The sequence below is a fragment of the Pseudopipra pipra genome, chromosome W, assembly GCF_036250125.1.
Source record: "Pseudopipra pipra isolate bDixPip1 chromosome W, bDixPip1.hap1, whole genome shotgun sequence".
Lineage (NCBI taxonomy): Eukaryota > Metazoa > Chordata > Aves > Passeriformes > Pipridae > Pseudopipra > Pseudopipra pipra.
The window spans coordinates 9537185-9675826 of record NC_087580.1 but is presented as its reverse complement, the minus strand read 5'-3'; the positions used below and the strand labels follow the sequence as shown (position 1 = coordinate 9675826).

Genomic DNA, 138642 nt, shown 5'->3' with positions numbered 1-138642 from the left:
TTTTTTTGGTTACGGGCAACAGTTTTCTGGCGACCCAGATGGGACTCCGGGGGTAGCTGGGGCGGCTCACGAGCTGATCCACTCCATGCCGGCAACCAGGTGATTTCTGGGGAGACATCGACCCGTGCCCGACCCCGCGCCCGCCGGACAACCATCCAGGTAAGCCCGGAGGTGCTTTATTCTTTCAGGTTTGTTGGTTGGAAGCCTGCCTATAAGACGGGACCGTGAGTTTACCCGCTGGGTTGGGCAAAGGTACCTCGGTTGGGAAGCCTAGGCGCTGGTCGTAAGACGTAGCGAAAGCCGCGCTGTACCAGCACTCGCCACTCAGAGGGAGAATTGGCGAGTTGGTTTTGGTTTTGGAATAAGTAATTGGTTTATATTGTTGTGTTATTGTGAATTTGATTTTGAATCCGGATTGTGATGTGTGTGTGTGTGAGTCAGTATGATGCCGTTTAAAACCTTTAAGGCACTATCTTGTGCAGAAAATTTTATCCCTAGCGATTCTCCGCTTGGTTGCTTGTTAAAACATTGGAAGGAAGGAAATTTCGGACAAGAGTTAAGCAAGAAAAAATTGATTGATTATTGTAATAATGTATGGCCTCAATATGAGACAGAAGGAATGCAGTGGCCTAGGAATGGTTCATTGACTCCGGAAATTATAACCCCCTTGATGCAATATTTACGGGAAAACGAGATGTGGAATGAAATACCGTATCTAGATTTGTTTTATTATTTAAAACGTAAGACTGAATGGCAAAAGGAATGTGGTATGTTGATTTTGAAAGAACTGAATGATAAATGCATAGGATGTCAAGAGCGGAAAATACGGTTTTCAGAACCAGAGGAGGATGTGTTTTTGTTGGTCTCCCCCAGCATAACTCCAAGTGCGCCCCCGGGAGATAGCCTCCCTTCACGTGTGAGGGCACAATCACCCACCATGCCCCGGTTAGAATCGTCCTCGGATGAGGAAGAAACAAGAGAGCGAGGATGTGATTTTGATAGAACTCTGCTAGCAGAACGGACTCGGAAGGGGCGAAAAGAAAGGGGAAGGAGTAGAGAAAAGAGACGGGGAGGGGGAAGGGAGACAGACGTTTCGCTCTCACCCCCTAGACTGATGACCCCTTTGCGGGAAGCAGTTGAAGCGGATGGAGGAAAAGTCATGATGAAAGTTTCTTTTTTACCTAATAATATATTAATTTGGAAACAGTCAACTGGAACATATAGAGAAAATCCGGAGCGGGTGACTTGTATTATAAAAATGGTTATAAAAACTCAAAATCCAGACTGGAATGATTTACAGGTATTGTTAGATACAATTTTGGATTCAACAGAAAAAGAAATGGTATTAAGAGTGATGGTGGAAAGAGCGAAAGAAAGAATTCGAACTCTGCCCCGGGCGGCGGGGGGAACAGTGGATGATTTTGTGCCGCGGGAGGATCCCGGGTGGGATCCGAATGTGTCTGGAGATAGTAGAAGGCTGAGAATTTACCGGAAAGGTGACTTTGAGGCTAGGACGCTGAAGATTCCCCCTGAGAGTCCCTTGGGGAACCTCTTAGAGAACTGGAGTTGTTATTCCAGCACTTATAGAAGATTAAAAGAGAAAATGATTAAATAGTGTATTGAAGTGTGGGGAGGTAGAAGAATAGGAAATAATACCTACTAGCCCATATATGGTACTTTTAAGAATTGGGTCTGTGAACTTTTAAATTGGTATGTTAGAGATAAAAAAAACCGCTTTTGCCCAGAGGAGAGTTTTTATGCCGCTATATGGTTAGAAGCCAGTGAAGATATTTACTTGTTTTCTTTAAGAGAAGAAAAGAGCCAAATGAACTCTGTTAAAGATTCAGAGTCATATAAAGAAAAGAACCAGAGGTACAAGGTATTTAATAAGATGCAAAAGAAAGATGAGAGTCCTACTGAATGGCTGGAAAGATTAAGGAAAGCTCTCGAGCTGTATTTAGATGTCAACCTTGACGACCCAGTAGGACAAGAATTCCTTAAGACACAATTTGTGGCAGAATCATGGGAAGACATTAGAAAGAAAAATCAGAAATTAACAAATTGGCAAGATAAAGGACTGGATGAGTTGTTGAGAGAAGCTCAGAAAGTGTATAAAAGGAGAGAAGAAGAGAATCAGAAGCAAGAAGAGATAACTAGGCGAGAATAAAGAAGTTGTTTCTATTGGGGAAAAAGTATGTGAAGAGGAATTATAGACAGAAAATTCTGAGTATAAAATGAGAATGCCACACCGCCCCCGGCATTCCAAAAGCTTGGGAAAAATCGAAAGAGTGAATGGAGATTTTACTGCTGCTATATTTAATGCTGCTATATTTAATATTGCTATATAGTATACTGACAAAGATGAGTCTCATACCAAAATGTTAGTATGTTGCTCGTTAAATAAATACACTGTGAGTGCATACTTTTATCAGGGCTGTGAAAATGTAGAAACACCAATTCGAGCTGCAAAACGTGGATGGACACATGTCAGTTGCACTGAAAAGACTAGTGAATCCCTCACGCTGGCAAGTAGTCGACACTCTTGGAAGACACCAAGACTCTCACAACCCTCAGCGGAACATTGCAGTGGAATCGGCCTCTGCCCCTGGAGAATCCAGTTCATGACATTTCTCCAGGAGAACAAGTCTATGTGAAAAACTAGTCGGTGGAACCATTAAAGGAAACATGGGACGGTCCTTGCCAGGTGATAATGACCACTTACACGGCGGTGAAAGTCGAAGGAATCGACAATTGGATCCATTACACCCGAATCAAGAAGGTTCCAGTCTCGTGGTCGGTAGAACCTCTCTCACCTACAAGGGTGGTATTTCGAGCCAACAATTGAGGATCGTAGTATTCCTGGGGTTGATGAGTTTAGCAGAGACCACCGTGAGAATTGAGACCCCGGATCCTTATTTATTTGTACCAGAGCGCACTGATGTAAATTTAACCTGTCTGTTTTCTGATGACCAGGGAGCTGAATTAAGAGATGTTAACGTCAAGTGGAGATGGAGACATCAAGATCAAATCATGACAGAAGGAGTCACAACAGTTTGGGATGCTACACAACAAAAAGGTTACACCGTTCTGCAGGTACCCAAAGTGTCTAAAGCCATGGGAGGAACATATATGTGTGTAGTTTAGATTTGGGAAAGTTTTGATTATGGACATATAGAAATACAAACAAAAAACACGACTCAGAAAACGGTGACCAAAGTGGGAGTTTTACCCACTAGGAAACAATCAGACGTGTGGGATGGTCCTCCCTTAAAAATCAATTGTACCTTCCAATTTGATGATTGTCAAAAATCAGTTAAAGTAAAGTGGTGGAAATTGAATATGGCAAATCAATCTTGGGAATCACAAAGTCAAGGAGTTAGCTGGTGGTCAAATAGTAAGAGAGGTAAAAGGTGGCTGAATATTTCGAATCCCAGAGTAGGAAAGACAGAAGGTACATTTCTTTGTGTAGTCTCATGTGGAGAAGAAAAAGATTAAGGGATAAGGACAGCAGTAGCCGTACCACATCAAGGAGTAAGAGTCAGACCAGAACACAGTGTTTACCCGGCCCAGGAAAGAAGAGATCTGATTCTAAGTTGTAAAATTCCAGAAGGACAGTATTCTGAATATGGGTGGTGGTTTAAGGGACAGAACTTGAAAGTCGGGAAGAAACATCAGATTAAAAAGAGGAGAGATACAATAGTTTTGAAAATCAAAGAAATACGAAAAGGAGAAGATGAGGGCCAATATACTTGCTGGATAAGTAGAGATGACTGGTGGGATACTGGAATTACTGCCGTCTACATAAGGGCTGAAAGAAGAACCCGGCAAGTAAGTAACCTGCAGATTCCAGATAGAGAAGTAGAACAAGAAAACCTAGTCGTAGGCCTAATTCGTGATTTTGGGAGAGTACAGAATGTCACAAAAATCACTGCATGTCTCCCTATGCCTCATGCTGCAGGAGACCCAATCCCATGGGGAATAATCCCAGTGCCAGAAATTCCTAAAATGTTTAAGAATACTACATGGAATTGCAGATTTGTAACCAAAACATGGAATGAAGTCATAGATGCATGTTTATTCAAGAACAAAATGACTAAGAAACAATGCGAACAGATGCCTGGATTTTTCCGATGAGTAGTAGTTGGAACATGAGTAACAAGTGAAAAGATTGACAAATTAAAAGGATCTTGTTTAGTTACAAATTCAGTACTATACCCATGCTCTAAAGTTCCGGCTCAAATAAAACGAGAAAAAAAAGAACAAGTATGCCAAAATATTACTAGCTCTACAACCATGGAAGAGTGGCAAACAATTTGGGGACCCAGCCTACTAGAGACTTATAGTTACACTGGAAAAGTACAGTGGTTATTCACTGGAAGGGGAAAAAAAATCAAACTTATTCTACAGGAAATGGAGGAAATCGTCATTGGAGGACAAAAACACGTACAAAAGAGGATTGGAATTGTACTCGAATATACACATGTGATACCCCAGACGATGAAATAAGTTTAATGCCCGTCAAAACACTCTTGCAGTTAGGATGTGACTGTCGGGGATATAATCATAGGATTAAGGGATCTGTGAAAAACATTGATTGTCGTACCACCACAGTTAGGTGTCCAGGAAATTTGGTGTGGGTAATGGGGCATGGCCAGTGGACCACTCACATGCCCATAGATGGTCCGGTTGTACCTGTCACACTAGGGATACCTACTCTCTGTCCATTCTGGAAGCAGGATAAGTTAACATCAGTAGAAATACAACCACGAGGAAAAAGAGAAATTAGTAAAAATATTGATGACTTAGAGTTGAGAGATTGGCATGAACCTTCAGCAGGAGTTAAATTTGGATGGGCATTAGAGTCTCTGTTTGCACCAATCTCAACATACCGGAACAGAGAAATGTTGTTTAAATTAATGGGACAAACTGAAAAATTAGCAGCAGTCACTAAGAAAGGATTTAAAGATTTAAATTTGCAATTACAAGCCACCTCTAGAATGACCATACAAAACCACATGGCATTAGACCTGATATTTCTAAAGGAACACGGAGTTTGCAGACACCTGCATGCAAAGGACGAGCATTGTTGTGTGCACATCCGAAATGTCACTCAGGAAGTAGAGAAAGATATTAGTCAATTAGAACAAATTGACAAGAATGTTCATGAAATACAAAAGGAAACAGAACACAATTGGATAAGGGAATTATTCATCTCCCTAGGTCTTCATGTGTCAGGATGGATATCTTCTGTTATCCAGTATGGAATATTGATTGTAGTGATTATTGAGATAGCTATAATTGTTTACAAGTGTCTTTTAGGAATGATTGTAAAAGAAGGTCAACATACGAGACGCATCATGAAAGCTATAACAAGAAAGGAATAATCTCACCGCAAGATAGACTACCTCCTGCTTATCAAGAAATTGCAACCTGAAGATTGATATATTTGAGCATCCCTGCAGGCAAAGCCTGAAGAATGCTCAAAAGGGGGAACATGTTGCAGAGCAATTTAAATTAGTAGTAGAATGGCTAAGGCTTAGTAAAAGAGTAGGCCTAGAAAGCAACACTCTCAAGGTGTGCGGTTGTGGAAGTGTCCATTAGAGTTACTCGAGAGATGAGTGCGGGAAAGAGAGGTGGATTTTTGGAGTCACTGTAGAATGGGAAGCTGCGCGACTAAGCAAAGCAAGAGAGAAAGGAAAGCAGGAAAGGGGAAGGCCTCCTCTTCGCCTCCTCTCTCTCCTCTGTCTTCGTCTCCGTCCACTGCCCTCCTCATCCAACTAAGCCCGGGTACTGTACCGGGGCGCCGACGCCTCTGGGGCTCTCGTCGGGTGCGGGTTGGATCCGGAGGGCCGGCGAGAGCGGCGGCAGCGGGGCGGCGGTCGGAGTTCTGCGCCGCGGAGGCGGCGGGGCCGGGCTAAGTGCGAGGGGTTAGGACGTGTCTCGAGGAGTTCAAGATTGACAGGCCATGAGCTTTTTTCCTGGCCATCATCTCTTCCTTCTCATCTCTCTTTTGCTGGCCCCGGGGAGACTCCTGAATTGTCCTCCACGGCAGGCGCTTTTGAGAATGCTCGAGGGGCACGAGAGGCAGAACATCCCTCTTTGCTCAGCTCCCCGGATCACTTCTGCTGGTGACAAAGACCACCTGGTCTTTTGTCAGGGGATGTGGCACGAGTGCTACGGAGAGGCATTGCATGGGAGAAGCACCTTCCCCAGAGAAAGCTCGGATGTGGCATGGCATCTCCCACCTTCTTTGGACTTTCTGGCGATGCAGCCTCTGTGAGGCGATCTCTTCTGTGTCCCTCCTCCTGCTCCTCTTACTCAGAGGACCAGGGAACAGCCTGTCACATCTGAACTGCATGTGCTGGAACCAGCATATCTACAGCAGGTTGACGGGCATTCTGCGGCGCAGTCAAAAGGTTCATTCCCTTTCCCATTGCTCTCAGCTCAGTAAAAGGGCATGAAGGTCCACCAGGGAAGGGCGTGGTCCATTCCCATGTGCACTGGCTTCTCATCCAGCCCAAAGAAGTTCTTTAGCCTTCCCTGGAGAGACACGGATTGATTAGGGCGGGTGACTCTCTTTGCATTGAAGAGACAAGTCTTGAGCACACACCTGGTGGTGGTGTGGGGAGATGACCCTGAGCAAGTACAATTGCCATCAGCCTCATGGGGGAGCCCTGAAGTTCTGTGGGACAAAGAGTGTATGGTGTCACTTTGAATTTACAGTACTAAACCCTGGCAAAGCCCCTGGATGCAGCTCTGGGATGTGCTTCTGTGGACAGAGCTCCCTGTGCCCATCCCTCAGGCCGTGGGGCTTCTCAGATAGTGGCAGAGCAAGTGGCACCTCACAAGGGTTGAGATGTATCCAGGCTCCGGGCGTGGCAGCAGGAGCCCCAGGAGATACTGCCCCTGCTACCATGAACTGTCTGTCTGGGTGTGTGCAAGGGAAGGACTCGTGTGTCTGAAAACCTTTGTGTGAGCGAGCAGTGAGCCCCCACCTGGGCACCACTGACTCTTGGCCAGCTGGCCATCCACCACGATCCCAGAGGCCATTTTCCAGCACTGCTATGCAGCATGTCATTCCCAGTCTGTCCGTACGACCGAGGTTGCCCCATCCCAGGGACAGAATCTGGCACTTCCCCTTGTTGAACTTCCTCTGGTGGATGATTGCGCAAACCTCTAATTTGAGGTCTCTCTGCACTGCCTCCCTCTTCCATGAGGCCCTAGAGTGTCACAATGGCCCTTTGATTCCAGGGGAATCTGCAGTGTTCAGTTTTCCAGGTGTTACGTGAAGCCCCATATTGTCACAATGGCACTAAAATGAGAGAGGATATCTTTTCTAAACAATTTAGTACATCAGAAGCTTTATCTTTGATAAAAATGATATCCTAATTCTTATAAGACTTCAGTTATTTTTAGGAGAGAGAATGTAGATAACACATGGAAACGAATAGAGAGTATATCGTATGCCCATCTTCAAGAAATTAGCTTACGTGCCTCTGAAATGTTCTTCAATAAGAGATTGTTCTGTTAAGAAGAAAGTCAATTAAATATTGTTTAAGCAAATGGGAAGTTCTAAGACATATGTCTTAGTTGGTCCTAGAACATTTAATTTAGGAGTTCGAGGTCGGATAGATCAAGCAGAGACGTTAAGAGGCCTGATTAGAGAGAAGACCACTCTCCGAACATGACTGCCCCCCCCGAAGAAATGGACGCTAGATGGCAATCTTGCTCCACGAATAAAACCCAAGATGCTATATGACCTCAAAATCATACCCTAATTCTCCACTGCTGGTGAAGGGGGAAGGGGTCTCTCAAGCGTCACTGTATTTATATTCCAAAATTTATACCAGATGTTTGATCCATGCATGGCAGAGTACCCCATATATTCCCAGCTGACATATTAGAGAAATGTTCTATACAATGGTTTCTGGTCATTGGACTGAATTCTTTTTTTCCCCCCTTTGATTCCATGAAATTCCAAAGATATCTTTTAGGGTTTGTTTAATACCTCTGAGCACCCCTCAACCTGCTGCAGATGTGCTGCTTCCACCACATGCAGTTCAGATGTGACAGGCTGTTCCCTGGTCCTCTGCGCAAGAGGAGCAGGAGGAGGGGGGACACAGAAAAGATCTCCTCTTTTCTTTGTCGAGCCGTTCCCCTTTCCTTGCTTTAGTCTCTGTCCTTCAGAGACTTCCTGCAGTCCGTCCTTCCCCTTTTCTACTTTCCTTTCTCGCTTAGCTCAGTCGCGCAGCTTCCCATTCTTCAGTGAGTCCAAAAATCCACCTCTCTTTCCCGCACTCAACTCTCCAGCAAATTCTAATGGGCACTTCCACAACTGCACACCTTGACAGTCTCGACAAATTCTTCTCCGTACGGTCCTGACTCTTTCTGTGCCCTGTCTTCTGGGAAAAAACATCCAGTGCAAAAAGGCATTCTGACGGCCTTTTGTCTTTATCTCCCCGCCAGTGTCTGCAGGCAGAGCCCAAGGGTACTAGGACACATTGGTGGAGACAACGGAAGGCAGTGAGATCATCAGAAAGTGTTCACACGCCAACCTCTGGAGCGGCGATTTTATCCCTTTCTACCGGCAGCTCCCGGGTCACAGCACGGAACTCCTCGCGCGCGCTGCTAAAGGGTGCAGAGAGCTGCGTGCGCCAGCGGGGCGGCTGTCGTTGTCGGGAGATGGACGTTGGACCTTCCTCTAACTCTCCGGACCCCGCCTTGGGGACACGGCGCTGTATTCCTTCGCCCTGGCAGACGGGGATTCATTGACACGGTCGTCTTTGGAACTTTCAGGGGATTTTCTTAGAAATGCACAACTCGTTTAACAGTTTCTACAGGGCAGCAATATAGCGCCCCTATGAAAATAGGGCGTTTCACTACTACACAAAGCACGGACAGCAGGAGTACTCTAAAGGACAGAGAGAAAAGCAAGGGAAAAGAATGGCTTCACAAAAATAAGAGTGGTGAGTGTTTCGTGGGAATGCTTTATGGAGCAGAGGGGGGAACGGACGGGAGGCTAGTTGGGAGACTGAGCTCTGTGAAGAACCTGCCAGGCAGGACGGCAGCCTCGAGGGACCTGCACGGCCACCTCATTCGCGGCCACCACGGTCGCCGGGTGCCAGCCTTGCGCACCGAGCAGAACCGCGGCCAGCGCCGCCAGCCCCGCTCCCCAAAGAGCCGCATCCAGCGATCCGCCGCCCGGCCTCCCGCTGCCCCCAACAGCCCCGTCTCTCTGCTCCGGCCGGTCCGCCTCCTCTCCGCCTCCTCTCCCTCCTCTGCTTTCTTCTCCCTCCCCTGACCTCCTCAACCAGTGCCGCCTCGGCACTCTGCCCCTCAAACTGCTGCCGATGTGCTGCTTCCACCACATGCAGTTCAGATGTGACAGGCTGTTCCCTGGTCCTCTGCGCAAGAGGAGCAGGAGGGACACAGAAGAGATCGCCTCACAGAGGCTGCATCGCCAGAAAGTCCAAAGAAGGTGGGAGATGCCATGCCACATCCGAACTTTCTCTGGGGAAGGTGCTTCTCCCATGCAATGCCTCTCCGTAGCACTCGTGCCACATCCCCTGACAAAAGACCAGGTGGTCTTTGTCACCAGCAGAAGTGCTCCTGTTACCAGTAGGGATGATCCCCGTGACAGGCCAGGAGAGGCTGACCCGGGGAGCTGAGCAAAGAGGGATGTTCTGCCTCTCGTGCCCCTCGAGCATTCTCAAAAGCGCCTGCCGTGGAGGACAATTCAGGAGTCTCCCCGGGGCCAGCAAAAGAGAGATGAGAGGGAAGAGATGACGGCCAGGAAAAAAGCTCATGACCTGTCAATCTTGAACTCCTCGAGACACGTCCTAACCCCTCGCACTTAGCCCGGCCCCGCCGCCTCCGCGGCGCAGAGCTCCGACCGCCGCCCCGCTGCCGCCGCTCTCGCCGGCCCTCCGGATCCAACCCGCACACGACGAGAGCCCCAGAGGCGTCGGCGCACCGGTACAGTACCCGGGCTTAGTTGGATGAGGAGGGCAGTGGACGGAGACGAAGACAGAGGAGAGAGAGGAGGCGGAGAGGAGGCCTTCCCCTTTCCTGCTTTCCTTTCTCTCTTGCTTTGCTTAGTCGCGCAGCTTCCCATTCTACAGTGACTCCAAAAATCCACCTCTCTTTCCCGCACTCATCTCTCGAGTAACTCTAATGGACACTTCCACAACCGCACACCTTGAGAGTGTTGCTTTCTAGGCCTACTCTTTTACTAAGCCTTAGCCATTCTACTACTAATTTAAATTGCTCTGCAACATGTCCCCCCTTTTGAGCATTCTTCAGGCTTTGCCTGCAGGGATGCTCAAATATATCAATCTTCAGGTTGCAATTTCTTGATAAGCAGGAGGTAGTCTATCTTGCGGTGAGATTATTCCTTTCTTGTTATAGCTTTCATGATGCGTCTCGTATGTTGACCTTCTTTTACAATCATTCCTAAAAGACACTTGTAAACAATTATAGCTATCTCAATAATCACTACAATCAATATTCCATACTGGATAACAGAAGATATCCATCCTGACACATGAAGACTTAGGGAGATGAATAATTCCCTTATCCAATTGTGTTCTGTTTCCTTTTGTAGTTCATGAACATTCTTGTCAATTTGTTCTAATTGACTAATATCTTTCTTTACTTCCTGAGTGACATTTCGGATGTGCACACAACAATGCTCGTCCTTTGCATGCAGGTGTCTGCAAACTCCGTGTTCCTTTAGTAATATCAGGTCTAATGCCATGTGGTTTTGTATGGTCATTCTAGAGGTGGCTTGTAATTGCAAATTTAAATCTTTAAATCCTTTCTTAGTGACTGCTGCTAATTTTTCAGTTTGTCCCATTAATTTAAACAACATTTCTCTGTTCCGGTATGTTGAGATTGGTGCAAACAGAGACTCTAATGCCCATCCAAATTTAACTCCTGCTGAAGGTTCATGCCAATCTCTCAACTCTAAGTCATCAATATTTTTACTAATTTCTCTTTTTCCTCGTGGTTGTATTTCTACTGATGTTAACTTATCCTGCTTCCAGAATGGACAGAGAGTAGGTATCCCTAGTGTGACAGGTACAACCGGACCATCTATGGGCATGTAAGTGGTCCACTGGCCATGCCCCATTACCCACACCAAATTTCCTGGACACCTAACTGTGGTGGTACGACAATCAATGTTTTTCACAGATCCCTTAATCGTATGATTATATCCCCGACATTCACATCCTAACTGCAAGAGTGTTTTGACGGGCATTAAACTTATTTCATCGTCTGGGGTATCACATGTGTATATTCGAGTACAATTCCAATCCTCTTTTGTACGTGTTTTTGTCCTCCAATGACGATTTCCTCCATTTCCTGTAGAATAAGTTTGATTTTTTTTCCCCTTCCAGTGAATAACCACTGTACTTTTCCAGTGTAACTATAAGTCTCTAGTAGGCTGGGTCCCCAAATTGTTTGCCACTCTTCCATGGTTGTAGAGCTAGTAATATTTTGGCATACTTGTTCTTTTTTTTCTCGTTTTATTTGAGCCGGAACTTTAGAGCATGGGTATAGTACTGAATTTGTAACTAAACAAGATCCTTTTAATTTGTCAATCTTTTCACTTGTTACTCATGTTCCAACTACTACTCATCGGAAAAATCCAGGCATCTGTTCGCATTGTTTCTTAGTCATTTTGTTCTTGAATAAACATGCATCTATGACTTCACTCCATGTTTTGGTTACAAATCTGCAATTCCATGTAGTATTCTTAAACATTTTAGGAATTTCTGGCACTGGGATTATTCCCCATGGGATTGGGTCTCCTGCAACATGAGGCATAGGGAGACATGCAGTGATTTTTGTGACATTCTGTACTCTCCCAAAATCACGAATTAGGCCTACGACTAGGTTTTCTTGTTCTACTTCTCTATCTGGAATCTGCAGGTTACTTACTTGCCGGGTTCTTCTTTCAGCCCTTATGTAGACGGCAGTAATTCCAGTATCCCACCAGTCATCTCTACTTATCCAGCAAGTATATTGGCCCTCATCTTCTCCTTTTCGTATTTCTTTGATTTTGTGATTCCCAAGATTGATTTGCCATATTCAATTTCCACCACTTTACTTTAACTGATTTTTGACAATCATCAAATTGGAAGGTACAATTGATTTTTAAGGGAGGACCATCCCACACGTCTGATTGTTTCCTAGTGGGTATAACTCGCACTTTGGTCACCGTTTTCTGAGTCGTGTTTATTGTTTGTATTTCTATATGTCCATAATCAAAACTTTCCCAAATCTAAACTACACACATATATGTTCCTCCCATGGCTTTAGACACTTTGGGTACCTGCAGAACGGTGTAACCTTTTTGTTGTGTAGCATCCCAAAATGTTGTGACTCCTTCTGTCATGATTTGATCTTGATATCTCCATCTCCACTTGACGTTAACATCTCTTAATTCAGCTCCCTGGTCATCAGAAAACAGACAGGTTAAATTTACATCAGTGCGCTCTGGTACAAATAAATAAGGATCCGGGGTCTCAGTTCTCACGGTGGTCTCTGCTAAACTCATCAACCCCAGGAATACTACGATCCTCAATTGTTGGCTCGAAATACCACCCTTGTAGGTGAGAGAGGTTCTACCGACCACGAGACTGGAACCTTCTTGATTCGGGTGTAATGGATCCAATTGTCGATTCCTTCGACTTTCACCGCCGTGTAAGTGGTCATTATCACCTGGCAAGGACCGTCCCATGTTTCCTTTAATGGTTCCACCGACTAGTTTTTCACATAGACTTGTTCTCCTGGAGAAATGTCATGAACTGGATTCTCCAGGGGCAGAGGCCGATTCCACTGCAATGTTCCGCTGAGGGTTGTGAGAGTCTTGGTGTCTTCCAAGAGTGTCGACTACTTGCCAGCGTGAGGGATTCACTAGTCTTTTCAGTGCAACTGACATGTGTCCATCCACGTTTTGCAGCTCGAATTGGTGTTTCTACATTTTCACAGCCCTGATAAAAGTATGCACTCACAGTGTATTTATTTAACGAGCAACATACTAACATTTTGGTATGAGACTCATCTTTGTCAGTATACTATATAGCAATATTAAATATAGCAGCATTAAATATAGCAGCAGTAAAATCTCCATTCACTCTTTCGATTTTTCCCAAGCTTTTGGAATGCCGGGGGCGGTGTGGCATTCTCATTTTATACTCAGAATTTTCTGTCTATAATTCCTCTTCACATACTTTTTCCCCAATAGAAACAACTTCTTTATTCTCGCCTAGTTATCTCTTCTTGCTTCTGATTCTCTTCTTCTCTCCTTTTATACACTTTCTGAGCTTCTCTCAACAACTCATCCAGTCCTCTATCTTGCCAATTTGTTAATTTCTGATTTTTCTTTCTAATGTCTTCCCATGATTCTGCCACAAATTGTGTCTTAAGGAATTCTTGTCCTACTGGGTCGTCAAGGTTGACATCTAAATACAGCTCGAGAGCTTTCCTTAATCTTTCCAGCCATTCAGTAGGACTCTCATCTTTCTTTTGCATCTTATTAAATACCTTGTACCTCTGGTTCTTTTCTTTATATGACTCTGAATCTTTAACAGAGTTCATTTGGCTCTTTCCTTCTCTTAAAGAAAACAAGTAAATATCTTCACTGGCTTCTAACCATATAGCGGCATAAAAACTCTCCTCTGGGCAAAAGCGTTTTTTTTTATCGCTAACATACCAATTTAAAAGTTCACAGACCCAATTCTTAAAAGTACCATATATGGGCTAGTAGGTATTATTTCCTATTCTTCTACCTCCCCACACTTCAATACACTATTTAATCATTTTCTCTTTTAATCTTCTATAAGTGCTGGAATAACAACTCCAGTTCTCTAAGAGGTTCCCCAAGGGACTCTCAGGGGGAATCTTCAGCGTCCTAGCCTCAAAGTCACCTTTCCGGTAAATTCTCAGCCTTCTACTATCTCCAGACACATTCGGATCCCACCCGGGATCCTCCCGCGGCACAAAATCATCCACTGTTCCCCCCGCCGCCCGGGGCAGAGTTCGAATTCTTTCTTTCGCTCTTTCCACCATCACTCTTAATACCATTTCTTTTTCTGTTGAATCCAAAATTGTATCTAACAATACCTGTAAATCATTCCAGTCTGGATTTTGAGTTTTTATAACCATTTTTATAATACAAGTCACCCGCTCCGGATTTTCTCTATATGTTCCAGTTGACTGTTTCCAAATTAATATATTATTAGGTAAAAAAGAAACTTTCATCATGACTTTTCCTCCATCCGCTTCAACTGCTTCCCGCAAAGGGGTCATCAGTCTAGGGGGTGAGAGCGAAACGTCTGTCTCCCTTCCCCCTCCCCGTCTCTTTTCTCTACTCCTTCCCCTTTCTTTTCGCCCCTTCCGAGTCCGTTCTGCTAGCAGAGTTCTATCAAAATCACATCCTCGCTCTCTTGTTTCTTCCTCATCCGAGGACGATTCTAACCGGGGCATGGTGGGTGATTGTGCCCTCACACGTGAAGGGAGGCTATCTCCCGGGGGCGCACTTGGAGTTATGCTGGGGGAGACCAACAAAAACACATCCTCCTCTGGTTCTGAAAACCGTATTTTCCGCTCTTGACATCCTATGCATTTATCATTCAGTTCTTTCAAAATCAACATACCACATTCCTTTTGCCATTCAGTCTTACGTTTTAAATAATAAAACAAATCTAGATACGGTATTTCATTCCACATCTCGTTTTCCCGTAAATATTGCATCAAGGGGGTTATAATTTCCGGAGTCAATGAACCATTCCTAGGCCACTGCATTCCTTCTGTCTCATATTGAGGCCATACATTATTACAATAATCAATCAATTTTTTCTTGCTTAACTCTTGTCCGAAATTTCCTTCCTTCCAATGTTTTAACAAGCAACCAAGCGGAGAATCGCTAGGGATAAAATTTTCTGCACAAGATAGTGCCTTAAAGGTTTTAAACGGCATCATACTGACTCACACACACACACATCACAATCCGGATTCAAAATCAAATTCACAATAACACAACAATATAAACCAATTACTTATTCCAAAACCAAAACCAACTCGCCAATTCTCCCTCTGAGTGGCGAGTGCTGGTACAGCGCGGCTTTCGCTACGTCTTACGACCAGCGCCTAGGCTTCCCAACCGAGGTACCTTTGCCCAACCCAGCGGGTAAACTCACTGTCTTATAGGCAGGCTTCCAACCAACAAACCTGAAAGAATAAAGCACCTCCGGGCTTACCTGGATGGTTGTCCGGCGGGCGCGGGGTCGGGCACGGGTCGATGTCTCCCCAGAAATCACCTGGTTGCCGGCATGGAGTGGATCAGCTCGTGAGCCGCCCCAGCTACCCCCGGAGTCCCATCTGGGTCGCCAGAAAACTGTTGCCCGTAACCAAAAAAAAACCACAAACCAACAGAGTGCCGGTTTACGCGGTGCTTTATTCAGGGCCCGGGAACCTGCGGACTAATGTCCCAAGTCAGGATTCCGAAGACCCTCATTCTCAGTTCAGCTTTTATACACAAACAAGTTTACGTGCAGTTTCCACAGTAAAACAGTTACAGTTTCCACAGCAAACCAGGTGCAGTTACAAACAAGCTTATACTTCATACTGATAACAATTAATAACCATCTACTCTAATCATAAATCTGCTTAAGTTGTCTTACTCCTAGAAACTGTTTAACAGACCCTTGCCACATCCAAGGTAACAAATCTTTATATACATGCTTGACTAAATCCTTTGATTATTGTTTCCACTTCTTCAGCGCAACACTCCATGCTCACAAACAGGGTTGCTAACTTACTACTTTGGAGTGTTGCTTTCTAGGCCTACTCTTTTACTAAGCCTTAGCCATTCTACTACTAAATTTAAATTGCTCTGCAACAAAACAACATCCAGTACAAAGAGTAGATCTAACGGCTTTTCTTCTTTATCTCCCAGCTAGTGTCTGCAAGCAGAGCCCAGGTGTAGCAAGACCCATTGGTAGACCAGGGAGGGCTTTATGAGGGCACTGTGATGATGAGGCCTGCACCATTACGACATTTCTGGGCCTTATGAGGTCGGTGTTATGATGAGGCCTGCACCATTATGACGTGTCTGGGTTTTATGAGGTCAGTGTGATTATGAGGCCTGCACCATTATGACATGTCTGGGTTTTATGAGGTCAGTGTGATGATGAGGCCTGCACCATTATGACATGCCTGGGCTTTATGAGGTCAGTGTGATGATGAGGCCTGCACCATTATGACATGTCTGGGCTTTATGAGGTCGGTGTTATGAGGCCTGCATCATAATGAGGTGTCTGGGCTTTATGAGGTCAGTGTGATGATCAGGCCTGCACCATTATGACATGTCTGGGCTTTATGAGGTCGGTGTGATGATGAGGCCTGCACCATTATGACGTTTCTGGGCTTTATGAGGTCAGTGTGATGATGTGACCTGGGCCATTATGACATGTCTGGGCTTTATGAGGTCACTGTGATTATGAGGCCTGCACCATTATGGCCTGTCTGGGCTTTATGAGGTCAGTGCCATGAGGAGACCTGCACCATTATGATATGTTTGGGCTTTATGAGGTCAGTGCCATGATGAGACCTGCACGATTATGCCATGTCTGGACTTTATGCTGTCAGTACCATAATGAGGCCTGCCCCATTATGACATATCTGGGCTTTACGAGGTCAGTGTAATGATTGGACCTGCACCATTATGACATGTCTGGGCTTTATGAGGTCAGTGCCATGATGAGACGTGCACGATTATGACATATCTGGGCTTTATATGGGCAGTGCCATGAGGAAACCAGCACCATTTTGTCATGTCTGGGACTTATGAGGTCACTTTGGTGATGAGGCCTGCACCATTATGACTTCTGGGCTTTATGAGGTCAGTGTGATGATGAGGCCTGCACCACTACGACATGTCTGGGCTTTATCGGGTCAGTGCGATGATGAGGCCTGCACCACCATGATATGTCTGGGCCTTATGGGGTCAGTGTGATGATGAAACCTGCACCATTATGACACGTCTGGGCTTTATGAGGTCAGTGCCATGACGAGGCCTGCACCATTATGACATTTCTGGGCTTTATGAGGTCGGTGTTATGAGGCCTGCATCATTATGACATGTCTGGGCTTTAGGAGGTCAGTGTGATGATGAGGCCTGCACCATTATGATGTTTCTGGGTTTTATGAGGTCAGTGTGATGATGAGGCCTGCACCATTATGACATGTCTGGGCTTTAGGAGGTCACTGTGATGGTGAGGCCTGGACCATTATGACATGTCTGGGCTTTATGAGGTCAGTGTGATGATGAGGCCTGCACCATTATGACATGTCTGGGTTTTATGTGGTCCGTGCCATGATGAGACCTGCACAATTATTACATCCCTGGGCTTTATGAGGTCACTGTGATGATGAGACCTGCGCCGTTATGACCTGTCTGGGCTTTATACAGTCTGTGTGATGCTGAGACCTGCACTATTACGACATGTATGGGCTTTATGAGGACACTGTGATAATGAGTCCTGCAGCATTATGACATATCTGGGCTTTATGAGGTCAGTGCCATGATGAGGCCTGAACCATTATAAGGTGTCTGTAGTTATGTGGCCTGCAACATTATGACGTGGAGCATCCATGATTAGCGAGTCCTTTCAGTGCTGTCATCTTTGTTGTGGGAGGAGTCTTTGTTTATATGCAATTTTGGGAGTAGGGCTGGCCGTTGGGAGACACGACTTACAACAGGAAACAATAACCCTAATCCCCAGGAAAGAAATCCTGGAAACTTGGGATTGTGGTGTAGTGTGTTTGCCAAGATGGGGAGTCCATGAATAGCGAGTGTTTTCTCTGCTGTCATCTTTGTTGTGGGAGGAATCTTTGTTTATATGCAATTTTGGGAATCGGGCTGGCCGTTGGGAGGCAGGGCTGAAAACAGGAAATGACAACCCTTATCGCCAGGAAAGAAAGCCTAAAAGCTTTGTCTTTGTGGTGCAGTTGGTTTGTCAGCCTAGAGACTCCATAGGGAGCAAGAGTTTTCTGTGCTGGCCTCTTTGGTGTGGGAGGAGTCTTTGTTTATATGCAGTTTTTGGAGTCGGGCTGTCAGTTTGGAGGCAGGTCTGAAAAAAGGAAACGACAACCCTTATCGCCAGGAAAGAAAGGCAGCACGTTTTGGCTTTGGGGTGCAGTTGGTTTGTCAGCCTGGAGACTCCATGGGGAACAAGAGCTTTCTGTACTGGCACCTTAGCTGTGTGAGGAATCTTTGTTTGTATGCAATTTGGGGGGTCGAAGTTAAGAGGTAGGGCTGAAAACAGGAAATGACAGCCCTTACTGCCAGGAAAGAAAGCCTAAAAGCTTTGGCTTTGTGGTGCAGTTGGTTTTTCATCCTGGAGACTCCCTGGGTAGCAAGAGCTTTCTGTGCTGGCATCTTTGGTGTGGGAGGAATTTTTGTTTATATGCAATTTTGGGAGTCGGGCTGAGAATTTTGACGCAGCGCTGAAAACAGGAAATGACAGCCCTTATCGCCAGGAAAGAAAGACTAAAAGCTTTGGCTTTGTGGTGCAGTTGGTTTGTCAGCCTGAAGACTCCCTGGGGAGCAAGAGTTTTCTGTGCTGTCATCATTGCTACGGGAGGAATCTTTGTTTACATGCAATTTTGGTAGTCTTTCTGGCAGTTTGGAGACCAATCTGAAAAGAGGAAATGACAGCCCTTATGGACAGGAAAGAAAGCCAGCAAGCTTTAACTTTGTGGTGCAGCTGGTTTGTCAGCCTTAAGACTCCATGGGTAGGAAGAGTTTCCCGGATGGCATCTTTAGTGTTGGAGAAATCCTTGTCCGTATGCAATTTTGGGGGTCGGGCTGGCAATTTGGACGCAGCGCTGGAAACAGGAAATGCCAGACCTTATCGGCAGGAAAGAAAGCCTTGAAGCTTTGGCTTTGTGGTGCAGTTAGTTTGTCAGCGTGGAAACTCCATGGGGAGCAAGAACTTTGTGTCCTGTGTCCTCTGCTCCGGGAGGAATCTTCGTCCTTACGCCATTTGGGCAGTGGCACTGGCAGCTGGAGCTGCCAAAAGCCAAGAGCCCTTCTCCCCAGCCAAGCAAGCCTGCAACCTTTGGCTCTTGGGTGGATTTGGTGGGCCAGCCTTGGCACTGCCCGACCAACAAGAGCTTTGTGTCGTGGCCCCTTTGCTCAGGGAGGAATCTTCATCCCTACGCCATTTGGGCAGTGACAGGTGCAGCTGGAGCTGTATAAAGCCAAGAGCCCTTCTCCCCAGCCAAGAAAGCCTGCAATATTTGGCTCTTGGGTGGATTTGGTGGGCCAGCCTGGACACTCCCCGATCAGCAAGACATTTGTGTCCTGACCCCTTTACTCTAACCCTAACCCTAACCCTAACCCTAAACCTAAACCCTAACCCTAAACCCTAACCCTAACCCTAAACCCTAACCCTAACCCTAAACCCTAACCCTAACCCGAACCCTAACCCTAACCCTAACCCTAACCCGAACCCTAACCCTAACCCGAACCCTAACCCTAACCCTAACCCGAACCCTAACCCTAACCCGAACCCTAACCCTAACTCGAACCTGAACCCTAACCCGAACCCGAACCCTAACCCGAACTCTAACACTAAACCCTAACCCGAACCCTAACCCTAACCCTAACCCTAAACCCGAACCCTAACCCTAACCCTAACCCTAACTCAGATACACTAGACGAGGGCCAGACACACTCAGACACATTCACACACATTCAGAAACACTTGAACATACTCAGACACACTCAAACACACTCCCACACAATCAGACACATAAATACATGCTCAGGTGTGCTCAGGCACACCCTTGAACACACTCAGACATACTCAAACCCATTCAGACCCAATCACAGACACCCAGAAACACTCAGACACACTCGCACATATGGACACACACTCAGACACAGTCACAGATTCTCTGATACACTCACACATCCTCAGAAAAACTCATACACACCTGCAAACACTGGGAAACTATCAGACCCATAAATACATGCTCAGAAACACTCAGGCACACTGAGGCACAGTCGCACACACCCAGACACATTCAGATACACTCAGACACACTAGCACATGCTCACACACAGTCAGACACTCTTAGACACACTCAAACACAAGCCCACACAGAGACACATTCTCACACATTCAGACACACTCAAACACGCACACACTCATGAACACTTAAACACAATCAGACACACTGAAACACACTCAAACACACTTAGACACATAAATACATGCTCAGGAACACTCAGGCACACACAGAAACACTCACACACACCCAGACACACTCAGGTACACTCAGACACGCTCAGACATATTCAGATACACTCATGCACACCCAGACAGATGCAATCGCACAGGCTCAGAAATGCTCTGACACACCCATACACATTGAGACACACTAGCACACATGTACACAATCTCAGACACACTCGCAAAACTCATACACACTTGATCACACTCAGACACACTCAAAAACGCTCACCCGAACTCAGGCACACTCAGACACGCTGAGGCACTCTCAAAAGCACTCACACACACTCAGACAAAATAAGAGGCTCAGATATGCTCAGACATTCTCGTAAACTACTGCAAACACACAGACACACTCACCCCATGACTACACGCTCAGGCAAACTCAGACACCCTCAGACACACTCATATACACTCAGACACACTCAGACACACAGAAACACTTGAATACTCAGACACAGACACACTCAGACACACTCGCACACCCCCTGACACAACAGCAAACACAACTCCGATGCGCTCAGAGACACTCAGACCCACTCGCACACAGCCAGACATACTCAGACACATTCGCACACACTCAGAAAGACTTGAACACACTCAAAAAAACTCATACACACTTTCACACTCTCAGACAAGAGCAGACACAGAGAAAGACTCGCACAAACTCAGATAAACACAGACACACACTCACAGAGTCACACAGAATCAGACACAGTCGCACTCCCTGAGACACATAAACACGCAGACACTCTGGTACGTAGACACACTCAGAGACACTCATGCTCACTCATATTCTAATGGACTCAGACACAGACATTCTCGCACACACAGAAAAACAGACACACACTGACGGACACACCGTCAGACGCTCTCTCACACTGAGACACTCACTCAAGCACGCACAAGTTTAGACACATTGAAACCACTACCACAGTCTCACACAATCAGAGATACTCTGAGAATATCAGACAAAATCAAACAGGCTCAGACATACTTGCATAACCTCAAACACTTTGCAATCACTCAGAGAGACGAACACACTCATAAGCACTCGAAAACAGTCGAAGGCAGACAGACTAACACATGCTAAGGCACAGACACACCAAGAAACACTCAGTCACAGAATCAGACATCCTTAAACACCTGGGAAAATTTTAGGCTATATCTATCACAATCAGACACACTCGAGTACAGTGAGGCACTTTTGCAGAAAGTCTCGCACTCTCGCACTCATTGAGACACAGTAAGAAAGACTTGGAGAGGCTCACAACTACTCAGACAAAGATACAGGTTATCACACCATCTTAATCTCCTGAGGAGAGACACAGTAGCAGAAACTCATTATCCTTTACACAGAGTGAGAGATACTCGCATACACTTGTCTTCAATAAAAAAAATCCGAAATACTGTCTCCCGTAGAAGTTCAAACAAACTCAGGAAAAAAAATCAGACAAATTAGGAAACACTCCGAGACCCATTTAGTCTGATTGTGCGTGTGTTCGAGTGTCGGTGAGTTCGTGCGAATGTGTTCTTTTTTGTCTGTGTTGTAATATTTGCTAATGTACCTGAGTTGTTGAGAATGGGCGTGAGGGTGCTTAATTTCAACAAAATGTGTGAGAGTGTCTCTGAGCATCTGTGACTGTGGTCGAGTGTTCCTGAGCCTGCCTGACTTTTTGTGAATATGTGCAAGTGTATATCGGTGTGTTTCAAATATCGAGTTCTTCTGAGTTTTCTACGTTTTTCTTGTTTTTTATCATTTCTGCCAGTTTTACTGTGTATGAGTGCGTCAGGTTTTAGCAAGGCTTTCAAATAATGTGCGAGAGAATGTGTGAGAGTTTGTGAGCGTGTCTGCCTGTAAGATTGTCTGGGTTTGTTCGTGGGTGTCATTGCGTGTCTGGGTGTGTCAGAGTGTGCTCACGGGTGCACCAACTTTTGTTAGCTTTTGCGAATGTGTCTGAGGTTTTTCTATTTTTTCTCTTTTTTTGCCCCTAATTGCTACTTTGTATTAGTGGGTACAAGTGTAGCCAGCTGTGTACAATTTTTTCCTCAGTGTGTCTATGTGTGTTTGGGAGTGCTTTTACTGAAATTTTTCTTTTCGTGTGTAGTTGTCTGTGAAGGCGTCTCAGTGTTTCTGACTCTGTCTTGTTTTTGTGTATTTGCATGTGTTAGCATGTGTCTGGTTATTTGTCAGAGTGTGTGCCTGAGTCCTAATATGTCCGGGAGTGTACGAGTTTGGATGTTTGCAAGGACCTCTGGGAGATTGCGAGTGTGTTTTGGTGTGTTATGCTTTTGCAGCTGTGTTTTTGTGTTCTCCCATGTGCACGGGTCTGTTGGCCTTTACAAAGTTGTGGATGTGTGTGCTCGTGTGTTCTTTTACGTGTACAGGTAAGCCGGAGTGTGCTCGGATTTGCACGGGTGCGATTTGTTGCGTTTGACTGAGCCTGGGTGTGTTCCGTTCTGTACGGTTTTACTTTGGTGTTCACGGCTGTACAGGGTGTTTTTCGGTGCACTCACCTGTGCACCCCTGTGCACACAGAAGAACACACGGCCGGTGAATATCTGACCTTACAGCTAGGAAAGAAAACCCTGAGCCCTCCATCTGTTTTCTGCTGCTGCGCCAATCTCTGCACTATATCTAGAGCATGCTCTTTCTGTCCGGATACTTTTGCTCTGGGAGGAATATATTTCCGTATTTAATTTTGACACTCGGACTGCAACTTTCAGGACAGCTGGCTTCCAATTGAACGAGTGCCTTTCGAGCAAGGAAAGAAAGCCCTGACCCTCAGTCTCTCCTATGCAGTTGCTGCGCAGATTTCCTCAATACGTGCACAGCAAGATGTTTCTGCGGAGGAACATTTCTTTTGGTAGAAATCTTCTTCCATATTGAATTTTAGCCCCCGCACAGCTCCTCGCTTCGCAGTGCGGCTACCTGAAAACAACTGCCATTCTAGCCCAGAAAGAAAGCCCTGTCGCTCCGTCTCTGCTGTGCAGTTTTTTCTCCACCCTCGGCACAACAGGCACAGCTAGTGCTATCTTCCCGGGCCCTTTTGTTCTTAAAGGAATCTACCCCGGTCGAAAACTCTTGGTGTACACCTAGTGCCGTTATTGGTGCACCAACGGCAGTTGAGAGACAGAGGGTCAGACCTCTCTTTCCTGCTTGGAAGGGCAGTACTTCATCTACCTATTTCCACGGGTGCTCTCGGGTGGTCTCCCTAATTAACTCACCAAACACAACTCAGAACACACAAATACACTTGTTCACCCTCGAACACACTTGTGCACACCGGAGTACACACAGGACGACCAAAGAAGAGCCGTGCACACCTGAGCACTCCCATGAACACAGCACACCCAGGCATACCCATGCATATTATTTTTCACCCGCACACAACCAGAAAAACCAAATGTCTCTCGCAAACGCTCACACACACAGACATTCGCACACATTAAGAGAGAATAAACAAAATGTCTTATTTTGGTGTAGGTGTGTGTATCTGTGTGTGCGAAAGTGTTTGTGATTGCTTACAGGTGTGTTTCACTATGAGTTCTTGCGGGTGTATTTGGATTTTCTCCGGTGTGCTCGGGTGTGCAGGGGTGTGCACATGTATGCTTGGTTTTGCTCTGATGCGCTCGAGTCTCTTTCGATGTGCATGGATGCACTTGGATGTTCTTGAGTGTTTTCAGGGCTGCACAGGTATTCTTTGTTGTGTTCCGGTGTGCACAGGTGAACATACCGAAACACACCTCTGCAAGCCTGCCGGCGAACGACCTACTCTCCTACCAGGAAAGAAATCCATGATCTTTTGTCTCTCCTGAGAGGTTGTTGCGCCATTCTCGGAACTACATTTATATGATGCTCTTTCTCTCAGGGCACCTTTGCTCTGGGGTGAATATACTTCCTTATACAATTTTGACCCTCGGACGCTCACCTTTCTCATCTCCTATCCGGTGCAGGTAGCCCACGCCACACAAGGTTGGCCATCTTCACGCTCAAAACCTGAAAACCAAACTCAGCGACCCAAAAATCATTTCGCCCATGCCACAGCTAGTGGCGACACACCCTCTCGCTCTTCTGCTCTGCTTTCCTCCGATTCTGCTGGACAACCTTTCTGCTGGCCTCTGAACAATTAAAAAAGGACTCTTCAACTCACCTAAGAAGCTCAATGAAAGCTCAATGAACCTTTTCATAGTTCTCGAGGTCAATCAGGAAAACCAGGTCAGCTACATTCTGCATTCATCCTCATGGCCGGTCTTCTCCAACAATGATTTGAGAAAGACTTTTACCCATTTTGCTACAAGCGCGGTGGTGATACAGGGCTTTGGAAAGGCGGGTAAGGCCTTCGAGCTTGCGCAATGGATTTTTTTTGGTGAGACCCTATGAGCTGAACTGAGCCTACCCTTTAACCTAAGGTTCATCTGCTGCAGCCGAGTGAGCATGGACGGTGGCAGCCAGGTCCTCAGGATGTAGGTTTGGTTTGAAGTGATCTTCCCTTAGATGGATGGCCTTACAGGTCTGAACGAGCTCCGTCTGCCCGGGTTTAGAGTTGTCCTTCTATTCTGCATTAAGACATGTAAATCAACAAGAAAAAATCATGGCCTTGTCAGGCAGTTCCCATCATCACTCAGAAGGACCATGGCTGCCCAATCCCCAAGAACTAGAGAGCCATCACCTCAGGCAGCTAAGTGCACCCACGAGGTCCTTTATGTCTACTCCACCTACCTCCCCCTCATCTACATATCAGGGCAGAGCAGCTCCAGGACAAACACACGCACACCTGACGCAGGACACAACAAACGTGCGGCGCAAAGAGGAGAGAAAGCTCTGAGCAAGAAGCAGAACTCTAAGGACAGAGACGCTCTTGAGCGAGAAGACCTATGCAACTGCGAAGGCAAGCTGTGAATGCCCTAAGGAAGCCAGCGGAAAGACCCCGAGATAACCGCTGTGCTGTCAAAACAGCACAGAGGGACGTGCCACAACGCTATGTGGCATGGAAGATTGGAAGGATGCGAAGAACAATACTCCCGCCTTAGAGTTGATGGTTGGAGAGCGTGGTCGATGACACAGCCGGAAACGTGGATGCAGAATACACTCGACTATAAAATTCCAAGATGCGATTACGATGCAAGATTGCAAGTCAAGGAACAGATGATATGGGCACCGTGTCGAGGAGACGCCCAAGACCCCGAGGATGATGCCCGAAGCTTCCCAGAATTTCCTTCGGGGCAGAACACAAAGACATCTATACTGAGAAACCACGAGACACACAAGACGGACTAGACAAACTAACCAACAGAGGTCGGAACTGCTCTGCCCTGCACAGCCCAGTCTTGTGCTCAAAAGTAAGCCACTCCCCCGAGGTGCACTACGGGGCCTGTTATTGGACATCTGTCCCCCTACGGTCATTTCAAAAACCATCCCTGCCATTCCGAGCCTGCTACCCTCTCCGTGACACAGCCATCCACTTATCTTTCCAAGAGCCAGGGATGCGAGAGTCTTCTTCAACCCAAGAGAAGGTCGTCTCGGCTACATCAGAGGTTCACGCAGCCACCGGCTTTTCCTCCTTGTCAGTTACTAGAAAGAGGACTTGAAGGAGTTTAGCAGCAGTTCAGCCAAAACCCCACAACTCCCATTCTCACGCTCTCCCAGGCGCACCGAGGACCTCGGAGTCACCGGCTCCAGCCAGAGTCCCAGGCTGCAGCTGTCATCACACGGGATACCTGGGTGATCCACACACAACTACACCGTGGCATTTCGGAAAGCTTGGTGCAACCCTACTCTTCCTGCCACCACCACGACTCACCTCCAACGCTCCTCTCTTTCCCTAGGCCACCTGGGCAGCACCTGCAAATAGAAAACTCACGTGCCTCATCGCTGAGGCCTGTAATACTTTGGGATATCTCACGAGGTTAGTCCTAGACCATCAAATTTTGTCACCAAAATCTAGGCATGTTTATACCTTTACAACACCAGGAAAGTGCCATCTACTTCTGTCCTTGGGTCCGTGCTCGTTTTGCTCACTATGGCTAATCTGGCTAACCTCCAGGCTTTTTTTGATAGCTTTTCCCACAAATTTGTACAAAAAGGGTCAGGACAGAAAAGTCCTGCTCTCCCTAAGCTCTTCTGGCATCTTGTCGTCTACACCGTAAATCTTGGGGTTACGTGGTTTCCTTCCTAAATAAGAGAATTTTTATTCCCTCTCAGAAAGGCAGCAGCAAAGTATTGATTTCCTGTTAATGAATTGAAACACTCCCCTACTGAATATTTGAGTTGTTACATTCTACATATACGCTCTGTCCCCTAGAGTTTACCTTCAATTTTATGGTCAAAATATTCATTTCATCCCTGAATTACCTAGATTTTACAAAAAGCCTTTCTCTGGTTGTCTCATCTGCACACTGTTCATTTTCAAACCTCTAGCAAAGTTTGTGAGATTTTCAGCTGAGAGGAGGAAAAAGTATTTTGCATCTCCATTGGTAGAGGTGTCGATAGAGACGGACAGAGCTTTTGTCTTTTTCAGACAATTGAACAGTTTCTTGATTCTCTGGCAGCTTGGAAGGAGGTCTGCGACCTACATCCGTGCAGGTCTTACACACAGGTACCTATACATATTTTCTCAAGCCTATGCAGAGCCAAGATTTCCTTACCCTTTACATCCCAAGGTGAGTATTGTTAATGAGTACAGCAACCCCCCCTCTCTTTGCAATCAAGGAACCGTTTGCAGTGGTCATTTCTCTCTAAGGGTTAGGATTTTTTTAAACTGCTGTCGTGCCACCAAGCCTGCTTGGGATCTCCCCCAGCTTTTGACTGTCCTTGGATTTAAAAAGCACACACTCCTCTCTTTCAACAGCAAAACCACAAAATGATCCTGACCCACAGCCATTCTGACGGAGAGCAGTCGAGCATCCTCAACTCACCCATCGGATCTGAGTATAGCAGCACAGACACGGCAATGCTGAGAGCAGGAACAGCAGCCTCGCTGATGGCATTCGTGCAGCAGGGGACACGCACAGACGGAAAGTTTGGCCACACAAATTTTCCTCAAAACCTCTTCCCCAAAACCTTCTGCTCGGAACACTGTGCAAAACAGAATTTGGCAATAAAACTTCGGTGCATTCAAAATAGCCACATTCTTGGGTGGTTGCTCTTTGCTTCCCCTCACTGCTGTTATTCCTTCCGAAATTCTACCCATAGTCACGTTACTGTTTATTTCTTCAAGCACATACTTCCCTGGTACTACCAGCACATTTACACAGTCAAGAAAGTTAGCAGCTCTTCTAAAATTATTCAGGTGTTAATTACAGCAAAGAAAGAAAAGTAAAAGGAAAGGAAGAGTCGGGCAGCCAGAGAGCTAAAACATGTTCTTTGCACAGATAAGGAAATAGGCCAGTATTTTGGCAAGTTATGCCCTTCTGCAGGTACTGACAATAAAAACACACAGCACCAAGTAAAGCTCAAAGGGGGCATGTCCCAGTCAAAACGACTCACCACAAGAAAAGCCATGGGGGAAAAGGCAAAAAACACCGAAACCAGGACATTCTCTTTCTTTCAAGGCAAGAACAATCATCTCTCTAGGAAACGAGCCGAGGGTTTCATCAAGCAATGCATACATAAGCAAGTGAGTTTAACAAATACCATCAGGTTTTGTGCATAGAGGAAATAAAACTCATCGGGTTTAGTAGCTAAAATATGAGGGGAAATTACTGTCTGTTTTCAGCACTAAGCTTCCCGCAACAGTTTCTGGTTCTTTCCTTTGGAGATCAGCCCGAAGGTGGAAACTCTTCTCGACTGCTCCTAAGAGAGACAATTGGAACTTTTGGTGCTCAGGAAAGCGATTCCCTCCCCTAAGTCCTGGCTCACCTGCCCAAGCACCTACTGTGCTTATATTCCACCTTCCTCTCTGCTTTGCATGTTCGTATCAATAAAAGAAATTTCCAAGCTCTTCCTCTAGTCCGAACTGCATCTTCCCTGCAGCCCCATACTCTCCCACCTGTTCACCTGCGCTGCTCCCCTCTCCTGCGCTGCTTCCTGGAACAGGGCTCATCCCTCGGCACACTTTTTGAGTGTGTCTAAGTGTTTCTGAGTGTGTCTTAGTGTGTGAGAGTGTGTCTGAGCATGTCTGAGTGTACCTGAGTGTGTGTGAGTGTGTCTGGGAGTGCCTGAGTGTTTCTGAGTTTGTCAGATTGTATCGGAGTGTGTCTGAGCATGTGCGAATGTGTCTGAGTGTGTCTGAGTGTGTGAGTGTGTGCGTGTCTGAGTGTGTCTGGGTGTCCCTGAGTGTGTCTGGGTGTCTCAGAGCATATCTGAGTGTGTCTGGGTGTGTATGAGTGTGTCTCAGTGTACAGGAGTGTCCCTCAGCATCTATTTATGGGTCTGATTGTTTGTCAGTGTTTGCAGGTGGTTCTGAGTGTATGCGATTGTGTATGAGTGTGTCTGAGTGTGTCTGAGTCTGAGTGTGTCTGGCTTTGTGAGCGTGTGTCTTGAGTGCGTCTGGGTGTTCCTGAGTGTGTCTGAGTGTCTAAGTGTGTCTGGCTTTGTGAGAGTGTGTCTGAGTGTGTCTGACAATATCTCTGTGTGTGCGAATGTGTCTGAGTGTGTGCGAGTGTGTCTGGGTGTGTCTAAGTGTGTCTTAGTGCTTTCAAGAGTGTTTCAGTGTGTCTGGGTGTGTTTGAATATGTTCAAGTGGGTGAGAGTTTGAGTGTTTCTGAGCGTGTCTGAGGGTATCTGAGTGTGTCTGGGTGTGTGCGAATGTGTCTGAGTGTGTCTGGGTGTGTAGGAGTGTGTCTGAGTGTGTCTAAGTGTGTCTGGCTGTGTGGGAGTGTGTCTGAGTGTTTCTGAGCATATCTGAGTGGGAGCGAACGTGTCTGGGTGTGTGCGAGTGTGTCTGTGTGTCTGAGTGTCTGTGAGTGTGTGTGAGTGTGTGCGAGTGTGTCTGAATGTGTGTGGGTGTGCCTGTGTGTGTCTGAGTGTGTCTAAGTGTGTCAGGCTTTGTGAGAGCGTGTCTGAGTGTGTTTGAGAATATCTCTGTGTGTGCGACTGTGTCTGGGTGTGTCTGTGTCTGAGGATGTCTTAGTGCTTTCAAGTGTGTTTCAGTCTGTCTTTGGTGTGTTTGAATGTGTTCAAGTGTGTCTGAGTGTGTGAGAGTTTTCTGAGTGTGTCTGAGCGTGTCTGGGTGTGTTCTCTGAGTGTGTCTGGGTGTGTGGGAGCATGTTTGAGTGTGTCTGACTGTGTTTAAGTGTGTCTGGCTGTGTGCGAGTGTGTCTGAGCGTATCTGAGTGTGAGCGAATGTGTGTGGGTGTTTCTAAGTGTGTCTGAGTGTGTCTGAGTATGTTCAAGGGTGTCTGTGACGGTGTGTGAGTGTGTGTTAGCGCGTGTGAGTGTGTGAGTGTCTCTCAGTGTACCTGAGATTGTCTGAGAGTGTCTGGGTGTGTAGGACTGTGCTTGAGTGTGTCTGAGTGTGTTTAAGTGTGTCTCGCTCTGTGTGAATATGTCTGAGTGGGTCTGAGTGAATCTGAGTGTGAGCGAATGCGTCTGGGTGTGGGCGAGTGTGTCTAAGTGTGTCTGAGTGTGTGCAAGTGTGTCTGAGTGTGTGTGAGTGTTTCTAAATATGTGCGAGTGTGTGTCTGAGAGTGTCTGAACGTGTGCGAGTGTGTCTGAGTATGTCTGAGTGTGTCTGAGCGTGCCTGAGTGTGTGTGAGTGTGTCTGAGTGTGTCTGAGTGTGTCTGGATTTCCCTGAGTGTGTCTGAATATCTCAGAGCATATCTGAGTGTGTCTGGGTGTGTACAAGTGTGTCTCAGTGTACGGGAGTGTGCCTGAGCATCTATGTATGGGTCTGATTGTTTGTCAGTGTTTGCAGGTGTGTCTGAATGTATGAGGTTGTGTCTGAGTGTGTCTCAGTGTGTATAAGTGTGTCTGGCTATGTGAGAGTGTGTCTGAGTGTGTCTGAGAATATCTGTGTCCGTGCGAATGTCTCTGGGTGTGTGCGAGTGTGTCTGAGCGTGCCTGAGTGTGTCTGAGAGTGTGTGAGTGTTTCTGAGTGTGTCTGGATGTGTGGGAGTGTGCTTGAGTGTGTCTGAGTGTGTTTGAGTGTGCTCAAGTGTGTCTGAGTGTGTGCGAGTGTGTCTGAGCGTCTCTCAGTGTGCCTGAGTGTGTCTGAGAGTGTCTGAGTGTGTCTGAGTGTATCTGAGTGTGTGGGAGTTTGCTTGAGTGTGTCTGAGTGTGTTTAAGTGTGTCTGGCTGTGTGCGAGTGTGTCTGATTGTGTCTGAGCCTATCTGAGTGTGAGCAAATGTGTCTGGGTGTGAGCTTGCATGTCTAAGTGTGTCTGGGTGTGCGAGTGTGTTTGCAGTTGTATCTGAGCGTGTGCGAGTGTGTCTCAGTGTTTTTGAGTGTGTCTGAGCGTGTCTGAATATGTCTAAGTGTGTCAAGTGTGTGTGAGTGTGTGTGAGTGTGTGTGAGTGTGTGTGAGTGTGTCTGAGTGTGTGTGAGTGTTTGTGGGTGTGTGTGAGTGTGTCTGGGTGTGCCTGAGTGTGTCTGAGCATGTCAGAGTGTATCTGAGTGTATCTGGGTGTGTGCGAATGTGTTTCAGTGTGCGTGATTGTGCCTGTGCATCTATTTATCAGTCTGATTGTTTGTCAGTGTTTGCAGGTGTGTCTGAGTGTATGCGATTGTGTCTGATCGTGTCTCAGTGTGTCTGAGTGTGTCTAATTTTGTCTGGCTTTGTGGGAGCGTGCCTGAGTGTGTCTGAAAATATCTGTGTGTGTGCCAATGTGTCTGGGTGTGTGCGAGTGTGTCTGAGTGTGCCTGAGTGTGTCTGAGAGCGCGTGAGTGTTTCTGAGTGTGTGAGAGTGTGTCTGAATGTGTGTGAATGTTTCTGAATGTGTCTGGACGTGTGGGAGTGTGCTTGAGTTTGTCTGAGTGTCTTTTAGTGTGTCTGAGTGTGTCTGAGTGTGTCTTAGTGTGTCTGACCGTATCTGACTGCGAGCAAATGTTTGTGAGTGTGTGCGAGTGTGTCTGAGTGTGCCTAAATGTGTTTGAGTCTGTCTGAGTCTGTCTGAGCGTGTCTGAGTGTGCCTGAGTGTGTGTGAGTGTGTGTGAGTGTATGCGAGTGTGTCTGAGTGTGTCTGGGTGTGCCTGAGTGTGTCTGAGCGTGTCAGAGTGTATCTCCGGCAGGAGTGACCTGTGAGTTTCTTGTCCCACTGCAGACATTGCTGCTCAGATCCAGGGCTGCCTGGCAGCTCCCCCCAGACAGCCCTGAGCATTTCCTTTGCTTCATCTTGTCTTTTTCCTTTTTCTCTCCTCACAACTTACTGCCATTGACCATCCCTGTATCTCCCCCTGCAAACAGCCCGTTTCTGTTTGCCCTTCCCTCCCTGGCCCCACTTGGCATCACAGGATCATGAACCTTGGGGAGCAAGATCATCCAACAAGCGCTTCATTAATAGTCTGTAGCACCCTGCAGTGCCTCAGGCTTATCCCTTGCCAGAGGCACCCCAGGCCAAGTGAGCCCCCTGCACACACACATTGACAGCTGCCCAGAGAGCCTCAGTGCTGGGAACTCTGAAAAACTCTGGGATTCGGCACATGGAAAGCTCCCAGGGCTTTACAGGGAAAAATGGTCAGTTCTTTACTGGGGCAGAATGGCCCCAGAGCTGAGGGCACAGTGGGCCCTGCTCAACCACCTGAGGAGCAGGGCTGGGGGAGGCCAGACAAGCCAGAGGTGCTGCTGCCCTTGGATTAGAGCAGCTGCAGCAGGGCCAGGGGAGCCACCCAAAGCACAGATTGTCACGCCCTAGACTCAACTCTTCTGTGGCCACATCTGGACTGGTGTGCCTGGGTGTGGGGTTCCCTACTCTGGAATAATGAGAAGGAACTGGAGAGGTTCTGGAGGACTGACAGGAGGGGGTTTGGGGACTGTGTGGAGAAGCTGAGGGACATGGGCTGCTGTACCTTTCGAAAAGGAGGCCCAGGGCTCTGCAGGAGTATCTGGTACTGCTTGAAGAGCAGTTTGAGAGAGCAGATTGAGAGATAATGGAGTTTTTATTGGTACTGGAAAGAGAAGGAAACCCACAAAGTGCAATTTGGAATGTTCAGACTGGAAGTGAGGAAAAAGAAGTATCACTCAAAAGGGCAAGAGGTCACCCAGAGAAGAGTCAGGATAATCCCATGGCTTTGTGTTTCAGGGAACAGCCAGTGATGGGTGCAAAGACATCAGTGAGGGTCTAGAAATGCTGCTGGGAGGGGGTGGGAAAGCAGGAGGGATGTGTGCAGCCTGCAAGGCCAGAGCAGCAGCAGGTGAAACAGGAGGCTAGGCCCAAAAGAGTTAACTAAGAAATTTGGGCCTGCTAACAAACTACCAACATCCAAGATGATCTGTGCTCGTTCTGTTCTACTTACTGGACCAAAGCTTAAGAGAATAGTACAGGAACATGTAGGCCTAGAAGCAATAAATTAGAAATACAACAGGATCAGGTAGACATTTGAATAGGAGAAATAGGCCTGGAGCCAGGGCTTTTTCCAAGCTTCAGTGGGCGGGTCAAGAACAATGGAAAAGAAGAAGGGTCAAGCTGAGGAAGATGAGTTGAAGCCCCCTCCCATATGGAGGAAGATGGGAACTACCCTCCGAAATGGGGAGCCAAGAGAAGCACCGCCCCAAGCCCCGCCTGAGCTCCACCTATACTCCGCCTATTTTTAATATGTATTGATAGATGTTGTAGTCGTTTGAATATGCATTTAATCACATCTGAAGATTGTATAAAAATGCTGATTTTGTGTGAAGCCTTTGAGCAAGTTTGTCCAGCGTGAGCTGGCTTGCTCCCAATGTTGAATAAACAAATACCTTGCTGCTTAAAGATAAAAAGTCTCTGAGCAGTTTCTTGGACCAATTTTTTGGATTCACAGGGACAGGGCAGGACAGCCTGCAGGAGAGATGGTCAAGGGCTCTGGCAGGGCTGCAAGGCCCAAAGGCACACAGGCCTTTGTCCCCTTGGCTCTGGCAGCTGCCTCTGCCACTGAGACCACCACAAGCCACTTTCCTTTGCGGTTCTGCACTTTGTTTCTGCCTCGCCCCTCCCTGAGGATCCTGGGAGGGGTCGCACAATTTTTGGCCTTTGTTGGTCCTCCCCCTCCCATCCCACTGCCCCCCAAGCAGCCCTGAGCCACCCGGGAGGGACAGAATCTGCTGTGCCAGGGCCTGGGGCTCAGGCCTTGGCCTTTCTGCTCCACAAAACCAAGCCAGACTTTGCTCAGCATTGCAGGGGCCTGCCCAGAGCCTTTGTCTGCCTGCACTCCTGGCTTCCAAGGGTCTGCTCTAAGGAGTCCCTGGGGAGGCTTTGTCAGTCCCTGCCCTCAGTGGGGCCCATTGACGCTTCAAGAGACTTGGAGTTCGGCTTCTGACTTCTTCAGCAGCTTCTTCCATACCTGGGGACCATGGACTCAGCCCCAAGTACACCGTGGGGCTCATTAAAATACAGAAAGCCCTCACAAGCTCTTTCTCCTCCTTTAACTATCTTCAAGTCTTTAAGACTTTTACAGCTGACTGGAGTCTGCCTGAACTGTTGTTAAGGAGGAAGATTTCAAAGTGCATGTCATGAAATATATAATTTTTTTTTAATGAAAGGGAATATTTTGTTACTTTTCAGTTTAGAGAGAGGTGATAGAAGCATTCTCCAAGTGATGTTGATACTATCTCCTTGGGAGGTCTGGACAGTCCCTTGAGGGGCTGACCCTGTTTGGACAACCTTCCTCCTCACCCCCCAGCCTCTCCATTTCTGACATTGCCCACTTGGGACTGACATCACTGTTCTTGTATCAGACTTCTCCTGATCTCTACAGCTGGATGTTAACAGGCCCATGGCACCATCTCCCACCTGCTCTCCTCAGAGATCTGCCCGCACACAGGCCCAGCAGGGTTTTTTTGTAACAGAAGGAAATTAAGCATGAGAGGGTTTCATAAACACCAAAACACCCTCAGTAACCACATGCTCAGTACCTGCTGCCTCTATTGATGTCATCTTCCTGCAAGGGATGATCTTATCAGAAAGGTTTTAGATAGATAGATATATAGAAAAGATATACAGGAACATAAAAAAGAGCTGTCCGGGAGACAGGTTCCCAAAGGACAGGAGAGCTTTTAACTGCTGGAATCTCAAGCGAGCAGCAGCTGGCAAGCTGAGAGGTGTCTGAAGGAACAAATCATGGTATTATAGAATATCTCAAATTGGTTAAACCGCTGTTTCCCTTTGTGAACCTGGGCTGACCATGCCTGATGTTGCCGTTGTCCTCCATGGTCCCTTTAATAGCACCCACTATTGCAGGATCATAGACTTTCTCAAATTGGAAGGACTCATAAGGATCCACGAGTCCCTGCTGCTTTCAGGACCACATAAAATGAAATCATAGGACTAAGAACATCATCCATACACTCCTTGAGCTCTGGCAGGCCTGGTAACCACTTCTCTGGGGAGCCTGTTCCAGTGACTAACCACTTTCCGGGTGAAGAACCTTTTCCCAATGTCCTGTCTGAACTTCCTCTCATGCAACCTCATTCCATTTCCTTGAGTCCTGTCACTGGTGACAGAGAGAGACCAGCCCCTCCATCCGCTGCCCCCCTTGAGGCAGTCGTAGATGGCAATGAGGTCACCCCTCACCCTCCTCTTCTCCAGGCTGGACAAACCAAATGACTGCAGCTTCACCTTGTAAGTTCTGCCCTCGAGGCCTTTCACCACCTTGGTTACTCTACTCTGGACACCCTTTGATGTCCTCCTTATATTGAGGTGCCCAGAACTGCCCCCAGGGCTCAAGGTGAGGCTGCCCCAGTGCAGTCCCAGAGATGCTGGGCCTGATGGCCCCCAGGACACGGGGACCCCTTTGGCTGCCAGGGCACGCTGGTGATATATCTTGCCTTCCACCCAAACCCCCAGATCTCTCTGTAGGGCAACTCTCCAGACTCTCATCCTCAGCTGTGTCTGTCACACCAGAATCACCCCAGCCCAGGTGAAGGATCTGGCACTTGCTCTTAAGAGGTATTTAGGTCACAGTGTCCATCCAGTAGCCAACCTGCAGGCTCTCAGGGCTCCCCAGTATCTCATCCAGGCATATGGTCTCTAGACTAACTAGATCTCAGGCCTCTTTTTATATTTAATGGGGGATGAGCCAAGGCTGGGATGAGGTGCCCTGTGCTGACCCTTTGTCAGTGCTGGTGCAAGTGTCTGAGAGGTCAGCTCAGACCCACCTTGTCAGAGTCCTTGGAGAATGGCTCACAGTGGTAGGACTCTACCCAAAGCATTGTGCACACACATGGGTGCTTCTTTTGGTTTGTATTTAAGCAAAGTCCTGTGTTTAATTCACCCCAAGGAGTGCACTAAAAACTCCCCCCAGTTTTGGCTTTCTGTATATGTCTGTGCTTAATTAAGAAATGCTCAGAAACAACCTCAGTCAGAAGCTCCTTGTATTCTGCGGGCAGAAAGATTAGGAAAACCAGAAAAATGCTTTCTTGTGCTTACTGTTTTTGATAAACTTTTGACTTTGACAGCACCCATGAAACTGCTCCAATCAACCACGTGAGAAATGAGGAAACGAACCCCAGAGCTGTTGTGTGTTTGGGCACTTTGCCTGTTCCTGCTCCCTGTGGTGCTGAATCCCTGAATTGCACATCGGGAACAAATGTCCTGAGAAGTCAAAGTCAGCAACGACCCCCAAGACCCTGAGGGTGTTAACTGGCCCCACTGAGGGTCATCACTGAAGAGACCAGTGAGGTCCTGACCGGTAAACTGACCATCCCTTGGGGTTGGTGAAGCAGGAAGACAGAGGCAATGGCTACAGCTGGAAATGTGGGGGTGGAACCGTCCCAGCCCCACCAAGGCCCTTGGTTGTCACTGCCCCAGACTGTCCTACTCTCCCCTGTGCCTGTGCTGTTTCCCTGCACACTTTAACCACCCCTCTGCTTCCCAAACTCACTCTTACCCCAGGATGTGCCAAGATTTACTGATATCATTCTACCCTCACTGGTTGCTGCTTTAAACACCAGTCTGTCATTACTTTAGGATTTCCCCACACCTCTGAGTTTCCCATAGCCCATCCAGTTCTTTTAAAGCCCAATTCATGCTCTTCTATCATCCAGCGCATCCCAGCCCAAACTCAAGCCCTCACTCCTCATCCCAGCACTGAAATAAATATTCTGTTTTCTCTCCCCTGTACAGGTGATGAGGGGAGTGACAGAGTGTCTCTGGGGGAACCTGGCATCCAGCCAGGGTGTCCCCCCCACAGCCCCCACAGCTCCCAGGACCCTCTCAGCACAGCCATTCCCAACCCCCAGCTCAACCCCCCTCCAACCTCCCTCCACCATGCCCCTCCCAATGGTGACAGGCAAGTCCCAGTTGCCTAGAGACCTCCAGTGATGGCCCCCCTCCCCCCAGCACTGGATCCTAGATGCCTGGGCTCCCATCCCCCAGTTCTGTCTCCCATCCAGTTCTGGGTCTCCCCCAGTTCTCTCTCCCCCAGTTCTGCATCCTCCCAACCCAGTTCTGTCTCTTCCCCTGTTTGGGACCCCCTCCAATTCTGGTTTCCCCCCCCCAAGGTCATCATCCCCCAGCATCACCCACAGTTCTCTGCCTCCCCTAGTTCTGTCCCCACCCCCCAGTTCTGTCTCGCATTCAGTTCTGTCCCCCTCCAAATTCTGCTTCCCTCCAGTTCCGGGTCCCTCCCGGTTCCTTCCCCCCTGCCCTAAAATTCTGTCTCCCCCCCCAGTTCTGTCTCCTCCCGTTCTGGGTCGCGGATGCCCAGGGCCCCCTGTTTCTGTGTGGGAAGTTTGTCACCCTCCCACCACAGGAAGGAAATGCGGGGGTGGGGTAACACGGGGTGACAGTGACAGTGACAGCATGGCGGCCGTGGGGCACAGTGGCATCATCAGCATTGTCTTCGGGGTGCTGTTGGCCGGTATGGGGGCACTTGGGGCCCTGATCCATGGGGAGATGGGGGTCTTTATCCCACAGCAGGGGAGGTGGGGAGCCCTGACCCACTGGGGGGGGGGGTGGGAGCAGCTAGATGCCCAGATCCTTCCCATGCTCGGGGGAAGGAAGTGAAGCCCCATGTTGGCGCCATGAGGCCTGATGATGGGTGCCCCCTGCTTATGGGGCTCAGCGACCTGGGACCCCCAGTTATGGTGCTCACAGAGCTCGTGTGCTCATTTGGGGGGGGCTGTGGGGGGCACGGGGGCTCCTCTCACCCCTTCCCCCTCTCTTGCCCCATAGCACTGCCCCACATTGGAGCCTTCAGCATCCACCCGGTCCCACATCGGGTCCTGACCCCCGGCCAGGGCCGGAGCTTCGGGCACCAGGTGTTGCCGCTGGATGGGGCCCGGTAGGAGATAGGGGGCCTGGACACCTGAATCCCCCAGTTGTGGGGCCCCCCTGACCCCAGGGATTGGGGGTCCCGGGTGACTGGGACGCCCTGACCCCGCCCCTCTCTCCAGAGTGCTGGTGGGGGCCCCGGCAGAGGTGGGAGATGGGGGGCGGCTGTTCCAGTGCTCGGTGCAAAGTGGGGAGTGCCAGAAGGTGCAGCTGGAAGGTGGGAATGGGGGCATTAGGAGGGATTGGGGTGCCATTAGGGGTGGGTGTGGGGTGAAATTAGAGGTGGGGATGGGCTGGGATTACAGGTAGGGTTGAAGTGGAATTAGGGGCAATCTGGGTGAGATTAGGATGAGAGTGGGGTGGGGGTGGGCTAGGGAGAACTGGGAGTGGGTGGGGTTAGGGTGGGGTGAGATTAGGGTGGGATTGGGATGGGATTAGGGATTGGATTAGGGTTGGGGGTGGAAGGGATTTGGAGATGGGTTTTGAGTGGGAGTGAGGTCGTACTGGAGTGGGATTAGGGTGGGATTAGGGTGGGGGTGGGGGTGTGGGTAAGGTGGTTTTAGAGGTGGGTTTGGAGTGGGGACAGGATTAGGGTGTGATGAGGATGAGATTATAATAGGTGGTGGGGTTGGGAGGGGGTGGGGATGAGGTGTCATTTAAAATGGGGGAGGGGTAGGATTAGGGCAGGATCGAGTCTGGATTAGGATGAGATTGGGACAGGATTAGGAATAAACCCCATCCCCAGGGAACAGCACCCAGACCCACATAGGAATGGCCTTGGCCCGGGATGGTGATATCACAATCGTGAGTCCAACAGTTTCCCCACCCAGGGGAAGGGGGGCCCACCCCCCCCCCTTCCCCTCAGCTCCACCCCTTGCCCCTTTCTTCCCTCTCCCCAGGCCTGTGGCCCTGGCTCAACCCACATCTGCGATCGCAATGTCTACACGAACGGGGTCTGTGTCCTGCTGGACCCCCAGCTGAGAACACGGCAGGAGCTGATGCCTGGATACCAAGGTGAGGAGCCCGCCCCAGAGATGGTCCCCCACCCCGTGGAGAACAGGGTCACCTCATGGCTGACCCATGGTGGCCATGATGCTTGACCCTGGTGGCTGATCTGTGGTTGACCCAGGGCTGACCCATAGGGACCATGGTTGACCCATGGAGGCCATCATGGACCCACAGTGACCCTGGCTGACCCATGGGGCCATTGAGCCATTCCCTGTGCCCCCCCTACCCCGGTGCTGACCCCCCAGTGGCCCCCCCTGACCCCAGGCTGCCAGCGGGGCCCGGTGGACCTGGTGTTCCTGTTCGATGACTCCAGCAGCATGAGCACCTCCCAGTTCAAGGCCATCCGGGACTTCATGGTGGATGTGATGGAGAAACTGCAGAACACCTCGATCCATGTACGCCCCGGGTGGGCGTGGGCAGGGGTGGGAGTTCAGTGGGGTGATGTGCAGGGGGAAATGGTGTGGTGTGGGGCCTACAGGGGCCAGTATAGGGGATGGGGGCCATAGGGGGTACTGTGGGGGTGGGATCTATAGGGGGGACTATGGGGACTATGGAGGCACTGTGGGGGATGGGAGTCATAGGGGGCACTGGGGGGGATGGAGGTGGAGGCTATGGTGGCACTGTGGGGGCAGGAGCTATAGGGGGCACTACAGGGGCATGGGGGGATGGAGGCACTGTGGGAGGGAGGCTATAAGGGGCAGTGTGGGGGATGGGGGCAATTGAGGGCACTATGGGGATGGGAGCTACAGGGGGTACTGTGGGGATGGGGTCCCTGGGAGCACTGTGGGGGCAATGGGGGACTATGGAGGGCTCTGGGCCCACGGTGGGCTGGACACTCAGAGCAGCCCCTGTGGGCAGTTCGGGGCGGTGCAGTTCTCGGACAGGGTCCAGACCGTGTTTACGCTGAAGGAATTCGCGGCCCGGCCACAGCCCCAGGAGCTGCTGCAGGGCCTGGAACAGCGCGGGGGCCTCACCGACACCTTCGCTGCCATCGGCTTCGTCGCGTGAGACATGCCCTGCCCCGCAGCTGCCCCACTGCCCCCCGCTGCCCTCCACTGTCCCCCCCTGTCCTGGCCACCCCTTATGCCCCACACCATCCTCCACTCCCTCTCGCCACCCTCCAGCACTGCCCTCCTAATGCCATCTCTGTGCCCCACTGCCACCCCCACAGCAGGGCAGCACCCCCACTGCTGGCCCCCAGAAACACCCTGATCCCCATTGCACCCCACTGCCACTCCCCACTCCCCCTTTGCCCCACTTCTGCCCCAGCCCATTGCACCCCACTGACTGCTGCCCCTGTGCACCCCTGCACCCCACTGCCAACCTCCAGCACCCGCCTGTGCTCCACTGCTGTCCCTTGGCTGCTCCCCACCACCCAGCACCCAATTGTCCCCCTGCTGTCCCCCCACTGCCCCTCCTCTGCCTCACTACTGCTCCACTGTTGCCCCCCTGCTGCCCCCCCAGTGCCACCTACTGAGCCCCAGTGCTCCCCCAGCTGTGCACTGAGTGCCCCCAGCCCCCACTGCTGCCCAGAGCTGCCTTCCAACACCCTCAGCACCCCCCTGTCCTCTGAATCTGCCCCGTAACCACACCACAGTACCCTACTGCCACCCCCAGCCCCCAAACCTATAGTGACCCCCCCAGCCCTCCCTGCACCCCCCACTGTGCCCCCAGCCCCCAATTACCCCCAGCTCCCACCACACCCCAAAATCCCCAGTTACCCCCAGGCCCCACTATCTCCCAGCCCCTCAACCCCCCCCCCATCCCCCAGTGCCCCTGCCCCCCAGAACCAGCCCCAGTGCCCCCCACCCGCCCGGTGCTCCCTGCTGCGGCCCCATCAGTGCCCCGTGGCTGCAGGAAGGAGCTGTTCTCGGAGGAGGCGGGGGCGCGGCCGGGGGCACGGCGGGTCCTGGTGATGATCACTGATGGTGACGCCACCGACCACGACCCAAAGGCCCTGGACGCGGCCGAGGAGCGTGGGATCCACCGCTACGTCATCGGGGTGGGTGGGCAGGGGTGTGGCCGTAGTGGGTGTGGCTGTGAGGCCATGATGGAGCTGGACATGGTGGGCACGGTCAGGTGTTGGCGTGGTTATGGTGGGACTGGTAGTGGTGTGGGCATGGCCATTGTGTGGGAGTGGTCATTGTGTGGGTGTGGTCATTGTGCGGGTGTGGTCATTGTGTAGGCATGGCCATTGTGGGAATGGTCATGACTGGGTGTGTTATTGGGTGGGAGTGGTAAGTAGGTGTGGTTGGGGTGACGTGGTCACAGTGGGCATGACCAGTGGTGGGTGCAGCAAGGAGTTGTGGTGGTGGGTGTGGCCAGGAGAGGGTTTGGTGGAGCTGAGCGTGGTGGGTGTAGTTGATGTGGGCATGGTCATGAGTGGGCGTGGTCAGGTGCAGCTTAGGGGTGTGGCCCTTTGAGGGTGTGGCAAAACAGATCACAAGTGGATGTGGTCATGGTGGGATTGGCAGAATGGCTCACGTGGGTGTGATCATAGTGGGCGTGGCCCTGGGTGGGCATGGCTGTGGCTGCCCCATCCTGAGGTGCCGGGATGGGGAGGGTGGGAGGTGGATGGAGGAGATGGACAACATCCACCCCCCACCCCAGCAACGCCCACCCCTCCCGGCACAGGTGGGGAACAACTTCAACAGTCCCGACACGAAGCGCTACCTGCAGCAATTTGCCTCCGGACCCGGCTTCGTGAAGGTGCTCGAGAGCTTCGAGCGGCTCCGCGGCCTCTTCCAGGAGTTGCAGGCGCGGCTCTACGACATCGAGGGTACCCCGGCACCCCCCACTTCCCCAGTCAACATGTCCCCCTCCCCAGAAGCCCGACTGCAACATGGAAGAAACCCCAAAATTGGCTGGGGGTTGCACCCCACCTGCCACCCTAATTAACACCTTCTTTCCCAATTAGCCCTTCCCTCACCCCAATTAACACCTCCCCCACCCTCAAGTCTGATACCCTCCAGTTCCCTCTCCCCCAGTTAACCTCCCCCCTCCCCATCCCCCCAGGTACCACCCAGCTGCACAGTTTCCACTTGGAGATGTGCTCCAGCGGGATCAGCGTTGATGTCATCCAGGTGGGTTGGGGAGAGAAGGGTTGGGGGGGAGGGGTGTCCTTGTGCTCACGTGACCCTCTCCCCTCCCCCCAGGGCCGGCGGGTGACAGGGGCAGTAGGGGCTGATAACTGGGCGGGGGGGCTGCTGGAGCTGCTGGAGCTGCAGGAGAACGAGACCTTCGTGCCCAACCCCCACCCAAAGGAGAGCAGGCCCGAGGGGTACCTCGGTGAGAGGGGTTAATTAGAGGGGAGAGGTTGATTAGGGATGGGGGAGGGATTATATGGATGGAGGAGGGGTCAATAGGTGTGGGGAACGGGAGTTAATTGGGGGGAGAGGTTAATCAGGGGGATGGAGTGGGGGAGGGGTTGAATGTGTGGGACATGGGTTGAGAGAGTTGGGGGAGGGGCAATCTTGTGGGGGGGAGACCCTGGGCTGGAGGGTTCAGCACGGGTGGGAAGTGGGATCATGGTGGGGGTTCAGACCCAACCAGGAACCAGGTGATAATGGTGACCCTAACCCAGGGTGACCATTGGGACCCCATCCCAAAGCTCAGAGTGACCAGGTCATCACGCCTTGGTGACCACCTTGACCCTGGTGACCCCAGGCCAGGGACACGTGGTGACCAAGGTGACCCCAACCCTGGGGACCAGGATGACCCTGGTGACCCTGGTGCCCCACTGCCCCCCAGGCTACGCCTTGGCCGGGTTGCGCGTCCCCGGCCGGGCGCTGGTGGCTGCAGGTGCCCCCCGTCACCTCTACGTGGGCGGGGTCGTTCTCTTTGAGGTCCCTGAAGCCACTGGGAACTGGAAGGTGCTGCAGACCCTTGAAGGGGAGCAGGTATGGGGGGACAGGGTACTCCTGGGTGTCCCCACTCCCCCCACGTGACACAAGTGTCCCCTCACAGGTGGGGTCCTAATTCAGGGCCGCCCTCTGTGCCATGGGTGTCCCCACCCTCTCCCAGGTGACACGTGATCCCCATGGCTGCTCCCACCCCCCCATTGACACGTATGTCCCTCCACAGGTGGGGTCCTATTTTGGGGCCACCCTTTGTGCCCTGGACCAGGGCGGGGGGACAGTGGCACTGCTGGTGGGGGCCCCCAGCCACTACGATGGGCGCTGGGGAGGACGAGTGCACCTGTACAGGTGGGAGGAGGTAAGGGGGGCACCCCCACCCCGGGGTCACCACCAACCCCCATGGCCGTGGGGGACACCAGCCCAGGGACGTTGGGTGACTGTGGTAACCCCAAGCCAAGCCCATGGGATGGGGGTGACCAGGAGGACCCTGACCCAGGGAGGGTGGAATGAAGGTGACCAGGGTGACCCCATCATGAGGAATGTGGTACTAGAGTGATCAGGGTAACAACAGCCAAGGGTGACCAGGACGAGGGTGACCAGAGTCCTGGCAAGACTGGGGTGACCCCCAACCAGAGATGTAGGGTCACCACAGTGCCACCAGATTGGCGACCATGGGGTAACCACAGTGACCCCCACCCAAGGTCCATGGGATTGGGGTTGGCCAAGGGGATCCCCATAATGTCTTTGTGCCCCCAGGATGCCCTGCACCCCTCTGGGCAGCTTTATGGTGCTCCAGGTCACCCCTTGGGCCGTTTCGGGGCATCACTGGCCACCCTGGGAGACCTGGACGGTGACAACCTGCCAGAGGTGGCCGTGGGGGCCCCGCTGGAGGATGAGGAGCGTGGGGCTGTCTACATCTTTTGGGGGCATCCCGGGGGAGTGGAGCTCCATCCCCGCCAGGTGGGACCTGGGGACAAGGGGGAGCAGACCCCCACCAGGGGAGGGGACATCAGGGTCTGAGCTGTCCTCTCCCCCCTCAGAGGCTGCAGGGGGACGTGGTGGCCCTGGGGCGTTTTTTCGGACAGGCGGTGGCCGGGGGCCTGGACCTGACGGGGGATGGGCTGGCAGACATGGCAGTGGGGATGGAGGGACACGTCGTGGTGATGAGGTGACATGGGGGGACATAGGGGATGCAGGGTGGAGGTGAGGACATGGGGACATGGGGATGTGGAGGTGGGGACAGGGATGGTGATGGGGACATGAATGTGGGGTTGTGGGGAGAGTGATGGGGGCACGGGGTTGGAGACAAGGACATGGGGGTGGAGGTGGGGACACAGGGTGGGAACACAGGGACCCAGTGGGGTTGGTGAGGGGAATGGAGATGTGGAGACATGGGGATGGGGACAGATGGTAATGGAGTCATGAAGATGGGAATGTGGAGGTGGGGACATGGGACAAGAACATAGGGACATGAGACAAGGACATGGAGACATGGGTGGTGATGGCGGGATGGGGACATGGGGTTGGATGAGGACATGGGGGTGGGGACAGGGGGATGGGGACACAAGGGTGGGGACAGGGACATGGGGATGGGGATACAAGGGTGGGGACAGGGACATGGGGATGGGGACATGGGGGGTGGAGATGCAGGCATGGGGACACAGGGATGGAGACATGAAGGCAGCAGTGGGGACAAGGGCATGGGGGTAAGTCGGGGGGGGAAGGGCACTGGGGAGATATGGGGTACATGGAGGGACACGGGGTGGTGACACAGCCAGTGCCACCCCTGATATGTCCCCTCCCCCATGTCCCCTGCCCTGCAGGTCCCGCCCAGTGCTGAGGGTCACCACCAACTTGACCTTCGACCCTCCCGTGATCTCAACCCGCGGGGTCGACTGTTCTGATGTCACCATTGTCACCATTGTCACCCTCCAGCTCTGCCTGCACCGCCCAGGTCCGGGGAGGGGTGCCGGGGGGGGCTCCAGGAGGTGCTGTGGGGGTTACTGACTTTTCACCCTGACACTGACCTCCAGGTGACCTGCTGACCCCCGTGACCTTCCGGGTGGATGTCGACCCGCAGCGGGCACAAGGTCGGGGGGAATTCAGGGAGGGGCAGCGGAGCTGGGACGGGGAGATGCAGCCAGGGCTGAGCTGCCAGAGCAAGGAACTGAGGGTGCTGGTAGGGACCCACTCCTGGGGCCAGGATCCACACTTAGGGGTGGGACCTACACTTGGGGGGTGTGATCCACACTTGATGGGGATAAGATCCACACTTGGTAGGGAGGTATCCACACTTGTAGGGGCGGAATCCACACGTGGAAGGGGTGCAATCCACACTTGAAGGGGTGGGACCTATACTTGGAGTGTGGGACCCAGGGGCCGAGATCCACACTTTGGGGGGAGGGAAACACATTTGTGGGGGTGGAATCCACACATGGAGGAGTGGGATCCACACCTGGGGGGCAAGATCCACATTTAGGGGGTGAGATACCACTTTGGGGTGGGGTGGGGCACACAATTTGGGAGGCAGAACCCACACTTGGGGGATGGGATCCAATTTTGGGGTAGGGGTGAGACCCACATCTGGGGGACGGGACCCACACTTGGGGGGCAGAGGGGAACCAGTACTTGAGGGGAAGAACGTAGTTTTGGGTGTGGAGGACCCACACTTCCAGAGTGTGGCTGGGGTGTTACCCCCTACTTCTGGGGTGCCCCCCAACCTTATGCGCCTTGTGCCCCAGCCCTGCCTCGAGGACTTTGTCACCCCTATCCGTGCCAGTGTCACCATCGCCCTGCCTGACAGGGACCCCCCAGGGCCCATCCTGCCTCCCAGCACTGGCCCCACCTGGGTCGAGGTAACACCACAGAGGTGCTGGGATGTGGGGCACGATGGGTGGGGTCCCCAAAATTAACCCACCCCCTTCTTTCCCTGCCCCATAGATCCCCTTCGAGCAGAACTGTGGGGACGATGAGGTGTGCGAAGCCGACTTGGGGGTCAGGGTGATGCTGGGGGACGCAGCTGTTTTGGGGGTTCCCAGTGCCGAACTGAGGGTTCAGCTGATTGTGGACAACAGGAGGGAAGATGCTTATAAGGCGGCCCTACAAGTGCAGCACCCCCCGGGGGTCTCCTATCGGTGGGCCCGGGCCAGCCAGGTATGTGAGGTGCCCCACATGGGGATCCCAAAATATGGGGGGAGGGAGGGAAGGGGAGGGACAGGGGGGTTTGGGGCCCACAGATCCCAGCCCCCCATCTCCCCCCAGGCCTCTGCCCCGGTGCCCATCACCTGCTGGGACGCTCAGGGCGCCGAGGGGCAGCCGTGGGGCCTCTCCTGCAACCTCAGCTACCCCATCCTCCGTGCCGGCTGGCAGGTGAGATCTGTGGGGCCACGCCCTGGGGCCGGGGGTCGCTGTGGGGTAGCCCCCCAAGTCACGCCAACTCTGCCCAACGCCAGGTAATGGTGGAGGTGACCTTTGACCTCCAGCAAAATGCCACGTGGGGGAAATCCGTGGGGCTGATGGCGACTGTGAGCAGGTGGGATCCGTGGGGTGGGGATGGGTCCGTGGAGTGCTGTGGGGCAGGGAGGTGACACCTGTGGGTCTTACCTGTCCCATAGCGAGAACGAGCCCAACATCACCCTCGGGGACAACACAAAATCCTGGGATGTCCCTGTCCACTTTGTCCTCGACCTCGTGGCCTCCTGGTGAGCCCCACACATTCCTGCTCCATGGATTTGGGGGGGCCCAGGCATCTGGGCCCCACTGATCCCCACCTGCCCCACACACAGGCAAGAAGACTCCACCCCCCACCTCAACTTCACCCCCCCCCAGCCCCACAACAAGACACTGTGGCACCACTATCGGGTGAGCCCCCTGAGTGACCCCTCCCATCCCTCTGCCCCACAGCCCTTGCTGACCCCCAGCTCTGCCCCACAGGTGGAGCTTCTCCGTGCCCCCACCCCGGGCAGCCCCAAAACACAGGCGACGCCCTTCATCCTCCTGCCCCAGGTGCTGCCTCACGGTGTGGCCGTGGCTGCCCCCCAAGTGCAAGTGGTGAGTGGGGGGCTCTGCCCCATAGGGTGCCCCTCTGAGCCCCTCCCTCCCAGATACAAGGGGCAGGACCCCCTTCCCCCAACTCAACCCCTGCCCTCCAGCTGACGCCTGTCCCCCAGCTCCCTCCTGCCCCTCAAAAGTCCTTCCTGCCTTCTACTCCTCCTTGAACCTGATGTGATCCCTATCCCCCAAATAACCCCTTCCCTTACTGACCCCTTGATCCCTGCCCCCAGTTCACCCCCCTGCCCCCAATCCCCCTTGACCCCAGCTCCACCCTTGTCCCCCAACTCACCCCCTGCCCCGCAGGATCTGGGGGGCCCTTGTGTGGCTGTGGAGCCGCAGTTGGGGGACGCTGTGGGGCAGGAGCTGAACAGGAACATCGCCGAGGTGAGGGGGGGTGGGGGGACCCCAATATCGGGTAGCAACTGGGGTGTACTACAGAGTGTGGGGGGACTCCCATACAGGGGTGCTCTGAGGCAGGGAGATCCCAATGAGGGGGTGCTCTGGGGCCCCCCCAGTTGTGGGGCACTGCAGAGTGCCCCCCTCATGGTGGGGGAGGGGCAGGGCCCTAACTTTGGGGTCCCACCCCTCCCACCCCCAGACTTGCTCCACCCCCCACCTGAGGCTGTTCCGCTGCCCCCCGACCCAGCTGACCTCGGGGGTCCCTGTGGGGGTCACCGTCAGCGCTGCCCTGCGGCCCCTCCCCCACAGCCAGGTACCCCTGCCCCCACCCCTCCTCCACCCCAAAGCCTCTCCCCCTCTAACCCCTCCCCCACCACAGGGACCTGCCCACTCCCACTTTTGCTCCGCCCTCTGGCTCTCTCTGGTCCCGCCCTTTCTGGCCACGCCCCAATTCCTCCGAGCTCAGGTAATGGCGGGGAGGGGCTCTGGGTCTATAGAGGGAGGGGCTCTGGGATGGGGAGGGGTCTATTTGGAAGCCACGCCCCAATCTTCTGTCTACAGGTAATTGTGGGGAAGGGGCTGCCCCATAATTGGGGCAGCCCCTCCCCCACGCCTGACCTTGACCCCTCCCCCCCGTTTTAGGGGGTCACGGAGGTCGAACTGCTGTGGGAAGTCAACCCTCTCCCCGGCTATGTGGGGGGAGGGGTGGGGGGGCTACTCCTCCTCCTCCTCATCGTCCTCGGCCTCGCCAAGGTGAGGAGGGGGGCTCTGTGAGTGGTGGAGGGGTGAACCCCTCTTTTGGCGTGCCCCTCCCCTCCATTCTTACCCTGCCCCTCCCCCACAGTGCGGCTTCTTCCAGAGGAATTACCGGGAGCGGATGGAGCGGGAGGGGCCAGAGGAGGGGGAGGGAGAGGGAGAGGAGAGTCCCCCGAGTGGGGAAACCCCCAAAGAGGGGGACTCACCCTCCTGACCTGCACTGCCCCTCCCTCACGGGGTAAAGTGGTTCTGGGCCTCTCCCCCCCCAAAGGGGTTTCCAGCCCCCCCTCACCCCAATAAAAGGCTCTCAAGCCCCTCCCCCACCGTAACTGCTCCTCCCATTGTCTTCACTGGTTTTACTGGGAAGCCCTGAGAAAAGGGTGAGGGGGGGGAGAGGGAAGGGTCATGACGCTGCCCCTCCCCCTCTCCAAGCTGGTTCTGAACACAGGGGAGGGGCCCAGGGTTCATTAAACCCCCTGCAGCACATTGCCCACCCTCCTCCCTCCTTGTCTGGCCTGTACCAGCCCCAGGGTGGGCGCAGGCCCAGGGAAATGCCCGAACCCCTGTGCCTGACACAGGTGAGGGGCACCTGAAATCCGAGGGGCTGGAGCGTGTCCAGAGCTGGGAACAGGGCTGGAGAAGGGGCTGGAGCACCAGGAGCAGTTGAGGGAGCTGGGCCAGCTCAGCCTGGAGAAAAGGAGGCTCAGGGGGGACCTTCTGGCTCTGCAACTCCTTGACAGGAAGGGGGAGCCGGGGGGGGGTCAGGCTCTGCTCCCAGGGGACAGGAGGAGAGGGAATGACCTCAAGCTGTGCCAGGGGAGGGTCAGGTTGGATGTCAGGAGAAACTTCCATGGAAAGCATTGTCAGGCATTGGAAGGGGCTGCCCAGGGAGGTGATGGAGTCTCCATCCCTGGAGGTGTTCAAGGAACTGGATGTGGCACTTGGTGACAAGGGGGATGTTGATCACAAGGTTGGACTCGATGGTCTTGGATGGATTTTCCAACCTCAGTGATCTCGTGATTCTGTGAACTGGGGTGTGTAGTGGCCCACTGGAAGGCAACTGGGAGGTCTGGATGGACAACTGGGATGTCTAGTGAGGGAAACTGGGAGGTTTTATGGGGTCAAATAATTGGTGCGCTGGCCCACTGGGGGGCAATTGGGAGATCTGGGGGGCAACGCCCCCAGGGTACCCCCAAACCCACCCAGGGCTCCAAACCGTGGGGTCCAGGATGTCAGTGAGGATGGCCCAGGGGTCGCCAGGGCATCACAGGGGCTCCTTTCCTAAAGACTTCTGCTGCCATGTTCCCCTGTATGATGATGTCATCGAGGTACTGCTGGTGTTCTGGAGCATCACCCTTCTGTAGTGCAGCCCGGATCAGTCCATGGCTGATGCTGAGGCTTTGTTTCCACTCCTGGAGCAGTCAATTCTGGGGGTACTATACACCCCTCCTGGTGAAAGCAAACTGTGGCCAGCACTCTGCTGCCAAATGAATGGAGAAAAACATGTTTGCAATGTCAATGGTGACACCACTTGGCTGCCTTGGACTCCAGTTTGTATGGAAGCTCCAGCATGTCCAGCACAGCAGCACCCAATGGTGGGGTGACTTCATTCAAGTCACAATAGTCCAGTCAGTCTCCATTCCCCACCAGACTTACCCACAGGCTAAATGGGGCTGTTGAAGAGTGAGTGGGTCTTGCTGACCACTCCTCAGCTCTCCAGTTCCGGGATCCTCTTGTGGATGGGGATCACCAAGTGTCGACTGGTTCAGTACTGGCAGCAATGTACTGTTGAGGTGGCAACTGGCACCTGCTGTTTGTCTACCTTCAAGAGTCTCCCAGCAGAAGGATTTTGTGACAGTCCAGGCAAGGTGTTCATTCGCTTAATCCCTTCTATCTCCACAGCAGCAATTCCAAAGGCCCATCAATGTCCTTTTGAGTCTTTGAAGTACCCATTCCAGAGGTAGCCAATGCCTAGGATAATGGGGCATCTGGGCCAGTTACAAGGGGGTGTTTCTGCCAGTCCCTCACGATCAAGCTCACTTCAGCTTCCAACATTGTCTTGAGACACTCCTGTCACCCCAGAAATGGAAACAGTCTCTGGTCCCACCTGTCCTGATGGCGTTAACGTACACTGAGCACCAGTGTCAGCCAGAGCCTTGTGTTCTTGTGGGTCTGATGTGCCAGGCCATCGGATCCACACAGTCCAATAGACACGGTTGTCCCGTGCCTCTACCTGGCTAGAGGCAGGGCCCCTCTAACACTGGTCTTGGTTATGGCCATCACAGCTCTTTCCCTGTGAATACACATGGGAGGTACCTTCTGGCGGGTCAGATCCTTGCCCATGGGAAACCTGCACTGCACTTACACTCACTGACTTCCTTTTTTCTCTCTCCTTCAGTTCTTGTCCTCGGGCTGCCAGGGCACGGGTAGGTTTCCTGTCCCACTGTCTCTTGTCTTCCCCATGGTCAAGTAGGAAGGACCACAGCTCAGTTCATGGGGTCTGTCCCCTTTCTCTAGCTGGAGGTCATCTGGCTCTGACCTCAGAGGCTCTGGTTCACAAAGCTGCCACATGGAAACTGTTCTCCTTAATCTCTCCTCTGAGATTTTTCTGTTCATCTTTTGCCTCTGCATTTAGTGCCTCAAGACTCTCAATCAATGTCCCTGCAGTAGAAATAAGGGCCTGTAGTGGGGTATGGACCATGCCACCGTACATTCTGAGTTTGTTACAGAGCCCACTGTCTCTCAGTTTCCCTCAGAATATGTAGACACCAGGAGACTGGATGGCCCCTGGCGTGAAAGGCTCCACCACATCTGTGACGTGCACCTGACCCGGTTGGGGTTGCGATTGGGTTGCCTGTCCCTTCTAAAAAGTATCTCTAACAGTGCCATTTCCCTCAGGCATAGGATCCCTTCCTCCATGGTCTTACAGGCCACTTTATGATGATGCTCCTGCAGGCGGTCCCTGTAAGCAAACTTCTCTCACAGCTTGTTAGAAGCTGTGCCCAGAGAGAAAGGGATTTTGATTCCCTCAGAAACACCTGGTCAATGCCCACATCCTGGGCCAGAGATCCCAAAAACCTCGTTTCGGTGCCATCACGTTGCAAGCCTTCATCCATAAGGTCCCAAACTCGGACCAACCAGGTCAAAATGGGCTTGCTCGGGTGTTAACATCTTTCTGCAGACTGCAGAGGTTGTCAAAGGACAGGGACTCAGTGATGCTCTCTGGCTCTGGGTCTGCTATCTGTGAGGGTGCTGCCTCCTCATCATCGTCCACCGGACGAACTGATTTGGTCTTATATTTCCTTTTTTTGGATAGGGGCAACTTCTATTGGCCTGGACTGTTCTCCTAGTTTAGCTACATCCTGAGTCACCATGGTGCCAGGTGTTTTACTCTCTTCCTTTTCCCCCTGGAGGTGCTGCACCAGACCAAGCAGATTTTGGTAGGCAGTGGCCAAAGCCCCGCATGCAACTACCACGGCATTTCTCCCTCACAGATCTCATTACTTTTGTGGGATCCTGGAGTTGTTCAAGGGTGAACTTCCATGGCATTGGAGCAGGACAATTTTCCAAGAACTTACCCATGTCCTCCCACAACCTGTGCCACTCAAAGTTTTCTGGGGTGGAACATGTTCTCGAAGGATCCTTCCCTAGCTTCGTAAATAAGATAGGCCATAATGACACAAGCTTGCAGACAAAGCACAAAGGTATCTCTGGCATCTAGAGAGAATTTAAACTTCCCCAAAGCTGTTGTAGCAGACCTGAATAGGAAATGGGTGAAGAATTGGGAAAAAAAGCTCCCCTGCATTTCTCCCCAAGGCTTGATGCCAATTATCACTAACCCCCAGAGGTAACAGGTTAGGCGAGGGCAGGAAGACAACCTTGAAAATACATTCCACATGAGACCTACAGCGTTGAATTCACAGTGTCATGAATCCAATGTAGGAAATCAACAATAGCCACAGCTGTCTTGGTTTGAGGACCCAGGTCAAAAAACCTGCCTATGAACCCATATGCTTCTGCATGAATAGGTATCAGAAAAACAAAAAATTGAATAGCATGATGCCTACGGGGTTCTATATCCAATACAGAAATGGATTACCCAAGAACTGTTATTCTTTTTCCAACTTTTCTCTCGATGCCTCACTTGGGCACCAAGATTTTGTTTTGGTTTAAAGACAAATGTCAGTCAAAGAAGGCAGGAACCTTCCTGGAATAGAAAGAAGACCCCCCCTCCCTCCAAAGTATTATAGCTTTAAAATTAAGAGGCTTTCAGGCAAAAATGTAGGGTTCTTTACTATATATATATAAATAAATATATACTAAACAAAGAACAACACTGTAAGAGAAGCTTTCAACCAGCTGAGTAGCACGTTCCCTTTCGGTGCAGTTGTAGCCACACCAAGCAGGAGTTTTGGATTCGGAATGAGAATGGTGCTGATAACACACCAATGGTTTGGGTTTTTTTCTAAGTCGTGTTTATCCCGAGTCAAGGACTCTTTTTTTTCTTGTCTCCTGCTCTGCCACTGATGAGATTCACAAAAGAAATTGAGAGGGAGCACAGCTGGGTCAGGGGACCCCAACTGAGCAAGGGGATATTCCACACCATGGAATATTATGCTCAGGATACAAACTGGGGGCAGCTATCTGGAAGGGGCCTATCTGGGTGTGGGCAAAGGGGTCTGGCATCAGTCTGCAGGTGGTGAGCAATTGCACTGTGTATCACTTTGTTTTCTCTTTCTATTACCATTATTATTATCATTTACCATTATTATTGCATTTTACTTTATTTACAATTATTAAACTGTATTAAACATACAAGTTTTACTTTGGTCCTTGTGTTCCCTGTGTCCCTGCCCACCACATGTCCCTCATGTCCCCACTGTTGTGGTTTTAAGCCCAGCTGGAAATTAAGCCCCTCGCTATACCCCCCCCCACTTCCCATCCCTGGTGGAATGGGGAGGAGAATCAAAAGGACACAGGGAGTGGGGATCCAGGGGATGGCGGGATGAGGGACCCACAGGACACAGGGACTAGGGACACTAGAAACAGGGATGGGACACAAACACCAGGAATGGGGACACCAATTTCCCTTTATTCCCTGCCTCCCTCTCCCGTGGCGTCGGGCTGCCCGGTCCCACCTCCGCCCTGGAGCAGGCGGCTGTAGGCCCCGTGGCGTTCCCGCAGCTCCGTCGGTGTTCCTGCCTCTGCCACGGCCCCACGCTCCAGCACCACGAGGCGATCGGCTGCTTCCAGCACCCGCGGCCGGTGGGAGACGACCAGCACGGTCCGGGCGAGCCCAGTGCGCACCCAGCGCTGCGCCTGGGGCCAGAGAACCCTGATCCCATCCCATCCAACCCTGCCCCACCCAATCCCATCCCATCCCACCCCAACCAACCCATCCCACCCCACCCCTTCACCACCCACATCTCCACTCCAACTTTCCTGTCCTCTCCCCACTGTCCCCGTCCACACTGTCCCATCCCACCCCATTCCCACCACCCCAGCCCCTCCATCCCATCCCATTCCATCTCTCTGTCCTCATTCCAACATTCCCAACTCCACCATTCCTACACCATCCCATCCAGCCCCATCACATCTCTTTATCTTCATCCATTCATCTCAACTTGCTACCATCCCACCCGCCCGGTTTTTATCCCATCCTCACTATTCCCATCCCACCATCTTGTCCCATTTCCCCAGCCTCTTCCCACCTTCCCACTCCCTACCTTGTTGACCTACCCCATCCCATCCAATTCCTTTGTCTTCATCTCATCATTCCCACCACCATCCCACTACCTCATATTCCCACCATCCCCTCCCCCCAGTCCCATCTCAGCCATCCCATCCCTCTATTGTCCATCTCACCTCAGTCCCACCCAATCCCCCTCATCCCACCCCACTCACCGCCCCCTCGTCTCCGTCATCCAGCGCCTCGTCGAGAATGAGGACAGTCGGACGCCGGAGCAGGGCCCGGGCCAGGGCCAGGCGACACCGCTCCCCCGCCGCCAACCGCCCCCCAAGCTCCCCCACCTCTGTGGGGGATCCCATGGGATCAGTGGGATCCAGCCCCTGGGGTCCCCCACATCCATCTTCCAATCACCCCCATGCTCAGCCACCTCTGCCAGAGTATCCCAAAAACAGCAGGATCCATTTCAGGGGTGCCCCCATGCTCCCAGCTCTCACCGGTGTCCCAGTCCCACTCCAACTCTGGGATGAAGCCCCTGGTTCCAGGATTCCCCTGGGAGCCCCCCCCGGTTCTCACCAGTGTCCCAGTCCCACTCCAACCCCGAGATGAAGTCCCTGGCCCCAGGATTCCTCCAGGACCCCCCAGCTCTCACCGGTGTCCCAGCCTTGTTCCAGCCCCTGGATGAACTCCATGGCTCCGGCAGCAGTGGCCGCCTCCCGCAGCTCCGACTCCTCACAGCGCTCCAGCCCCAGCACAACATTCTCACGGATCGTTCCGGAAAACAGGAGAGGATCCTGCTCCACCAGCACCACCTGCCCCGGCCCCGAGCCTGTGAGCCGTCTCAGCTCCTGGTGTCCCCATCCATGTTCCATGGCCCGATCCCAGTCTTGGTGTCCCCATCACTGTCCCCATGGTCTCCCTCCCTAATCCCACTGTCCCCAACCCCATCCTTGATGTTCCCATCCCATTTCCCACTGTCCCCATTCCTATGCCTGGTGTCCCCATCCTTTTTCCTACTGTCCTCATCCCTGTACCCAGTGTCCCCATCCCATTTGCCACTGTCCCCATCCCACCTCAGTGTCTCCATCCTGTCCCTGGTGTACCCATCCCTTTTCCCAATGTCCCCACCCCTGTCTCCCAGGTCCCAATTCCATTTCAGCCCCCATGCCTGTCCCATTGTCTCCATCCTGCTCCTGGTGTTCCCAGTCTCCCTGCTTTCTCCACCTGCCGGTGTAGGTACTGGTGTTCATATTCCTGCAGTGGGATCCCATCCAGCAGCACCTTCCCGCTCCCAGGATCCCGCAGCCGCTCCAGCAGTGCCACGGCTGTGCTCTTTCCGCTCCCATTGGGCCCTGCCAGTGCCGTCACCTCCCCGGAACGCACCTCGAAGGACACGTCCTGCAGGATGGAGACAGGTGATGCTGGAATTCCCATCCCTGGGAATCCACACCTACCCAGGATATGCCTTGAAGGACATATCCTGCAAGACGGAAAGGATGACACCATCCCATCCCTGGGAATGCACAACCTCCCCTGGATCTGCCTTGAAGGACACATCCTGCAGAATGACATTGGAATTCCCATGCCTGGGAATCCCCACTCCCCTCAGACCCACCTTCAGCACAGGGCGCTCTGGATGCCCGGGATATGTGAAGCAGACCCTCTGGAAGGTGATGTCACCCCGGAGCTTGGAAGGCTCCAGTGTCCCCCCAGTGTCCCTCGTGGGTTCCTGATCCAGGTATTCCCAGATTTTCTGCCCAGCAGCCATGTTGGTCATGAATTCATTGAAGCCGATGAGCAGCACCTGGGGAAGGGGAGGGGGTGGCACCAGGATGGATGGAAACGGGGATGGATGGATGGACACATGGATTCCATGGGATCACCTGGACATGGCTGCCAACCGTGTCCCGGTACAGCAGGAAGGTGACAAGGACCCCAGGAGTGATGGATCCATCACGGAGCTGCTGGTGGCTCCGGAAGAGCACCAGGACCCGGATGGCCAGTCGGAGGACCTGTAGGTGGGAACAGGGATACTGGTGTCCCCATTCCTGCTCCTGGTGTCCCCATCCTGTCCCTAGTGTCCTCATCCCAGTCCCAGTGCCCCCAACCTCGTCCTGGTGTCCCCATTCCCAGTGTCTCCATAACTGGTCTTGGTATCCCTGTCCCAGTCTCCCTACTTCCTTTCCTGGTGTCCCCATTCCTGATCCTGGTGTTCGCATCCCTTGTCCTGGAGACCCCATCCTGCAGGTGTTGACATTCCCATTCCTGGTGTCCCCATCCCTGATCCCAGTGTCCCTATTCTGGTCTTCCCACTCCCATTCCTGCTGTCCCCATCCCAGCTCCTGGTGTCCCCTTTCCTGGGTGTCCCCATCCTGCTCCCAGTGCCCCCATCCCAGTGTCCTCATCCCTGATCCCATTGTCCCCATTCCTGGTGTTGCTATTCCCATTCCCAGCCCCCCTGACCCTATGGATGAGGGTGAATCCTGCCAACTCCAACTCCATCTGCTCCTTCAGCCTCAGCTCCTTGTCCAGGTTCTGGCTGTGCCGCTCCTCCTCCTCCTCCTCTGCTGAGAAGATCTGGATCGTCTCGATGGCGGCGATGGATTCCTGCACCTCTGAGGCCGTCCGGGCAGATGCTTCCAGCATGGATCGCTGCAGCGCCTGCGGAGGCACGGGGGGTGCCCAGCTTTCCCAGACTACTCTCCTGGCCCACCATCCACATCCCGTCCCCAGAATTCCCATCACACCCATCGCAAACTCACAATTGCATTCCCACCATCTCGCACCCGTGGTCTCCCTCCTATCCCCACCATTCCCATGCCATCATGCCATCCTTCCCACTTCCTATCCTGCTATCTCATCCTATCTCTCAGTCCCCATCCCACAATCCCCACTCTCACTCTCCCATCCCATCCCCCCCATTCATATTCCCAACATCCCATTCCTCTGGTCACCTTCCCCACTCCCATCTCTCTGGTCTCCATCCAACCATCCCATCCTGTTCCATCCTGTCCCATCCCATCCCGTCCCATCCCAATCCCATCTTGTTCCCATCATTCCTATCCCAACTGTGCCATCCCGTCTCTTCTACACCATCCCGATCCCACCATCCAGTCCTCCCCAGTACGCATTCCACCATCCCATCCCCCCATTGCATCCATTCCTATCCCATTTCTTTTCTCATCCCACTGTCCTGTCCCCACTGTCCCATCCTGTCTCCATCCCACCTGATCCCATCCCATCATCCCATCACCCTGGTCCTCATCCCAGCATTCCCGTACCCACCATCCCCATCCCATCCCACCATTCTGTTCCATCTTCATAGCCTCATCCCACCACTCCCAAATCCACCAATTCTGTGCAGTCTCTTCCCCGTTATCCCCCTCCTATCCCCACTGGCCCATCCCCTGATATACACCCCATCCCATCATCTCATTCTATTTCACCCCATCCCTCTGTCCCCATCCCAGCATTCACACCATCCCATCCCATCCTAACTCATCCCCTGTCACATGACCCTGCTCTCCATCCCATCTTCACTAACCCATCACATCCCATTCCATCCCATCTCCATCACTCCATCCTGCCCCATCCCCAGCATTGCCATCATATCATCCCATCCTGTACATCCGGTTTCCATCCCATCCTGTGGAGAAGCAAGATTCAGGATGGGAACAGTTCCAGGCATGGAGAAAAGCATACAGCAATTGGCAGGACTTTCATATGGACTTTACTGTTATTATGTGGTTTCACTGTATTCATGCTACACAGTGCACAACTGCACATGCCCAGGCTTCCTCCTCCCCCTTTTGCCTGTGCCCTGTTCTGATTTGCTCCCCCATTTGTCTGTCTGATAGCCCACCCGAGGTTCTGCCCCCTTCCTCTGGCGGGACGGTTAAGAATCGGGTGCACACCTGAATAAACAAGTCTGCTTGCACCTATCCTCATGTCCTGTCCCCTCTTCCCTTCGGACTGCGACAGATGGCACCCACCGTCGGGCAGAAAAGGTTTTTACCTTAAGAAAACCTCTCCCACACCACAAAGGGCTCAGACAGCGCTGAGAGAAGCGTTTTCGTCTCGCTGGTCCTTCCCGGTAGAACCCCAGATTACGGCAAGATAGCCACCGCACCAAGAAAGGTGAGCTCCGGGAAAAACCTCTAATCCCATCTCCCACCCTCACAAAATCAACTTTAAAACCAACTACAGACTAACAGAGGCCTAAGTAACTCCAAAAATATGGGCCTCTCGCTATCTACCCCTCAAAAGTTTGTATACCGCAAGCTTAAAGACTTTATTTTGGAAAATGGACACCCTTTAGACAAAAAATCCTCAAAATCCCTTGCTAAATGGCTTGAAAACAGAGGGGAAGCAATCTCTGACAGCATGTCTGTAAAAGACTGGGAGAAAATTGGATACAATATCTGGAGAGCGAAAGAGAGGGGAGACAAAATTGCTACTGAGGCCTTAATTGCCTGGAGATTGATTCTGATGATGCTGCAGCATCAGTTGATGAGTTCCAATGAAAACCTCCAAGAATCTGAGCAAAAATCCAAGCCCCCATCCCCAAAAATGGACGAGCCTCGAGGGTCCTGGAGCGGCGGGGGGGCGGGGGAGAGCGCGGACGGCGGGAGGGAGAAACAAAGCACGGAATACCGGCATCATGGCGTGGGTGAGCTAAGCGGCCTCGTGGGCGAAACCCAGGAGAGCAGGGAGCGAGCGCGGGAGCGCGCAGTGTGGAGAAACGGCGTGCAAAGATTTCGCGCGTCTCCCGCCGGCACCGCCTCCCAGCCCGTCCATGGAAGCTCGGCCGGCACCACCCCCCAGCCCGCCTTCGCGCCCGCCCCCCTACGCCCCCGGCATGACCACAGACCCTCCCACCAGAACATCCTCTCCCTCCAGCGCTGCCTCTACCCCCACGTCATCACCCTCCCGGGGTAGATGGAAACTAAGGAGCAGGGCCAGAGCCTCTTCCGACGATAACACCCGGGAAGATGGCCACGCCCATGAAGCCTTTGTTACCGAGGCTCCCGGCAGTTGCAGGATAGCAAATGCCTCTCTTCCATGCAACGATATTTGGAAAGCTTTCCAGAGAGAAGCCGCACAGGCTAACGATGCCGAGTTTTTAAAAGCTTTTCCAATTTACCTAGAGGAAGGTCGTGCCCCTGAGTGGCGTCCGGTGTCTTATACTATGTTAAAGGACATCAAAAAAGCGATTGTAGAGTACGGTTTAGGCTCACTCTATACTGTTGGACTTTTTGAATCGTTTTTTCTCGCCTGCCGGTTAATACCTTATGATATCAAAGTGGTAATTGATGGACTGTTATCGACTGTGCAGGCATCCATTTTTGAAGCGGAATGGAAACGTCTTATAGTTAAATATGTCAATGAAAAGATGGAGAGGCGTGGTATTCCTGTAAAAAATGCTATTGATATGCTGTATGGAGAGGGTAACTATGCCAGCCGACAAGACCAGGCTCTTGTGGATTTAAAATACTTAGATATTACAAAAGATCTGGCAATGGAGGCCTTTAAAAAGGTTGCTGATGCATATGTCCAAACACCCTCCTTCACCCTAATTCATCAGGGCTCAACAGAACCTTTTGTGGACTTTATAACCCGGCTAAAGGAAGCTATAGCACGGCAAGTCCAGCAAAAGGAAAGCCAAGACATTCTGTTTAATAAACTTGTGATTGAAAAGGCTAACGAGGATTGCCAACAAGTCTTAAAAATGCTAAAGGATCCTACACTCCTGGAGATGATAGAGGCTTGTAAGAATGTGGGGTCTAATTCTCATAAAGCAAGACTAATAGCTGAAGCTTTAGCTGGACCACAAACCTGTTTTCACTGTGGGGAGACAGGACATATTAAAAAGAACTGCCCACAATTAACTACAAAGACTGAGCTTCCCAAGACGCCATGCAAATGATGTGGGAAAGGCAGACACTGGACAAAAGATTGCAGGTCTCTTACTAACATCTATGGAGAACTGCTGCCTCCTAAAAAGTCACCAGACTTGAGAAGAAAAGTGACTTTTAATTCAATGCCAGATCTTAAACAGTGCACCTGTGAGCTGTCAAGAAACAAGGCAGCACCCCCTCAACCGCGTTCCATCCTGCGTAGCCCATCCCTTCAGCAAATGCCAAGAAACCACAGCAATCCCTGCAGTTCCCTTATCACGTGATCCCAATCCTAAATTCTCCCTTCTAACATGTTCTGCTTACTTTCCAGGATCTCGTAGTCCACAGAAGACCACTATCAATCACTAAGCTTTAGACACCATGGAGCAGTAGCATCTCGGGCTGGAAACAATTTTTAGGGGGGGAGTCACTCAGCAAATGCAACTGTCCACCTGTTTTGAAATTTTGCTTTCTCTGTTTTGTTACTAACTATTTCCTGTGTCACAGCATGCTGCAAAAAGGACTATCGCAACAGGCATTTTTCAAACTAATAAGAAAGGGTGAGATGTGGAGAAGCAAGATTCAGGATGGGAACAGTTCCAGGCATGGAGAAAAGCATACAGCAATTGGCAGGACTTTCATATGGACTTTACTGTTATTATGTGGTTTCACTGTATTCATGCTACACAGTGCACAACTGCACATGCCCAGGCTTCCTCCTCCCCCTTTTGCCTGTGCCCTGTTCTGATTTGCTCCCCCATTTGTCTGTCTGATAGCCCACCCGATGTACTGCCCCCTTCCCCTGGCGGGACGGTTAAGAATCGGGCGCACGCCTGAATAAACAAGTCTGCTTGCACCTATCCTCATGTCCTGTCCCCTCTTCCCTTCAGACCGCAACACCATCCCATCCCACCATTCCCATCCCCACCATCCCATTCCCCTGCTCTCCATCCCACCCCCACCATTCCCACTCCATTATCCCACCTCTGTGCCCCCTTTCCACCTCTCCTCCCCTCCCATATTCCCAACCTGTTTCCGGGCGCTGTGGATGCGGCGGGTGGTGATTCCGAGGGGCAGCTCCAGCAGTGCCAGCAGTGCCAGCCCCGGTGCCAGCCACACCATGGCCATCCCCACCACCAGTGCCATTCCCAGGCTGCGGAGCAGCAGGTTGGTTCCCCTCGGCACCGCCATGGACACCAGCGGCACCTCCGTGGAAAACCGCGCTGAGAGCTCGGCTGCGGGGCAGGAAAGGAGATTGGGATCATGGGGGGAGGACATGGGATGGGAATGGCAGGGCAGGATCGGACAGTTGGGATGGGATGGCAGGAATGGAGATGGTGGGATGGGATGACAGGATGAAGGTCAGGATATGGAATGGGATAGCAAAATGGGATAATGGGGGGGACAAGATGGGATGGGGACTGGGAGGACAGAATGATGAGAAAGGGGATGGTGGCAACGGGAATGGTGGGAATGGACTGATAGGGATGGGACAGTGGGGATGGGATGATGGGATGGGAATGAGAATGAGCACAGGGCAGTGGGATAGGATAGTGGGATTCAGAGAGGATAGTACAATGAGACTGGGAAAATGGGATAGGATAGAAAGGGATGGAATAGTAAGAATGGGAATGAGGGGAATGGGATGGTGGGATGGGATAATAGATGGGTGGGGTAGAATGGGATGGGAACTAGGATAACAGGATGATGGGAAAAGGATATAATGGTGGGATGGGGACTGGAGTCCCCTGGTGGGATGGTGGGATGGGACAGGTCTGGGCCATGTCCCATTACCTGCCGGCATTCCCTGGAAGAAATCCAGGTCCTGGTGCACCAGGTGGGAGAAGAGCTGGAGGCGCAGGCTCTGCCGGAGACGCGCTGCCGCCAGCAGGAAGAGCCACCCACGGCACCCAGAGAACAGGACACTGGGGGGACACAGTGACATTGGGGACGTTGGGGACATGGGGACACGGGCATGGACACTGGGAATGCCATGACCCACCTGGCTGCTTCGGCGGCCACCACCATCCCAACAGCTCCAGCGGTGAGTCCGTCTCTGTTCCTGATGGCGTCCAGCACCTTCCCGGTGACGTACGGCCCCGCCGTCTCCCCTGGGCGTCACCAGGACCGTGTCACCGCGGCACTACCGCTGGCATGGGGGGACCCGATTGTGGGGGCAGGACTCGATTGAGGGGACAAGACGTGATTTGGTGGCGGCGGGAGACAATTTCAAGGGGTCAGGACTCAATTTTGTGGTGTCAGCGCCCAGTGTAGGGATTTGAGACCAAATTTGGGGGTTTGACACCTAATTTTGGGGGTTCAGCACCCAATTTGAGGGGTCAGGACCCAATTTCTTGGGGGTCAACACCCATTTTTGGGCATCAGACCCTAAGTTTGAGGGTCAACACCCAACTTTGTGGGGGTTAACACCCAAGTTTGATTGGTCAGGACCCAATTTTTGGGTAGTCAGCACCCAATTATAGGGGTGTCACCACCCAATTTTTGGGTAGTCAGCACCCAATTATAGGGGTGTCACCACCCAATTTTTGGGTGGTCAAATCCCAGTGTAGGGGCTCAGCACCCAATTTTGGGATGGTCAGCACCCAGTCATAGGGCTCAGCAGCCAATTTAGGGCAATGAAGAGCCAAGTTTGGAGGTCCAGGATCCAATTTTGGAGGGCCAGCTCCCAATTTTGGGGTGGTGAGCACCCAATTTGGGGGATCAGCTCCCAATTTCGGGGGGGTCGGCTCCCAGTTTGGAGGTTCAACACCCAAGTTCGGAGTGGTCACCACTCAATTTAGGGAGTCAGCTCCAAATCTGGGCGTTCAACATCAAATTTAGGGGCTCCACACCCAACTTTGGGGTGGTCCCTGCCCAGTCTGGGGGGAGTCAGCCCCCAGTTCGGGGCTGCAAGGCTCAATGAATGGGGGGTCAGTGGCCGTCCCCACGTGCCCTCACCCTCCCTGCACCGTCACCCACCAGTGGCTGCCAGCATGAGGCAAAGGAAGGCGGCTCCAAGGACTTTCCACTCAGACCAGGCCAGCGCCAGGACCCTCCGGAAGGCAGCAGGAGCCTTGGGGACACAGCCGAGGGTCTTGGGGACACCGGGAGAGGCCTCAGGGACGCTGCCGGGCATCAGAGGTGTGGCCCAGGCCAGCAGGGCCAGTGCAGTGGCCGCGTGGGTGACCCCGAGCCAGGCAGGCGCCGCGGCCGCCAAGAGCCCCGGCCTGGCCCCGGGCGGCCCCAGGAGGCTCCGGAGGGTTCCGAAGACCGCGGGGGTGGCGGCGGCGGCGACTGCGGCCGCGGTGGCTCCGGGGGGCCGGTGCGGGGTCAGGAGCCGGGGGGCTGTGGCCAGGAAGGGCAGGCGCAGGGCGGCCTCGAGCCACATGCCCGCCACCCCCATGGGCGCCAGGGCCGGCACCAGCGGCCCCAGTAACACCAGTGCCAGCGCGTCAGCCACCAGCAGCACCCCGGGGAGCAGCGTGGCGGGCGGCAGTGCCATGGTGGAACCGGCACGGACCAGTCCTCCCAGTACGGCTTCCAGTGCAGCTCCTGTGCTGGGCTTCGGCAGCCTGTGAACTCACCAGTTAACACCAGTTAGGATCTGGGGGCTCACCAGTCCACACCAGTGCTCCCAGCTCAGACTGGGGTGCTCCCAGTACAGACTGGGGTGCTCCCCAGTCCATGCTAGTGCTCCCAGTACAGACTGGGGTGCTCCCCAGTCCATGCTAGTGCTCCCAGTACAGACTGGGGTGCTCCCCAGTCCACACCAGCTCTCCCAGTACAGACTGGGGTGCTCCCCAGCCCACACCAGTGCTTCCAGTCCAGTTCCCTGAGCTCCCCAGTCCATACCAGCGCTCCCAGTACAGACCGGGGCACTCCCCAGTCCATACCAGTGCTCTCAGTACAGACTTGGGCACTCCCCAGTCCACACCAGTGCTCCCAATACGGCCCCCTCAGCTCCCCAGTCCACACCAGTGCTCCCAGTATGGCCCCCTCAGCTCACCAGTGCTCCCAGTACAGACCCCTCAGCTCACCAATCCACACCAGTGCTTCCAGTTCAGCCCCGCAGAACTCTCCGCTAAAATTTCTCCCGAGACCACGCCCTCTCCCGCCCCGGCCCCGCCCCGTTCCGCCCCGGCCCCGCCCAGAGCCCGCCCTCTTTTTGCCCCCTCCCCGTCCTCTTCACAACCTGCTCCGGCTCCCTCTGCCCGGTAACCGATGACGTAACGGGACCATTAACCAGTCAGCGCCGCCATCGCGGCTGTGGGCGGGGCCAAGCTGGGGTTCCCGGGGATTCCCAGGGCGGAGTCTCCGCTGACCCCGCCCCCGCCCCGCGCGCCTTCGGCTTTCCGGGAAACGGCGGCGGCTGCCGGGAAAGGACCGGGGGGACTGGGGGGACTGGGAAGGGCTGAGAAGGGCTGGGGCGGACTGGGACACCGGGATACACCGGGACACGTCGGGATACGCCGGAACCACGACTGGGACCCACCGGGAGCAGAACCGGGACCCACCGGAAGACACAGGCACCAGAACCGGGAGCCACTGGGAGCCACCGGGAGCAGAACCAGGACCCACTAGGACCCACCGCGACTCACCGGGACCCACTGAAAGCAGAACCAGGACCCACTGGGACCAGACCGGGACCTCTCCGCGCCCCCCGCCCCCCGATGTTGTCCCCCGCCATCCGCCGGCTCCTGGCCCTGCTGCGCCCCGAGTGCGGGCAGTGGGCGCTGGTGGGGGTGCTGATGGTGGCCTCGGCCCTCGGTAGGGGGGGACCCCTATTCGGGGGGGCAGGACCCGATTTGGGGGTCAGGACACCACTGGGGGGGAAAAGACCCGATTTGGGGGGACAGGGCCCGATTGGGGGAGGGAAGGAGCCGACTGGGGGGGGGGCAGGACCTGATCTGGGGGAGCAGGACCCAGTTTGAGGGGTCAGAACCCAATTCGGGGGTCGAGACTCAATTTGGTGGAGCAGGACCCAATATGTGGGGGGGCAGGACCCCTCTGGGGGGTGATTTGAGGGGTTAGGACCCAATTTTGGGGAGGCAGGACCCAATTTTGGGAGACCAGAAACCAATTTGGGCAGTTGGAACACATTTTTGGCTGGTCAGGACCCATTTTGGAGACAATTTTGGCAGGTCGGGACCAAATTTTCAAGGGTCAAGACTCAGTTTGGGGGGGTGACATCCAACTTTAAAGAGTCAGACCCAATTTAGTGGTTCAACACCCACTTTTCAGGGGTCCACAGCCCATTTTGCAGTGCAGGTCCACTAGGGAGTCACCACTCGACTTAGGGGCATCAGGACCCAATTTCAGGGCTCAACACCCAATTTTCAGGGATACACACCCAATTTTAGGTGTGCAGTACCCAATTTGGGGGCCATTACCCAACGTGAGGGATCAGCACGTAATTTTGGGGGGTCAGGACCCAATTTTGGGTTCAGTTGTGTGGGGTCGGGTGCAAATCTGGTGGGCCAATCAACCAATTTTAGGGGCCAGGACCCAGTATGGAGGGGATCAGCACTCAATTTCGGAGCTCAACACCCAATTTTGTAGGGCCCCACACCCAAGTTTAGGGAGTCAGGACCCAATTTGGAGGGTCAGCACCCAATTTTCAGGGGTCAACACTCAACTTTGGGTTCTCTGGACCCAATTTTCAAAGTTCAACCCCCAAGTTTGGGGTCTTAGCCCGCAATGGAGGGGGTCAGGACCCAATTTCAGAGCTCAACCCCCAATTTTGAGAGTGGTCAGTACCCACTTCTTGGGGCTCAGCCCCCAAGTCAGGGGCTCCCCACCCACTGTCAGAGTGTCCCCACAGGTGAGGTGGCAGGCCCATACTTCACGGGCCACATCACTGACCAGGTGACACAGGAGGACACGTCAGCGGCCATGTGGCCCTTGGTGGTGCTGGGGCTCGGCAGGTGGGTGACTGCAGGGCCGGGGGGACACCCCGAGGTGGCGATGCCCCTCGGTACCCCCTGACCCCGCTGTCCCTGCAGTGCCCTCACCGAGCTGGTCTGTGACGGCACGGCGGCCGTGGCGCTGACGCGGGCACGGGCGCGGCTCCAGTGCGGCGCGGTGGCCGCGGTGCTGCGAGGGGACGTGCCCGGCCCGGGGGGCAGCCTGGGAGACACGCCGGGTGCGGTGGCCGCACGGGTGACGGGGGACGCGGAGGCGGCGCACGCGGCGCTGGCCGACGCGGTGGTCCCGGCGCTGTGGGCGCTGGCCCGGGCCGGGGCCCTGCTCGCCGTGATGGCCTCACTGGCCCCGCTGCTGGCCCTGGTCACACTCCTGGTGCTGCCCCTCCTCCTGCTGCTGCCACGTGCCATCGCAGGCATCCAGCAGGTACCGAGAGGGACACAGGGACTGCGAGTACCTTGTCAGCTCCCTTGGCCCCTTGTCACGTCTGTGTCCCCAGTGTCACCTCCCTGCACCCCCTGTCCTCTCCCTGGGCCCCTCGTCACCTCTCCAGAATCCTCATCACTTCCTTGGACCTCTTGTTACCTCCCTTTGTAATCTGTACCTTTGTCCCTGCACCCCGGTCACTCTTCTGGGCCCCTTGTCACCTCCCTGGGCCCCCTGTCCCCTCTCTGCACCCCTGGTCACCTCCCTGTACCCCATGGCACCTCCCAAGGCCCCTCATCATCTCCCTGGGTTCTGTCCAAGTCCCTCCTGTCCCCTCCTGGTGCCTGTTGTCACCTCCCAATGCCCACTGTCACCTCTTTCTGTCCCCTGTGCCCTCCCTGTCTCCCCATCTGCATGGTGACCTCGAGGTGACCTCCCTGTCTCCAGGGTGACCCCCTGTTCCCTCTGTGTCCCCCCATGATCCCATGCAGTGACCCTGCAGTGACTCCAGTGTAACCCCCGTGTGCTTTCTGTAACCCCCCGTGACTCTGTGGTGGCTCCTCTGTCCCCTCCCTGTCCCCACCCTGTCCACCCTCTGTGCCCTCCAACCCTGTGGTGACCCCCTGTCCCGTGTGTCCCCAGGACCTGGCGCGGCGGGCGCGGGCGGCGCTGGCTGATGCCACCGCGGTGGCCGTGGAGTCACTGGGGGCCCTGAGGACCGTCCGGGCCTTCGGACATGAGGCCGGAGTGACCGCACGTGTCCAGCAGCGCCTCAGCCACGGCCACCAGCTGGAGTGTGGGGAGGCCCTGGCCTACGGGGCTGGGCGCTGGGCCAGCGGGGTACGGGGACACTGGGGGGACACAGGGATGGGGGGCACAGGGGAATGAGGAACAGTGGTATGGAAATGGAGGACATGGTGGCAGGGGGATGGGGACATGGGGATGGGGGATGCAGGAATGGGGGAAATAGGGGCGAAGACAGGGTGGCAGGGGGCCCAGGGACATGGGGCATGGGGGCATGGGGATGGGGATGTTGGGTGTATTGGCAAAGGGCCAGAGGACATGCGGACATGGTGATCCACGGATAGGGGACATGCAGATGGGTGGCACAGGGCTGGGGGACATGGGGACAGGGTGGCATTGTAAGAGGGGACATGGGGACGTGGCAGCAGGGAGCTAGGGGACATTGGATGCAGTGGCATGGAGATGGGGACATGGGGACAGGGAACACAGGGAAAGGTGGCACAGGGCTGGTGGACATGGTGGCAGGGGGCTGAGGGACATGGGGACAGGGTGACCGGGGGACAGGGGACGTGGGATTGAAGTGGCAGGGGGCTGGGGGACATGAGGACATGGGGTTATGGGGATAGAGGGTATGGAGACAGGGGACATGGGGACACAGGGATGGGTGGCACAGGGATGGGAGATGTGGTGACAGGGGGCTGGGGACACAGGAACGTGGTGGCATGGGACTGGGGGACACAGTGACATGGGGCTGGGGTGACCCCATGTGACCCTGTGTCCCCATGTCCCCAGTTCCCGACGCTGGTCATGAAGCTGGGGCTACTCCTTGGGGGGGGACACTTGGTGACTGCAGGGACCATCACCCCTGGGGAGCTGGTCACCATCCTCATGTGCCACCTGAACTTCACCCGGGCTGTGGATGTGAGGAGCATGTCCCCACTGTGTCCCCAGCCTATTCTCAATGTGTCCCCAACCTGTCCCTCCTGTGTCCCCAACCTATCCCCAATGTTTTCCCCGCTTGTCTCCAGTGTATCCCCATTATGTCCCCAACCTATCCCCAATGTGTCCCCGGTATGTCCCCAGCGTGTCCCTGTCCTGTCCCCAGCCCCATTCCCCATGTCACTGTGTTCTCCCATGTCCCCCCACCATGTCCCCGTGTCCCCACACCTTCCCAGCTGTCCCCCCATGTCCCCATGTTCTCCTAGTCATGTCCCCATCCCTGTCCGCTCTGTCCCCACCCCAACCCTACTGTGTCCCCTCCGTGTCCTCAGATCCTCCCCATGTCCCCTCACTGTGTCTCAGTGTGCACCTGCCATGTCCTTACCAGGTCCCCCTCTCCCCTTCCATGTCCCTGTGTCCCCATCCATGTACCCATGCCTGTCCCAGCCATGTCCCCCCCAAGTCCCCAACGTCCCCCCTGCCATGTCCCCTCCATTTCCCCAATCCCTGCCATGTCCCCATGCCTTCCTGGTTGTGTCCCTCCCTATCCCCATGCTCATGTCCCCATGCCCATGTCCACAAATCCCCCAGTGTCCCTGTGTCCCCAGGCCCTGCTGTTGTACCTCCCAGTCCTGGCTAAGGCTGTCGGCTCCTCCGAGACACTCCTGGAGCTGCTGGACAAGGCCAAGTGGGTGGCACCTGTGGGGACACTGTCACCTGCCACCCCCCGGGGCCATGAGGCCTCCAAGACTCCAGGCCTGTGTCTCAAGGACGTCTACGTGACCTACCCCGGGCGGTCCGAGCCCGTCCTCAAGGTGACAGGGGGGCATGGAGGACATGGGGGGTCAGGAGGGGACACAGAGATATTGAGGAAATGGGGAAATGGGGTCCATGGGACATAGAGGGGAGGTGAGGGAGATGGGGGACATGGGGGGACAGGGGAAGATACAGGGGGACACAGATGGGACATAGGGACATGGGGGCTATGCGGGGATGTGGGGGGACATGGAGGAGATTGGAAGTTGTGGGGGGACATGGGGACATGGTGAGGATATGGGGGCACCCGGTGGGGATATGGTTCACATGGAAGTGCTGGTACAATCCCCTTTCCCGGTTCTATCCCCATTCCAAGTGTGATCCCCTCTCCTGATGCAATCCCTATTCCCAGTGTGATTGCATTCCCATTGCAATCCCCATTCCCATTGCCATCCCTCTTCCTGCTATGATCCAATTCCTGGTGCAATCGTCAATCCCCTCTCCCATTTTTCCCGGTGTGATCCCATTCCCAGTGCGATCCCCAGTGCCCTCTCCCATTGTTCCCATTGCTCCCCGTGTGATCCCATTCCAGAGCGATCCCCAATCCCCTCTCCCGCTGCTCCTGTGGTTCTCATTCCCAGTGCGATCCCCAATCCCCTCTCCTGTTGTTCCCGCTGTTCCCGTTGCTCCTGATGTGATCCCATTCCCGGTGCGATCCCCAATCCCGTCTCCCGCTGTTCCCATTCCCGCTGTTCCCATTCCTGGTGCGATCCCCAATCCCGTCTCCCGCTGTTCCCGTTCCCGCTGTTCCCATTCCTGGTGCGATCCCCAATCCCGTCTCCCGCTGTTCCCGTTCCCGCTGTTCCCATTCCCGGTGCGATCCCCAATCCCGTCTCCCGCTGTTCCCGTTCCCGCTGTTCCCATTCCCGGTGCGATCCCATCCCCTCTCCTGCCGCCAGGGGGTGTCTCTGTCTCTGGCTCCAGGGGAGCTCCTGGCCGTGCTGGCGCCCCCTGGCGGCGGGAAGAGCTCCCTGGCGGCGGCGGCGCTGGGACTGCGCCCCCTGGCGGGCGGGACGGTGCTGCTGGACGGGACCCCCCTGAGCCCCCGCGCGGACCCCGCCCTGCGGCGACAGGTGACACCCCCGGGTCACCCCGGCTCACTATGGCCACCTGCACAGCCCCACTGCCACCCCTGAGTCACCCCGGGTCCCCACTGCCAGCCCTTGTCACCAAACACCCTCTGACCCACCCTGTGTAGGTCCTGCCTTGCAGTGACAAGGTGACACCCCAGGCCACCCCTGAGTCACCCCAGATCCGCAGTGCTATGCCCGGGTCACCCCTGGGTCCCCAGCAGGTTCCCGCTGCCACCCCTGCGTCACCTACATGTCCCCTGGGTCATCAGTGGGTCACCAACGGGTCCCCGTGGCCACCCCCAGGTCTCCAATGGGTTCCCAACAAGTCCCCACTGCCACCCCAGGCTCACCAGTGACTCCCCAGTGCCACCCCTGTGTCACCAGTGGTCCACCATGGTCACCACCATGTCACTCTGCACCCCTCATGGGTCCCCACTGCCACCCCTGGGTTGCCTGGTGTCCTCTGCTGCCACCCTTGGGTCACCACTGTGTCCCCAACAGATCCCCATGGCTACCCGCATGTCACCAGCCAGCCCCACCATGGCCTTCCCAGCGCCCCATGTCCCCAGGTGTTCCCTCCTTGTTCTTGCCACTGTGTCCCCCATGTACCAATGTTCTCCATGTCCCCATGTCCCCCCGTATGCCATCATGTCCCCCCATATACCTCCATGTCCTTCTGTCCCCCTATGTCCCCTGCCCCTGCAGGTGGCTGGTGTCCTGCAGTCTCCGTCCCTCCTGTCCCGCTCCCTCAGTGCCAACATCACGCTGGGTTGGGGACACGGGGAGGGGATGCAGGTGACACAGGTGACAGCGGCAGCACAGCGGGTGGGGGTGCACACCTGGGCCACACGGCTGCCACATGGCTACGACACAGGTAAGACAGCATGTCCCCCTGGCGTCCCTGCCATGTCCCTGTAGTGTTCCCAGTGTGTCCCCATAATGTTCTCTCACCATCTCCAAGGTGTCCTGTAATGTCCCCACAGCCTCCCCACCATGTCCCACTCTGTCCCCTCCCTGTTCCCTTATTGTCCCCATGGTGTCCCCTCACCATCCCCAGAGTGTCCCTGTAGTGTCCCCATAGTATCCCCACAGTGTCCCCATGGTGTTCCCTCTCTGCCTCCTCGCTGTCCCCTCACTGTCCCCCCTGTCTTCCCAGAACTGGGAATGCAGGGGGTGCAGCTCCCCAACACGTCCCCGGTATCTCCCCATGGTGTCCTTATGGTGTTGCTGTGCTGTCCCCATAGTTTCTTCTCTGTCCCTAGAAGTGAGGAGGGGGGGGTGATCCCCGCAATGTGTCCCCAGCATCTCCCCAGCATGTCCCCATAGTGTCCCTAATGTATCCCTGTGGTGTCCCCACTGTGTCCTCATAACGTCCCCTCGTCATACCCATAGTGTCCACTTACCATCCCCACGGTGTCCCCACAGTGCCCCCATGGTGTCCCCTCCCTGTCCCCTTACTGTCCCCAGAGGTGGGTGTACAGTGGGTGCGGCTCCCCAGTGTGTCCCCAGTGTGTCCCCAGTGTGTCTCTGTGGTGTCCCCACGGTGTCCCCTCTGTCCCCAGAGGTGGGCCCACGGGGGATGCAGCTCTCGGGGGGGCAGGCGCAGGGGGTGGCGCTGGCCCGGGCCCTGCTCAGGACCCCCCGGCTGCTGGTGCTGGACGAACCCACGCGGGCACTCGACCCCGTGACCCGGCGCCAGGTGGGTCACAGCACTGGACCCGGTCCTCGCATCCCCTGGCCCCATGGCCCCATCCCCTGGGTCCCTGGGTCCCCATGTCCCTTGGGTCCCCATCCCCCCCGTCCCTGGGTCCCCGTGTCCTCCAGGTCCCCAGTCCCCGTGTCCCCTTGGTCACTGCCCCTCACGTCCCCTGGGGTCTCCCGGGTCACCACATCCCCTGGGACCCTGCCCCCACGTCCCCTGGATCCTCATGTCGCCAAGTCCCTCATGTCCCCTGGGTCCCAAATCCCGGCGTCCTATAGGTCCCCATGTCCCTTGGATGCCATGTCCCCTCATCCCCCGGGTCCCCACATCCCCTACATCTCCTCGGTCCCTGTGTCCCTACATCCCCTGTGTCCCCACTCCCTGTGTTTCCATAACCTCTGGGTCCCCACGTCCCTGGGTCCCTCGTCCCCATGTCCCCTGGGTCCCCATGTACCCCCTTTTCCCTTCCATGTCCCCAGGTCTCCTGTGTCCCAATGTCCCCACATTCCCTGGGTCTCTGCACCCTGTGACTCCCGTGTCCCCATGACTCCAATCCCTGTGTCCTCACTCTCTAGATCCCCACTTGTGTCCCCCCTGTCCCCCCACCCAGGGGTCCCCTGACACTACCATGTCTCCCCCCACCCCAGGGTCCCCCCAGTGCCCCTGGGCTCCCCCCGTGTCCCCCATGTCCCCCATCCCCTGACCCCTCCGTGTCCCCACAGGTGGAGCAAGAGCTGCTGGGTCCTGGTGGCCTCGGGGCCGGGGAGGGGCCAGCGGTGCTGCTGGTGACAGGGCAGGTGGCTCTGGCCCGGCGGGCACCCAGGGTGGCCCTGCTGGAGGGGGGGTGGCTGCGGGAGCTGGGCAGCCCTGGGGAGCTGAGGACACCCCCCTGGGAGACAGTAGGGGACAGCGGGGACACCTGGGAATGGGGAGGGGACACTGAGGACACTGGGGATGGGGAGGGGGACACTGGGGACAGTAGGGGTGGGGGACACTGAGGTGAAACAAGGACACGGATTAGGGATGGGGACACCAGGACCTGGGCTGAGGACACGGGGGGTGGTGACACTGGGGATGGGGACATCAGGGACAAGGATGGGGACATGGGGGACAGGGAGGGAGATACTGCATATAGGTTTGGGACACTGAGGTGGCATAGGGACAGTGGGATTAGGGATGGGGACACAGGGGACAGACATGGGGCCACCAGGGACAGGGATGGTGACATTGAGGTTGGATGGGGACACTGGGGACACCAGGGGCTGGCTGGGGACACAAGAGATGGGTTGGGGACACTGGGGACAGGGATGGGGACACTGGTGACACAGACATGGGGACCCCGGGGTGGGGCAGGGGACCGCGGGGCCAGGCCTGTGACAGTGACCAAGTGTGAAATCAGTCAATAAGTCACCAAATCAATAAATCGATGGATCAATCAATAAACGCGGCTGGAGGGGGGCGGAGCCGGGACCCCGTTCCTCCCCCCACAATGGGGCCCCTCCCCCTCCCTCCCCCATCGCCAGCTGGGCCCCCCCGCCCTTCCCCCCCCATGAGCTCATCGTGTTGATGGAGAAAATTCCTTGGCGGGGGCGGGGGGTCACGGGGTGGGGTGGAGGGGGGGACATGGGGAGGACACGGTGGGGGGACACAGGGGGGGTTACGGGGGGGAAAGAGGAGACACGGGAGGGACGCACGGAGAGGAAAACGGGGCGGACACGGGTGGAAACGGGAGGGACACGGGGGGGAGGGAAGGTGGGAGACACAGGGGGACACGGGAAGGACGTGGGAGGGGATGCGGGGGAGGACACGGGGGGGCCGCGAGGGGCTCCCCCAGCGCTGCCCTGCCCCCTCCTCCCCCCGGCTTTCGGGGGGGCCCAGGGGCCCCCCCTGCACCCTCCCTGCTGTTGTTGTTGTTGCTGGGGCGGTGAGTCACGGCCACACCCGGACTGGGGGCACTGGGAGCACTGGGAGGGGCCGTGCCGGGGCACTGGGAGCCCTGGGGGAGCCTGTGCTGTGTTACTGGGAGCACTGGGATGGGCCATACTGGTGTTACTGGGAGGACTGACATGGGCTGTGCCATGTTACTGGTGTCACTGGGAGCACTGGGATGACTGGGAGCACTGGAAGCCATAGGGCAGGTGGCACTGGGGTTATTGGGAGCACTTGGCCAGGCTGTACAGGGGTTAGTGCTGTTTCTGGGAGCATTGGGACAGACTATACTGGGGTTACTGGGAGCACTGGGATGGGCTGTCCCATGTCACTGGTGTTACTGGGGGCCATGGCTCAGGCTGTGCCGCATTATTGGTGTTACTGGGAGCACTGGGACAGACTATATTGGGGTCACTGGGAGCACTGGGGTGGGCTGTGCTACGTTACCCGAGTTACTGGGAGCACTGAGACAAACTTTACTGGCTTTACTGGGAGGACTAGGCCTGGCTATACTGGGATTGCTGGTGTTTCTGAGAGCACTGGGACAGACTATACTGCGGTTGCTGAGAGCACTGAGATGGCTGTCCAGTGTTACTGGTGTCACTGAGGTTACTGGTGTCAGTGGGATGGGCCATAATGGTGTTACTGGGAGGGCTGGGATGGGCTGTGCCACATTGCTACTGTCACTGGGAGCACTGGGACAGACTATACTGGGTTGACTGGGAGCATTGGGAGCTGTGGGGCAGGTGGCACTGGGGTTACTGGTGGTACTGGGAGCACTGGGACAGTCTATACTGGGTTGACTGGGAGCATTGGGAGCTGTGGGGCAGGTGGCACTGGGGTTACTGGTGTTACTGGGAGCACTGGGACAGCCCATACTGGGCTTACTCATGTTTCTGGGACCACTGGGACAGACTATACTGGGGTTACTGGGAGCACGGGGATGGGCTGTGCCACATCACTGGTGCATTGGAATGGGCCATACTGGTGTTACTGGGGGACATGTGCCGAGTTACTGGGAGCACTGGGAGCACTGGGGGCTGTGAGGCAGGTGTCACTGGCGTTACTGCTGCTGTTGGGAGCACTGGGATTGACTGGGCTTTGTTACTGGTGTTATTGGGAGAACTGGGATGGGCTGTCCTGCAATACTGGGAGCACTGGGTTAGGCTGTACTGTGTTATTGGTGTCACTGGTATTACTGGGAGCACTGGGACTGACTATACGGGGGTTCCTGGGAGCTGTGGGTCAGCCTGAGACACGTTACTGGGGTTACTGGGAGCACTGGGAGGACAAGCCCCCTCAGCAACTGTTTGGTTTCCATGGAGACGTCCCAAACACGGGCGGGGGCGGCTCCCCCGGGAGGGGCGGGGCAGGTGTGGCCCCGGCCCCGCCCCCCCCGCGACCCCGCCCGCCCCAGAGCGAGAACCCAGCGGGATCAGCCGGAGGTACTGGGGGCACTGGGAGAGACGGGGGAACTGGGAGAGACTGGGGGGATCTGGAAGGGACTGCAAGGGACTTGGAGGGACGAGAGGCAACTGGGGGAACTCGGGGAGACTGGGGGGATCAGGGGCAGTGTGGGGTACTGGAGGCACTGGGGAGGGAGTGGCAGCAACTAGGGGGGGACTGGGAGGGACAGGGAGAGACTGGGGGAACTGGGAGCGACTGGGGGGCACTGGGGGAACTGGCAGGGACTGGGGAGAACTGGGAGGAATGGGGAGAAACTGGAGGTACTGGGGAAACTGAGGGGGCATAGGGGGTCGCTGGCAGCTACTGGGAGTGACTGGGGGCACTGGGAAACACTGGGAGGGACTAGGGGAACTGGGGGGCACTGGGGGGACCTGAGGAGGAATGGGGATCTGGGGGGCACTGGGGGGAGATTGGGAGGACTGGGAGAACTGGGAGGGACTAGGGGGCACTGAAGGGCACTGGGGAAGACTGGGGTGGCATGGAGGGGACTGGGGGAACTGGGGGGGACTGGGGGACTGGGGTCTCTGGGAGCTTTTGGGGGGCTCTGAAGGACAGTGGGAGTTACTGGAGGGGATTGGGGCGCACTGGGGAGGACTGGGGGGCTGGTGGACACAGCGGGGGATTGTGGAGGACTGCAGGGACTGGGGGCACTGGGGGGGAATGGGGAGCACTGGTGGAGACTGGGGGGCACTGGTGGACACAGCGGGGGGACTGGGGGCACTGGTGGACACAGTGGGGGATTGTGGAGGACTGGGGGGATTGTGAGGGGACTGGGGGTAGTGGGAGTGAATGGGGTAACTGGTCTTGCTGGGGCAACTGGTATTACTGGAAGCAGTTACTGATCTTACTGGGATGTATAACTGGTGTTACTGGGAGAGGCTACTGGTGTTACTGATGTTACTGGGATGTGTTACTGGGATTGCTACTGATGCTCAGAAGCACAGGTGTTACTGGGATGTATTACTGGTCTTACTGGAGGTGTTACTGGAGTTACTGGGAGGTGTTACTGTTATTACTGGAATGTGTAACAGATTGCTGTGGTTACTGGGGTGTGTTACTGGGATTACTGGGATTGCTAGTTACTTGAGCTACTGCTGTTACTGGTGTCACTGGTGTGACTGGGATGACTGCTGGCAATGGCTGGAGGTGCTGTTGTGACAGGGGGTTACTGGTGTTACTGGTGTCACTGGTGTGACTGGGTTTTCTGGGGGGTTACTGGGTGTTACTAGGAGGTCACTAAGGGGTCACTGGGGTTTCCTTGGTGTTATTGGGGGTCACTGGGGGGGTTACTGGCAGTAACTGGGGTTACTGGGAGGCACTGTGGGTTGAAGTGTCCGTGTGTTTCTGTGTCCCTGTGGGTGTCCCTCGATGTCCCTAGGTGGATGTCCCCCCACAGGTGTCCCTGTGTCCCCCATGTCCCAATAGCTGTCCCTGTGTCCCCCTCGGTGTCCCTAGGGGTGTCCTCCCCACGATGTCCGTGTCCCCTTGTGATGGTCCCCCAGGTGTCCCTGTGTCTCCTGGGTGTCCCCTTCTGGTGTCCAAGTGTCCCTGTGAATGTCCCCGGGGGGGTCCCTGTGTCCCTTGGGTGGCCCCACAGCTGTCCCTGTGTCCCTTACTGATGTCTAGGTGTCCCCAGAAGTGTCCCCTGCATCCCCTCGCCATGTCCCTGTGTGCCCTGGGTGTTTCCCGTGTCACCCCACAATGTCCATGGCCCCCCCACTGTGGGTGTCCCCGGGTGTCCTCCAAGTGTCCCCGTGTCTGCCTGTGTCCCCTGGGTGCCCCTATGGCTGTCCCATGGATGTCCCTGTCCCCACTATGTGTCCCCCTATGTCCCCCCAGTGCCCCCACACTTGTCCCCATTCCCCTGTGGTGTCCCAGTGGGTGTTCCCCAGGTGTCCTCCAGTGTCCCCATGCCCCATGTCCCCCTGTCATGTCCCCCCATGGGTGTCCCCTGGGTATCCCTGTGGTGTTCCTTTGTCCCCTGTGAGTCCTCCCCAGGTGTCCCCTTATGTCCCTAGGTTTCACTCCGGTGTCCTCATATCCTCTTGTTTCCCCAGTGTCCCCACCACCCGTATCCCCTGTGTCCCTCTGGGTGTCCCTCTAGTGTCCCCATGTCCCCCCGTGAGTGTCCCTGTGTCCCCACGAATGCCCCTGTCCCCCCCGGGTGTACCCCCATGTCCCCACTTCTCCCCGAGTGTCCCCAATGTCCCCAGTGTGTCCCCATCTCCCCCCGTGGGTGCCCCCCGGTTCTCCCAGTTGTCCCCCCCAGTGTTTCCCACCCCCTGTCCCCCTATGTCCCCCCAGGACGATGCCGGTGACCCTGGAGCTGCGGCTGCTGCTTCTGACGCTGGCACTACGGGGGGGGGTGGGCACCCCCCCTGTGTCCCCTCAGATGTCCCCCCCGGTGGCCCCTCCCGAGGTCCCCCCCGAGTCATGTGCGGCGGCGCTGGCGGCTGTGCTGGCGCGGCTGCGGGAGCTCGAGGGACACGTGCGGGCACTGAGGGGACACTGTGGGGACACGGGGGGGCCCCAGGCCGGGACAGGTAACAGGGTACATGGGGGGCCATCGAGAGTCATTTTGGACATTGGGGATCACTGGGAGGTCACTGAAGGATCATTGGAGGGACATGGGGGAACACTGGGGTCATTGAGGGGTCTCGGGGGGTCACTGGGGAGTCCAGGGGGGGTCATTTGGGGGTCAGAGGGGGTCATTGGGGAAGTCGGGGGAGGGTCACAGGGGGTCTTTGAGGGGTCACAGGGGATTCATTGGGAGGTCCGAGGGAGGTCTTTAGAGGGTCACAGGGATCATTGAGGGAGTCACAGGGGTTCACAGGGGTGTCACGGGAGGTCACTGGGGGACTCACTGGGGGGTCCTGGGAATCATGAGGCTTCATTGGGGGAATCACGAAGGGTCACTGGGGGGTCGCTGGGGAGTCGCGGGGTCATGACCTCGTGTCCCCCCGTGTTCCCCAGGCCGGTCGGTTCAGCTCTGTGCCCCCCCCGCCGGGGGAGGCTGCGCCTGCCCCGCCCCCACGGCCGAGGCCCCGCCCCCCGCCCCGCCCCCGCCGTGCCCGCGGGGCTGCAGCGACCAGGGCCGGTGCGAGCGGGGCCGGTGCCGCTGCTTCCCGGGCTTCAGCGGCCCCGACTGCGGCACCCCCGCCTGTGCCCCCGGCTGGGGGGGCGTCCACTGCGACATCGGTGCGTCTCCAGAGCCTGTACAGTGCTTCCAGAGCCTCCCCCGTGCTCCCAGAGCCTCCCCCGTGCTCCCAGAGCCCCCCAGTGCTCCCAAAGCCACCCTCCCAGTGCTCTCAGAACCCCCCCACTGCTCCCAGAGCCCCTCCCAGTGCTCCCAGTGCTCCCAGAGCCCCCCCCCCAGTGCTCCCAGTGGCCCCTCAGTGCTCCCAGAGCTGCCCCCCAGTGCTCCCAGAGCCCCCCAGTGCTCCCCAGTGACCTGACTGCAACATCCCCGGCTGTTCGCCCGGCCTGGGGGGGTGGTCCACTGCAACATCAGTGGGTCCCAATGCCCCTCCAGAGCTCCCCAGTGCCCCTCAATATCATCCCAGTGCCCCCATCCCAGTATCTGCAGTGCTCCCTCACTTCTTTTCCCATCCATGGGGGGTTCTTGTGCCACCTCAGTGTGTCCCCAAGGGTGCCCCCGTGCCCCTCCCAGGACCCTCCAGTGCCCCATCCCTGGTGTCCCCATCCCGTGGTGTCCCTTTGGTGTCCCCATGGTATCCCCAAGGTGTCCCAGGGTGTCCCCAGGGCACCCCCATCCCATAGATGTCCCTGTGATGTCCCCCTGGTGTCCTCATGGTGTCCCCATGCTGTCCCTGCAGAGGTGCCCGCAGTGACACCACGGTTGGCCACCCGCACCTCGACATCCCTGCGTGTCACCTGGCCCCGGCCCTCCCCCCCTCCCGACGGCTACCGGGTGACACTTGTTCCCCTGGTGAGTGGGGACACAGGGAGGACACGGCAGGGGACATGAGGTGGACATGGGGGCCAGGGATGTGGGGAAGGGGGACAGGGACATTGGAAGGGTGAGACCCCCACACCACCTGTGTGACTGCAGTGGGCTGGCCCAAATGTGTCCCCTACATGTCCCCTACATGTACCCATGATGTCCCCAATGTGTCCCCCCATGTTGTTCCCTGCATGTCCCCAACATATCCCAAATGAGTCCCTCTGGTGTGTCCCCTCCTGGTGTCCCCAGTGTGTTCCAAACATGTGCCCAAGACATCCCCCCAGCGTGTCTCCAACATGACATCAGTGTGTCCCCGTGGTGTCCCCAGTGTGTCCCCAACACCTCCCCAATGTGTCCCCATGTCTGCAGTGTCCCTGCAATGTGTCCCCCCCCGTGGTGTCCCCTGCATGTCCCACACATGTCCCCAGTGTGACCCCTAGCGTGTCCCCAGTATCCCCCCCAAGGTGTCCGCCTTGTCCCCTAACACTGTCCCCATCCCCAGGATGACCCCATGGCCATGACAACGCATGAGCTGCCTGGCTCTGCTGTGGCCTTCTCAGTGACAGGGCTGTCCCCAGGCCGCCCCTTCGAGCTGCTGGTCCAGGCCCGGCGGGGGCCTCACCTGGGGGCAGCAGGAGTGCTGCGCCTGCGCACAGGTGGGGACAGGGGGGTGGGGATGGGGGTGGCACGGGGACAAGGATGGGGAGGGCCTGGGGTCCTGCGCCTGCACGCGAGTGGAGACACCTGGGACAACTGGGACACGGCAGGGACAAGGGGTTGGGGACACTGTGGGGACAGAGATGGGAGTGGGGATGGAGGGACAGAGGTGGGGACAGAGGCTGGTATGGGGACGAGGTGTGGACAGGGATGGCACGGTGTCACAGTCAAGGGGACAGGGATGGGAACAGCCCAGACATGTGGTCAGGGATGGCACAGGGCTGGGGATGGGACAGCAGTGAGGACAGTGGCATGGGACAGGGATGGGATGGCACAAGAATGGGGTTGGGGATAGCGATGGCATGGCCATGGGGATGGGGACAGGGATAGAGAGAGGGATGGCACAAGAATGGGGTTGGGGATAGCGATGGCATGGCCATGGGGATGGGGACAGGGATAGAGACAGGGATGGCAGGGGGACAAGGAAGGGGGTGGCATGGGTATGGAGACAGCAGTGACAGAGACATGGGGATAGGGGTGGCACAGTGATGGGGACAGGGATGGGAATGGCACAGGGACAGGGATAACACAGGGTTGGGGACAATAGTGGCATAGGGATGGCACAGGAAGGGGGACAGTGATGGAATAATCATGGGTTTGGGGACAGTGTGGGATAGCATGAACATGGGGACAGGGATGGGGACAGGGTTAGGGATACACATAGGGAGAGCATGGAGATGGGGACAGGGAGGGGGATGGCCCAGGGATGGGGACAGCGTTGGGACTGGGGACTTGGACAGAGCTGGGGCAGGAGTGTCCCCAGTGGGGACTCTTGGGACAGGTCAGTGACCCCAGTCCCCTTTGCTCCACAGCACTTGTCCTGGCTGTGCCCTCCCATGAGGGGTCCCCAGGGTCCCCTCAGGGCTCCCTGCGGTCCCCAGCAGTGGCACCATCAGCCCGAGGGTCCCCAGGGTCACTGGGGTCCCCAGGGTCACCAGCATCGCCTGCATCACCACATGTGTCCTTGGGTTCACATGGGTCTTTGGGGTCACCAGCATCCCCCCGGGTTCCGGCATCCCCCGTAGGTCGAGGATCCCTGGGATCCCCGGCACCCCCAAGGTCACCAGTGTCACCAGAATCACCAGTGTCACCAGAATCCCCAGAATCTCCAGTGTCTCCAGAATTCCCAAGGTCCCCAGTGTCACCAGATTTCCCAGTGTGGCCAGCATCCCCAGAACGCCCGAGCTTCCCAGAGTCACCAGTGACCCCAGTGTCCCCAAGGTCACCTCCAACCCCACAGTCCCTGGGGTCTCCAGTGCCCCCAAAGTCCCCATTATCTTCAGAGTTCCCAGAATCCCCGTGGTCCCAGCTGTCCCCATGGTCCCCGCTGTCCCCGGGTATCCCCTCCCTGCAGGAACTGGTGGCTCGGCTGTCCCCGTACAGTGGGTCCCTGCTCCAGCGCCTTGAGAGCCACCTTCGGGCCACCAACTTCCCACTACGGGGCAACCAGACAGTGCCGGCAGTGGCCCGCGCCATCCTGGAATATGTCCTGCGCCGGCACGTGGCCCTCGGGAAGGGACAGGGACCCTCCTCCAAACCCCAATGGGACGGAACACTCCTGGGGACCACAGGTGGGTGACATGCTGGGAACAGGACGGGGGGACATTGGGAAGGAATGTCCTGGGGAAGGGGATGGGGGGAAGGGACATCTCAGGGGTGGGGGGGACAGGGATGGGACAGGGGCAGAACAGGGGGGATGGGGAGAAAGGGACATCCCAGTGAGCGGTCAAGGGATGGCAGGAGAGATGTCCAGGGGAGGGGAAGGGGGAAAAGGAGGGGAATGGGGGAAGGGAAGTTCCAGGGAGGAGGGCGGTTGAGGGATGAAGGGGATGGGGGAAGGGGACATCACAGGGGAGTGGCACAGGGGGGATGGGGGGATCAGGGAGGAAGGGACATCTGAAAAGAGAATGAGGGGGATGGGGGAGGAACATCCTGGGGAGGGAGATGAAGGAGATGGGGCAGAAGAGAAGTCATGTAACGCCTGTTCTGGGGGCAGGGGAGGGTGGGAATCAGGAGCTGGTGCTGCAGTGGGGGGACATGGATGGGATAGAGCTGATGCAGCCATGGAGGGACGTGGAGAAAACAGGTACCAATGGAGGGTGGGAGATGGGATGGAGGCATGGGTGGATGTTGGCTGAAGGATGGATGGATAGAAGGATGGAGAGTTGGATGATGGATGGAGACATGAAAGGAAGAGGGGATGGATGGAGAGAGGGAAGGATAAGGGGGGGAAAGGTGATGGGAGGGCTGGAGAGATGGATGATTGATGGATGATGGATGGATATGTGGATGGACACACAGATGTCCATGCCCACACCGTCCCCACTCCATTGCAGTTGCAGCCGAGGCAGAAGAGCTGCCCCCATCCAAGCCAGTCCTGGGTGACCTCACTGTCACCAGTGTAACCCCCAGCTCTGTGGGGCTGCAGTGGAGCATCCTCGAGGGCCCCTTCGACTCCTTCACGCTGCAGTACCGGGATGCCCAGGGCCAGCCCCAGGCCCTGCCCATCGATGGTGGGTCCCGCTCGGTGAAGGTGCTGGGGCTGTCCCCCTCCTGCCGGTACCGCTTCCACCTCTATGGCCTGCGGGGCGGGAAGAGGATCGACCACGTCTCCATTGACGTCACCACAGGTGATGGGGAACATCAGAGGGAGGAAGGATTGGAGAAATAAATTTAGAGACAGAGGGAGGGACGGAGAGATAGACACAGAGATGGATGATGGATGGATGAGTGGAGAGTTGGATGGATTCGTGAGTAGAAGGATGGGCAGATTATCACAAGGATCATTGGATGCCAGGAGAACTGGACAATGATAGGATGGATGGAGAGTTGAGTGGATGGATGGTGACTGAATGAACTCACCAGTAGGTGGGTGTGTGGTGGTTTGAGACCCCCTAAAATCCAATTCTCGAGTTCAAGCCCCCTCCCACATCTCAACCCAGTGTGAGATGGGTTTTCCAGACACTACACAAGAATAAATATGGGGGGAAAGGGAATTATATTACAATGCACTCTACAAATAAATATTACAATACCTCATATACATAATCTTCAACTATTTCTCCTATGATAAATCAGTATTTACAATGGATCAATCTCTTCTCCCTCCAAAAAAAGTCCAGAAGGGAAAAGGAAGGATCCTTTCCACTCTCAGAGCAGCAGTCTCTCTTCTTCCATGCAGCAGCTGTAGCTGGATCTCTTTCCAGATACACACGAGGGGGGTCTCTAAGCCCCTCTCGACCCTTTGACTCCAAGCGAGGGTCTTTCTCTTCCGTGGACTGCATAGCAGGGACAAGGCTCGCCTCACCACATCATATCATGGGGTGTAAGACATCCCATGAAGGTCCCTTCCTCGAGGGGTCAAGTTCCCTCAAGTCAGAACGTCTCGGGCAGCTTTCAGTTGAAAACCTTTGCCTCAAGAGTTCTCTCAGAGCTCCCATGCTCTGTCTCAGGCTGCTAGCTTAGCAGCAACAGCAGGGGGGCCAAGGTCAGCCCCCTCTGCATTCCATCTGGCCATCCCAGTCCAGCTCTGGGACGCCTTGAGCTTCTTAGCTCCTCTCTTCAGTGCATGCTGCACTTTAGGACTTCCCTCAAGTGGGAGTCCACCCCCTCCACTTAGGAGAGGTCACAAAAGGGTTTTGGGGGGTTTTGGTTTCAGTTCTTACCCCAACTCTCTCTGTAGAGTTTAGTTCTCTCTCTGCTGCTGCATGCTTGTTTAGCTGCTTCTTCAGTTCTTATCTCTTCTGGCTCTCTACCACTGTTCTCTGGTCAGTGCTGTTTCTGCTGCTGCTTCTGCTGCTGCTCACAGTGGAGAAACTTCCCCCAACTCTTAGCTACAGATGCCTGGCCCAGTCTAACACCATTCCAGGTTCCTGCAGCCCCTCAGCTGGGGGCTGGGGGGAGCCTAACCCCCAGCAGGGCTCCCAGTCCCTTCCTTGTGGCTTACAACATGACCACTCTCCTCCAACAACAACTACTACCCTACTTTTCCAGTCTGGTTGTTGATATGTTTATATTTCGCAGGAGCGCTCATTGGCTCAACCCCAAGGGTCACCACCCCCTGGGGGGTTACCATTTTTTTAACTCTAAGGGAAAAACTTCTTTTTTTTCCCCCACCACCAGGAAGAAGCCTGGTTGGATGGATGCATGGATGGATGGAGGTAGCCAGAAGATGGTCCAGGAGATGGAGTTATGTTGGGAAGGATGGATGGATGATAGATGATGGATGATTGTGACTGTTGGTCAATAGGAAGGTGGGAAGTATCAATCATTGAACAGATGCTTCCTGGGATTGGTGGGCACTTGATGGTGGATGATGATGTGGTTGGGGACAAGGAGCGATGAGTGGAACTGGGCTGGGAAACTGGTGACAGGTTGAGGATGGGGAGATGGCTGGGACCTTGGGAGGGTAGAGAGATGGAGGGATTGGTGGTTGGTTGGATGACTAGATGATGGATGCTGATGGTGGATGATGCTGAAGATGATGATGTATAGTGAATGGATGATGATAGTGGTGATGGTGATGGTGGATGCGATGGGCAGTAGGTTGGTGGAAGGGTCGAAGGTTGATTAGATGGTGCTGGGGTCAGTGGATGCTCGATGGTGGGTGGGGATGGGATGGTGGGGAGAGGGTGGGGGCAGACGGTGGATGATGGATAAAAGATAGGTGAGTGGATGTTGGATGGGCATGTGGATGGACATGTGGCTGCAGATGTTCATCACCTTCCCCTCTCTGTTGCTGCCACAGCTGCCACAGATGATCTGCCCCCACCCTTGGTGGAGCCCTCAGCTGAGGCCCCCTCAACTGAGACACCCCCAGCTGAGGACCACCAACCTGAGAGCACCCAAACTGAGGCTCCCCCAGCGCGGGCAGTGCTGGGGGAGCTGAAGGTCTCCAGTGTCACCCCCAGCTCTGTGGGGCTGCAGTGGAGCGTCCCCAAGGGCCCCTTTGACTCCTTCACGCTGCAGTACCGGGATGCCCAGGGCCAGCCCCAGGCCCTGCCCATCGATGGCGGGTCCCGCTCGGTGACAGTGCCGGGGCTGTCCCCATCCCGCCGGTACCGCTTCCACCTCTACGGGCTGCAGGGTGGGAAGAGGATCGATCGTGTCTCCACCGATGTCGTCACAGGTGAGGGGGAAAATGAGAGGGATGGATTGATCAAGCCATGAAAGGATCAAGGGATCCTATCATGATGACATCCCCACCTGCCATTATCCACCATCATCTTCATCATCTGTCATCCACCATCATTGTCATTATCTACCCTCCATCATTATCATCATCATCCAGCATCCATCATTATCATCATTCCTCAATGACCTTCCATCATCCATCCACTGTCATCACAATCCATCACCATCATCATCATCTTCCTTTATCACTGCCCATCCATTATGGATGAAGAATTGAATGGCTGAATGGATTCCGGACTGGATGGTGGGTGGGTTCCTGCCCAGATGGATGGTGGAAGGTGGATGGGTGGATGAGTGTTTGGATGGATTTGGGAAGCTGGGATGGCTGGAGAGTTCCTGGCAGCCCAATGCATGTCATGGTGTGTGGAAGATCGTCCACGGGATATAGGTGATGGGAGTGTTGGAAGCTTGGGAAGATGTGGGGAGAAAGATCTGGAGAGACAGATGTGGGACTGAGTGTAGGCTTTGGGTGGGTGTTGGGTGGTAGATGGGATGGATGGATGGATGGATGAATGGTCAAATGGCTGTTTATGGATGGATTGGCAAATGGATAGATGGGTGATAAATGATGGATAATTGGGTGAATGATGGATGGACAAGCAGATGGCCACACCCATCCCTATCCCATCTGTCACAGCCACAGCTGAGCAAGAGAAGCCACCACCACCCCCAGAGGAGCCCCAACCTGAGCACACCCAAACTGTGCCTCCCCCATCTGAGGCCTCACCGGCACAGGCGGTGCTGGGAGAGCTGAGGGTTTCCAGCGTCACCCCCAGCTCCGTGGGGCTGCAGTGGAGCATCCCCGAGGGCCCCTTTGACTCCTTCATGCTGCAGTACCGAGATGCCCAGGGCCAGCCCCAGGCCCTGTCCATCGATGGCGGGTCCCGCTCGGTGACGGTGCTGGGGCTGTCCCCATCCCGCCGGTACCGCTTCCACCTCTACGGGCTGCGCCACGGGAAGAGGATCGATCGTGTCTCCATTGATGTTGCCACAGGTGAGGAGGGAGATCAGAGGGATGGATTGATCAAGGAATGGAAGGTTGATGGGATCCAATCCCCATCCCATCCCCACATACCACTGAGAACCCACTGACCCCAGCACCATCTGATCAACCCTCAACCCTTCCGCTTATCTATTGACCAACACCTGTTGTTTTCCACCATCATCTTCATCAATCATCCATCTTCTATCCATCGTCATCATCATTGTCCATCCACTATCATCATCATCCATCATAATGGATGAAGAATTGAATGTCTAAACTGATTCCTGACTGGATGGTGGGTGGGTTCCTGCCCAGATGGATGGAAGAATGTGGATGAGCAGATGAATAGTTGGATGGATGTGGGGAAGCCAGGATGACTGGAGGGTTCCTGGCGGCCCAATGCGTGTACTTATGCATGGAAAATTTTCCATAGGTAATGGGATGCAGGTCTGCTGTTGAGGTGGAGGTCTGGAGGGATGTGGGGGGAAAGAGCCAGAAAAATGGAGGTTGCATTGGGTGGAAAGTTGGGTTGGGTGTTGAATGATGGATGGGATGGATGGATGAATAGATATTTATGGATGGATTGGCACATGGATTGATGAGTGGATGGACATCTAGATGGATGGATGGATGATGAATGATGGACAGTTCAGTGGATGATGAAAGGACATATGGATGGAGAGATGGATGGCCATGCCCATCACCAACCACTCTCCATTACAGGCACGGGTGAACCAGAGGAGCCACTTCCGCCCTCAGAGGAGCCCCAACCTGAGCACCCCCAAACTGAGCCTCCCCCATATGAGGCCCCCATGGCACGGGCAGTACTGGGAGAGCTGAGGGTCTCCAGCATCACCCCCAGCACCGTGGGGCTGCAGTGGAGCGTCCCCGAGGGCCCCTTTGATTCCTTCACGCTGCAGTACCGGGATGCCCAGGGCCAGCCCCAGGCCCTGCCCATCGATGGCGGGTCCCGCTCGGTGACGGTGCCGGGGCTGTCCCCATCCCGCCGGTACCGCTTCCACCTCTATGGCCTGCAGGGTGGGAAGAGGATCGATCGTGTCTCCACTGATGTCACCACAGGTGAGGAGGAAGGTCAGCGGGATGGAGGGCTGGATTGATCAAGACATGAGGGGATCATGGGATCCTATCCCAATGATGTCCCTACCCACCATTGAGCATCCACTGACTCAGCATGATCCGATTAACCATCAACCCTTCCACTGACCTATTGTCCAACACCTGCTCTTATCCACCATCATCTTCATCATCATCATCATCCATCTTCATCATCATTGTCCATCCACTATCATCATCGTCCATCATGATGGATGATGAACTCTGGATGGATTCTGGACTAAATGGTGGGTGCGTTCCTGCCAAGAGTGATGGAAGAAATCCAATGGGTGGATGAATGGTTGGATGGATGTGGGGAAGCTGGGACAGCTAGAGGGTTCCTAGTGGCCAGATGCATGTCCTGGTGAATAGAAGATTGTCCATTGGAAGTGGGGGATGGTAAGGGGGGAGGCCTGGGGCCATGTGGAGAGAAAGAACCAGAGTGATGAATGTGGGATTGGGTGGGGTTTGGTGTTGGGTGGTTGATTGGACGGATGGATGAATTGATGCTTAGGGATGGATGGAGACGTGGATGAATAAGTGGATGTTTAATGATTGATAGCTTGGAAATTGCTGATGGAAACATGGATGGATGGATAACAAATGATTGATAGTTTGGTAAATGAGGGATGGACATGTGGATGAGACACGGATGGTCATGACCAGGATCATCCCCTCTCCATCACAGCCACAGTTGAGCAAGAGGAGATGCTCCTGCCCTCAGAAGAGCCCCAACCTGAGCACCCCCAAACTGAGCCTCCCCCATATGAGGTCCCCCCAAAACGGGAAGTGCTGGGGGAGCTGAGAGTCTCCAGCGTCACCTCCAGCTCCGTGGGGCTGCAGTGGAGCGTCCCCAAGGGCCCCTTTGACTCCTTCAAGCTGCAGTACCGGGATGCCCAGGGCCAGCCCCAGGCCCTGCCCATCGATGGCGGGTCCCGCTTGGTGACAGTGCCGGGGTTGTCCCCATCCCACCGATACCGCTTCCACCTCTACGGGCTGCAGGGTGGGAAGAAGATCGACCACGTCTCCGTTGATGTCATCACAGGTGAGGGGGAAAATGAGAGGATGGAGGAATCAAAGGATGGAAGGATCAAGGGATCCTATCATGATGACATCCCCACCTGCCATTATCCATCATCATCTTCATAATCTGTCATCCACCATCATTGTCATTATCTACCCTCCATCATTATCATTATCTACCCTCCATCATTATTACCCAGCACCTGTCATCATCATCATTCCTCAATCACCTTCCATCATCCATCCACTGTCATAACAATCCATCACCATCATCATCTTCCATCATCACTGCCAATCCCTGATGGAGGAAGAATTAAATGGTTTCTGGACGGGATGGTGGGTGGGTTCCTGCCCAGATGGAGGGAAGAAATTCAATGGATGGATGAGTGTTTGGATGGATTTGGGAAGCTGGGATGGCTGGAGAGTTCCTGGCAGCCCAATGCATGTCATGGTGTGTGGAAGATCGTCCACGGGATATAGGTGATGGGAGTGTTGGAAGCTTGGGAAGATGTGGGGAGAAAGGTCTGGAGAGACAGATGTGGGACTGAGTGTAGGCTTTGGGTGGGTGTTGGGTGGTAGATGGGATGGATGGATGGATGGATGAATGGTCAAATGGCTGTTTATGGATGGATTGGCAAATGGATGGATGGGTGATAAATGATGGATAATTGGGTGAGTGATGGACGGACACCTGGATGGCCACACCCATCCCTATCCCATCTGTCACAGCCACAGCTGAGCAAGAGAAGCCACCACCACCCCCAGAGGAGCCCCAACCTGAGCACACCCAAACTGTGCCTTCCCCATCTGAGGCCTCACCGGCACAGGCGGTGCTGGGAGAGCTGAGGGTCTCCAGTGTCACCCCCAGCTCCGTGGGGCTGCAGTGGAGCATCCCCGAGGGCCCCTTTGACTCCTTCATGCTGCAGTACCGGGATGCCCAGGGCCAGCCCCAGGCCCTGTCCATCGATGGCGGGTCCTGCTCGGTGACGGTGCCGGGGCTGTCCCCATCCCACCGGTACCGCTTCCACCTCTACGGGCTGCAGGGCGGGAAGAGGATCGATCACGTCTCCATTGACATCACAGGTGAGGGGGAAAGTGAGAGGAATGAAGGGCTGGATTGATCAAGACATGAGGGGATCATGGGATCCCATCCCGATGACATCTCCACCCACCATTGAGCATCCACTGATCGCAGCATCATCCGATCAAAGATCGACCCTTCCACCAACCTGTTGACCAACACCCGCTATCATCTGCTATCATCTTCATCAACCTCCATCATCATCATTCACCGTACATCCTCATCATCATCCATCTTCATCCATTACCCATCTTGAATCCATCATCATGTATCCATGATGGATCAAGAACTGAATGGCTGAATGGATTCTGGACAGGATGGTGGGTGGGTTCCTACCCAGATGGATGGAAGAAGCTGGATGGGTGGATGAATTGTTGGATGGATGTGGAGAAGCTAGGATGGATGGAGGGTTCCTGGTGGCTGTATGCATGTTCTTATGCTACAAGATTATTCACGGGAAACGGGGATGGCAGGGTTGGAGGCCAGTGCTGATGTGAGGACAAAGAGCCAGAGATATGGATGTGAGATTAGGTGGGTAGTTGGGTTGAGTGGTAGATAGGATAGATGGATGGATGGATGGATAGATGGATGGATGGATGGTTGTTTATGAATGGAGAGAGACATGGATGTATGGATGATGAATGATAGTTGGTTAAATGATGGATGGCCACATGGATGACCACAACCATCATCATCTTCTCTGTTGCAGCTGCAGCTGAGCCAGAGGAGTCACTCCCACCCTCAGAGGAACCTCAGCCTGAGCACTCCCAAACTGAGCCTCCCCCATCTGAGGCCCCCCTGGTGCGGCCGGTGCTGGGGGAGCTGAGGGTCTCCAGCATCACCCCCAGCACCGTGGGGCTGCAGTGGAGTGTCCCCAAGGGCCCCTTTGACTCCTTCATGCTGCAGTACCGGGATGCCCAGGGCCAGCCCCAGGCCCTGCCCATCGATGGCGGGTCCCGCTCGGTGACGGTGCTGGGGCTGTCCCCATCCCGCCGATACCGCTTCCACCTCTACGGGCTGCGGGGCGGGAAGAGGATCGATCGCGTCTCCATTGACATTACCACAGGTGAGGGGGAAAGTGACAGGAATGGATGGATGTACCAAGTGATGGAGGGATCAAGGGATCCCACCTCATCCTATCCCAACCTGACATTGAGCCCCCACCAACCCCTGCGCCATCCAATCAACCATCGACCCTTATTTCGACCTATTGACTAACACCCGCCATCATCCACCATCATCTCATCATCTGTCATCCATCATCATCATTATCCACCTTCCATCATCATCATCCATCCATCATCATCACCTTCCATCATCGTCATCATCATCCTCATCATCATCCATCCATGATGAATCAAGAATGGAGCAGCTGAATGGATTCCAGACTGGATGGTGGGTGGGTTCCTGCCCAGATGGATGGAAGAACGTGGATGGATGGAAGAACATGGATGGATGGATGAGTGGTTGGATGGATGTGGGGCAGCTGGGATGGATGGAGGGTTCCTAGTAGCCTGACACATGTCCTCTTGGATGGAAAATTTTCTATGGAAAATGGGGGATGGTAGGGGTGGAGGCCTGCAGGGATTTGTGGAGAAAGAGCCGGAGAGATGGCTGTGGGACTGGGTGGGGAGTTGGCTTGGGTGTTGGATGGGTGATGGGATGGACTGATGGAGGGATGGATGATGGATGAGGTATGGATGGTGATGGGTGATGGATGAATGGACAGATGGGGGTCTCCTGGGTGTTTTGGATGGATGGATGGATGACAGATGGACACATGGTTGGACGGGCATATGTGAGACTGAGCCCATGGTTGGCTTGTGCCCTGAAAGAAGGAGGGGGTCAGTGTGGGGGTATGGGTTGAGGCAGGGAGTGAAGAGTGATGGTGGAATGGATTCAAGGATTGAAAGAAGGAAAATAATGGATGCTGGATGGATTATGGATTGATGATGTGTGTTGGAGCAACTTGGTGGTGGTTTGATAATCCTTTGGAGGGAGAGGTTAAAAAAACCGTTGAAAGAAAAGAGTGCATGGAAAGAAACATGATTCGATGGATGGATGGATGGTGGGATGGACAGGTGGATGGACAAGCAGATGGCAACCACCATCACCACCCCCTCTGTCACAGCCACAGCTGAGCCAGAGAAGCCGCTCCCGCCCCCAGAGGAGCTCCAACCTGAGCATCCCCAAACTGAGCCTTCCCCATCTGAGGCCCCCGCAGCGCGGGTGGTACTGGGGGAGCTGAGGGTCTCCAGCATCACCCCCAGCACCGCGGGGCTGCAGTGGAGTGTCCCCAAGGGCCCCTTTGACTCCTTCATGCTGCAGTACCGGGATGCCCAGGGCCAGCCCCAGGCCCTGCCCATCGATGGCGGGTCCCGCTCGGTGACGGTGCCGGGGCTGTCCCCATCCCGCCGGTACCGCTTCCACCTCTACGGGCTGCGGGGAGGGAAGAGGATCGACCGTGTCTCCACTGATGTCGTCACAGGTGAGGGGGAAAGTGAGAGGGATGGATTGATCAAGCCATGGAGGGATCATGGGATCCCATCCCAATGCCATTCCCACCCACCACAGAGAACCCACTGAACTTGGTACCATCCAATCAATCATCGACCCTTCCACCAACCCGTTGACCAACATCTGCCATCATCCACCATCATCTTCATCATTCCCCATCACCATAATGATCCTCACCCATCAGCATTATTCTCATTCATCATCCATCAACATAATCATCATCATCCATCTTCATCCATCATCCACCTTCAATCCATAATTGACATCATCATCATCGCCCATCCATGATGTATCAAGAACTGAATGGCTGAATGGATTCCAGACTGGATGGTGAGTGGGTTCCTGCCCAGATGGATGGAAGAAGCTGGATGGATGGATGAGTAGTTGGATTGAGGTGGGGCAGTTGAGATGGACGGAGGATTCCTGGTGGCCATATTACAATTTCTTATGTGTGGAAGAATTTCCATGGGTAATGGGATGGCAGGGGTGGAGGCCTGGGGGGATGTGAGGAGGAAGAGCCAGAGATATGGATGTGGGATTAGGTGGGGAGTTGGGTTGAGTGTTGGGTGGTAGATAGGATGGATGGATGGATGGATGGTTGTTTCTGGATGGAGGAAGACATGGCTGAATGGATGATGAATGATGGATAACTGGGTAATTGATGGATGGACACATTGACGGACACATGGATGGCCATGGCCATCACCATCCCCTCTGTTGCACCTGCAGCCGAGCCAGAGGAGCCGCTCCTGTCCTCAGAGGAGCCCCAACCTGAGCACCCCCAAACTGAGCCTCCTCCATCTGAGGCCCTACCAGCACAGGCAGTGCTGGGGGAACTGAGGGTCTCCAGCATCACCCCCAGCACCGTGGGGCTGCAGTGGAGCGTCCCCGAGGGCCCCTTTGACTCCTTCACGCTGCAGTACCGGGATGCCCAGGACCAGCCCCAGGCCCTGCCCATCGATGGCGGGTCCCGCTCGGTGACAGTGCCGGGGCTGTCCCCATCCCACCGGTACCGCTTCCACCTCTATGGCCTGCAGGGTGGGAAGAGGATCGACCACGTCTCCACTGAGGCCACCACAGGTCAGAGGCATGGATTGATCAAGACATGAGGGGATCATAGGATCCCATCCCAATGCCATTCCCACCCACCACAGAGAACCCACTGAACTTGGTACCATCCAATCAATCATCGACCCTTCCGCCACTTATTGACCAACACCTGTCATCATCCACCATCATCTTCATCATTCCCCCTCACCATAATGATCCTCACCCATCAGCATTATTCTCATTCATCATCCATCAACATAATCATCATCATCCATCTTCATCCATCATCCACCTTCAATCCATAATTGACATCATCATCATCGTCTGTATCCATGATGTATCAAGAACTGAATGGCTGAATGGATTCCAGACAGAATGATGGGTGGGTTCCTGCCCAGATGGATGGAAGAAGCTGGATGGATGGATGAGTAGTTGGATTGAGGTGGGGCAGTTGAGATGGACGGAGGATTCCTGGTGGCCATATTACAATTTCTTATGTGTGGAAGAATTTCCATGGGTTATGGGATGGCAGGGGTGGAGGCCTGGGGGGATGTGAGGAGGAAGAGCCAGAGATATGGATGTGGGATTAGGTGGGGAGTTGGGTTGAGTGTTGGGTGGTAGATAGGATGGATGGATGGATGGATGGTTGTTTCTGGATGGAGGAAGACATGGCTGAATGGATGATGAATGATGGATAACTGGGTAATTGATGGATGGACACATTGATGGACACATGGATGGCCATGGCCATCACCATCCCCTCTGTTGCACCTGCAGCCGAGCCAGAGGAGCCACTCCTGTCCTCAGAGGAGCCCCAACCTGAGCACCCCCAAACTGAGCCTCCTCCATCTGAGGCCCTACCAGCACGGGCAGTGCTGGGGGAGCTGAGGGTTTCCAGCATCACCCCCAGCTCCGTGGGGCTGCAGTGGAGTGTCCCCAAGGGCCCCTTTGACTCCTTCACGCTGCAGTACTGGGATGCCCAGGGCCAGCCCCAGGCCCTACCCGTCGATGGCGGGTCCCGCTCGGTGACAGTGCCGGGGCTGTCCCCATCCCGCCGGTACCGCTTCCACCTCTATGGCCTGCGGGGTGGGAAGAGGATCGATCACGTCTCCACTGAAACTATCACAGGTGAGGGGGAAGGTCAGAGAGTGGAGAGTAGTTGGGTGGATGAATGGAGGGATTAGGTTGGGGAAGGATGGATGGATGGATGGATGGATGGATACATGGAGTGTTGGTGGGAGGGATGGAGAGTGGGATGACAGGTTGGCGAGATGGGTGATTGGTTATGAGTTGGCGGTGGGGATGGAGGGATCAAGAGGGTGATGGATCATGGGTGGATGATGGTTCGATCAGTGTCCAGATGATGGGTGGATGGGTGACAGGATAAAGAGTTCTGGTGGTCAGAAATTCAAGGGGAAGGACAGAGGAGCAGTGCAAAGAGATGTGGGATGGAGCAATGGATGTATCATGGATGGAAGTTGTGATGGATGGATGGATGGATGGATGGATGGATGGATGACTAGAAGCAGGGATGGATGGGTGGGTGCTCAAGTGACTAATTGGAGAATTAATGGCTTAATGTGTGGTTGGACCCTAAGTGGATCCTGGAATTCATGGATCAATGAATGGGTGTGAGGGAGAAGGGTCATGGAGAGGGGATGGGTCCTGTGGGGTGGGAAGTAAGATGGATGGAGAATGGATGGGAGCTCCTGGATTGGATAGAAGGATGTGTGGCTCTTTGGATGGGATGATGGATGATGGATGGACAGAATAACAAGAGGAAGGAAAGATGGATGAAGCCATGGAAGAAGGTCAGATGGAGTGATGAATGGATGTGTGGAGAATGTATAGATGGGTGGCTGGCTGGTTGGAGGTCTCCTGGATAGGATAGATGAAATGGATTGGTTGATGGATGGGTGGGTGGAGAACGTTTATGGATGAGTGCAGATTGGGATGAGCCCATGGCTGGTTTGTGCCCTGGATGAGTGAAGCAGGGGAGTGGGGTTGAAGATGGAAGGACAGACAGAGGACTGAATATGGCCGGAGAGATGATGGATGGACAGAAGGACAGGCAGGTGGTGAATCTCCACATCATGCCTTATCCTATCTCCACACAGCCTCACTCTCGGAGGCTCCCCCAACTGAGGACTCCCCAGCTGAGGACCACGAACATGAACACCAACAAACTGAGGCCCCCCCAGCACGGGCAGTGCTGGGGGAGCTGAGGGTCTCCAGTGTCACCCCCAGCTCTGTGGGGCTGCAGTGGAGTGTCCCCGAGGGCCCCTTTGACTCCTTCACGCTGCAGTACCGGGATGCCCAGGGCCAGCCCCAGGCCCTGCCCATCGATGGCGGGTCCCGCTCGGTGACGGTGCCGGGGCTGTCCCCATCCCGCCGGTACCGCTTCCACCTCTATGGCCTGCGGGGTGGGAAGAGGATCGACCACGTCTCCACTGAGGCTGTCACAGGTGAGGGGGAAGGTCAAAGAGTTGAGGGTGGGTGGGTGGATGGATGGATGAATGATGGATGTGTGTAGCATTAGTGAAAGGGATAGAGAGTGCGATGAAGGGTTGGAGAGATGGAAGATGGTTGAGGGATTGGATGGAGGGATGGAGGAACCAAGAGGGTGATGGATCATGGGTGGATGATGGTTGGATGAATGTCCAGATGATGGGTGGATGAGTGGCAGGATAAAGAGCAGGGGTGGACATAAATACAAGGGGAAGGACAGATTTATGGAGCAGTGGAAAGAGATGTGGGATCGAGTGATGGATACACAATGGATGGAAGTGGGAGGGGAGGGATGAATGGGTGGATGGATGGATGAATGGATGGAAGCAGGAATGGATGCGTGGATGCTCAGGTGACTATCTGGACATTTAATGACTTATTGTGTGGTTGGACCCAAAGTGGATCCTAAACTTCATGGATCAATGAATGGGTGTAAGGGAGAAAGGTCATGGAGAGGGGATGGGTCCTGTGGAGTGGGAAGTAAGATGGATGGAGAATGGATGGGAAATCCTGAATTGGATGGGTGGATGGGTAGTGGGGTTCCTAGAATGGGTCAATGGGTGGCTGTGTGGATGGGTGATTGGTGGATGGATGGACGGATGAATGGATGGATGGGATGAACAAAATAACAAGAGGAAGGAAGTATGGATGGAACAATGGAAGAAAGTGTGGGATGGAGCAATGGATGAGTGGTTGGAGAACGGATAGATAGTTGGGTGTGTGGATGGACAGGGGTCTCATGGGTTGGAGAGATGAGATGGATGGGTCAATGGATGGATGGGTGGACACGTTTATGGAGGGGTGGACATGTTTATGGATGGGTGCAGGTTGAGATGAGTCTATGGCTGGTTTGTGCCCTGGATGAGTGAAGCAGGGGGGAGGGCTGAGGATGGAAGAACAGACAGGGGGCCTGTGTGTGGCTGGACAGATGACAGTTGGACAAAAGGACAGGCCGGTGGTTGATCTCCATGTCCTGCCTTGTCCCATCTCTGCACAGCACCAACCTCACTCTCGGAGGCTCCCCCAACTGAGGACTCCCCAGCTGAGGACCATGAACATGAACATGAACAAACTGAGGCCCCCCCAGCACAGGCAGTGCTGGGAGAGCTGAAGGTCTCCAGCATCACCTCCAGCTCTGTGGGGCTGCAGTGGAGTGTCCCTGAGGGCCCCTTTGACTCCTTCACGCTGCAGTACCGGGATGCCCAGGACCAGCCCCAGGCCCTGCCCATCGATGGCGGGTCCCGCTCGGTGACGGTGCCGGGGCTGTCCCCATCCCGCCGGTACCGCTTCCACCTCTATGGCCTTTGGGGTGGGAAGAGGATCGACCGTGTCTCCACTGAGGCTGTCACAGGTGAGGAGGAAGGTTAGAGAGTTGAGGGTGGGTGGGTGGATGGAGGGATGCGTGGAGTGTTGATGATAGGGATGGAGGTTGGGACAAAGGGTTTGAGAGATGGAAGATGGGTGAGGGATTGGATGGAGGGATGGAGGAACCAAGAGGGTGATGGATAATGGGTTCATGATGGTTGGAGGAATGCCCAGATGATTGGTGGATGAGTGGCAGGACAAAGAGCAAGGATGGACATAAATACAAGAGGAAGGACAGATTGATGGAACAGTAGAAAGAGATGTGGGATAGAGTGATGAATGTATAATGGATGGAAATGGGGATGGATGGGTGGATGGATGAATGGATGCAAGCAGGAATGGAAGGGTGGATGGTCAGGTGACTAACTGGACATTACCGACTTAATGTGTGTTTGGAGCCTAAGTAGATCCTGGAGTTCATGGATCCATGAACTGGTGTGAGGGAGAATGGTCATGGAGAGGGAATGGGTCCTGTGGGGTGGGAAGAGCGGTGGATGGAGGACGGCTGGGGGCTTCTGGATTGGATGGATGAATGTGGTGCTCTTGGGATGGGTGGATGGATGATGGATTGATTGATGGATGGATGCATGCATAGGCCCTTATGGATTTCTTGGATGGGTGTATGGATGGATGGAATGGACAGAAAAACAAGAGGAAGAAAGGACTGATGGAGAAATGCAAGAAGGGGGGATGGAGTGATGGATGAGTGGGTGAAGAATGGATAGATGGATGGATGGATGGATGGGGGTCTTGTGGGTGGGATGGATGAAATGTATGGATCGATGGATGGATGGGTGGACATGTTTATGGATGGTTTCAGGTTGGGATGAGCCCATGGCTGGTTTGTGCCCTGGGTGAGTGAGGGGAAGGGTGAAAGGGTTGTGCAAGGACAGACTGGGGGCTGAATGTGGCTGGAGAGTGGATGGGTGCACAGAAGGAGAGGCGTGTGGTAGATCTCCACATCTTGCCTTGTCCCATCTCCACACAGCACCAGCCTCACCCTCAGAGGCTCCCCCAACTGAGGACTCGCCAGCTGAGGACCACGAACATGAACACCAACAAACTGAGGCCCCCCCAGCACGGGCAGTGCTGGGGGAACTGAGGGTCTCCAGCATCACCCCCAGCTCTGTGGGGCTGCAGTGGAGTGTCCCCGAGGGCCCCTTTGACTCCTTCACGCTGCAGTACCGGGATGCCCAGGGCCAGCCCCAGGCCCTGCCCATCGATGGCGGGTCCCACTCGGTGACGGTGCCGGGGCTGTCCCCATCCCGCCGGTACCGCTTCCACCTCTACGGGCTGCGGGGAGGGAAGAGGATCGACCGTGTCTCCACTGATGTCGTCACAGGTGAGGGGGAAAGTGAGAGGGATGGATTGATCAAGCCATGGAGGGATCATGGGATCCCATCCCAATGCCATTCCCACCCACCACAGAGAACCCACTGAACTTGGTACCATCCAATCAATCATCGACCCTTCCACCAACCCGTTGACCAACATCTGCCATCATCCACCATCATCTTCATCATTCCCCATCACCATAATGATCCTCACCCATCAGCATTATTCTCATTCATCATCCATCAACATAATCATCATCATCCATCTTCATCCATCATCCACCTTCAATCCATAATTGACATCATCATCATCGCCCATCCATGATGTATCAAGAACTGAATGGCTGAATGGATTCCAGACTGGATGGTGAGTGGGTTCCTGCCCAGATGGATGGAAGAAGCTGGATGGATGGATGAGTAGTTGGATTGAGGTGGGGCAGCTGAGATGGACAGAGGATTCCTGGTGGCCATATTACGATTTCTTATGTGTGGAAGAATTTCCATGGGTAATGGGATGGCAGGGGTGGAGGCCTGGGGGGATGTGAGGAGGAAAATCCAGACATATGGATGTGGGATTAGGTAGGGAGTTGGGTTGAGTGTTGGGTGGTAGATTGGATGGATGGATGGATGGATGGATGGATGGATGGATGGATGGATGGATGGTTGTTTTTGGATGGAGGAAGACATGGCTGAGTGGATGATGAATGATGGATAATTGGGTAATTGATGGATGGACACATTGATGGACACATGGATGGCCATGGCCATCACCATCCCCTCTATTGCACATGCAGCCGAGCCAGAGGAGCCGCTCCTGTCCTCAGAGGAACCCCAACCTGAGCACCCCCAAACTGAGCCTCCCCCATCTGAGGCCCTACCAGCACGGGCAGTGCTGGGGGAACTGAGGGTCTCCAGCATCACCCCCAGCACCGTGGGGCTGCAGTGGAGCGTCCCCGAGGGCCCCTTTGACTCCTTCACGCTGCAGTACCGGGATGCCCAAGGCCAGCCCCAGGCCCTACCCGTCGATGGCAGGTCCCGCTCGGTGACAGTGCCGGGGCTGTCCCCATCCCACCAGTACCGCTTCCACCTCTATGGCCTGCGGGGCGGGAAGAGGATCGATCGTGTCTCCACTGAGGCTGTCACAGGTGAGGGGGAAGGTCAAAGAGTTGAGGATGGGCAGATGGATGAATGGAGGGATGAAGCAGGGAAGGGATGGATGGATGGACGGATGGAAGCTGGAATGGATGTGTGGATGCTCAGGTGACTATCTGGACATTTAATGACTTATTGTGTGGTTGGACCCAAAGTGGATCCTAAACTTCATGGATCAATGAATGGGTGTAAGGGAGAAAGGTCATGGAGAGGGGATGGGTCCTGTGGGGTGGGAAGTAAGATGGATGGAGAATGGATGGGAAATCCTGAATTGGATGGGTGGATGGGTAGTGGGGTTCCTGGAATGGGTCAATGGGTGGCTGTGTGGATGGGTGATTGGTGGATGGATGGACGGATGAATGGATGGATGGGATGAACAAAATAACAAGAGGAAGGAAGTATGGATGGAACAATGGAAGAAAGTGTGGGATGGAGCGATGGATGGGTGGTTGGAGATAGATAGTTGGGTGTGTGGATGGATAGGGGTCTCATGGGTTGGAGGGATGAGATGGATGGGTCAATGGATGGATGGGTGGACACGTTCATGGAGGGGTGGACATGTTTATGGATGGGTGCAGGTTGAGATGAGTCTATGGCTGGTTTGTGCCCTGGATGAGTGAAGCAGGGGAGTGGGGTTGAAGATAGAAGAACAGACAGGGGGCCTGTGTGTGGCTGATCAGATGACAGTTGGACAAAAGGACAGGCAGGTGGTTATCTCCATGTCCTGCCTTGTCCCATCTCTGCACAGCACCAGCCTCACTCTCGGAGGCTCCCCCAACTGAGGACTCCCCAGCTGAGGACCACGAACATGAACATGAACAAACTGAGGCCCCCCCAGCACGGGCAGTGCTGGGAGAGCTGAGGGTCTCCAGCATCACCTCCAGCTCTGTGGGGCTGCAGTGGAGTGTCCCCGAGGGCCCCTTTGACTCCTTCACGCTGCAGTACCGGGATGCCCAGGGCCAGCCCCAGGCCCTGCCCATCGATGGCGGGTCCCACTCGGTGACGGTGCCGGGGCTGTCCCCATCCCGCCGGTACCGCTTCCACCTCTACGGGCTGCGGGGAGGGAAGAGGATCGACCGTGTCTCCACTGATATCGTCACAGGTAAGGGGGAAAGTGAGAGGGATGGATTGATCAAGCCATGGAGGGATCATGGGAAACCCATCCCATCTCATTCCCACCCACCATCGAGAACCCAGTGATCTCAGTACCATCCAATCAACCATTGACCTTTCAACCACCTAATGACAAACACCTGCCCTCATCCACCATCATCTTCATTATTCCCCGTCACCATAATAATCATCATCCATCATCATTATTCTCCTTCATCATCCATCAACATAATCATCATCATCCCTCTTCATCCATCATCCATCTTCCATTTGTAATCATCATCATCATCATCATCATAGCCCATCCATGATGTGTCAAGAACTGAATGGCTGAATGGATTCCAGACAGAATGGTGGGTGGGTTACTGCCCAGATGGATGGAAGAAGCTGGATGGATGGATGCATATTTGGATGGATGTGAGGAAGCTAGGATGGATGGAGTGTTCCTGGTGGCATTACATGATTTCTTATGTGTGGAAGAATTTCCATGGGTAATGGGATGGCAGGGGTGGAGGCCTGGGGGGATGTGAGGAGGAAGAGCCAGAGATATGGATGTGGGATTAGGTGGGGAGTTGGGTTGAGTGTTGGGTGGCAGATAGGATGGATGGATGGATGGATGGTTGTTTCTGGATGGAGGAAGACATGGCTGAATGGATGATGAATGATGGATAACTGGGTAATTGATGGATGGACACATTGATGGACACATGGATGGCCACGGCCATCACCATCCCCTCTGTTGCACCTGCAGCCAAGCCAGAGGAGCCGCTCCTGTCCTCAGAGGAGCCCCAACCTGAGCACCCCCAAACTGAGCCTCCCCCATCTGAGGCCCTACCAGCACAGGCAGTGCTGGGGGAGCTGAGGGTCTCCACCATCACCCCCAGCTCCGTGGGGCTGCAGTGGAGTGTCCCCAAGGGCCCCTTTGACTCCTTCACGCTGCAGTACCGGGATGCCCAGGGCCAGCCCCAGGCCCTGCCCATCCATGGCGGGTCCCGCTCGGTGACAGTGCCGGGGCTGTCCCCATCCCGCCGGTACCGCTTCCACCTCTATGGCCTGCGGGGTGGGAAGAGGATCGACCACGTCTCCACTGAGGCTGTCACAGGTGAGGGGGAAAATGAGAGAGATGAATTGTTCAAGTGATGGAGGGATCATCCGTCTCATCCCATCCCCATCTCATCCCCACTCATTGTCACGCACCCACTGACCTCGATACTATCCAATCAACCATTGACCTTTCCACCAACCTACTGTCGAAGACCTGCCATCATCCACCATCTTCATCATTCCTCATCATCATAATCATCATCAACCATCATCATCATCGTTCACCTTCCATCATCATCCATCCATGATGGATCAAGAACCGACTGGCTGAACTGATTCCGCATTGGATGATGGGCGTGTTCCTGCCCAGATGGACGAAAGAAATTTAATGGATGGATGAGTGGTTGGGTGGATGTGGGGCGCCTGGGATGGATGAAGGGTTCCAGGTGACCGTATGAATGTCCTTATGCATGGAAGATTGTCCATGGAAAATAGGGATAATAGAGATGGAGGTCTGGGGGGAATGCGGGCAAAAATAGCCAGAAATATGGATGTGGGATTAGGTGGGGAGTTGGGTTGCATGCTTGGTGCTAGACTGGATGGATGGATGGAAGGATGGATAGATGGATGGTTGTTTATGGATGGAGGAAGACATGGCTGAATGGATGATGAATGATAGATAGTTGGGTAAATGATGGTTGTTTATGGATGGAGGAAGACATGGCTGAATGGATGATGAATGATAGATAGTTGGGTAAATGATGGATGGACACATTGATGGGCACATGGATGGCCACAGCCATCACCATCCCCTCTGTCACAACCACAGCTGAGCCAGAGGAGCCGCTCCTGTCCTCAGAGGAGCCCCGACCTGAGCACCCCCAAACTGAACCTCCTCCACCTGAGGCCCCTCCGGCACGGGCAGTGCTGGGGGAGCTGAGGGTCTCCAGCATCACCCCCAGCACCGTGGGGCTGCAGTGGAGTGTCCCCGAGGGCCCCTTTGACTCCTTCATGCTGCAGTACCGGGATGCCCAGGACCAGCCCCAGGCCCTGCCCATCAATGGCGGGTCCCGCTCGGTGACGGTGCTGGGGCTGTCCCCATCCCGCCGATACCGCTTCCACCTCTATGGCCTGCGGGCTGGGAAGAGGATCGATCGTGTCTCCACTGAGGCTGTCATAGGTGAGGGGGAAGGTCAGCGGGATTTAGGGTGAAATGATCGATGGATGGATGGAGGGATGGATGCGTGTAGCGTTTATGAGAGGGATGGAGAGTGGGACGAAGGCTTGGAGAGATGGAAGATGGGTGAAGGATTGGATGGAGAGATGAAGGGGGTGATGGTTGAGGGTGATGATGGGTGAATGATGGTTCGATAAATCTCCAAATGATGGGTGAATGGTGGTAGGATAAAGAAAAGGGGTGGTCAGAAATACAAGAGGAAGGACAGATTGATGGAACAGTAGAAAGAGATTTGGGATGGAGTGATGAATGTATAATGGATGGAAGTGTGGATGCATGGATGGATGGATAGACGGATGGATGACTGGAAGCAGGGATGGATGGGTGGGTGGTCAGGTGACTAATTGGACATTTAATGACTTAATGTGTGTTTGGAGCCTAAGTGGATCCTGGGGTTCATGGATCCATTGGCTGGTGTGAGGGAGAAGGATCATGGAGAGGGGATGTAGGGAGGGAAGTAAGATGGATGGAGAACAGATCGGGGCTCCTGGATTGGATGGGTGGATGGGTGGAATGGGGCTCTCAGGATTGGTCAATGGGTGGCCAGATGGATGGGTGATTGATGGATGGATGGACAGATGGGATGAACAGAATAACAAAAGGCAGAAAGGATGGATGGAACAATGGAAGAAGGAGAGGGATGGAGTGATGTGTGCTTGGAGAATAGATAGATGGGTGGGTGGGTGGATGTGGATCTCCAGGGTGAGATGGATGAAATGGATGGGTCAATGGATGGATGGGTGGACATGTTTTTGGATGAGTGCAGGTTGGGATGAGTCTGTGGCTGATTTGTGCCCTGGATGAGTGAGGCAGGGGGGTGAGAGTGGAAGGACAAGACATGGGGGCTGCCTGTGGCTGGACAGATGATGGATGGAAACAAAGGTCAGGCAGGTGGTGGATCTCCACGTCTTGCCTTGTCCCATCTCTGCACAGCACCAGCCTTGCCCTCAGAGGCTCCCCCAACTGAGGACTCCCCAGCTGAGGACCACGAACATGAACACCAACAAACTGAGGACCTCCCAGCACGGGCAGTGCTGGGGGAGCTGAGGGTCTCCAGCGTCACCCCCAGCTCTGTGGGGCTGCAGTGGAGCGTCCCCAAGGGCCCCTTTGACTCCTTCATGCTGCAGTACCGGGATGCCCAGGGCCAGCCCCAGGCCCTGCCCATCCATGGCGGGTCCCGCTCGGTGACGGTGCCGGGGCTGTCCCCATCCCGCCGGTACCGCTTCCACCTCTACGGGCTGCAGGGTGGGAAGAGGATCGACCACGTCTCCAATGAGGCCATCACAGGTGAGGGGGAAGGTCAGAGGGATGGATGAATCAAGTGATGGAGGGATCAAGGGTTCCCATCCCCATCCCATCCCAACCGGGCATTGAGCCACCACTGACCCTGGCACCATCCAGTCAACCATCGACCCTTCCACCCCCTATTGACCAACATCCTCCATCATCCACCATCATCTTCATCATCTGTCATCCATCATCATTATTTTCCACCATCCATTATCATCATCATTCATCCGTCATCATCAGCTTCCATCATCATCATCATCATCATCATCATCCATCCATGACGGATCAAGAACTGAATGGCTGAATGGATTCCAGACTGGATGGTGAGTGGGTCCCTGCCCAGATGGATGGAAGAAGCTGGATGGATGGATGCATATTTGGATGGATGTGAGGAAGCTGAGATGGACAGAGGATTCCTGGTGGCCATATTACGATTTCTTATGTGTGGAAGAATTTCCATGGGTTATGGGATGGCAGGGGTGGAGGCCTTGGGGGATGTGAGGAGGAAGAGCCAGAGATATGGATGTGGGATTAGGTGGGGAGTTGGGTTGAGTGTTGGGTGGCAGATAGGATGGATGGATGGATGGATGGTTGTTTCTGGATGGAGGAAGACATGGCTGAATGGATGATGAATGATGGATAACTGGGTAATTGATGGATGGACACATTGATGGACACATGGATAGCCACGGCCATCACCATCCCCTCTGTTGCACCTGCAGCCAAGCCAGAGGAGCCGCTCCTGTCCTCAGAGGAGCCCCAACCTGAGCACCCCCAAACTGAGCCTCCCCCATCTGAGGCCCTACCAGCACGGGCAGTGCTGGGGGAGCTGAGGGTCTCCAGCATCACCCCCAGCTCTGTGGGGCTGCAATGGAGTGTCCCCGAGGGCCCCTTTGACTCCTTCACGCTGCAGTACCGGGATGCCCAGGGCCAGCCCCAGGCCCTGCCCATCGATGGCGGGTCCCGCTCGGTGAAGGTGATGGGGCTGTCCCCATCCCACCGGTACCGCTTCCACCTCTACGGGCTGCGGGGTGGGAAGAGGATCGATCGTGTCTCCACTGATGTCGCCACAAGTGAGGGGCTGCAGGTCCCCCCCCGGGCCTCTCAGGGAGCGGTGCTGGAGTGGGGCCCAGGGGTAGCCTGGAGGACCTACGGGGCTGGGCTGTACTGGAGGGAACCAGAGAACTGGGGGCAACTGGGAGGATCCAGGGCACTGGGGAGGACTGGCAACTGGGTGATGTAGGGGCAACTGGGGGCAACTGGGGGCAACTGGGGGCAACTGGGGGCAACCGGGGGCAACCAGGGACTGGAGAATACTGGAGACTGAGGGGAGCACAGCACTTGGAGGGACTGGGGGCAATTGGGGATTGGGCAAACTGGGGACAGCTGGAAGGAACTGGGGGTTCTGGGCCCTGGGGGGCTGGCGGGAACTGGGTAGAACTGGGGCCTGGGGGAAACTGATGGGAACTGGGGGACTTGGGGGAACTGGGGATTCAGGGGGAATGGGAGAGGAACTGGTGCCTCGGAAAGACTGGGAGCTGTGGAGAACTGGTGTGAACTGAGGAGTGGGGGAACTGGTGGGAACTGGGGACTAGGGGGAACTGGGAAAACTGGGTACCGGGGGGAGCTGGGGCAAACAGGCTGGGGGAATTGGGGACTAAAGTGGAGCTGGAGACTGGGGAGACTGGAGGAAACTGGATACTGGGGAGAATTGGGGGGCTGGGAGAAACTGGGTGGATCTGGGGGGTAGGGGGAACCAGAGGGCTGGGGGAGACTGGGAGAACTGGAGTACAGGGGGGACCTGGAGCAAAAAGGAGACCTGGGGGGACTGAGGGGAACTGGGGGGAACAAGGGACTGGGGGGGACTGGAGATTAAGGGGAATGCAGCACTGGGAGAGACTGGGAGAAGATGTGGAGACTTGGGACAACTGAGGGGTGTGGGAAACTGGAGGGAAGAGGGGACTTGATGGAACTGGGGGAACTGGGGCCTGAGGGAAACTGAGGGGCACTGGGGCCTCTCTACTGGAGTGCAGTGTGTGGGTGGGGTGGGGCCATGAAGGTTTTGGGGTGTCAGCAGTTCGCCCCCCCACAGGTGCCCCGGGGACCCTCTGGGTGGGCTCCGTGTGGCCCCGCAGTGCCCAACTGCACTGGGACCCCCCCCTCATCCCCCCCGATGGCTACGAGCTGGTGTATGGCCCCCCCGGGGGGCCCCAGCAGGTAATGGACCCCCCCAAGCACCCCAACCTCCCTCAGGGACCTCCCAGGGGGACCCCACCAGGTAACAGGCCCCCCCACCCCAAAATCCCCAGGAGACCCCTCAGGGGCACCCCAAAAATCCCCAGGAACCCCCCGGGGGGCCCCAGCAGGTACTGGTCCCCCTGACCCCCAAAACCCCTGTGGGACACTGCTGTGGCCCTCTCAATAACCCCTTGGGGGACCCCAACATGACCTCAGGAGACCGCAGTATCCCTTGGAGGACCCCAATAACCCCGTGGGGACCCCAATGCCTCCCTGAGAACCCAAATAATGCCTTGCAGGATCCCAGTAACACTCCTGGTGATCTCAGTACAACACTAGGCGATCCCAATAACACCTCAGGGGTTCCCTTTTAGCCCCCTTTGGGCACCTCAATACCCTGGGGAACCCCATTACACCCCCCGGGGGACACCAATAACCCTTTGGGCACCTTAGTAACCCCCCTGCGGGCCTCCAATACACCCCTGGAACCCCAATCCCCCTCTGTGCCCCCCAGACCCTGCAGTTGCCTCCTGAGGCCACGTCGCAGCAGCTGTGGGGGCTTGAGCCGGCGGGACATTATGGGGTGCAGCTGTGGGGCCGGGGAGGGGACGCCCAAACCGCTCCCCTCGAGGCCACCTTTGACACCCGTGAGTGGGGGCATGGGGGGATGGGGAGGCTCCCTGGGGGGGCACCTGGACCCCTGGGTCCTTTTGGGGGCTCTGGGTCTTTGCGGGGTCAAATGGATGCCCGGGGTGGGGGGTTCATTGAAGGGGTAGCTGGGTACTTTATTGGGGGGGGTTGTGTCCCTTGGGAGGGGGAAGTGGATCTCTGGGGAGGGCACCTGGAACACTGGGTCCCCGGTGGGGAGGTGTTTATTGGGCAGGGAGGGTCTGGGTCCTTCTGGGGAGGGGGCACCCGCACCCCTGTGTCCCCAGAAGCCCCTGTGGTGCCTGAGGGACCCCCCCGTGCCCCCCAGCCCCTCTCCCGCACCCCCACCCCCGGGACTGTGCCGAGGAGCAGCGGAATGGGCCGGGCCCCTCGCGGGAGACCCTCGTGTTCCTCGGAGGGGACCCGGCCCGGCCCCTCAGGGTCTTCTGTGACATGGAGACGGACGGCGGCGGCTGGCTGGTGGGACTGGGGCACCGGGAGGGACTGGGAGACTTCTACAGGGGGCTGGGGGGGGGGATGTAGGGAGTTCTGTGGGAGCAATGAGGGTCTTTGGGGGCAATGGGGGCGTTTGGGGGTGACAGAGGAGCACAGGGGCACTGGAAAGGGGCTGGGGGGTCTTCCATAGAGCGCTTCACGGATGTTTATGGGAGGAAATCAGGGTCCTCGGGGACAACAGAGAGTTCTGAAGCAGGATTAGGGGGGCTTGGAGGGCAGTGGGAGGGGACTGAGAGGTTTTGGTGAGGAACTGGGGGACACAGGAAGAGAGACTAGGGGGCACTGGGAGGGGCTGGGAAGCTTCTCCAGGGGTTTCTGGGGAGTATTACAAGAGTCACTTACAAGAGTATTACTAGTGCCACTGGGGGGGTCTGGGGTGGAACTGGGGGCCCCTGGGTGGATTTTGGGGTGCCCCTGACCACCCCCCGCCAGGTGTTCCAGCGCCGCCAGGACGGGGGCACCGATTTCTGGCGGGGGTGGGAGTCGTACGCCCGCGGCTTCGGCAACATCAGTGGCGAGTTCTGGCTCGGTGAGGGGGGGCAGGGGTCTGGGGGGTCCTGGGGGGGTTTGGTGAGGCCTGGGAGGGTTTGAGGGTCCGGGGGGGCTTTGAGGGGACCCGGAAATTCCAGGGGACACGGAAGAAAGCAACCCACAGGGGCACCCCGGGATGTGGGGGGAAGACTTTGAGGAGACCCAGCACCTGAGGGGGCACAGGGGGAACTCGGGTGGGCTCCAGCAGCTGCGGGGTGTCCAGGGAGGACTCGGGGGATCTAAGGGTGGTCCGGGTGGTCCCCAGGAGTTGAGGGGGTGTCTTGGATGGTCTTCGGGGCACGGAGAATGAGGTGCTGACTTGAGAATGGAGGGGGGGATCTGGGGGAGGAATTCGGGGGGTCCCCAGGGGTTCGGGGGGTGCCGGACGGTTTTGGGGCGCAGGGAACGAAGCGCTGCACGCGCTGACGGCCGGGACCCCCACGGAGCTGCGCGTGGACCTGCGGACCCCTCGCGACTCCGCCTTCGCGCACTATCGCGACTTCGCCGTCGGCGGCGCCGAGGAGCGATATCGGCTCCGAGTCGGGACCTTCAGCGGCACCGCCGGTGCGGGGCGGGGGGGCCGTGGGTTTGGGGGATCCCTGGTGGGCTTTCGGGGGGTCCCTGCTGGGGTTTGGGGGGGTCCCTGCTGGGCTTTGTTGGGTCTCTGGGATGTTCTGGTGTTCCTGGATGTTTTGGGGGTCCCTGGTGGAATTTTTGTGTCCCTGATGGGATTTGGGGTTCCTCGGGGTCCCTGATGGGTTTTGGGGGTCCCTGGTGGATTTTTTGCGTCCCTGATGGGATTCGGGATTCCTCGGGGTCCCTGACGGGTTTTGGGGGTCCCTGGTGGATTTTTGCTGGGGCTTTTAGGGGTGCCTGGTGGGTTTTGATCCCTGACAAGTTTTGGTGTTCCAAGGGGTCCCTGGGGGGGGGTTCTCTGTGGGGTTTTGGGGTCCCTGGGGGTGCTGACACCCCCTCCTGCAGGGGACGCCCTCTCCTACCACTCGGGCAGCCCCTTCTCGACACGGGACCGGGACCCCCGGGACCCTCGGGGCCCCCGAGAGCCCCCGGGGCACCCCCGGCCTCCCCACTGTGCTGTGGCCTATGGAGGGGCCTGGTGGTACCGGAACTGCCACTATGCCAACCTGAACGGGCGCTACGGGGCCACCCGGGACCACCAGGTACAGGGGGCTGGGGCATACGGGGAGATTTGGGGGCATGGGGGGGGATCCCTGGGGTCTATAGGGGTCTGTGGGCATTCTGTGGGAGTCTGTGAGGGTCTAGACGGTCAAGGCCTACAGGGCTCTGTGGGAGTCTGTAGGCATCTCTGGGGGTCTCTAGGGTCTGTGGGGTCTATGGCAACCCGTGGTGGTCTATAGGGATCTATCTATAAGGGTTTGTGGGGGTCTATAGGAGTCTACAGGGTTTATGGGGGTTTTTAAGTCTCTGTTGGGTACTACAGGGCCTGTGGGGATCTAGAGGTGTCTATAGGGTCTGTGGGGATTCTATAGGGTCTAGGGGGTTCTAAAGGGATCCACAGGGTCTATGGAACCTGTAGGGGTCAATATGGTCTGTGGGGTTCTGTGGGGGTCTCTGGAGGTCCTGACCCCCCCTCCCCACAGGGTATCCACTGGTTCCCCTGGAAAGGCTTCAACGTCTCCATCCCCTTCACCGAGATGAAGCTGCGGCCGCAACGTGACTGAGGGGGCTGGGGCAGCCCCCTGTGTGTGGGGGGAGTTTAGGGGGGCAAGGGGGCCTCCCTGGGTGCTGGGGGGCCCCAGGTGGGACTTGGGGAGAGGGTGGGGGGTCGACGGTGAAACTTTCATTGAGGGTTAATAAAAGCTGACGGTGACCCTCCTGTCCCGCGGTGATCCCGGCATCCAGGGGGAGCAAGGGTCAGGCTGGGAGTGGGGGCAGGGGGCACCCAGGGGTTCAAGTCTGGTCTCTCTATCCATTGAAATGCTGGACTCAACCCCCCACTGGCCCTGGAGATGCTGAGATGTCCCAACCTGGGCAACACAAACACGTGTTGTCATCAGCAGTGGGCAGAGGTGGGGTAGGGTGGGATGGGATGATCCATCCCCTGAAGCCAAAAATAGAGGTTGTGGAGTTGGGTAAAACAACTCCTTGGAACTGGAATGCCCTGGGCATCCTCCCAGGACTCAGAGATGGAGTCAGGTCACAGTTGTGTCACAGTCATGGTCATTGTCATCTCCTGGTCACAATCGGGTCATGGTCATCTCATGTTGTTTGTGGTGCTGCTCAGGGAGAGGAGTGGCAGTCCCTGCTCCAACATGGGTCCCTCCTGGGAGGGAGGGAGACAGTTCTTCTCCAACAGGAGTCCATCCCATAGGCAACAGTTCTCCACAAACTGCTCCAACGTGGGCCCCTTTCCACACGGTGCTGTGGGACCTCCTTGTCACCTCTGACAGGGAAGGGCTTTGCCAGCTTCCAAATTACAGGGCCTTCCAGACCTTTCCAGGGTAGGAAGAGGGAAGGCTGCCTCCTTTGGATTACTGAATATCCATCACATGGGTTTGGTTTCCCCCCCGAGCTCCCCCAGCTGCTCAGGTCTCTCTGCCTGTTTGTTCCCTGAGTGTAGGGAAGGGGCAGGTGGGAAACATGGATGGTGGCTCAAGTGGCTGATGACCAGCACCACCCATCACTGAGGGGCTGGGGACCAGCACCCACCATGTGACACAGGACCTGCACCATGGGCAGAGGGATGGGCAGCACCCTCCCCTTGGATAAAGCCCCATAATATCCCAGTGACCCCCGCCCTGCTGCACCACCTCCTCCCAGGAGCAACCTGGGGCTCGGGGGCTTTTCCCCGTCCGAGCCTGGATGATGAGCAGTGTGTCTCCCAGGATGCAGATGGAACAAATCACAGGCTGTGATAACAACAAAAGAATGTTCAAATCCTCTTTATAAATATGAAACCAACTGCCAAACCTGCATTTTACAGACACAAAAAGACCCAATCTAACAAGTGCCCCTGGCGTGTTTTCTTTCTCACCCCACGGATCAGTCTCTCGGGAGCTGACAGGTGCCCAGGAAGCACCAGGGAGCTGCACACATGCACCCACACCTTTCCAGCTGGCTGGAGACCCGTCTGGAGATCCAAACGCCCTGGAAGAGGGACCTTGCCGGCAGCTGGGTTACCCCAAACCTCACCTGTCGTGCCCCACCGGAAGCTGCAGCGCTGCAGACTCTCCAAAATGCTGGCGCACAGCTCTGGGCCAGCCAAAATGGCACAGCCCTGGGCTGTCCCAAAGACCTGGGCGGGACAGAAAACATTCTGGTTTTAGGGCAAAGCTGATGGGAGGTGCCAGTTCCCTCCTGCCCACTCCCACCCAGAGCTGCACCAGCCCGGCTGCACACGTGGCACTGCAGCGCACGTGGCACTCAGGGACACCCCGAGTCAACATTCCCCCCTGGATATGGCCACAAAGCCCCAAACAATGGAATTCAGGCCAGGGGAGAGCCCCCCCACGCACAACAGCCAGGACTGAGCCCAGAACTGCTCCTGCCCAACGTGGGAACCGAGCAAAACACAACCTGTGCCCCCCTCCCCCTCTCGCTGCGTCACAGTTTGGGACGATGGGAACTTGATCCCACAGTTTGGAAAAGCTCCGCACTAACCTCCCAAGGGACCGGGAGCTTGCCGGGCCTCAGAGTAATTCTAGAGCTAAAGCGGTGAGAGACATCAGCTCAGCTCAGCTAATACATGCCAGCACTCATCCCCGGCCCAGGCGGTGCCTCCTCCGGCCCGGCCCGGCCCAGCCCACACACCCTGTCCCCAAAGCAGGACGCTCCCGCCTTCAGCCGGGACCCCGGAGCACAGCCCGGGGCTGGAGCCATCGCCGCTGCGGGCAAGAGAAACCCGCCCGCAGCTGCTTCCCGGAGCCGGCAGGGCTGTTCCCGCAGGAGCCGCTCGGCTGGGCCGGCATCGGGCTCAGGATCCTCCCGCGGCCGCCTCGCCCGGCCCGGACGCTCCGTCCTGGGCCCGCCGGGCTCGGGGCAGCGGCTCCGGCCCCGCGGCCTTGGGGCGGCACCTTCGACACCCCCAGCCCGTGGGGCAGCTCCAGGGCCGGGGGGTTTCGTGCCCGCGGCATCCGCCGCCTGCGGGGAACGAGCCGCCCAGCAGCCCCCCCCGGGACCCCCAAACCCGCCGGCACCTCTGCACCCCCACCCCGTCCCGCACCACGCGGCCGCTCCTACCCTCGGTTCCGCTGGAAGTGACGCCCGAGCGCGGGCGGGGCAGGAGGAGCTGCCGGCGGGATCCTCCCCCGTCTGGCTGCGTGCTCACCCACCGCTCTCCAGTCCGTCCAGTCCCCATCCCATCCTCCCCCATCCGCCTCCATCCCCATCCAGTCCGTCCAGTCCCCATCCCATCCTCCCCCATCCGCATCCATCCCCATCCACACGCCTCCATTTTCCTTCATCCGCCTTAATCCCCATCCGTCCCAAATCCCATCCCCATCTGCCCGCCCCCATCCGTCTCCTTCCACCTCCATCCGTATCCATCCCCATCTCATCCACCTCCATCCGCATCCATCCCCATCCTATCCGCCCAATCCCCATCCCACCCACCTCCATCCACCTCCATCCCCATCCCATCTACCTCCATCCCCATCCCATCTACCTCCATCCCATCTACCTCCATCCCCAGTCCCATCTGCCTCCATCCCCATCCCATCTGCCTCCATCCCCAGCCCATCCATCCCCTGTCCACTCCCACCTGCCAGCCCCACCTGGGGCCCATCCCATGCTGGGACCCACACACTGCACCGGATCCCACCGGAGCGTGCAACGAGTGTGGGAACAGCCACCCCTGTCCCGCCTGCACGACAGCTTTTATTGGGATGCAGCAGCGACTCCCAAACAGCCCTTTTCCAGGGAAACCCGCTGTGCTGGGCAGGCCCCATCTCCAGCCTGTGTTGGGGTCACCCCAGCTCAGCCCACGCTGCGATGCCCAAACCGAGCCCCTTTCCTGCAGGCTTTTCCCATGGGATCAGTTAATCCACATTCCCATTGCCCCATCCCGCTCCTTTGGCCCCCGGACACGCGGCCCCTGTCAGGCACCATCATTGCCACTTGCCTGTAACAAGGAAATCCAGCTCAAGGCACAAGAAACGGATTCACTTTTGTTTTCCTCTCAAATTGGCTGATGAAAGGCCCCAAACCCACAGTGCTTCCTATGGATCTGGAGAACTGGGGCCCTGCGTTCCCTGTGCCAGAGCCAGCTGGGCCCTTCCTCAGGAGGCAAAGCCAGTTTTTTAGGTTCCCTGAGACTGATCTGTTTGCTCAAGCTCCAGGAGTAAACACTGGGAGCCGATCAGTGCCGTTACACACGTGGAAACCCCCCAAATCCGCCCCCTGGGATGTGCTGGATTTTTTGCCTTCACGGGAACAAATCAACAAGAAGTCAGAAATAAATAAAAAAATCCAAATTTTGTTCACTTTTTGATCACGCAGGTTTGCCAGAGAAGGTTTTTTCTTCCTCTGCTGCCAAAAGGAGAGTGGGCAAGGGAGACACCGATCCCTGTGGGATTCAGGGATGTTTGAGATGGTCAGCTGGGGGGGATGGTGAAGGGACGGATAGGGTCCTAGAGCCTGTGCTGGATCAGGCACAAGAAGAGGAGTTTGGAGGAAAAGGGATTTTCCCAGATGTTTCTAACGGAGAAATGCAGCAAAATCTCCTTCCCCGGAAGGCAGGACCCAGAGCCGCCACGTCCCTCAGGCCCTGTACCTGCCCAGGTGCTCGCGGGCGATGATCACCCGCTGGATCTGCGCCGTGCCCTCGTAGATCTGCAGGGAGAGCCATGGCTGGGGGAGCCGAGTGCTGGGAAGGGGGCTCAACCAGAGCTCTGCCCACCCGGGACCCTCCCAGCGCCGAGCCCGGGGGCAGGAAGAGAGAAAAGGAGGAAAAATGAGTGTGACCATGACCCACAACAGGCAATAACCGCGTACAGGTGTGTTTGCCCAGTGCAGGAGGGATCCAGGGATCCCAGGTACACAAACACCTGTGTGTGCAGCGCAGGAGGGATCCAGGGATCCCAGGTACACCAATACCCCCCTGAGGACCCAAATAATGCCTTGCAGGATCCCAGTAACACTCCTGGTGATCTCCCCCTGGGGACCCCAATAACACCTCAGGGGTTCCCTTTTAGCCCCCTTTGGGCACCTCAATACCCTGGGGAACCCCATTACACCCCCCGGGGGACACCAATAACCCTTTGGGCACCTTAGTAACCCCCCTGCGGGCCTCCAATACACCCCTGGAACCCCAATCCCCCTCTGTGCCCCCCAGACCCTGCAGTTGCCTCCTGAGGCCACGTCGCAGCAGCTGTGGGGGCTTGAGCCGGCGGGACATTATGGGGTGCAGCTGTGGGGCCGGGGAGGGGACGCCCAAACCGCTCCCCTCGAGGCCACCTTTGACACCCGTGAGTGGGGGCATGGGGGGATGGGGAGGCTCCCTGGGGGGGCACCTGGACCCCTGGGTCCTTTTGGGGGCTCTGGGTCTTTGCGGGGTCAAATGGATGCCCGGGGTGGGGGGTTCATTGAAGGGGTAGCTGGGTACTTTATTGGGGGGGGTTGTGTCCCTTGGGAGGGGGAAGTGAATCTCTGGGGAGGGCACCTGGAACACTGGGTCCCCGGTGGGGAGGTGTTTATTGGGCAGGGAGAGTCTGGGTCCTTCTGGGGAGGGGGCACCCGCACCCCTGTGTCCCCAGAAGCCCCTGTGGTGCCTGAGGGACCCCCCCGTGCCCCCCAGCCCCTCTCCCGCACCCCCACCCCCGGGACTGTGCCGAGGAGCAGCGGAATGGGCCGGGCCCCTCGCGGGAGACCCTCGTGTTCCTCGGAGGGGACCTGGCCCGGCCCCTCAGGGTCTTCTGTGACATGGAGACGGACGGCGGCGGCTGGCTGGTGGGACTGGGGCACCGGGAGGGACTGGGAGACTTCTACAGGGGGCTGGGGGGGGGGATGTAGGGAGTTCTGTGGGAGCAATGAGGGTCTTTGGGGGCAATGGGGGCGTTTGGGGGTGACAGAGGAGCACAGGGGCACTGGAAAGGGGCTGGGGGGTCTTCCATAGAGCGCTTCACGGATGTTTATGGGAGGAAATCAGGGTCCTCGGGGACAACAGAGAGTTCTGAAGCAGGATTAGGGGGGCTTGGAGGGCAGTGGGAGGGGACTGAGAGGTTTTGGTGAGGAACTGGGGGACACAGGAAGAGAGACTAGGGGGCACTGGGAGGGGCTGGGAAGCTTCTCCAGGGGTTTCTGGGGAGTATTACAAGAGTCACTTACAAGAGTATTACTAGTGCCACTGGGGGGGTCTGGGGTGGAACTGGGGGCCCCTGGGTGGATTTTGGGGTGCCCCTGACCACCCCCCGCCAGGTGTTCCAGCGCCGCCAGGACGGGGGCACCGATTTCTGGCGGGGGTGGGAGTCGTACGCCCGCGGCTTCGGCAACATCAGTGGCGAGTTCTGGCTCGGTGAGGGGGGGCAGGGGTCTGGGGGGTCCTGGGGGGGTTTGGTGAGGCCTGGGAGGGTTTGAGGGTCCGGGGGGGCTTTGAGGGGACCCGGAAATTCCAGGGGACACGGAAGAAAGCAACCCACAGGGGCACCCCGGGATGTGGGGGGAAGACTTTGAGGAGACCCAGCACCTGAGGGGGCACAGGGGGAACTCGGGTGGGCTCCAGCAGCTGCGGGGTGTCCAGGGAGGACTCGGGGGATCTAAGGGTGGTCCGGGTGGTCCCCAGGAGTTGAGGGGGTGTCTTGGATGGTCTTCGGGGCACGGAGAATGAGGTGCTGACTTGAGAATGGAGGGGGGGGATCTGGGGGAGGAATTCGGGGGGTCCCCAGGGGTTCGGGGGGTGCCGGACGGTTTTGGGGCGCAGGGAACGAAGCGCTGCACGCGCTGACGGCCGGGACCCCCACGGAGCTGCGCGTGGACCTGCGGACCCCTCGCGACTCCGCCTTCGCGCACTATCGCGACTTCGCCGTCGGCGGCGCCGAGGAGCGATATCGGCTCCGAGTCGGGACCTTCAGCGGCACCGCCGGTGCGGGGCGGGGGGGCCGTGGGTTTGGGGGATCCCTGGTGGGCTTTCGGGGGGTCCCTGCTGGGGTTTGGGGGGGTCCCTGCTGGGCTTTGGTGGGTCTCTGGGATGTTCTGGTGTTCCTGGATGTTTTGGGGGTCCCTGGTGGAATTTTTGTGTCCCTGATGGGATTTGGGGTTCCTCGGGGTCCCTGATGGGTTTTGGGGGTCCCTGGTGGATTTTTTGCGTCCCTGATGGGATTCGGGATTCCTCGGGGTCCCTGACGGGTTTTGGGGGTCCCTGGTGGATTTTTGCTGGGGCTTTTAGGGGTGCCTGGTGGGTTTTGATCCCTGACAAGTTTTGGTGTTCCAAGGGGTCCCTGGGGGGGGGTTCTCTGTGGGGTTTTGGGGTCCCTGGGGGTGCTGACACCCCCTCCTGCAGGGGACGCCCTCTCCTACCACTCGGGCAGCCCCTTCTCGACACGGGACCGGGACCCCCGGGACCCTCGGGGCCCCCGAGAGCCCCCGGGGCACCCCCGGCCTCCCCACTGTGCTGTGGCCTATGGAGGGGCCTGGTGGTACCGGAACTGCCACTATGCCAACCTGAACGGGCGCTACGGGGCCACCCGGGACCACCAGGTACAGGGGGCTGGGGCGTACGGGGAGATTTGGGGGCATGGGGGGGGGGATCCCTGGGGTCTATAGGGGTCTGTGGGCATTCTGTGGGAGTCTGTGAGGGTCTAGACGGTCAAGGCCTACAGGGCTCTGTGGGAGTCTGTAGGCATCTCTGGGGGTCTCTAGGGTCTGTGGGGTCTATGGCAACCCGTGGTGGTCTATAGGGATCTATCTATAAGGGTTTGTGGGGGTCTATAGGAGTCTGCAGGGTTTATGGGGTTTTTAAGTCTCTGTTGGGTACTACAGGGCCTGTGGGGATCTAGAGGTGTCTATAGGGTCTGTGGGGATTCTATAGGGTCTAGGGGGTTCTAAAGGGATCCACAGGGTCTATGGAACCTGTAGGGGTCAATATGGTCTGTGGGGTTCTGTGGGGGTCTCTGGAGGTCCTGACCCCCCCTCCCCACAGGGCATCCACTGGTTCCCCTGGAAAGGCTTCAACGTCTCCATCCCCTTCACCGAGATGAAGCTGCGGCCGCAACGTGACTGAGGGGGCTGGGGCAGCCCCCTGTGTGTGGGGGGAGTTTAGGGGGGCAAGGGGGCCTCCCTGGGTGCTGGGGGGCCCCAGGTGGGACTTGGGGAGAGGGTGGGGGGTCGACGGTGAAACTTTCATTGAGGGTTAATAAAAGCTGACGGTGACCCCCCTGTCCCGCGGTGATCCCGGCATCCAGGGGGAGCAAGGGTCAGGCTGGGAGTGGGGGCAGGGGGCACCCAGGGGTTCAAGTCTGGTCTCTCTGTCCATTGAAATGCTGGACTCAACCCCCCACTGGCCCTGGAGATGCTGAGATGTCCCAACCTGGGCAACACAAACACGTGTTGTCATCAGCAGTGGGCAGAGGTGGGGTAGGGTGGGATGGGATGATCCATCCCCTGAAGCCAAAAATAGAGGTTGTGGAGTTGGGTAAAACAACTCCTTGGAACTGGAATGCCCTGGGCATCCTCCCAGGACTCAGAGATGGAGTCAGGTCACAGTTGTGTCACAGTCATGGTCATCTCCTGGTCACAATCGGGTCATGGTCATCTCATGTTGTTTGTGGTGCTGCTCAGGGAGAGGAGTGGCAGTCCCTGCTCCAACATGGGTCCCTCCTGGGAGGGAGGGAGACAGTTCTTCTCCAACAGGAGTCCATCCCATAGGCAACAGTTCTCCACAAACTGCTCCAACGTGGGCCCCTTTCCACACGGTGCTGTGGGACCTCCTTGTCACCTCTGACAGGGAAGGGCTTTGCCAGCTTCCAAATTACAGGGCCTTCCAGACCTTTCCAGGGTAGGAAGAGGGAAGGCTGCCTCCTTTGGATTACTGAATATCCATCACATGGGTTTGGTTTCCCCCCCGAGCTCCCCAGCTGCTCAGGTCTCTCTGCCTGTTTGTTCCCTGAGTGTAGGGAAGGGGCAGGTGGGAAACATGGATGGTGGCTCAAGTGGCTGATGACCAGCACCACCCATCACTGAGGGGCTGGGGACCAGCACCCACCATGTGACACAGGACCTGCACCATGGGCAGAGGGATGGGCAGCACCCTCCCCTTGGATAAAGCCCCATAATATCCCAGTGACCCCCGCCCTGCTGCACCACCTCCTCCCAGGAGCAACCTGGGGCTCGGGGGCTTTTCCCCGTCCGAGCCTGGATGATGAGCAGTGTGTCTCCCAGGATGCAGATGGAACAAATCACAGGCTGTGATAACAACAAAAGAATGTTCAAATCCTCTTTATAAATATGAAACCAACTGCCAAACCTGCATTTTACAGACACAAAAAGACCCAATCTAACAAGTGCCCCTGGCGTGTTTTCTTTCTCACCCCACGGATCAGTCTCTCGGGAGCTGACAGGTGCCCAGGAAGCACCAGGGAGCTGCACACATGCACCCACACCTTTCCAGCTGGCTGGAGACCCGTCTGGAGATCCAAACGCCCTGGAAGAGGGACCTTGCCGGCAGCTGGGTTACCCCAAACCTCACCTGTCGTGCCCCACCGGAAGCTGCAGCGCTGCAGACTCTCCAAAATGCTGGCGCACAGCTCTGGGCCAGCCAAAATGGCACAGCCCTGGGCTGTCCCAAAGACCTGGGCGGGACAGAAAACATTCTGGTTTTAGGGCAAAGCTGATGGGAGGTGCCAGTTCCCTCCTGCCCACTCCCACCCAGAGCTGCACCAGCCCGGCTGCACACGTGGCACTGCAGCGCACGTGGCACTCAGGGACACCCCGAGTCAACATTCCCCCCTGGATATGGCCACAAAGCCCCAAACAATGGAATTCAGGCCAGGGGAGAGCCCCCCCACGCACAACAGCCAGGACTGAGCCCAGAACTGCTCCTGCCCAACGTGGGAACCGAGCAAAACACAACCTGTGCCCCCCTCCCCCTCTCGCTGCGTCACAGTTTGGGACGATGGGAACTTGATCCCACAGTTTGGAAAAGCTCCGCACTAACCTCCCAAGGGACCGGGAGCTTGCCGGGCCTCAGAGTAATTCTAGAGCTAAAGCGGTGAGAGACATCAGCTCAGCTCAGCTAATACATGCCAGCACTCATCCCCGGCCCAGGCGGTGCCTCCTCCGGCCCGGCCCGGCCCAGCCCACACACCCTGTCCCCAAAGCAGGACGCTCCCGCCTTCAGCCGGGACCCCGGAGCACAGCCCGGGGCTGGAGCCATCGCCGCTGCGGGCAAGAGAAACCCGCCCGCAGCTGCTTCCCGGAGCCGGCAGGGCTGTTCCCGCAGGAGCCGCTCGGCTGGGCCGGCATCGGGCTCAGGATCCTCCCGCGGCCGCCTCGCCCGGCCCGGACGCTCCGTCCTGGGCCCGCCGGGCTCGGGGCAGCGGCTCCGGCCCCGCGGCCTTGGGGCGGCACCTTCGACACCCCCAGCCCGTGGGGCAGCTCCAGGGCCGGGGGGTTTCGTGCCCGCGGCATCCGCCGCCTGCGGGGAACGAGCCGCCCAGCAGCCCCCCCCGGGACCCCCAAACCCGCCGGCACCTCTGCACCCCCACCCCGTCCCGCACCACGCGGCCGCTCCTACCCTCGGTTCCGCTGGAAGTGACGCCCGAGCGCGGGCGGGGCAGGAGGAGCTGCCGGCGGGATCCTCCCCCGTCAGGCTGCGTGCTCACCCACCGCTCTCCAGTCCGTCCAGTCCCCATCCCATCCTCCCCCATCCGCCTCCATCCCCATCCAGTCCGTCCAGTCCCCATCCCATCCTCCCCCATCCGCCTCCATCCCCATCCAGTCCGCCCTACCCCCATCCCATCCTCCCCCATCCGCCTCCATCCCCATCCAGTTCGCCCAACCCCCATCCCATCCTCCCCCATCCGCATCCATCCCCATCCACACGCCTCCATTTTCCTTCATCCGCCTTAATCCCCATCCGTCCCAAATCCCATCCCCATCTGCCCGCCCCCATCCGTCTCCTTCCACCTCCATCCGTATCCATCCCCATCTCATCCACCTCCATCCGCATCCATCCCCATCCTATCCGCCCAATCCCCATCCCACCCACCTCCATCCACCTCCATCCCCATCCCATCTACCTCCATCCCCATCCCATCTACCTCCATCCCATCTACCTCCATCCCCAGTCCCATCTGCCTCCATCCCCATCCCATCTGCCTCCATCCCCAGCCCATCCATCCCCTGTCCACTCCCACCTGCCAGCCCCACCTGGGGCCCATCCCATGCTGGGACCCACACACTGCACCGGATCCCACCGGAGCGTGCAACGAGTGTGGGAACAGCCACCCCTGTCCCGCCTGCACGACAGCTTTTATTGGGATGCAGCAGCGACTCCCAAACAGCCCTTTTCCAGGGAAACCCGCTGTGCTGGGCAGGCCCCATCTCCAGCCTGTGTTGGGGTCACCCCAGCTCAGCCCACGCTGCGATGCCCAAACCGAGCCCCTTTCCTGCAGGCTTTTCCCATGGGATCAGTTAATCCACATTCCCATTGCCCCATCCCGCTCCTTTGGCCCCCGGACACGCGGCCCCTGTCAGGCACCATCATTGCCACTTGCCTGTAACAAGGAAATCCAGCTCAAGGCACAAGAAACGGATTCACTTTTGTTTTCCTCTCAAATTGGCTGATGAAAGGCCCCAAACCCACAGTGCTTCCTATGGATCTGGAGAACTGGGGCCCTGCGTTCCCTGTGCCAGAGCCAGCTGGGCCCTTCCTCAGGAGGCAAAGCCAGTTTTTTAGGTTCCCTGAGACTGATCTGTTTGCTCAAGCTCCAGGAGTAAACACTGGGAGCCGATCAGTGCCGTTACACACGTGGAAACCCCCCAAATCCGCCCCCTGGGATGTGCTGGATTTTTTGCCTTCACGGGAACAAATCAACAAGAAGTCAGAAATAAATAAAAAAATCCAAATTTTGTTCACTTTTTGATCACGCAGGTTTGCCAGAGAAGGTTTTTTCTTCCTCTGCTGCCAAAAGGAGAGTGGGCAAGGGAGACACCGATCCCTGTGGGATTCAGGGATGTTTGAGATGGTCAGCTGGGGGGGATGGTGAAGGGACGGATAGGGTCCTAGAGCCTGTGCTGGATCAGGCACAAGAAGAGGAGTTTGGAGGAAAAGGGATTTTCCCAGATGTTTCTAACGGAGAAATGCAGCAAAATCTCCTTCCCCGGAAGGCAGGACCCAGAGCCGCCACGTCCCTCAGGCCCTGTACCTGCCCAGGTGCTCGCGGGCGATGATCACCCGCTGGATCTGCGCCGTGCCCTCGTAGATCTGCAGGGAGAGCCATGGCTGGGGGAGCCGAGTGCTGGGAAGGGGGCTCAACCAGAGCTCTGCCCACCCGGGACCCTCCCAGCGCCGAGCCCGGGGGCAGGAAGAGAGAAAAGGAGGAAAAATGAGTGTGACCATGACCCACAACAGGCAATAACCGCGTACAGGTGTGTTTGCCCAGTGCAGGAGGGATCCAGGGATCCCAGGTACACAAACACCTGTGTGTGCAGCGCAGGAGGGATCCAGGGATCCCCCAGGCACAGCCTGTGGCAGCTCCAGTTCAGCAGAATTTGGGGGTTTCAGTGTTTCCGCTCCCAGTTCTACCAGAAGTAGGATTGGCAAATTGCTCCCACTCCTGCAAATCCACTTTCTCTGCAGTCTCAAAATCAAATAATCTTCCCCAAACCACACGAACCTTTTCCAGGTGAAGCTGCCTGAATTGTAAGGCCCAGTGCCTTTTCTGAGTTCTTGCAGGGATGGAGGGAGCAGGAAACACACCCCAAAATTCATACTAAATCAGAGTAATTGGAACAATTTCAAGGTCCCAGCTTCCCTGGCTCTGCATTGAGGATTGATCTGTGTGATGGAGAATTGGATAACTGGGATCCCGGGGAACAAAAATCCCAGAAGAGGAAAAGAGCCTGATCTTGACAAAGGCCTGCGTCTCATTCAGTTCCTCCCTGGCAGGACTGAAATCAGGACTGATAATTTTTAGATTGCAAACAGCTGCTTTCTGTCCTTGGGGAGGGAAAAATTCCTAGCTGGTGAGAACAGTTGGAATTTTAAAGTCAGCTGTAAAAGGAATGTCAACTACCCAGAATCAACAGTAACAACAGCAGCTGTGATGCGTGTTCTCTGAGACCTGTTTGGATCTCTTCCATCCAGTCATGGGTAATGTCAGAAAGAGGGGAAAGGTGAAGATCCCTGGGTTTGCTAAATGGAATTCAATCTTTCCTGCTGAATAACGAACTGGAGTCAAGAGAGAAATTCTGGCCTGGAATAATTTCTTGGCAATAACACTGCAGAAAAACCGCTGGGGATTAGGGGTGTCTGTGGGCCAAAAATGAGGAAATATGACCGTGTTTGTTCTTTTGGAAAAAAACCCAATAAATAAATACCTAAAGAAGTGAATCACCACAGGCTGAGCCCCACAGCTGTTCCTGCAGCCCACACAGGGTAATTAATGCTGATTAATTAATCTGTGTTCCTTAGTGCTCGTGAGAGCTCAGCTGAAGCACCTGCCCGGTGTGTATTTGAGGATCTCAAATTTAAGGCCTTTCTGCCAATGGAAGGATTGTTGCTCTCAGCCTCCAAATCTTTTCATCCCGTGTCCATCCTGATTGCAATTACTCAGCTGTTAATTATTCTCTATAGAACACCTGTGTCGCTGTGGAGGCCCCACGCTCTGTCCCACTCACCTGGTAGATTTTGGCATCCCTCATGAGCTTCTCCACGGGATATTCTGTGTTGAACCCGTTCCCCCCAAAGATCTGCACGGCATCGGTGGCCACCTGGTTGGCGACGTCCCCGGCAAAGGCCTTGGCGACGGAGGCATAGAAGGTGTTGCGGCGGCCGGCATCCACCTCCCAGGCCGCGCGCTGGTACGCCAGCCGGGCCAGCTCCACCTTCATGGCCATCTCTGCCAGCAGGAACGCCACGGCCTGGTGCTGGGAGCGGGGAGACCCACCGGGTGAGCTTCAAAGGGCAGGGACTCTTCTTCAGGGACTCAAGGAGTCATGGAATCGTTGAGGCTGGACAAGAGTGTCAAGATCACCGAGCCCAACCCTCGTCCTCACCACTAAACTGTGTCCCCAAGTGCTACATCCACATGGTGAAACCCTCCAGGGACGGGGAGTCCCCCATAGCCCTGTGCCAGGGCTGGAGAAATCTTTCTGGGAATAAATTTTTTCCCCATAATCTGATTTTATATCTTCATTTCCTACTTTGCAAATTCAATACGCTTGGGAAGTTGTGCTTGAGGAGTTCTACAGAACTGGGATCCATCCCTCAACTCCATGTTGAATTAGACTGCCATTTTTGACGCCCAATCCCTCGGACCCACCTCTACGATGGGTTTCCCGAAGGTTTTCCTCTCCAGCGCGTACCTTGTGGCCTCGTCGAGCGCTCGTTTCGCCAGCCCCACGGCCCCCGCTGCCACCTGGGGCAGGCACAGTGCAGGATGAGCGGCAGAAATCCCCAGCTTAGGTTAGAAACAGCCCATTTCTGGCACTCACGGGGGGCCTGGTCTTGTCAAAGGCGCCCATGGCGATCTTGAAGCCAGCACCCTCCGCGATCAGCATGTTCTCCTTGGGGACTCGGACGTCCTCGAAGACGATCCCGCGCGTGTCCGAGCAGCGCTGGCCCATGTTCAGCTCCTGGAAAAGGGAATTTACAGAGGTGCCACTAAATCAGATTCTTCTGAGATTTAGTTTACTCAAAGCAGCTTTCTTTTCCCCCCAAACCACTTCAATTTTAGCTAAAACCAATCATAGAGACAAGAAATACCAACTTTGCCTTCCCAGCCCAGCAAGGCCCTGACCTGTCCCACTGTGTGGGATATCAATCCTGGGGCTAGAATCTCTCCTTTGGCTTTTTCTGGTTCAGTTTATCCTTTGGAGGATTCAGTTACATGTGTAATTCAATTCTACCCTCTGACATGGGATAGGAAACAGCCAAGAACCTCAGTGAAGGCAGCTGTGAGACCCAGCTGTGCTGCCAACAGACAAATTCCTAAATAAATGAGGTTTTCAAGTTCCAAATGTTCAATCTCTAGTTTTGCTGCTACTAAAAATGGCAGTTTCTTTGTTTTGTTTTTGTTTCCCCCCCCCCAAAGAGAACTCCACAGCGCCTTCCTGGGGCAGGAGCAGGCGAAATTCCAGCGAACCGTGAAGTTTTGGGGGAAGTTCTCCACCTGGCTGCTGACACCTTCACCCCCCTGAACATTAATCAGCTCTTGCCAATTCACCTTCCTGCCGATCTGGATGCCGGGGCTGTTGGCCTCCACAATAAACCCCGTGAAGGCTTTGCTGGCCGGGGCTCGGGGGTCGGGGTCAGTGCGGGCGAGCAGGAAATACCTGTGGGGGAACAGAGACGGGGGCTCGGCTCATCCTCAGCAAGCAGACACTGCTGGGCATAAGTGTCCCCAGTTTTTATCTGTGTACCATACAGGAAACCTTTTTAATGAGCCCTTCCAAAAAAACCCCCAACCAACGAGGAGGGAGCAGTGTAAGAAATGTCAGTGTTCTCAGGGCCTCTCTTCCTGCAAACATCAAGACTTAATGAAATTCCCTCAGATCTACCTGCAAAGCTTCTCTGCCTTCTCCATGAGTTGTGTCTCAATATCACACTCAGCCTCACAAGTAGCCCCAAATAAACCAATTCTCAGAACATCCGTAAGGATTATTGCTCAGGGAATACAGTATTGTGTGCAAAGCCTTATCCTTTCAATTGCCAATATCTCAATTTTACTCAGTATCACTTGTAAATGCATTTTTTTCTGTTAGCAATTGCTGAAATCCCATTGCTGGGGGTCAGGAACGTGCTGGGAGAGTCTCTGTGATGGTTCTGCTTCAAGCAAGGAGTTAAACAGTGAGAAACTCCAATTTTTGTAGATACTTTTTGTATAAAGTTTTTCCTCTTGAACTGTAAAGCCTTGGTGTGTTGGGGTGGGGAGGGATGGCGTGCTGAGCCCTGGGGAAGGGTCTGTGCTGCCCTGCTGTGCTGGGCAGGCTCTGGGACTCCTTGGAAATGCCTTCCCTTAAGGAAATTCAATGTAACTCCCCAGTTCCAGAGTTTTCCTGTTTTCCCTGGAGAGGTTCGTGGCTGAGTCAGAAGCAGCTGATCCCTGTCCCAGAGCCAGGGCAGGGCTGGGTAACCTGAGCTCTCTGTGAGTGAACGCTGAGTAACTCCCTGTCCCAAGGGGAAAGCAGAGCGGATTTGGTTTGGTTTCAGCCCAAATCAAGCTGCATTCCTGACTGGGGCTTTGACATCATCGAGCCATGACGTCACCGAGCTGTGACGTCATCACCCCATTCCCTGTTTGGGCACCCACAGGGGCTGCTGGTGCCTCGTCCCGATGAGCTGGTGACAGAGCGGAGCACTCAGGTTGGTGACAGCCCCTTCCAGGAACACCAGCAGAGCCCAGTGGGACTGCGAAGCCACACCGGTTCCAGCCAACGCACCAGTTGGCCTTCCCGCCGTTGGTGATCCACATCTTCTGCCCGTTGATGACGTACTCGTCTCCCTTCCGCTCCGCCCGGGTCTTGATTCCGGCCACGTCCGAGCCCGCGCCAGGCTCCGTCACACAGTAGGCCTGGAGGAAACAAACGCCAGCATCCCGAGGAATCAACGGCCTGAGTTTGGGCAGCCATGAAATTACTGTGGAATTGTGGGCACCGATGGATCCCCGGTCACCCTCACACACGTCAGGGACTCCTCTGTCATCAGCTAATTAATTAACTAATTATTGTCACTGCCTGGTCACACTCACACACATGAGGGGCTCCTCTGTCATCCTTCCCAAGTATTTCTTCTGCTGCTGCTCATTCCCAGCGATGATCACCGGCATTTGCTGCAAGGCAACGTTCAGAGCATTAATCCGTCACTTCAAGGGCCCCAAACCCGGTTTGGAGGACCGAGCCCGGTTTGGAGGGCCTAGATCCCAGTTCTGAGGGCTGAAACCCCAGTTTAAAGGACGCAAAGATGAGTTTGAGGGTCCCAGAGTGCAGTTTGGGGCTGAGCAGGACTCACCCCCAGGGAATTGGCCTCGATGGCTGTCTGCACCCCGGTGCATCCGTAGGCCAGCTCCTCCGTGATCAAACATGCCTCGAAGGAGCCCAGCCCCAATCCCCCTGTAGGGGACAGGTCAGAGCTCAGTGGAGTCTCAAGCGGAAAATATTAGTGATTTACAAGCTTTTATTATCCAAACATCCCCCATGTGCACTGCATTCCATTGGACATCCCCCCACAGGCTCGGGAAAGAATGTGCTGTCAGATTTATATTTTTGTTATTTTATTTCTTTATTTTCATTTCAGTCAGATGATTTAAAAATCCCATTTTACGGTTCTGGGGGAGTTTTGCGCTCAAGGTGGAACAAGTGGCACAAAATGGCCAGGAGGTGACACTAGGATCTGTCACTGCTTTACATCCAAGCATTCCCCCAGAAGCTCTTGGGAAGCAGAGGCAGGGCCATGAGGGCTCTGACACCTCACAAAACTACCTATTAGAACCCCCAACTCCCTTTTTTCAGAGGCAGGGACTGGTGCAGCAGACACCATTTTACCTGGGAAGTCTGGATCACTTTTCCCCTTTCCTGTGTCAATCTCTTTTCCCATTTTTAATTTCATTTTAACACCCTGTTCCATGACCTTCTCCCACAGATCTTGGGAGGCATCAGTCTCTATTTTTCCACACCCACTAAGTCAGTCTCACCAGTGACCTCCTTTTCCAGGTTATTTGTGGGTATCCCAGCCAGACTGTGCTGATGATTTTCTCACCATGAAACATGATTTTTCAAATCCATTCCTGAATTTCGAGTGTTTAACACCCACCTGGCCCACCTGTGTGTGCCCACCTGCCCATGGATCCTTTTGGGATTACTCCAGGGTGCAACTGGTAATTTTACACATAAGCCACAATTTCACACATAAATCCCCTCCAAGGCCTTTTCTTTGGTTTATTTTAGGGATTAAAATGGATCATCACTCACCACAGCTCTCTGGGATGTGGGAATTCATCAGCCCAAGCTCCCAGGCCCGTTTGATGAGTGGCACAGGATACTGGAACAGGAAAAATCACGACTGATTATCACAGGTAACATTTCAAAATTCACATTAAGAGAAAAGTCTGTTTTTCCCCTGCTGTGTGGTGGATTTACCTCGCCAGTCTTGTCATACTGAGCAGCAACAGGAATAATCTCCTCCAGAGCAAATTTCCGGGCAGTGGCTTGGAATTCCTTCTGTTCATCTGTCAGTTCTAGTGGAAAATAAGAGGTAAAAAAATCACAAAGATTTTCAATTTTCTCCTTCCCTTTGAAACTCTCCTGAGCTTTGAGCAATGCCCACAACAGCATTACTTACCAAATTATTCAAAAAATACTGAAAATAGAGCAGGAAGTGCCAGGTAACAAAATGTTTTAGTAAAAACACCTGTCAAACATCTGCTGCTGCCCCACAGAATTTGCTGTAATAGCTCAAGTGAGGAGGAATCTGTGTGTCACATCCCTGGACCCACTGCGTTCCCCTGATGCTACACAAGGTTCTTTTAACAGTTTAAAAGCCAATGCAGGATCATCGTTCAATGCTGAGGTAACTTTGGCAATGAAAAGAGCTCAAGACAGGTAAAAGAAGGTCTCAGAAATATCACACACGTCCCCCCAGCAGTCCTGAGCTGGAAAGGAAAAGGGATTTCGGATTTCAAATAGTTTTTATAAAAAGAATAGAAATCTATTCCAAATAAACACCTACCTTGAAATTCCTCCTGAACTCCAATGCCGTTGTTTGGCTTTTTTGGGGTTGGTTGGGGTTTTTTTGGGAGAGGGTCTCTGGTTTTTTGTCTCGTTTGCTGCCATTTGTCCCTCCCTGTTCCCTCCCTCCCCAGCCCTGCCACACTCACCGAAGCTGAACCCGGCCCCAGGTTTGCTCAGGTGCACATTTGGGGCAGGTTTGCTGGAGCTCGACCTCCAGCCATGCCAGACCACGGTCCGAAGCAGCTGCTGCAGGAAAAGGAGTGTGAGAATGAGGGAATGTCCCGGGCTGAAGCGAGGGGCACATCCCAAAGGTGCTGGTGAGGGACACAGGCTGTGACAGGTGTCACACAGGCAAAAAAGGTATTTTCAGAGAATACTGAAAATACCTGTAAAACCAAAAGGTGAAGAACTGTGGGAAGAACTGGGATAGAGCCTGGAAGGCAGAGCTGTGGAGTCAGTGATGCACAGCTCAGGGAATGGGGGGGGCAGCTTCCAGAAGGTGAAGTGTTATCCGTGGGGTTTTCACAAGCCACAGATGTTGTAAAATGATATTTTCCCTTCTCATCCAGGTTTTCCCTTCTTGCCTGAGCTTTCTTGCCAAACTGCTGCCACAGGAAAATAAAACAAATAATACCAGGAAACCTCCAGACAAACCTCAACCCTCCCAAACATTTTACACGTTGTTTAAGCTAGAACTGACAGAAAGATGAGGTAGAAAAAAACCAGGGAATTGCAATTGTGGGAGCTTTGTTTGGTTGGTTTTTGTTTTCCTTTGGGATTTGCTGGGTTTTTTTCCTTAAGGATGATCCAGTCCTATGCAGCTTGTCCACCAAAAAGTTTAGACGAAACTAGGAAAAGCCCTGAATTCCTAACAAGGCTGAAGGTGACACCCTGTGGAAAGGAGCTGTCAAGTTTGTGTTAGAGACGTTCGGTCTCGTGGTTCTCCTGTCCCAGGGCTGTGCAAGATCAAGGACATCGCTGAGGTGACTCTGGAAACACCAACACCCTCAGACAGGTGGAGGTGAGGGTTGGGCAGAGGGTCACAGCAGGAGGCACACAGAGGAGGGACAAAGGACCAAAGGTCACACACAGAGGATGAGATGCTGGAGCAGTTTATGTGCCCCATCCCTGCAAGTGTTCCCAGGCAGGTCAGACAGGGCTTGGAGCAATGTGGTCTAGCAGAAGGTGTCCCTGCCTGTGGCAGGAACTGGTGGAACTGAGTGGTCTCTAAGGTCCCTTCCCACCCAAACCAGTCTGTGATTCCGTGTATGGATTTGGGCGAGCACCTGCCCGCTCGGTCACCTCTCTGTGCCCTGAGCCTAACCCCAGCTCCTCGTGCCTTCCGCCCTCTCTGGCCCCGCTGCCGGGGCCTGAACCCCAAATCCCGGTGCCTGGAGCATCCCTTGTGAGAACCGCAGCCCCCGCCGCTCCCGGACGGACCCCCCCCCCTCTCCCCCCCCCCGGTCACCGTGACGCTTGGGGCAGGTGGCCATGGGGACACTGGAGCGGCACCGGAGGGACAGCGCAGGGACACGGTCGGGCCGGCGCCCTTCACCTTTCCCCCAGTTCAGGAATCACGGGGAGAATTGGAAGCGCCGGCGCAGTTCCTGGGGAGGGGGCCCGGTGGATCCCAACGTAAGGAATGTTCCCAGTTACCAACGGCACGGGCAGCCCTCGGGGAGCAGAGGGCACCGACCCCTGGGAGGGGCAGCGGGCACTGATCCCGGGGGCAGCGGGGGCAGCAGCTCTGAGGCCGCCCCTGGGACGAGACCCCCGGGGTCGGGGCTGGCAGCGGCGCCCCTGCCCCAGCACGAGCCTGGCCCTCTCCGTCCCCTCCGAGCCCCCCGAGCCCCCTCACCCGGCTGACGCTGAGCGCGGACATCGCGGCGGCGGCTACGGCAGTGTCCGGCTTGGGGGGGGGCGGAGCAGAGTGGGACGGTCCCGGCCCCCTCCCGCCCACGGAATAGGACGGTGCCCCCCCACATCCCCGAACAGCCCCGTGCTTCCCCCGAACAGCCCCGTGTCCCACCGAACCAGCCCCGTGCCCCCCCCCCCGAACATCCTTTCCCCCCCGAATATCCCCTTGCCCTCTCGAACATCCTCGCCCCCCGAACGTCCCTGTTCCCCCCCCGAACAACCCCGTGCTCCCCCCGAACAGAGCGGCCCGGGTTCCCCTCCGCGCCCCTCCCCCGCCGCTGCCCCGTTTCATCGGGATGACACTTTAGGGAAAGAGCTGCTTTGATTTCCCTGGGAAAAGCCTTTTTCGGCGGGAAATTTACCCCACGCCCTCGGAGCCGCGCTGGGCTCGGGGCTCCCCGGGAGCTGGGTTGGGTGGATGCGGCCAGGAGAGCCCCGGGCCCCTGCCCAGGGCGGAGGTGGGCTTGGGTAGACGCGGATCGGGTGAAGGCACCTCGTTAAAAGCAGCCGATCGTGGTCTCGCACGGGCTTTGTTCAGACCGCGGCTGGTTTTTCACTCCGGTACGGGTGGAATAGGGACGGGAGTTGGGGAAGGGGCTGGAACGTGAGTCCTGTGAGAAGCGGCTGAGGGAGCTGGGGGGGCTCAGCCTGGAGAAAAGGAGACTCAGGGGGGACCTTCTGGCTCTGCAACTCCCTCTGACAGGAGGGAGGAGCCGGGGGGGGGGGGGTCGGGCTCTGCTCCCAGGGAACAAGGGACAGGACAAGGGGAAACGACCTCAAGTTGTGCTAGGGGAGGTTCAAGTTGGACATCAAGAGGAGTTTCTTCATGGAAAGGGTGTCAGGCATTGGGAGGGGCTGTCCAGGGAGGTGGTGGAGTCCCCATCCCTGGAGGTGCCCAAGGAACGACTGGACGTGGCACTCAGTGCTCTTGCCTAGTTGACAAGGGGGGGATTGGTCACAGGTTGGACTCAATGACCTTGGAGATCTTTTCCAACCTTAGTAATTTGATGATTCTGTGACTTTTCTCCCTGCAGCTGAGTTAAAGTTAATTTGTAACTTTATGTTATTCCAATGTTTAATGAAGATTTTCACGTTCCAGTTTTAAATCCAGTTTCAAGGCCACGGGACACGTGATTTCAGGGCTGGGAAACACTCCCTCTCCAGCTTGTGTCCTGTGCACCACAGGTTCTGCTCCACAGGTCACATTCCTGACTGAAGCTGGGAGTTTAACTGCTGAGTAGCCCAATTTCTGTCCATGGATTATTCATCCCTTATTTGCACGGTTCCTGCACACCTAATTCCTCAGTGCTCCTCAGGTGATTTATTATCACCACAGCTCCAGGATGCAGAAACATTTCTCCATCCCTTTTAAGAGAAAGGTTCTAACAGGTGGGGTTTCCAATGAGCAGAGTGGATTTTACTGGAGTTCACTAACTGGGATCTTCCCCCCCCATACACACAATCCCAGAGGCAGGAAGGGGGGGTTGGTATCCCTATGGAAAGGTAATGGCACAGGTAACATCTGTCACAAACAGGTGCAGCTGCTTCAGGAACCTGAGCAACTGCAGGGTGTTCCTGCTGCGGGGAGGGATTTTGGGACAGCATGGACAGAACTGAGACATTATTTCCAGGGACTTCCAAGATCAGAATCAATAACCCTTTGGTAAGGAACAAGCTCCTGAGATCTGTGACCCAGGAATGAGCTGATATGGGGAGGGTTCAAGAGGGTCAAGATGCAGAGGGGGGTAATGTGGCTGGAAACAGGAATGCCAGGGTGAAGCTTCCCAAGGTGGTGAGATAAGGAGAAGCCTGGCCTGCAGCCTTCCTGGAAGGTGGTGACTCAGGGGGATCACCAGGAAGGGCTGGGGCTGGACCGCAGCAGGGGGCACTGGTCCCAGAGTGGATCACACTCAGGGGATGGGTGCTGGTCCTCGGATAAGGGATCACACAGCATGGGTGCTGCTCCTGGGATAAGGGACCAGACTCATGGGATGGGTGCTGATCCCAGGATAAAGGATCACACTCACAGGGTGGGTCCTGGGATGGGATGGGGTCCTGTGCAGGGGTGACAGTGCCTTGCTGGTGGCAGTAATTTATGGCCAGATTTCCTGCTCATCCCTAACCCATCCCCTGGGGTCCGAGCCCCTTAAACTGGGCTCTGGGCCTCTGAAACTGGGGTTTAAGATCCTTAAACTGGGATCTTGGCTCTCCAGGCTGGGGTCTGTGCACCTCAAACTGGAGTCTGTGCACCTCAAACTGAGATCTGGGTCCCTCAAACTGGGCTCTGGACCCCTCAAACTGTTGTCCTGAACTCAGACTTGTTCCCCAAGCGCCAATTTCCACAAAAGGCTGGATCCCACTCCCTGATTAGCAGAATTTCCACTATTTTGAGTAGGGGACTCAAATGGGTTGGCGGTCGTGACACCCTTCCCTCCCCCCCTCCCCTCCCCCTCTATTTTTGATCGGTATAAAGCGGATGTTTTCACACTCACTGGTGGGGTTTGGGGAGCAATGCCCCCAAAAAATGTTGGGGAGACGTGGGGGGGAGGTGTGGGAGGGGTTTATTTGGGGGTACAGAGAGAAAAGGGGGGTGAGGAGACTCCAGGATTGAGATCCAGGGTCACCCCTGGAGGGGGGAAGAGTTTGGGGGGACCCTGGGGACGCCAGGATGGGCATTGGGGTCCTCTCTGGGTAAGGGAGACCCCAAGGTGAAGATGTGGGGTCCAAGCATGTGTTTAGGGAGGCCCCAGGATGGATTTTGGGATCCCCTGGATATTGGGGCGGGGGGGGGTCCTCAGCCGTTGGCGCCCCCTGGTGGCTGGGAAGACCCACTGCCGGATTTCGGGGTCCCCCTCCCAGGGGGGGATTTAGGGGGTCCCAGGGTGGCTTTCCGGGGCCCAGGGATGGATTTTAGGGTTCCAGCACCCGCAACGCGAAGTCCAGGGCGGGGGCGCTGTGAGTCAGACACCCCATGGACACCACGTCGATGTGGGGCCCCAAAAACTGGGGGAGGGTCCCCAAAACGACCCCCCCGCTGGCCTCCACCGTCACCCTGGGGTGCGCAGCCTTGACCTGCGCTGCCGCCGAGTGCAGCTCCTGGGGGACACGGGGGGCACCACGTCAGCGAGGAGCCCCTCACCCCCAAAACTGGAGGTGTGCAAGGCAGAAATCTACAAGTTACCCACCCGCTGACCCCCAAAATCGGGGTCCCCTCCACTCAGAAACCTCTCAAACTAGGGTCCCCCCAACCAAACCCACGAGTTACCCACCCGCTGATCCCCAAAACTGGCGTTCTCCAACCCACTGACCCTAAAAATGGGGTTCACCCCCCCGTATCTATGGGGCTTCCCCACATTTTATACAGGGGGTTCCCCTATTTTCGGGGTCCAGTCCCACACCTGGGGCTGCCTCCCCGGATTTTGGGGGCTCACCTGGGGGGAGAGGTTGTCCAGGAGGACGATGTCGGCCCCCGCCCCCGCGGCCTCCAGCGCCTCGGCTGCGTTGGAGCACTCGACCCCCACCCGGCGGGTGAATCCCCCGGCCCGGCGCACCCCCAAAACCATCTGGGGGGTGAGAGGAGGATGAGGGGGAGGAATCCCAGAGGGACCCCACCAAGCCCCGATATGGGCTGGGGGTGAGGTAAAAGAGAGGGTGCCCCACCCAGAGCCCCTCAAATGGGGTCATCCCCCCCAACTCGTTGACCCACAACTGGGGTCTCTCCCCACCCCCCCGCACTGATCCCCCCAAATTGGGGTCCTCGCTTCTCAAATCCCCCAATTCGAGGATGTCTCCCATTTCCCCCCAAAATTAGGGTTCCCCCACCTATTGTCCTCTGAATTTGGGATCTCCCAACCCAGGACCTCCCAATTCAGGTGTGACTCCCCCCCTATTTCCCTCCCAAACTGGGAGGGGTGAGGTTCCCCCACCCATCCCTCCCCAATTCAGGGGTCCCCCCACATCGCCCCTCACACAGAACCCTCTCCGGGGGTCCCTCCCACTCATCTCCCCCCCAGTTCAGTGCCCCTCTCAAATATTGGGGTCTCCTCCCCCCCAATATCAGTGTTCGCCCACCATCCCCGAAGTTTGGAGTCACCCAAGCTATAACCCCCCAAAATCGGGCCCCCACCTCCAACCCCTCCAGTTCAGGAGTCCCCCCTACCCAACACCACCAAAACTGGGGTCATCTCTCCTCCCACCCAGAACCCATCAATTCAGGGCCCCCCCCCATTTCCTTCCCAAATTGGGCTCCTCCCCCCAAATATTGGGGTTCCCCCACCCATTTCCCCCTAATCCAGGGGTCCTTCTGTCTGCCCTCCACCCATTGTCTCCCAATCAGTGTGTCCCTACCCAAATTCGGGGTCCCTCCACCCAGAATGCCCGATTTAGGGGTCACCCCCCCAAATCGATGTTTCCCCTCCTTCTCCCCCCTGAAACTGGGGTCCCCCACCTACCTTTTACCCCATATCAAGCCCCAAATACGGGTGCCCTCCCCACAAAATTTCGAGGTGCCCACCTGCTCCAGCCCCCCAAACCGGGGTCCCCCCTCCTCCCCTCCCGAAAATATCGACACTCCACCAAATTTCGTGGTCTCTCTACCCAGAAACCCCCAATTTATGCATCTCTTCCCCCAAATCGGAGTTGCCCCCTCGTCTTTTCCCAGACTTTGGCCCCCCTCCCCGAACCCCCCCAATTCAAGGGTCCTCCGACCCATTACTCCCCAAAAATTCGGGGTGCCCACCTTCTCGAGCCCCCCCGCCGCCGCCGCCAGCGCTCGGTGATTGTCCTTGAGCAGGAGGAGCCCCCCCCCCAATCCTCCCCGGTGGGGGTCGGCGCCCCCCACCCCCAGCGCGTATTTCTCCGCCAGTCGGAAGCCGGGGGTGGTTTTTCGGGTGCCCGCCACGACCCCCCCCCACCCCTGTCCCCGAGCCACCCCCACGGCCCTCGCGGCCATCGAGGCGACCCCGCTGCAGCGCCCCAAAATATTAAGGGCGACCCTCTCCCCCGTCAGGACTCCCCCGGCCGGACCCTCCACCTCGGCCACCAGCGCCCGCCCGGGGGGCAGCGACCCCCCCTCGGGGACCCTCCAGGTGACGCGGCACCCCGACACCCCGAACACGGCCTCGGCGAAGGGGGCCCCCGCCAGGACGCCCCCCGGGCCGCCCCCGCCCTTGCTGAGGAGGTGGGCGCGGGTCGGGGCGTCCCCCGCGACCCCCACGGTGGCGTCGGGCCAGGGCAGGTCCTCGTCCAGCCACGCGCGGGCGAGGGACACGAGGCGGTGGGGGGGCGGCAGGGGGGCCCAGAGAGGGGCGGGGGGCTCGCAGGTCATGGTGGGGGGTCCTGGGGAGAGGGAGAAGGGCGTTATTGGGGTGCTCGCGGGGGATTTGGAGGGAGTTATTTGGGTCCAGGGAGGAATCTTGGGATCTTCAGGGCGGGGAGAGGTGGCTCGGGAATCGCGGGGGGGGGGGTGGTTTTGGAGGGTTACTGGAGTCGTTGAAGGGGGATTTGGGGGGGATATTGGGGGTTTGGGAGGGGGATTTGGGGGCTTATTGGGTGCTAGGGAGTTCCTGGAGGATTTTGGGGTCCTTGGACAGATTTTGGGGGGATCTGGAGGGGGGATTTTGGGAGGTAATTGGGGTCCTGAGGGGTTCTTGGGGGGATCTTAGGGAGTTATTGGGTCCTTGGAGTGATTTTGGCATCCTGGGGGAGTCGAGAAGGTTCTGGGGAGGATCTGAGGGGGCATCTGGGAGAGAGGTTGGGGGTTCTGGAAGGGGTCTTGCAGGGGATTTTGGGGTCCTGCAGGGACTTCGGGGGGTTATTTGGGTCCGGCAGGGGGAAGTTGTGGTCTTCGGGGGGGTGGGGAGGAGGAGTCTGGGGGCTTTTGGAGGTGGTTTGAGGGCTTATTGGGGTTCTGACAGGGATTTTTGGGGGGCCCTGGGGGGTTTATTGTGGTCCTGGGGAGAGATATTGGGGTTTAGGGGGAGTCCTGAGGGGTCCGCGGGGGATTTCGGTTGGTTATTTGGGTCTTCAGGGGTCCGAGAGGGATTTGGTGGGGGGTTGTGGTCCTTAGAGTGGTAGAGGGAAGGATGTGGGGGGCTTGGGGGGTTACTGGTGGGATTTTGGGGAGTTTTTTGTGTCCGAGGGGGGGAATTTTGGGATCCTGAGGGAAGTTGGGAGGGGGATATTGGGGTCCTGGAGGGGATTTTGGGGGGTTATTTGGGTCCTGGGGGGCATTTGGGGCCCTGGGGGTAGGGCAAATGTGGGTCTTGCCCCACAGAAACCCCCAAATGTGGGTCCCACTCCACCCGGACCCCCTTTAAATGTGAGTTTCCCCCCAAAAATGACCTTCCCACCCCCAAATCCACCCCCTCCACATATGGGTCCAAACCCCCCCAGAAACACCCCCAAATCTCGCACCCCCCAACCCCCCCCAGATGTGGGTCTCCCACCTGCCCCTCCTCCCCAGCTCAGGGGGTCCAAAGTCTGGCCCTGATTGGCCACATCCCCCCCCCCCCTCCCCCCGCGCCCAAGTGGGGGATGGGCACCTCACTGACCTGTCACGACTTAGGGGGCAACTGAGCGGAACTGGAGGGGGGTCAGGGGAGTTCTTACCTGTGGGGGCGTGCCCAGCCCTGCCCAAAGACCCTCCCCCTTTGCTGTGATTGGCTGTCCCGGGGTCCCCACCCCCCACCCAAAGGTTTGGGGTGGGGGAGGGAAAATTCTCTTTATTGGCAATAAATAAGCGATGCTGGGGGTGGGGGGAATGACTGGGGGGAATTTGGGGGGCACCCCATGATCAGGAGAGGTGCTTGGAGGACTTGGGGGCTCAGGGTTCTTGAAGGGCACTTGGGTGGTGCCCCAGGGACGGGGGTGGTGCCCCAGGGACAGGGGTGCTTGAGGGGCCTCATCTCCAGCCTGAGGAACCAGGAGCTCAAGGACTCCCTGAGGCAGCTGATTCACTTGGTCACGTTCCAGCAGGGCTGAGGCACCCATCTCTCTTCCCAAGTGATTCCCAGCTACTGTCCAGCAGCTTCTGTGCTTTGGGTGTTTGTCCTGTGAGTATTGGGTTTCTACAGCCACACCAAGCCATCCCTCTGACCCCAAGGCCTTCTGTCAATGTGTCCTTCTTTCTGGCAGAGCTGCCCTCCCGTGGAGCCTCTAATGAACGGGGGATGTGCATGGAGTGCAGTGCCCAAAGACTGGGATTGCCAGGAATAATCCACATGCTGTCAATGTGTGTGGCCTGGGGTGCCTCTGGCAAGGGAACAGCCCGAGGCACTGCAGGGTGCTACAGACTATTAATGAAGCGCTTGTTGGATGATCTTGCTCCCCAGGGTGCATGTTCCTGTGATGCCAAGTGGGGCCAGGAGGGAAGGGCAAACAGACACGGGCTGTTTGCAGGGGGAGATACAGGGATGGTCAATGGCAGCAAGTTGTGAGCAGAGAAAAAGGAAAAAGACAATATGAAGCAAAGGAAATGCTCAGGGCTGTTTGGGGGGAGCTGCCAGGCAGCCCTGGATCTGAGCAGCAATGTCTGCAGTGGGACAAGAAACTCACAGGTCACCTGAGCAAACTTTCTCGTTGACTTCAAAGGTCACTGGGAACCTGAGTGGTTTTCCTCCCGTCCAGAAGAGAAGGTCTGTGGTCAATGGACATAGACAATTGTTCATGTGCATCACAGTAGTGTCCCAGTGCTGGGCACAGAGGAATGACAACAGTGACTGGCTGCCAGGACAGCTCCAGACCACTGGTGACTTCTGGGCCTGGTCATCCAGCCAAACTTCCATCCCCTCATCATCCACTGCTTCAGTCTGGCTGTGAGATGATGGGAGACCATGGCCAAGGCCTTCCCAAAGTCCAAGTGTACCCCGTTTCCTCCTTTGCCCTCCCAAACACTTTGTGCTGTGTTTTTCTTTGCCTTCAAGTGCCCGGGGATGACTGTGGGAGGGCTTGTCCTGTCACCTTCCCGAGGACTGAGGTGGAGCTGACCAGTCCCTCCCCACATGGCACACTTCCAGGGCAATGCCTGGCAAAGAGTGCAGGTCCTCTGGGCCTGATTAGAAGACAATCAGAAGAGATTTCTTCCCACAGGATCACAACTCCAGCTCAGCTTTTCTGAGTGTTTTTCTCAGAGTCATGAATTCTCTGTTCCACGGGCTGTAGATGAGCGTGTTCAGTGGGGTCTTGAGGAAAGGGAAGACAAGTATTTTTCTGAAGGCCAATGTCACTTGTGCCCGCAGAACTCTTCTGAGTGCACAGGTGAGAAGCTCCCCACGTGTGCCTCCCCAAAGGCTGTGCATCGGCAGGCACCAGCCAGAGAGCCAAGGAAGGGGATCCAGCAGAGAGGCCTTTGCAGTGGTTGCTTCCAAGGCAGATGAGAGAACTCCCATTGGGACTGGGGAGGGGGGTGAGGAAGAGCAGCAGTGTGTGTGTGTATCAGGGCTCTGTGAGGTGTCCACACCTGAGCTGGGCTCATGCCCTGCCCACATGCCAGGGGGGTTAAAGGCACAAGTCCTTCCCTTGCACACACAGACAGTTCATTGCAGCAGGGGCAGGGTCTCCCTGGCTCCTGCTGCTCCCAAGGGCTGGAGTCACCTCAGCCCTGCGGGGTGTCACCTGCTCTGCCCTGTCTGAGATGCCCCATGGCCTGAGGGATTGACACAGGGAGCTCTGTGCACAGAAGCACATCCCAATGCTGCACTAAGGGATTTCCCAGGAAATGTTACTATCAGCTTCTAGGATCTTTCAGCAGGACTCTCTCAGTTGCTGCAGTGCAGGGGAAGTGGCCATATGGCAGAGCAGGGCAGGAGCTGCAGGCAGCAAGGGCAGAGAGGAGAAATGAGCAGGAGGTTCAAGGGATTCTGGGGTGGGAGGACAGGGCAGAGCTGCTCAGGGGAGGAACCTTGCCAGCCCTTTGCCACAGTCAGGCTCTGGCTGCAGAGCAGTGCAGGTGAGTTCCTGCAAGTGCCTCTCCCAGCTGCCAAATGGCAGCAGTGCCGGAGCTGCCAGGATGGCTCTGCTGGATTTGCTGGGGTGCAGCAGGAGAAGCTGCTGCAGAGCAGGACTTGCTGCTGCCCCCTCAGAGGCCCAGGGCAAGAAGGTTCCCTGTGCCAGGGCTGGCTGTGGGGTGGGAAGGTGGGGGTGCAGCCAGGGGTGCCCAGGGCTGTGGTGCAGAGCAGGGTCCTGCCCCCAGGGCTCTGTGTGCTGGGGCAGGGACTCTGCTGCCTGCCAGGGTCAGCTCTCAGCCCGGCCAAGGAGCTGCCACGGGGCTGGGGGAGAAGGGGTGGGTGGAAGGAGTGACCCCTCAGGGCAGGGCAGGGCTGGGCAGGGCCCTTCAGCTGCAGGCTCAGGGCTCCTCACAGCTTCAGCTCCACCTCCTGCCATTTCCAGGGGCCCTTCTCAGGAAGCACATCCCCCCAGAACACCCCCCCTTCCCAGCCACCACAGGCTGTCTGGGATCTGCTCTGCAGCCCCTGCCCAGGCAGAGCTGCCCCTGGGCACTGGGCTGGGCATGGCTCTGGCAGCACTGGCAGGGAGCTGAGCTGGGCACAGGGAGGGGCTGCTGGCAGGAACAGCTCCTCACCCAGAGACAGGCAGGCAGGAAGAGGGAGCTGCTGCCAGAAGTGCTGGGCAGGGGGATGTGGGCCCTCCCTGCTGTCCCTGTGGCACAGACCCCTTCCCTGAGCAGCTCCTGCCTGGGCTCCTTTCCCAGTCTAAGCAGAGCCTGTGCCCTCAGGCCATGGCCCCTGGGCTGTGCATTGCCCTGCAGCAGCCAGAGCCCAGGCAAGGACAAGGCCCCCATTTCCATCTCTCTCTGTGTGTCCCTCCTCCCTTGGCAGCCGCATTGTGGCATTTCCCTGCCATCCCCTGTTGTCTGGGCTGTTCTTCTTCTCACCATTGGCTTTTCTCAGGCAGTGC

The 138642-nt window shown here is 55.7% G+C and overlaps 7 protein-coding genes, 1 long non-coding RNA gene and 2 other non-coding genes across 16 annotated transcripts; 4 read left to right on the top strand and 6 right to left on the bottom strand.

Annotated features, from left to right (window-relative positions):
• Window positions 1-37049: 37049 nt before the first annotated feature.
• LOC135406121 (integrin alpha-L-like) lies at window positions 37050-48049 on the top strand. Its single transcript, XM_064640667.1, has 29 exons — window positions 37050-37244; window positions 37559-37667; window positions 37780-37874; window positions 38403-38461; window positions 38557-38671; window positions 38930-39060; window positions 39524-39669; window positions 40523-40667; window positions 41300-41444; window positions 41681-41748; window positions 41821-41953; window positions 42416-42564; window positions 42749-42880; window positions 43279-43482; window positions 43563-43690; window positions 44346-44476; window positions 44556-44701; window positions 45264-45377; window positions 45463-45675; window positions 45784-45891; window positions 45975-46054; window positions 46137-46223; window positions 46308-46383; window positions 46456-46572; window positions 46879-46959; window positions 47174-47287; window positions 47354-47440; window positions 47617-47727; window positions 47819-48049. Exons 1-29 carry the CDS (start codon window positions 37187-37189, stop codon window positions 47942-47944), a joined length of 3408 nt encoding a protein of 1135 aa, XP_064496737.1. The 5' UTR covers window positions 37050-37186; the 3' UTR covers window positions 47945-48049.
• Window positions 48050-52453: 4404 nt separating this feature from the next.
• On the bottom strand, window positions 52454-63420 carry LOC135406005 (antigen peptide transporter 2-like). Of its 3 annotated transcripts, none has more exons than XM_064640515.1 (12): window positions 63320-63420; window positions 62293-62885; window positions 61316-61424; window positions 61108-61238; window positions 60343-60548; window positions 55880-56077; window positions 55300-55428; window positions 55032-55220; window positions 54585-54814; window positions 54069-54228; window positions 53635-53762; window positions 52454-53049 (listed from the first exon to the last, which is right to left on the bottom strand). In XM_064640515.1, exons 2-12 carry the CDS (start codon window positions 62813-62815, stop codon window positions 52770-52772), a joined length of 2283 nt encoding a protein of 760 aa, XP_064496585.1. In that variant the 5' UTR covers window positions 62816-62885; window positions 63320-63420; the 3' UTR covers window positions 52454-52769. The 3 variants fall into 3 exon arrangements, with proteins under 3 accessions (XP_064496585.1, XP_064496586.1, XP_064496588.1); XM_064640516.1 differs by having other exon boundaries at window positions 63351-63414; XM_064640518.1 differs by having other exon boundaries at window positions 52803-53049; window positions 54641-54814.
• A 204-nt stretch (window positions 63421-63624) lies between these two features.
• Window positions 63625-72465, top strand: LOC135406008 (antigen peptide transporter 1-like). 2 transcript variants are annotated; one of them, XM_064640525.1, is made up of 10 exons: window positions 63626-64080; window positions 65135-65237; window positions 65316-65661; window positions 66304-66501; window positions 67198-67326; window positions 67953-68159; window positions 69060-69233; window positions 69939-70107; window positions 70796-70932; window positions 71658-72462. In XM_064640525.1, exons 1-10 carry the CDS (start codon window positions 63984-63986, stop codon window positions 71931-71933), a joined length of 1836 nt encoding a protein of 611 aa, XP_064496595.1. In that variant the 5' UTR covers window positions 63626-63983; the 3' UTR covers window positions 71934-72462. The 2 variants fall into 2 exon arrangements, with proteins under 2 accessions (XP_064496596.1, XP_064496595.1); XM_064640526.1 differs by lacking the exon at window positions 69060-69233 and having other exon boundaries at window positions 63625-64080; window positions 71658-72465.
• A 2618-nt stretch (window positions 72466-75083) lies between these two features.
• On the top strand, window positions 75084-108759 carry LOC135406001 (tenascin-X-like). Its single transcript, XM_064640512.1, has 31 exons — window positions 75084-76874; window positions 77305-77529; window positions 78168-78280; window positions 78798-78951; window positions 79825-80583; window positions 81009-81098; window positions 81349-81642; window positions 83760-84140; window positions 84843-85199; window positions 85914-86270; window positions 86992-87348; window positions 89117-89473; window positions 90539-90895; window positions 91648-92004; window positions 92752-93114; window positions 94092-94439; window positions 95480-95833; window positions 96836-97189; window positions 97976-98326; window positions 99082-99435; window positions 100198-100548; window positions 101320-101670; window positions 102661-103014; window positions 103740-104090; window positions 105110-105234; window positions 105770-105902; window positions 106232-106383; window positions 106852-106948; window positions 107353-107514; window positions 107932-108128; window positions 108570-108759. Exons 1-31 carry the CDS (start codon window positions 76535-76537, stop codon window positions 108648-108650), a joined length of 8976 nt encoding a protein of 2991 aa, XP_064496582.1. The 5' UTR covers window positions 75084-76534; the 3' UTR covers window positions 108651-108759.
• A 1096-nt stretch (window positions 108760-109855) lies between these two features.
• LOC135406199 (uncharacterized) lies at window positions 109856-111315 on the bottom strand. Its single transcript, XR_010426217.1, has 2 exons — window positions 111169-111315; window positions 109856-110224 (listed from the first exon to the last, which is right to left on the bottom strand). It is a non-coding gene; the product is annotated as an uncharacterized LOC135406199 (long non-coding RNA).
• On the bottom strand, window positions 110613-110696 carry LOC135406510 (small nucleolar RNA SNORD45). Its single transcript, XR_010426307.1, has one exon. It is a non-coding gene; the product is annotated as a small nucleolar RNA SNORD45 (small nucleolar RNA).
• A 1870-nt stretch (window positions 111316-113185) lies between the features above and the next one.
• LOC135404841 (tenascin-X-like) lies at window positions 113186-116608 on the top strand (the record flags this gene model as incomplete). Its single annotated transcript, XM_064639574.1, has 6 exons — window positions 113186-113393; window positions 113723-113874; window positions 114343-114439; window positions 114845-115006; window positions 115424-115620; window positions 116063-116608. Coding segments are annotated over 6 exons (897 nt in total), but the record flags the coding sequence as incomplete, so codon positions are not given.
• A 733-nt stretch (window positions 116609-117341) lies between these two features.
• Window positions 117342-128774, bottom strand: LOC135406020 (medium-chain specific acyl-CoA dehydrogenase, mitochondrial-like). 4 transcript variants are annotated; one of them, XM_064640543.1, is made up of 13 exons: window positions 128669-128714; window positions 127197-127415; window positions 126957-127056; window positions 126220-126317; window positions 126052-126121; window positions 125093-125193; window positions 124833-124913; window positions 124525-124655; window positions 123309-123417; window positions 122578-122718; window positions 122406-122501; window positions 121762-122010; window positions 119971-120346 (listed from the first exon to the last, which is right to left on the bottom strand). In XM_064640543.1, the coding sequence occupies exons 1-13, from the start codon at window positions 128690-128692 to the stop codon at window positions 120275-120277; spliced, it is 1491 nt and encodes a 496-aa protein (XP_064496613.1). In that variant the 5' UTR covers window positions 128693-128714; the 3' UTR covers window positions 119971-120274. The 4 variants fall into 4 exon arrangements, with proteins under 4 accessions (XP_064496616.1, XP_064496613.1, XP_064496614.1 ...); XM_064640544.1 differs by lacking the exon at window positions 127197-127415 and having other exon boundaries at window positions 128669-128774; XM_064640545.1 differs by lacking the exon at window positions 127197-127415 and having other exon boundaries at window positions 126957-127053; window positions 128669-128767.
• On the bottom strand, window positions 118099-118182 carry LOC135406509 (small nucleolar RNA SNORD45). Its single transcript, XR_010426306.1, has one exon. It is a non-coding gene; the product is annotated as a small nucleolar RNA SNORD45 (small nucleolar RNA).
• Window positions 128775-131271: 2497 nt separating the features above from the next.
• LOC135406130 (nicotinate-nucleotide pyrophosphorylase [carboxylating]-like) lies at window positions 131272-134623 on the bottom strand. The gene is made up of 3 exons (XM_064640669.1): window positions 133466-134623; window positions 132159-132290; window positions 131272-131823 (listed from the first exon to the last, which is right to left on the bottom strand). Exons 1-3 carry the CDS (start codon window positions 134051-134053, stop codon window positions 131638-131640), a joined length of 906 nt encoding a protein of 301 aa, XP_064496739.1. The 5' UTR covers window positions 134054-134623; the 3' UTR covers window positions 131272-131637.
• Window positions 134624-138642: the final 4019 nt, after the last annotated feature.

Coding starts and splice junctions, on each gene's coding strand:
- LOC135406121 (XM_064640667.1), top strand. CDS start 37,187: ATGGCGGCCGTGGGGCACAGTGGCATCATCAGCATTGTCTTCGGGGTG. Junction 42,565..42,748: donor AGACCCTTGAAGGGGAGCAG/GTATGGGGGGAC, acceptor GTCCCTCCACAG/GTGGGGTCCTATTTTGGGGC. Junction 47,441..47,616: donor CCCAATTCCTCCGAGCTCAG/GTAATGGCGGGG, acceptor CCCCCGTTTTAG/GGGGTCACGGAGGTCGAACT.
- LOC135406005 (XM_064640515.1), bottom strand. CDS start 62,815: ATGGCACTGCCGCCCGCCACGCTGCTCCCCGGGGTGCTGCTGGTGGCT. Junction 60,549..61,107: donor CTTCCAGGGAATGCCGGCAG/GTAATGGGACAT, acceptor CCTGCCCCGCAG/CCGAGCTCTCAGCGCGGTTT. Junction 55,429..55,879: donor GATTCACCCTCATCCATAGG/GTCAGGGGGGCT, acceptor TCCCACCTACAG/GTCCTCCGACTGGCCATCCG.
- LOC135406008 (XM_064640525.1), top strand. CDS start 63,984: ATGTTGTCCCCCGCCATCCGCCGGCTCCTGGCCCTGCTGCGCCCCGAG. Junction 68,160..69,059: donor GGTCCGAGCCCGTCCTCAAG/GTGACAGGGGGG, acceptor TCCTGCCGCCAG/GGGGTGTCTCTGTCTCTGGC. Junction 69,234..69,938: donor ACCCCGCCCTGCGGCGACAG/GTGACACCCCCG, acceptor CTGCCCCTGCAG/GTGGCTGGTGTCCTGCAGTC.
- LOC135406001 (XM_064640512.1), top strand. CDS start 76,535: ATGTCCCCAGTGTGTCCCCATCTCCCCCCGTGGGTGCCCCCCGGTTCT. Junction 94,440..95,479: donor CTCCACTGAGGCTGTCACAG/GTGAGGGGGAAG, acceptor ATCTCTGCACAG/CACCAACCTCACTCTCGGAG. Junction 106,384..106,851: donor CGGACGGCGGCGGCTGGCTG/GTGGGACTGGGG, acceptor ACCCCCCGCCAG/GTGTTCCAGCGCCGCCAGGA.
- LOC135406020 (XM_064640543.1), bottom strand. CDS start 128,692: ATGTCCGCGCTCAGCGTCAGCCGG. Junction 125,194..126,051: donor CCACATCCCAGAGAGCTGTG/GTGAGTGATGAT, acceptor TGTCCCCTACAG/GGGGATTGGGGCTGGGCTCC. Junction 124,656..124,832: donor CAGAGGAGCCCCTCATGTGT/GTGAGTGTGACC, acceptor TGTTTCCTCCAG/GCCTACTGTGTGACGGAGCC.
- LOC135406130 (XM_064640669.1), bottom strand. CDS start 134,053: ATGACCTGCGAGCCCCCCGCCCCTCTCTGGGCCCCCCTGCCGCCCCCC. Junction 132,291..133,465: donor CGGCGGGGGGGCTCGAGAAG/GTGGGCACCCCG, acceptor CTCACCCCCCAG/ATGGTTTTGGGGGTGCGCCG. Junction 131,824..132,158: donor TGGACAACCTCTCCCCCCAG/GTGAGCCCCCAA, acceptor CGTGTCCCCCAG/GAGCTGCACTCGGCGGCAGC.